Source organism: Scomber scombrus, chromosome 13 (assembly GCF_963691925.1).
Source record: "Scomber scombrus chromosome 13, fScoSco1.1, whole genome shotgun sequence".
Taxonomy (NCBI): Eukaryota; Metazoa; Chordata; class Actinopteri; order Scombriformes; family Scombridae; genus Scomber; species Scomber scombrus.
In genome coordinates, this window is record NC_084982.1 from 5,503,077 (window position 1) to 5,647,255 (window position 144,179).

The 144,179-nt window shown below is 39.2% G+C and overlaps 5 protein-coding genes across 6 annotated transcripts; 2 read left to right on the forward strand and 3 right to left on the reverse strand.

The window, feature by feature from the left end:
* The first annotated feature begins 6,992 nt into the window (after window positions 1-6,992).
* On the forward strand, window positions 6,993-14,812 carry LOC133993330 (CD209 antigen-like protein E). The gene is made up of 6 exons (XM_062432245.1): window positions 6,993-7,062; window positions 7,158-7,259; window positions 7,745-7,849; window positions 10,026-10,168; window positions 10,956-11,059; window positions 14,645-14,812. Exons 1-6 carry the CDS (start codon window positions 6,993-6,995, stop codon window positions 14,799-14,801), a joined length of 681 nt encoding a protein of 226 aa, XP_062288229.1. The 3' UTR covers window positions 14,802-14,812.
* A 9,561-nt stretch (window positions 14,813-24,373) lies between these two features.
* LOC133992983 (CD209 antigen-like protein C) lies at window positions 24,374-51,698 on the reverse strand. Its single transcript, XM_062431792.1, has 8 exons — window positions 51,581-51,698; window positions 51,384-51,485; window positions 51,024-51,128; window positions 49,848-49,952; window positions 28,905-29,009; window positions 26,158-26,300; window positions 25,817-25,926; window positions 24,374-24,566 (listed from the first exon to the last, which is right to left on the reverse strand). The coding sequence occupies exons 1-8, from the start codon at window positions 51,648-51,650 to the stop codon at window positions 24,410-24,412; spliced, it is 897 nt and encodes a 298-aa protein (XP_062287776.1). The 5' UTR covers window positions 51,651-51,698; the 3' UTR covers window positions 24,374-24,409.
* Window positions 51,699-56,428: 4,730 nt separating this feature from the next.
* LOC133992984 (CD209 antigen-like protein C) lies at window positions 56,429-64,685 on the reverse strand. Of its 2 annotated transcripts, XM_062431793.1 has the most exons (7): window positions 64,577-64,685; window positions 64,380-64,481; window positions 63,849-63,953; window positions 63,137-63,241; window positions 59,213-59,355; window positions 58,238-58,341; window positions 56,429-57,421 (listed from the first exon to the last, which is right to left on the reverse strand). In XM_062431793.1, exons 1-7 carry the CDS (start codon window positions 64,644-64,646, stop codon window positions 57,259-57,261), a joined length of 792 nt encoding a protein of 263 aa, XP_062287777.1. In that variant the 5' UTR covers window positions 64,647-64,685; the 3' UTR covers window positions 56,429-57,258. The 2 variants fall into 2 exon arrangements, with proteins under 2 accessions (XP_062287777.1, XP_062287778.1); XM_062431794.1 differs by lacking the exon at window positions 63,849-63,953.
* Window positions 64,686-68,761: 4,076 nt separating this feature from the next.
* parp4 (poly (ADP-ribose) polymerase family, member 4) lies at window positions 68,762-99,738 on the reverse strand. The gene is made up of 37 exons (XM_062431705.1): window positions 99,669-99,738; window positions 98,988-99,115; window positions 98,138-98,363; window positions 96,223-96,346; window positions 95,706-95,784; window positions 95,509-95,613; window positions 95,047-95,205; window positions 94,639-94,776; window positions 94,306-94,473; window positions 93,004-93,149; window positions 92,377-92,508; window positions 91,537-91,635; window positions 90,658-90,841; window positions 89,939-90,080; window positions 89,449-89,609; window positions 89,124-89,255; window positions 88,747-88,833; window positions 88,415-88,579; window positions 87,963-88,009; window positions 87,689-87,770; window positions 86,341-86,478; window positions 86,074-86,263; window positions 85,425-85,495; window positions 78,741-78,928; window positions 77,729-77,828; window positions 77,139-77,309; window positions 76,755-76,835; window positions 75,848-75,928; window positions 75,663-75,758; window positions 75,318-75,476; window positions 75,191-75,232; window positions 75,040-75,093; window positions 73,691-74,634; window positions 73,293-73,362; window positions 72,013-72,115; window positions 71,456-71,588; window positions 68,762-71,003 (listed from the first exon to the last, which is right to left on the reverse strand). Exons 2-37 carry the CDS (start codon window positions 99,111-99,113, stop codon window positions 70,796-70,798), a joined length of 5,331 nt encoding a protein of 1,776 aa, XP_062287689.1. The 5' UTR covers window positions 99,114-99,115; window positions 99,669-99,738; the 3' UTR covers window positions 68,762-70,795.
* A 37,396-nt stretch (window positions 99,739-137,134) lies between these two features.
* Window positions 137,135-140,769, forward strand: LOC133993252 (probable 2-ketogluconate reductase). The gene is made up of 5 exons (XM_062432147.1): window positions 137,135-137,513; window positions 138,006-138,177; window positions 139,054-139,232; window positions 139,323-139,419; window positions 140,613-140,769. Exons 1-5 carry the CDS (start codon window positions 137,135-137,137, stop codon window positions 140,767-140,769), a joined length of 984 nt encoding a protein of 327 aa, XP_062288131.1.
* Window positions 140,770-144,179: the final 3,410 nt, after the last annotated feature.

Genomic DNA, 144,179 nt, shown 5'->3' on the forward strand with positions numbered 1-144,179 from the left:
AAAATAACAAAACTTGTCAGTGTCCAAATATTTATGGACCTAACTGTATCTGTTTTGAGCACTTAAGCCCTGGATGAATATTACTGTGTGATTTAAAGAAACGTATCACTACCACTAGACCTATGTATTACTGTGTGTTGATAATACATAATCCAATATTATTTGAAGTAGAGTAATTTCCATTTCTGATGTTGACATGCACCTATGAGTTGCACTCCATGGTTCTTGATGGATCCCTATTGCAATTAGGGCATGGGTTAAGAACCATCAAAAATGGGGACCATATTAGTGTGACTATCAGTCACAAAGGGGGATATATGATGTATATTATACATACATATATGATAATTATATTTAATAATGGCTATACTAGAGATTAAGATGAAGGGTAAAGGATGAAATATTTTTATTCCACACCTGCAGATTTAAAATGCACTTACTGATTGATTTTGCTGTACTGTTACCCACAGATGTAAAATGTAACAAAAAATGTGTGTGAAACATGTAACCAAGAATACATCATTTTTCATTGTTTTTTTTAGAAATGCAGTAAGAGAAAGAACCAAGCATGGCGGTGTATTTGGAAGAGGGAGCTTGTATGTAAAAGGACCAGCGTCAAGGTCAGGTTATACAATAAGGGGTTGAGACAGAGAGATTGTATGAAAAGGGGCCTGTGTTGGAGGGGTAGAGAAACAAGTGTGTAATGTATGAAAAAACAACAACAACAAAAAACAAGGATGGACATATTAGGGCAAGTGTGGGCATGGTTTAAGAAATACTAATGTCAGCAAAATGTTAGGAATAAGCTCATTGGAGGAGGTCTTAACACTTTTTAGCAAACATCAACACGTTTGTAGGTATAAAAAAAGGGTAAAGAATACTGAATTTTAGATCATTGTTCATAGATCTTGTCTGTGTGTGATCTCGGGTCTTGCTGCCAGCAATAAAACTCTACTGCACTCAACTTGTACAACTGAAAAAGCTACAAAGTGTTAGTTATGTTAGTTGTGACACTTCATACCACTGTGGTTATGCACATATGTACAAAGTGTGTGTGTGTGTGTGTGTGTGTGTGTGTGTGTGTGTGTGTGTGTGTGTGTGTGTGTGTGTGTGTGTGTGTGTGTGTGTGTATGAAAACGGGATCTGGTGAGATGACATCATGCAAGATCTAAGATGGTGTGACTTTGGGAGGAAGTCACATCACCCAAGAACCAAAATGGCTTACATGGCCGCGGCATTAGGTTCAACAATGGCAAGATGGTGTCCGATGGCAGATAACAAAGTGCAGAGGGGCACTGTGTCCCACGCTACCTGACTGCCAGATGTGAAAAGGGGGGACATGTTGGTGTGTGCGCTGATGTTTCTCTTCTTGTTAATAGCAAGAAGAGAAAAAAAGAGGAGGAAGGCTGGTTTTTTTGCATGACTCTGTTGCTACCCGATGTGAGTCGCTACCCGATATGAGTCACAAATGCGCAGTAGCGTCCGCCATCGTCGGCCATCTTGGACAGCTACTTACGGCAACACCACCTGGACAAACTACTGTTATATGTTGGATAGATGTCTTTCATACACGTTTCAGCAGTTGGATGCGAGTCCGCACAAAGTATAGAAACAAAAGAAGTTCAACACAAGTTTGTACATCTGTATGTAACCGGGGAAGTATTAATACACGAGCACGTTTTTCGCGCATGCGCAATGTCACTACTCGACGTGAGTCCGACCAAGCGGCCAATGTGAGTCGCGCATGTGCAGTGTTCATTAGTTTTTTAAAATATAAACTTTATTGATATACCCTGATCTGAGTTAATGGCTAATGTGACTGGGACTTTTTTCTTTTTACTTAGACTATATATTTTTTTAAAAGCCCTTAAAGGAAGTATTTATGAGTATTAATGTGAAAAAGTACGAGTTGCCGTACATAGCTGTCAAAGATGGCGGACGCTACTGCGCATTTGTGACTCACATCGGGTAGCAACTTACATCGGGTAGTGACCATAGACATAATAAAGAGTAAAAGCTGCATCGACCGCTACTGCCTATTGGCGCTGACGAGCCGTGGGGCCGCCATTTTGGACAGGTCACCTGCTCCACTCAGTGTAATCTGTTTGGCAGTCGCAATGAAGTGTCAGGGCATTTAATCAATCATAACTCCCTGAATACTTAACTGATTTTCACAGGTTTTTTTTTGCTGCAAACGTCATACATGTAGCTATGATACATGGTTTGACGTATATTAATATTCATAGTGGGCTTAACAGTAATATAATATTCTGATATGTGATATATGTGATGAATGATAGGTATTTTGCAAAACACACTATATATATATATATACACACACACATATATATATGAATACATATATATATAGATATAGATATAGTGAGATAGATATAGACATAGATAGATAGATCTATATAGATAGATATAGATATATAGACAGACATATATATATATATATATAAATAGATATGTATATATATGTGTAGATAGATATATATATAGATATCGATAGATAGATAGATATTGATAGATATAGATAGACAGGGTTACACAACAGAATAAAAAAGAGTGACAACCATGAGTGACTAGAACAAAGCCTGGATAACAAATGGGGAGGGGAAAATGCATTTCAACACGCTCTCATCTTGCTTTTCAGACTTGCATGACAAAGCGGAGAGAGAATAAAAATGTAAATTTTCAAGTTAAACACAAGAATATACACATACTCACTTCACACACATCAATTTGACACCACTAGAGTATGACCCACATTATTTCTTATAGTCATCACCTGTCAAAGCCACTGCCAGCAGTGTGTGTGTGTGTGTGTGTGTGTGTGTGTGTGTGTGTGTGTGTGTGTGTGTGTGTGTGTGTGTGTGTGTGTGTGTGGAATGCATTTCAACATGTCTTCAATTGTGTGTGTATGGGTTTATTTGTGAGTGTGTTTAATATGAGTGGCAGCAAATAAGTGAGATTTTTAATATGTCCAAGGCCATTATGATATGATGTTTGAAATAGAAATACTCACATCAATAGGCTGAGGTTGTGGGTGTGAGGTTGCAGTTTTTGGGGCATCCTGAGAGGGAAGCTGAAGATGGATGAACACCATCTTTGAGTCGGACAATCTGACCTGTCCTATCAAAATCGTCCTGCTTAAAATGCTCACTGCAAAGCACGGATGAATCACTTGCAGTGAACCTTCCCTCCTCAAAGCCACTTCCCACTTCTTCCTAACATCTCTGTCTTTGGGAAACCTTCAAAATGAAAACGGGAGATTTGGGAGAAACATTTTACAAAGGAGGTCAAGCTTATTTTCTACCTTCTTCTTCCTATGTTTCTATTTCCTATCTTCTTATTTTCCTATTATTCCTATTTACTTCTTCTTCTTTCAAATGTCTTAGAACCTTTCTTCAACAAAACACCTATTTTGATGTTGATAATGAACCAAAGCTGCTGAAATTGTGAGTAAGCTTGTTTGCAAACTATTCTACAGTCAGATGTTCTGTTGTCTGATTTCGCTGGTGGACATAAATACAGTACAGTAATATTCTATTCACTAAGTACAACCAATAATAATGTTCAATCTTACTTGTGAAAAGTAATCCCCCGAGCCCTGTTTTAAACAGTCCGCCGATTTTGACAGGAATACGCCGCACAGTGCTCAGGCATCTTGCTCCGTGGTGGTTGTCTACGGATAGGATGACCGGTTCAAGATGGTGGCCGCATTTCTCGTGCCCCAGCAGCCAATGCGGCGTCTACTCTTTATTATGTCTATGGTAGTGACAGAGTCCTGCAACCTTGAGGGACAGAAGTTACTTTGTCCACAGCGAACACTGAATAGACCGCAGTCTGTATGTACGTTGTCTGGCTCTTTAACTGACAAAGCAACTTAATTTCCACTCATGGTGGCACAAACACATCAGTCCCGAGAGGGACAACACAAAACAGTTTAGTGTGGTGACACAGCTAAACAGGCAGCTAACTTAAAATACTCCTCAGAGTATAACAGCAAAATGTACTTGGTGGTCCGTTCAATCATAACAAATTAGCAATAGGTAATTTGAAAGCACTAACTAACTGTGCTCCAAGTGGGCCTGCCTATGTTTGAGCACATGGTTGGTTCCAACATCATTTTCATTAACTTAGGTACTGGATGTCGAAGCAGCCTGATAATGGAAAAGGACATCCAAAGTGGGGAGAAGAAAACTGTGGGACAATCGGATCTGACGTGACAGAAGCAGACAGGTAGAATGATCTTAAGTGTGATGCTTCTGTGCACTGGATCTGTGAGAAAATACCTTAGCATTGATGTAAAATGAGTTTAACTTGTTAACTATAGTTGCAAAAGGCTTTTCTTAATAAGTGTTCTTGTATGTAATATTGTGTTTGTCAGATGGAGAGAATGTGGGTGAATATTAACTTCCTCTTGACTGAGAAAAGTAACAGCATGACATGACATTTTTAGCATGTGTGTCTGAATGTGGATGTGTGTTCACACGGACTGAGAACAAACAAAACCACCTTCTCCAAACTGTATATAATATGCTTAGTAATGAAATAAAAAAAGTCTCAACTGAAGCTCGCTCCTCTAGTTGCTTTTCAGGTACAATAAAAGCATATCAACATAATATAGTCATTAGCCAAAAACATAACAAACAGATCTGTAAATGAAAGATGCAACATGCAATTCAAATACAGAGGACATTCAACAGGTGGAGCATCAAGTGTAGAAAACAGCAACCACATTAAAACAAAATGTCCTGGAATTAATACTTCATCATCTCAAGCCCTGGAAGAAATTATTGCTCAAGTGGCTGTATGAAGCAGTTTCTTCCTCCATGCCTTTTTCTCACAGTATCTACCTCTGAATAGCATCACACAAAACAAAAAACATAACAAAAACATGAACATGTCCTCATTTAGAACAATTAAGACATCCTTTAAAAACAAACATCTGTATAAAATTCTTGTATTATAATTTTTACCATATAAATTTAACATTACAAAGGAAGTGATTCATTTATTCATTCTTTCAAAAGCCGTGTCCCCTGTTGGTAAAATGCTTCAAGGCGAGTAGTGGTTTTTTGTTAGTGTTAAGTCTCCAATAAATTAATGCAAGTATATTTAAAATACCCCAAAAGTGATTTTAAGTAAACCTGTGTTGTGTTTAACCAAATCACCACATGTTTCAAGACTCAAACAACGGGAGCCCTTAAGAAACTCAACTTCCCAGTTCTTGGTTGTTCTCACCCAGTTGTGAACTCCACCACGTACACACACACACGCACGCGCGCACACACACACAACCACATCTGTACATAGGCACACTGAGATAGATTCCTTGTGTGTTTTACCCTTCGTTTTGTCATTCTTGTAAATAAATGCTTTTGCATATACCAAAAACTACAAAATCATTCAATGTTAAGTAGTCATTTGGTTATAGTTATTAAACTAATATTAACCAGTGTGTCTTAATAGCTAAGTATATTTAACGGGACTGAACAAATTGGTTATCTTTTCTCTGTTTTCAAGGGTGGTGCCCCGCTCTTATTAATCCTTATGAATAATAATATGGTTGATTTTAATAATAATTATTATCTTTGATAATCATTAATTATAACTGATAGCCAAACCTGTAACCAAGCCCCAAAACCTGTGTGTGTGTGTGTGTGTGTGTGTGTGTGTGTGTGTGTGTGTGTGTGTGTGTGTGTGTGTGTGTGTGTGTGTGTGTGTGTGTGTGAGAGAGTGTATGTATAGAGAGTGATATGTGTGACTAAAGTTCCTGTTGGTTTTATAGCTAAAGATGACTTGATGACACCTGTTACGAGAATTATTTATCACTCTCAATGAAGGAGACTGGATTCGAAACAACAGGATATAGGTTGAATGTATTTGCTTGTACAAGCGGAGCGTTTTACAAATGCAACAACAACAGTTACAGGCGAAAAGGCTCTAAGAGGAGCGTTGTCAGAAAGGTTTTTCACTCCCTGACCTGTCTCTCTTTCTGCCAGCCTCAGCAACTTGTTGAAACAGGAAGTATCAAACAGTTATGTCACAAATAGAAGCACACACACACATTATATGATTTCAAGACATCTGGAATACACCATAATCCAATTTTTATAACAACACCTTGACAAGTCATGTCACCACAGTACTTTCTATTTCACATCTTAGCTTATGTTTAAAAGACTTCCTCATATAAAACACTACTGTATGTTCCTCTAGAAGCCTCTTCTCCTCATGTCTTGATGTGTTTTGGGGATTGAAACAGCTTCTTTGGGTCATGGTCTGCAGGGCAGAGCAGTGAGGATGTGAGGAATGGGAAGCATCTAGTGTCTTCTCATTCAGATTGACTTCTGTTTTCTGTCTATTTTGGTTTGGACTCAAAAGTTATTCTTACTCATTTATCTAGTAATAAGATTTCTATCATCGTATATGAAGCACGTTTAAACCCAGGTTGTATTAGAGGACAGAGGCCATCTGTCAGATTATTAGAATATAAAGAGACAACTCTGCTAGAGAGGGGTAAAAATGAAGGTTTGACTTTTAATTTAAGTATGCAAGAAAATGCTGTGACCCTAAATCACACATCCAGATAATGAATCCTAATGACTGGTGATCAGTCATCAATGCAACTATCTAGAATACTTCATTTTCACTAATTATCACATTACATAGTCCATCCCAGAAACCTTCCTAAAACAACATCTATACTCATAACCTCTACAATAGTCTATATCTGTTTCTAGTAAGTTGTTAGACTAAAGCAACTGGCACATGAGGACTTATATGTGTCTTTGATCATGTGAAAACATAAATAAATGCTAATTACTTATGCATGAACAATTTTAATCACCACTAAAAGTTGTGACTTCCTCAATTTGAAAAGACTGAGAAGTTGAAACCATGAGACAGTGTATCTACAGTACCTTTACAGTAGCCTGTGCTGCACAGTTCACCCTCTCAGAAATAGTTGCTCTTGAACAATGGAGGAAATCTATGTCAATGTTGAATATATAAAATCTATTGACTCAACACGTCCAACAAATCAGACAGGTAAGAATGTTCAGTCAGACAGAGATGTTGACAGATTGAGTTGTGAGTAGTATGTTTTAATCTGTTATTAATCCTGTTCACTGGTCTTTGTTCAGGTCCAAGGAGTTCAGAGAGGAGATTTCATGGAGCTGTTGTTCTCTGTCTGGGGCTGCTGAGTGTTTTCCTGCTGGCTGGACTCATCGGCCTCGGCGTCTACTGTGAGTCTGATTTTCACAAGTTAACATCAGAGTTAACCTGTTATTTTCAGGATCATTATTCTACTTTGAAAGATAAACATGTTTTACCAAAACATTTATTTGACACTTTTGCTTGTGTTGGTCCCTCCATTTTGACTTTTCTTTTCAACTTTTTCCCTGTCTTGTTGTTTAACTTCAATCACATTTTAATCCGTTTTGAAAAGTACCACACAAAAAATAGTTTTTTTCAATATTAACATATTTGCTGATAATGATGAGGGGTATTATTATAAACACACTACAGCAGTAATATGATCTACCTTGTCTTTCTAATGATGTCAGTTGCACAAATTTGATTGAGTTTAACTTCAGCCTTTGATTGGAGCTATTTCATAGATTGCATACTCACAAAAGGTTTGGTTTGATTCAAAAACTAATTTTAGTTTATATCATTGATTGCTTCAGGTATCTTGTATTTAAGAAACATGTATCTTCATATATTTCAGACCGTGATGTGAACCATGGTTTAACTGAAGAGAGAGACCAGCTGAATGCCAACCTCACTGAAACTACTGAGGAGCTACACCAGCTTCAGAATTTGTCCATGCAGAGTGAGTCTTTGTCTGTGTGGTTAGTAAACAGCTGTTTCTTTACACTTAAATGTAATTACTTCATACATTATAATATGAAACCCATATTTTAATGAGGAAACGGTGTGCAGATAACAGATGGGAATGCAGCTCATGTACAGGAAAATAATCACATCAAATAGAGTCTGTGTGCTCCTCTCCACACACCATCACTGAGAAGTGGACCGTTATGTGACGATGTTGTAAATGGAGAAAGCGTAGGAGTACATCACGGAGAGTCTACCTTTGCTTTTACCAACTATGAGTCTTATGTTATAAATAAATTATCAGGCTGGCTGTCAATCAGCTTCTTTGATTCTTTATTCTGACCATCTGGCAACTGCACGAATGGTGAAAATATGGGTTTAAAAGGACACTTTTGGAGGGGTGTAGATTTTGCTTCTGTATTTGAAAATGGGTGCATACAAAGTACTGATATGGTGAATTAAAAATGAATTCCTGTTTTTTTGTATAGTTGTATACATTATTATATTAATATATGATTATCACAAAATCCTGCGCCACACCTGGACTTGCCTCACTGCACACTGTTTGGGAACCACTGTCCTAAATGTTTTGGCTCAGACTCTGTGAGTGATGACTGAACCAGGAAGAAACATGAAACATTTTCACTCATCAGCTTGTTTTATTTCACACAGAACAGGTATCAGTTATAGCTATAAGGAACCTCACATTTGTACGGCTTTCACTTCCATATAAGATTGTGATGTACAGAATGATAATGCAGTTTCTTTTCTGTACTTATACACTACAAACCACATTCACACACTGATACACACTCATGCACACTGTTGGCATCAAGCTAACCCGTAGTGTACTGAGCAACCATCGGGAGCTATATGGGGTTCAGTATCTTGCCCAAGGACACTTTAACATGTGGACTGTTTATTGAACTGCTGATCTTCACATTTTTGGATGACTCGCTCTAACTCCTCTAACTCCGCTCTAGCCTCAGTCTTCCATGTGTTCATCTGTTCTGTCCACTTTTTGTCACTGGGCCCAGCTTCCAATCACCAGCCTACCCAGCCCCTCACACAAGATTATAAAAACCACTTTGAACAAATGTCAAACATGTATCTTGATATATTTCAGACAGTGATGTGATCCGTGGTTTAACTGAAGAGAGAGACCTACTGAATATCAACCTCACTGAAACTACTCAGGAGCTACACCGGCTTCAGAGTTTGTCTAAGCAGAGTAAGTCTTTGTCTGTGGGTTTACTGAACAGCTGTTTCTTTACATGCAGGTCAGGACTCACCACAGTGTCATGTATTGAACCTATGAATCAGAAGCTAAGCTCAAATAACACTTATATCCTACGATCTGTAAACTATATTTACTGTCAGTTGCCTTGTCCAAGTAACTTTATTAAAACCTCTCAGTTTATTTAGACTTGATTTTTTGTATCAATAAGAAACTTTATCTCCTCAGAAATGTTCTTTTTATCTTCTTCGTAGTTAAAGAGTTCTTCCTAAGTCCTATAAACAGGAAGTGACTGTAGTATCATGAACTGTTTTAGGAGCCAAAAGATGAAATAAACTGCCAATACTTTGTTTTATACCTGAGAAATGTGTGTGTAAGCTAACCAACATCATTTGGTCATTTTGTCTATAAGTATTGGCATTATTTATTTTCTATTTTGGGGGATTTAGCTTAAACTGCACCTTAAACACTTTGACTCAAACTCAGTGTGTGATGAGTGAACTTGGAAGAAACATGAAAGATTGCAACATTTTCCTTCATCAGCTTGTTTTATTTAGACCAGCAGCAAGTATCAGTTAGGACTGAAGGGATCATCATTTCTACTTCTGTATCTACATAATGAGAATACAGCTTCTTTGTATTCTCGTGATTTCTAAGTTACACAATTGTTGCTTAACACTCTTTCAATATTTCCTTCCTTCTTCTGATGGGTTTCATGTGAAGTACTGGATGATCCACCTATCATTAAATGTCAGTGATTTATCTTACTACACCAGCATTGTGTTGCTGTCCTTATTCCTCAACTTCTGCAGGGTTGTAATGATACATTAGGGACACTGAGAAAAACGTCTCTGAAACTAAATATTGACAAACAGATGGAGATAAGCTGTGTCCACTTCTCTGTTTAACTTCTCATGTTTATTGCATTTTACAGAGAAAACCTGTCCTGCAGGATGGACTATGTTCAACTGTACTTGTTATCTCATCTCCACTAAATCTGATTCTTGGGAAAAAGGCAGACAAGACTGCAGAGCCAGAGGAGGATATCTGGTGGTCATAGATAGTCGTGAAGAACAGGTGTGTGTGTGTGTGTGTGTGTGTGTGTGTGTGTGTGTGTGTGTGTGTGTGTGTGTGTGTGTGTGTGTGTGTGTGTGTGTGTGTGTGTGTGTGTGTGTGTGTGTGTTGATAAATTTGGTGTTTAAGGAAATAGTTTGAGATTTTGGGAAATAATCTCATTTGATTTTTTCATGTCTACGCAGTGAATATTAAGTTTAGCAGTTGAGGGTCTTGTTATCACAGTGAAGCTGCAAGCAGCAGAGACTCTAGGAAGTTACTGTGTCTGGCCAACATAGTCTTGCACATAAACCCTGAAAAACCACAAGGTATAATTTTTACACTTCAGTTTTAGTACAGATTTAATAAACAAGATAAAACATATTAATTAGTGAAGTTTGGAGGTGTTGATAGGTTGATTAAGAGTATTTCCCAAACTTTCAAACTATTCCTTTTACTTAATATTACCTATTTTATTCAATATTACATGTTTGTAATTCTGGTTTTCCATATTCCACTACTGCTACTTCTGTCTACCCTGTACTGTACTGTACTGTACTGAACACGTCTGTCCTGGAGGAGGGGTTCCCTCCTTTGCTGCTCTTTATTTATTCTAACTGTTTTTTCTCACTCATGAGTGTTTGGCTTGACTTGCTCTCTAACTTTTCAGATTGCTTCAGGCACAAGTTCTAAAAAATGTTTTTCTAACTAAAATTTCTTTAAAGAATTCTTATCAGAATTGTTCAGATTAGTCCTTCATGGTTGAAACTAAATGATAGATGCAGTGGCTTCTTTCTTTCATATTGAACAGGATTTCCTCACTAATTTTACAAAGCAAACAAGCTGGATTGGTTTGAGTGACAGAGAAAAAGAGGGGACCTGGAAATGGACAGATGGAACTACGCTGAATCAGATGTAAGACAGAAATATTATTCACCTTTCTGTTATTCATCTCAAGCTTTTTTGTTTATTTTATTATTATTAGGGCCCGAGCACTACAGTGCGCAGGCCCAATTGTAATCGTAGAGATTATTATATAAAACAAACGCCTTTTTGACAGCCTAAACGTGCCCCAAAACTCACAAAAATTTGCGCCCACATCAGACCCAGCGAAAAATTTGATATTTTATGGTTCACCAAAATGTCCGTCGCAAAATGGCTCAATAGCGCCCCGTAACGAATATAAAAATGTGACAGATTGACGTACATGAACGAGATTTGGTATATATATGTATCATGTCCAGACGCACCAAAAAGTCTATGGGGCCCATGACATCACTCCAACAGGAAGTCGGCCATTTTGAAAAATATGTGATTTTGGCGTTTTCCACGCCTCGTATTTTAACGAACTTGTCCTAGGGATTTTATCCGAAGAACTTCAAATTCACACAGAATCATTTTGACACATTGGAGATGAAAAGTTATCAAAAACTTTCAGATTAGGGATTCCGTTTGGGCGTGGCGGCGCCGACACTTTCCTTCGCCATTCGATCATTCGCCAAAAAGCAGGAAGTCCTTATAACTCCTACAGACATCTTCCAATCTACACCAAATTAATCACGCATGTAGAAGGTACCGCCCTGAACACGTCTATGCATGACGTCACTCCAACAGGAAGTCGGCCATTTTGAAAAATATGTGCGATTTTGGCGTTTTACACGCCTCGTATTTTAACGAACTTGTCCTAGGGATTTAATCCGACCGACTTCAAATTCACTCAGAAACATCTTGAGACATTGGAGATGAAAAGTTATCAAAAACTTTCTGATTAGGGATTCCGTTTGGGCGTGGCGGCGCTGACACTTTCCTTCGCCATTCGATCCTTCGCCAAAAAGCAGGAAGTCCTTATAACTCCTACAGACATCGTCCGATCTACACCAAATTAATCATGCATGTAGAGGGTACTGCCCTGAACACGTCTATGCATCAATACTGTGTTAGCTCCATAGCGCCACCTACTGGATACAATAGCGCACCCTAGAAAATCAAAAAACAATTGAGCCCCTCAACTCAGATTGACATAGATAAACGAAATTCGGTACAAATATGTATCATGTAAAGACGCACAAAAAAGTCTCTTGGACCCATACCTTCACTCCAACAGGAAGTCGGCCATTTTGAAAAATATGTGTGATTTTGGCGATTTCCACGCCTCGTATTTGAACGAACTCCTCCTAGAGATTTAATCTGACCAACTTCAAATTCACTCAGAAACATCTTCAGACATTGGAGATGAAAAGTTATCAAAATCTTTTTGATTACTGGTTTGGTTGCTTCGTGGTGATGTGAGGAATTTTGATGTTTCGCCATTAAACAGGAACTGCTGGCCAAATGGGGTACTGCACCCCGTAGAAGATTAAGGAAATTGAGCCCCTCCCTCCAGATTGACAAAGACAAACTAAATTCGGTACACATATATCATGTAAGAAAATTAAAGAAATCGAGCCCCTCGACTCAGATTGTCGTACATGAATGAAATTCGTTAAACCCATGTATCGTGTAAAGACGCACTAAAAAGTCTCTTGGAACCATATCCTCACTAGGTAAAATGGCTCAAAAGCGCCCCCTACAAAATTTAAAAAATCGAGCCCCTCGACACAGATTGACATAGACAAACGAAATTCGGTACACATATGTATCGTGTAAAGACGCACTAAAAGGTCTCTTGGACCCATACCCTCACTCCAACAGGAAGTCGGCCATTTTGAATCAAAGTTGCCAATTTTGTGCCATTTTGGTGTTTTCCATGCATCGTATTTTACCGAACTCCTCCTAGAGATATAATCTGACCAACTTCAAATTCACTCAGAAACATCTTGAGACATTGGAGATTAAAGAGAAAAGTTATGAAAACTTTCTGATTAGGGATTTGGTTGCTTCGTGGCGATGTGAGGAATTTTGCCGTTTCGCCATTTAAGAGGAACTGCTGGCCAAATGGGGGTACTGCACCCCGAAGAAGATTAAGGAAATTGAGCCCCTCCCTCCAGATTGACGTAGACAAACGAAATTTGGCACACATATGTATCGTCTAAAGACGCACAAAAAAGTCTCTTGGACCCATATCCCCACTAGGCAAAATGGCTCAATAGCGCCCCCTAGAAAATAATAAAATCGAGCTCCACATCACATACTACAACATGACATATAATTGGTGGGTGATCTGTAGCGCCACATAGTGGACACAGGCAGTGATATTTCACCACATCATGCGAAGTTAAATAAAAGCCTGCGTATGAAGACGTCTACCTGCGCGCCTTCCGACTGCGCCACAGCCCGACGTGCATTAGGGGGCGAGGGCCCGTTCATCGCTGCTTGCAGCTTTAATTATTATTATTATTTGTATAACATTTTTATAAGTATAAAATTCAATTTTGTAATATGTCTCATTAAATTGTAGCTGTGCAGAAATAATGGTATTGATTTGTCAGAGTAACTAATTAATATAACGATAATAATTCATAAATAAATAGCATACATTTCATATAGTGATTGCATTGATACTGTTGAAGTACTGTGGGAATACTTGTGATTCCTAGAAGGGTTGGGTAGTGGTCATACAGCAAGGCATAAACATAACGCACATGAGTCTCATGAGACTCAATCTGTACTTTGAGATTTTATTGGAAGGCAGCCACAGAAAATAGCTATGTAACTAACTATGATCCTATTCAGTTCTAATTTTCTGTGCAATTACTTCATATGCTCGTAAAAGCAGGTCATAAATCCTGTAATTGGAAGTAGTCAGTACTAGTGAACAAGTCAGAGCTGGTCAGTTTACTTGGTCAAAGCTGGCAATTGACCCCCCTACATACAAGTCTATCAGACAACACTGATCTTTTCTGACCATGGAAATAAACCTGTGATCAATTCTAGCAGATAAAAATAAGTGATTTTCACAGATAGGAGTTGACTATCTTTAAAGTAGAAACAACAATTAGTTGTGTACTGTGAGTAAGAGAAGGGCAAAGTACTACATGTTAAAACAATAAGGATGTACATGAGTTAGTCTCCAACTTTCACCAGCTGTACTGTGGGGAGGTTAACGAGAGCAGAAGCTTGTGCATGTTTGCTGCCCAGTAGTTGCACAGAAGGTTATTACAGATTCTGGGGTTTTTACCTGCCCATATGAATGTGGAGATAATGGAGTCAATCGATTTAAAAAAACAACCTAGATTTTCAAAAAAGGGTAAACATTGGATAAGGTCTAAATACCAGGGTGATATAGATCTGTTTGTTTAGTTAACTGACCATGGATCAGTGTAGCATGAACAGATGTAGAGCTGGTAGGCATGGCTAAGCCATGAGCAGCTGCTGTCAGACTCTCCATATCTGCACTGGAAACACAGAGAGTCCACTGGAGCTTTGACAGTCACTAGAAGCACATTCATGGCCCTTTGTAAATGTTTGTGTGTGGTACTTGTGTTTTAGCCAAGCTAGCAGCTCTACCAGAGCGTTTATGTCAGAGATTGACAGTCATGATTTTCATTTTCATTGACTTAGGTACTGGGAGATAGAGCAGCCTGATAATGGAGGTGGAGATCCACGGTGGGGAGAAGAAGACTGTGTGACAATCAGACCTGAAAACACTGGACCAAACAACTGGAACGATCTTTCATGTGATGCTTCTAAGCGCTGGATCTGTGAGAAAATGCCTTAGCATCAACTTAAAATGAGTGCTGAAATAAAATGTGTTTAAAAACTATAATTGTACAAAAGGCTTTTATCTATAAATGTTCTTGTGTGTAATATTGTTTGTCAGATGGAGAGAGTGCAGGTGAATATTAACTTCCTCTTTACTAAGAAAAGTAACAGCATGACATGACATTTTTAGCATGTGCCTAAATGTGGATGTGTGTTCACACGGACTGAGGACAACCAGTGGCGGCTGGTCAATGCGGGGCGCTGGGGCGCTGCCCCATCCAATAATCTAGAGAAAGTCTACTTAAACATATTAAATATAAATTAATTAGATAATGCTAAATCATTATGAAATAAAAAGTATTTGCTTGTAAAATGTGCCTGTTAGTCTCTCAGCACCTGTCAGCATTCATTATAAATCGATTCCAAATTGTATTTTATTAATTTCTATATGTACTTCCTGTATGCGGGGCGCCGGCCTAATGGGAGTCAATGCAAGCCCTCAAACTTTTGACAAGCACATGACCTGAGGCTGCTCTCTCATTGGCCTGCGTCACGTTTCCCATGGGGCGCAGCTCAGTGCGCCCCGGACACGCCCACTTTTATTGGTAGCGAATTGTTGTTGTTTCATGTTTTTTAATCTACTGTGATTGGACAGTTCCGGCTGTCATTCACGCCCTCCCGTCAGCTGCCGTCACCCAAACTCCTGCTGACGGTAGCTTCAGGAGATGACGTTAAAGTGGAGCCGCGGAAATTAAAGAATATTATTTTGTAATTTCTCTACAAAAACATAATTTCACAAGACTTTAACTAGAAGAGAGAAAGAGGATAAAGCAGCAGCAGGTGATGGAGGAGCTGAGAGTATCTCCTGCTGCTGTTATGATAAACGGAGCTGGCTAGCTGGATGCAGTGTGAGTTATTCCTTTTATTGCTTTATCTGTTTGCTGTTTCAAAGTGTCAGCACCGAAGCGTTGTGGACAACGACAGGGGAACGAGACCTAAAACATCTCTCTGAAAAAATCAAACAGAAAGCTGCAGCCATCGAGACACTAACATGGAGCTAAGTTGTTTTTAGCAGACTTAGCATTGCTGAGCTCTTTCTGCAGCTGTTTCACCACATCTGGCCACATGTAGACCTCTGCTATGCCAAGCTCCAGAAGAGGAACATAGATTCAGTCAGTGGCTGCATCCAGCAGCTCCAACAGGACATATAAAAGATCAGGTAGTAGCTGCATTGCTGTTATTAATATTGTAAAGTGTTAAAAAAAATACTATAAAAGACATAACTATGAAGTGTAAAAAACTAAAATGCATAAATGCAGGATAAGAAATGATGGAAGTAATTTTGACTATTACAGTTGATTTGGGGTACATTTCATTATTAAAATAAGTTAAATAAGTTATGCTTAATCACAGCAGTGTATAGTGCTTAATGCGCCATCTATTGTCATGTTTAGGTATTGCAACAACTAACAGATTACAGTGAAATCAGGACGGAAGACACAATAACTAAAATATAGGTGGGGTCTCTTTTTAAGCATATTACCTTATTGGTAACTCTGCTTTAACTGCTGGTAACTTTAGGTGATGTGAGTGAAATGGCCATTTTATCATGTCTGGTTATAATTTTTTATTCCTCTCTCTGTGGGTCAGAGATACTATACTGGGACAAACCAGGGGACATTATAGTGTGTTGTGTTGTTTGTGGATTAGTTTTTCTTTCTTATTTTTATTTTTTTGCTGCGGTATGAAGTGGTGCTACGGCTTATTTGACACTAACCCTAGGACCACCAACCATCAAACTGCGCGCCCCCAAACATTCTTGTCACCAGCCGCCACTGAGGACAACTGTTCATAAACAGAAACAAAACCACCTTCTCCAAACTGTATCAAAGTTATCACAACATGCTTGGTAATGAATAAAAAATGTCTCAACTGAAGCTGGTTGTAAATGAAAGATGCAGCATGCAGGGAGTTCAACTTGTACTTTTATCTAAACCCCAAATTCAATTACAGAGGAAATTCAACAGGTGGAGCATCAAGTGTAGAAAACAGCAACCACGTTAAAACAAAATGTCCTGGAACAATACTCCTACATCTCAAATAAAATATGACACTAAACTAAACCATGTGGTTATGGTTTAATTTTAGACTCTACCTTTAAAGCAACACAACACAGCCTTAGAAGAACAGTTTGCAACTGAGGACCTCAAGCTGTATCAGACAATTCAACAGACCACCCAGTCCATCAATGAGAGAGTGGAGCTTTAGAGCAGCTCTACCAAAGCCTGCCTCCCATCCCTATACCAGCTGACTCTGCTCTCTGGTGGTTGCAGACACACTGCCCCTGTTTCTCAAACTCCTTTGTGTGTTCAGGAGTCCTCCACCCACTCTGAGATGGTGTTCTCCACAGCTGGAGATACTATTAGCCCAGAGATATGTAGGATCCTCCCAGAGAAAGCAGACATGCTAATATTCTGTAGAACAATTGGTGATTTTATGTCCCAGTTTTGTATTTGGTTCAAGCTTATTTCCTTTTGAAAATAAGTATTTTAAGTTATTTAAATGTTACAAGACATCCATGCCAAAGAATGCAGAAGAAGTATTTATTTGATCTGTTTTATATTTGTTTTCCAAGTTATAACTTTTTTTTTTTTATAAAAATGAGCAATGTAATTTATTTTAAGATGCTCATATGTTATTAGATAGGGTGGTCACACACTTGAGATTGTGTGCGGTTGCTGGCCTTTACCAATATTCTATTTCAGAGTCAGGGTATGCTGTGTAGCATGAATGTCCTGCTCCTCTTTCTAGATGGCAGCATAGACAGTAAAGGGCTGTATTGAGTTATAGATAGATAGATCCTTTATTGTCATTGTCACCAGTACAACGAAATTTAAAAGTGCTCACCAGTCAGTGCATCATTCATAAATAAAAATAAATAAAACAAGAAAATAAGTTAAATAAATACTATATATAAAAACAGCCCAACTATACCCACATAAAGTTACATCCTGTCATTGCACATCCCTATTTTACAGTCAGTTGTAAACAGTATTACTTAATAATTAATTAGCAGTATTGAGTGTAGTAATTGCTGTAGGATAAAAGCTGTGTTTGAATCTTTTTGTCCTAGTTTTAACTGATCTGAATCGTCTGCCTGATGGCAACAGTTCAAACAGAGAGTGTCCAGGGTGAGAACAGTCCTTTATAATGTTCTGTGCTTTTTTGATGCAGCAGGAACTGTGTAGTTCTTCCAGTGTGGGGAGAGGGCAGCCGGTGATCTTTTGGGCCGTGTTGATGACCCTCTGGAGCGTTTTCCTCTGAGCCACTGTGCAGCTGATGTACCATACACAGATGCAGTATGTTAGGATGCTCTCGATGGAGGCTCGGTAGAAGGACACCAGCAGTTTCTGTGTGATGTTGTTCTTCCTGAGTATTCTCAGTAAGTAAAGTCTCTGCTGGGCCTTTTTCAGCAGCTCAGAGGTGTTGGCGCTCCAGGTCAAGCCCTCCCCAATGTGGACTCCCAGGAAGCAGAAGTCTGCCACCCTCTCCACACAGTCCCCGCTGATGATTAGTGGTGGAGTGTCCGTTTTCTTTCTCCTGTAGTTTATTATGAGCTCCTTGGGAACTTGGAGGTGATCTCCAAACAATCCTTACTGAGTAGAATCGATTCAGCCGTAACTCTAATGTAGCTAATCTCACCTCATAAATGGTTGCTTAGTTTAGTAATCACTGTTATACAATAGCATTTGGACTGCATCTGTCCCAAGAACAAAACATGAGACGCTACTTTAGCTGAAAAGAAAGTTGGAAAAGAGGCTGATGAGCCCTGCTAACCTGACATGTCATTCATAAAAAGTCTTCTTGAGCAAACTGCTGTAGTTCTCTCAGGTTTAATGGGTGCCGTCTCCCAACTGCAAACCACCCATGTTGCCGTGGATGAGCCAGATAGGACACAGAGGTGGAAGGACTTCATTCAATGCCTGCTATACAATAAGTAAGGTGGCCACAGCAATGTGGACAAGGAGAAGGGACAGTGGGACTGGAAGTGGAGCAACCATCAGGACAATAGTTGTAATTATTTAACAAGCCTCCATGGTGTTGCATTTATTAACAGTGGAAACATTCTTAAGTGCTGGTATATAAAGAACCTCACACTATTGTGTGACAAATACAACCTGTAACTCTCAGGGCTGATATAAATAACCCAAAACCTCAGTATTGCTTTACAAAAACCCACACAAACACACAGAAACAGGAAGTACCAGCAAACCTCAAACACTGCTTGTTCAGAATGCATGTCTCAGCTCCACCTATCTCTCTCTTACTGTTATAATGTGCAGGTAAATGTGCCTTAGAATATAATGGTTTGTATAACTAAGTGATACAGGCAAGCAATTGATGTCTCCTCACATGACAGCAACTGAGGAATGCAGGAAGTTTAGTATCTACTTAGTAGTTAAGTATTTGAGTTTTAGTTGATCCCTGGACCAACTTGGTCTACATGTCTTCTTCTCATTATACAGTAAACCTGTTATTGCACTGACCTCTACCAGTTTCAGTGTGTTCCTTTGATTTTGAAGTAAGATGTTGTGGAGAGGCTGAAGAACTCACTGGCTCAACCGAAAGGTTTTTTGTTGTTGTCTTTATCAGTCTCTTAGAAGAGGGGTCTACCTGTTCTTCTACCATGGAGAACATTTTCCTTCAGGCAGAGACAGGTGAAACCTATTGTACCTTTAACTTGAAGATCAGCTTGTGTAACCCACTTGAAGCAGCAGTGTAATTTTCTCCTTTTAAACTGGCTGCATGAGTGATTGTAAGATTTGAAACATCTGTGATACTAATTAAAACACAATAGTCTGATTAAAGTATCACTATAAAATCAATTATTTCATACAACGTCAAAGAGTACCAATCATTTATGCTGTGTAGACTGTAGATCAGTCCTGACAGTGTATGGCAGTTGCCTCTGTTGTCTTGGCCACAAATACCACAAGGCTCTGCCTAAATTCATCTGCTTCCTCATTAAAGCGCCAGTTGCTACTGTTCATTTGAAAAATGTTGTCATATACAGTACATGCATGCTACAGAGCTGACCCTTTACACAATAGTTGGCATTCTCATGAGCGATGGAGGAAATTTATGCAAATGTTGATCCAACAACTTCAACTAAACAGACAGGTAGAAAAAGATCTAAATTATTGTTCTAATACTGATCTGATCTTTTCTGATTACTGTTCTTTAATTGACTGTATTCACTGTTTCTGTCATCAGGTCCACAGAGCTCAGAGAGGAGATTTCATGGAGCTGTTGTTCTCTGTCTGGGGCTGCTGAGTGTTTTCCTGCTGGCTGGACTCATGGGCCTCGGTGTCCACTGTGAGTCTGATTTTCACAAGTTAACATCAGAGTTAACCTGTTATTTTCCGGAGCATTATTCTACTTTGAAAGATAAAAATGTTTTGCCAAAACATTTATTTGACACCCTGGCTTGTATTGGTCTTCTTATTCTTGTTGTTTAACTTTAATCACATTTTAATCAGTTTTGAAAAGTACCACACAAAAAATAAAGTGTTGTTCAATATTAACATATTTGCTGATAATGATGAGGGGTATTATTATAAGCACACTACAACAGTAATAGGATCTACCTTGTCTTTCTAATGATGTCAGTTGCACAAATTTGACAAACTTCAGCCTTTGATTGGAGCTATTTCATAGATTGCATAATCACAAAGGTTTGGTTTGATTCAAAAACTAATTTTAGTTTATATCATTGATTGCTTCAGGTATTTTGTGTTTAAGAAACATGTATCTTGATATATTTCAGACCGTGATGTGAACCATGGTTTAACTGAAGAGAGAGACCTGCTGAATGCCAACCTCACTGAAACTACTGAGGAGCTACACCAGCTTCAGAATTTGTCTAAGCAGAGTAAGTCTTTGTCTGTGTGAGTAGTGAACAGCTATTTCTTAACACTTAAATGTGATAACTTGTTACATTATAATATGAAACTCATATTTTAATGAGGAAACGTTGTGCAGATAACAGATGGGAATGCAGCTCATGTACAGGAAAATAATCACATCAAATAGAGTCTGTGTGCTCCTCTCCACACACCATCACTGAGAAGTGGACTGTTATGTGACGATGTTGTAAATGGAGAAAGCGTAGGAGTACATCACGGATAGTCTACCTTTGCTTTTACCAACTATGAGTCTTATGTTATAACGTAATAAATTATCAGGCTGGCTGTCAATCAGCTTCTTTAATTCTTTATTCTGACCATCTGGCAATGCACGAATGGCGAAAATATGGGTTTAAAAGGACACTTTTGGAGGGGTGTAGATTTTGCTTCTGTATTTGAAAATGGGTGCATACAAAGCACTGATATGGTGAATTAAAAATCCATTCATACTTTTTGTATAGTTGTTTATATACCTGGACCAGTTATAGCTATAAGAACCTCACTTCTGCATAGCTACTGGGGGACAAATCAGCCTGATAATGGAGCTGGAACGTACGGTGAAGAGGACTGTGCACATTTATATACTGGCTCTAAAACTCTAAACAACTGGAATGATCTGTCATGTAGTGTTAATCTGCAGTGGACCTGTGAGAAAAATGCTGATGTGTAATATATAATATAAAGTGCTTTTACAAAGTAAGCTATGATTTGCAAATGTTCTTTAGTATTTAGTGCACTTTCATGTTTTTATGTGTAACTTTAAAACTTTTCCCTGCTGTGCTAATGACTGTTTTCTTCTGCTCTGCCCTTTTAAAGTGATTTCTATATTTGAATGAGATACTTAAAACTCTTGCCAGGAAAGCTTCATAAATCAACTTCCAATGTTCCAAACAACAAAAAGAAGCACACAGACACCACCAAAATCATAACAGTACAAAATGCAACAGATTAATGAAAACGATTTCATGATAGTTGAAAGTTGTAAAAATCCCAATTGAGACGTCTTGTCATGGCATCTGTCATATCATAGTTAAAGTAATAAAGATTTTACTTAGTTTTGTCTTACTATATTCCTGAAAATTATTTTAAGTAAAATGTGTTCGGCAGCTTGCAGATCTCTTTAGCAGAGTCCATCATTGTTTGTGATTTTTACTTGATAATTAGTGGTTTCACTCAGGAAACATTTGCTGTTGAGAAAAGGTTATCAAATGATTTTAGATCAAATTCAAACCAAAACTATTCAACAGATGAGTTAATATAAAGTCAGGAAATGTCACCATATCAGCACTGCACTGGAGTCAGATGTTTGGTTCTTTATTTGTGTACACTAAACAAAAACTGTTCTTAATTAAAACATAAATAGATGAAAACAAAGCTCCACAGCGTCTGTGTGGTGCAGCTGCATGCACAGTGACCTGACAGGAGGAGATGTAAAAATATGATGTTTTTTTGGAAAATGGGTCTCAGAACCACGTCTGCTTCTGGAGGAAAGACGCTCCGCTGCCACTTGGGGATTTTATCAACAAGAAAAGCATCTGAACATCTGTGGTTAAAACATCTGTACTGATATGTTAATGATTGTTAGTGATTCTTACAGTGTCTGTTATCCACTGCTGTTTATGCTGTAGGACTGATATGTTGATAAATGTGCAGCTTTTGCAGCAGAGATGCTGCACAGAGCGCCTGCTGTCACTGTTCAATTGAACTAATGTATTACCAGTATCATGATGAAAAATATAAATATTTCCCTATGAGCAGCAAATGAAAATCTCCTTCCAATGAGCTTACTACCGAACAGCATCCATATGTTGATTTCTAACAAAATAGAAGACCCATATAGTAACATTTTATTGAAAGCTGCTTTTGTGTTCTGTACTTGTTCTTGTGACCTTTAGCAAAGTCACAGTTAGCAGATACAAAGAATTTTAAAGTTCCTGTTTCAAGTAACAGGAACACCCAAACTTTGCATCTATGTCGCAGTTTTCTTTTACACTTGCTTATTGCATTCAGAAATAAAGAGTAACATCTAGAGATCTGGCAACACAGTGATATTTTTCTACTACAGTGGTTTGTTCTGCACTCTACCAACACCCTGTAAGAAATCATTTGCAATTTGCTTCAACATAACACTGGAAGCTGTAATTCCTGAGAATGTAAAAGTTTTAAAATGGTATTTGAGATAATTGACCAAATAAACATACATGTAACATGTCTTTTGGTTTCTTTCAAACCACTACATGCGTGGTTCAGGTGAAGAGATCATTGCCAAACTGACTGATACACTCCAGGCCTGTAATAACAAGCTCTCTTCTGTGTCTGAAGAGAGAGACCTGCTTCATGCCAACCTCACTGAACTAACTAAATAGCTTCAGAGTTTGTCTGAACAGAGTGAGTGACATCTGTGGCTATACAGTTATACAGTACTGCACACACATTGTAGAAGAGCACCTACACTATAGAAAATTACTTTACTAAAACTATTGACTTCAATCTGACTTCTGCTGAGACTGATCAGGCTGATGAGGTTAATGAAGTGATCCACTGATGAAGCTGAAGACTGGGTGGTGATGGGGAGTTAGATGTGACCAGGTGATGTGAACAGCTGACATCTTAATTGGTGGCACAGAAATGACAGCAAGGAAATGATTGGCTTTGAGAGAGATCAGTTTGAGCAGAGAGAGGATTAGAATGACTGAGGGATGAGAAATAAAACTATGACGTGAGCATACAAAAAAGATGGTCTTCCTGTCTGAACTGAACTGCCTGTTGAATACAATATGAGAAAACAAATCATCTTTTAACCAAGTTCACTTTTAAATGAATGAAATCCCCATTTGTAGCTGACCTCTCACATCCCAGTAGAACAGGGTTTTCTGTATTAATGATGATAGAAGAAACATAATGAAACTTTGATTGTTTATACAGATTTTAATTGTTGTCATGATTACATAAAAAGCCACAACCAGTATCAACTACCATCATTACAAAGGACAAACATCTGACTCCAGTGCAGTGCTGATATGGTGACATTTCCTGACTTTATATTAACTCATCTGTTGAATAGTTTTGGTTTGAATTTGATCTAAAATCATTTGATAACTTTCTCTCAACAGCAAATGTTTCCTGAGTGAAACCACTAATTATCAAGTAAAATTCACAAACACTGATGAGCTCTGCTAAAGAGATCTGCAAGCTGCTAAACACATTTTACTTAAAATAATTTTCAGGAATATAGAAAGACAAAACTAAGTAAAATCTTTATTACTTTAACTATGATATGACAGATGCCATGACAAGACGTCTCAATTGGAATTTTTACAACTTTCAACTATCATGAAATCTTTAGCTAAGACATTAATCGAAGTAAAGGTTTTCATTAATCTGTTGCATTTTGTACTGTTTTGATTTTGGTGGTGTCTGTGTTCTTCTTTTTGTTGTTTGGAACATTGGAAGTTGATTTATGAAGCTTTCCTGGCAAGAGTTTTAAATATCTCATTCAAATATAGAATTCACTTTATCAGAGCAGAGCAGAAGCAAACAGTCATTAGCACAGCAGGGAAAAGTTTTAAAGTTACACATAAAAACATGAAAGTGCACTAAATACTAAAGAAAATGTGCAAATCTTAGCTTACTTTGTAAAAGCACTTTATATTATATATTAGACATCAGCATTTTTCTCACAGGTCCACTGCAGATAAACACGACATGGCAGATCATTCCAGTTGTTTAGAGTTTTAGAGCCAGTATAGAAATGTGCACAGTCCTCTTCACCGTACGTTCCAGCTCCATTATCAGGCTGATTTGTCCCCCAGTAGCTACAGGTCAGTGAACAAGAGAAACGTGACAATGTTAATCTCTGACATGAACACAGTCCATCACTGAAACATAAGAAAACTGATTGTGCCTCATTCTAGTCATTATAGCTCTTCTTCTTCTCTTCTTCTCTACTATGAAAACCATATTTCTTCACAAACATGACAGAGTCAAATTTCAATTAAAATTTAAAAATTCAGTTCAGTTGATTTTGGGTCTACCCTCAGACCCTAAAACTTTGCATAGTACTGTGTATTTCAACTTTTCCCAGAAAAATCTATTTTGTTCCTGTCAGACTGGCATGTTAAATATGCAGGAGTCTCATCAGTCATTGCCTTAGATAGGACACCAGCTAGATGGGTAAATCAAAGTTGTGTCAAATTCAAAATGCTTTGTCATTACATACATGATCAAAACATACCAGATTATTTCAGAATTGAAAAGAAAATTGATTTGTGACATTTTTATTGAGAAACCTGGCTGTGGACCAGAAATCCTGTCTTAGGTGCACCATGAAATGTTTGTTTAGTTTGATTATTTACCACTGTTTCTCATCATCTCAGAGTTTTAGTTGGAAACATCTGGGCCTGATGCTCCCATCTTATAACACTGCATCCTGACATACAGCGAACCGGCGATGAAATCTCGTGCGAAACTGTCCTGATATGCAGCGTGACAATTTTATCGTAAGTATATTCCAAACCAATCAAATTATTGAGGGGCGTAAACAAACTTCTGGCACTATCAACAGGAAGCAGCGTGTATATTTCAACCAATAAGAAGTGTTTAGGGGTGGGACACAACCGCAAAATTTCATCCAGATAGAGACAGAGCGAGCGATTCTTTTGAGGGGTGGGTGTTATCGCTGGACAGGGCAATGTCGCTCGCGGCATGTCAGGAAAGCCTGATTTAAAACTCATGCATTTTAATCAATTTTTCTCGCTCGCGTCGCTGTATGTCAGGATGCGGTGTAAGACACTGCCCTCCTGGCCTGGCTCTCTCTCTCACTCTCAGCTCCCCAGTGCATTTGTAGTTTTGTGTTTACACATTCATCTTTTGTTTTACATTCTACACTTCACACTGATGCACACACACACACACCACCAATTTGACTGTCCACATCCCATGGTTCCTTTAGTTTGTGTTGTTTTTATCATTTGCCTGTAGCCTGCATCTCCCTCACTATTTTTGTCATGGCTTTAGAGACAGGTCATGACAGAGTTGCCAATACAACAACAATCTGAAGCCAAACCTTAAAGTCAGCAGTGTTCCATCAATCCATTTCCAGGTTCCCTCTGTGTCTCTGTCAGTCAAACCAATCCAACTCATAGTTTCTTTCTCGGTGAAGGTAGAGAAGAACTTCTGTTTTCAAAAAAGAAAGGAAAAAAAGGCATACTATTTATATTGTTGTTTGAACAACACTATATAAGCAGTTTACATATGATTACTCTGAACAGGAGAAGAAGCTGTTCAGCATCTTGCTAGATCTGCAGAAGATGCTCCTGTAATTCCTCCTAGTCGACAGGAAGGTGAGGGTCTCTAATGAAAAAAGTAGCTCTGCGAATTACAAACATACTAACAAACACTGCGTACCTGTTCTTCAAGGCTGTTTATAACCACCAGATCTGCTCCTCTCTCTCTGCAGTCCTGTCTGCCTGTTGACCAGGAACCACGCTCACTGGAGAGACGATAACAGGAACAGCTGAACATCTTCCATCCTGCAGGACAAGTTTGATCTGTAACACACAACATTAGATATTAGACAAGAAGCAATTCTGTCTAATTCCACAGTATGATGATTAAAAACATGCTTATTAAGCACAGAATTGGTTCACCATATTTTAGTGGATGACTCCTACTGTGAATTACATAATATGTGACCAGGATTGACTTGTTGATATTCTACCAACTAAGGAGCTATTCTGAACCTTTAAGATAATTTTAGACATGTTTACCTTTATTTTTTGGCTGCAGTTCTGCATTAAATGTTGTGATTACCACATCTTTCAAATGATAATGGCATCAGTTTTGGTTTGATAAATGATAAGATGATGATAAGATATTCCTTTATTAGTTCAACGCTGAGGAAATTCTATAGGCAAAGCCACTAGAAAATATTACATTGGAATTTCCCTACGTAACGCTCAACTCCATCTCACTAAAAACATCTCTGCCTACAGAAAAACTCAATTAGGATTTCAGTCCTTATCTCCAACTTCCCCCTAGCTTACCAGTGCATTAAATGCCAGCTGCTTTCTCTGCTGTGCCACCTCAACTGTGTCATCCGCATCATCCCTCAAGACCAAACCTTCATGTCACATCTCTATGCTGTAGCCAAGATGTGCAACGAGACGTTGGATGTGCATGCAGGATGGTATTAAAACTGTGGCACCAGTTCCTGTCCTCATGGAACAGCATTTTTTTCTTCTACAATGAACACATCTTCAGGCCCAAAGACATCAAACTGTACACCGACATGGCCCCATCCCTCAGCTTTGGCAGCTATTATGGCGTCAGATGGTTCTCTGCCAAATAGATTCCTGAATTCTCGTCCCTAACCTATCCACCCGTTGAAATGTCCCCAATAATCGCCTTCTTCTCTGATACCAGCGCAGTAGTAGACATCATCAACAGAGTTCAGTCACAGTTTGGATATCATGCCATTCATGTGAGAGCTTACCCATGTGTCAGCACAGCAACAGTTCACCATTTAAGCACATCACATACCCAGCTACAAAAATACTGTGACTGACTCACTGTCTCATTTCTCATTTCAGAAATTCAGATACTTGGCACCAGCTGCCGACCCTCTCGCGGCTCTGGTCTCACCGTTTTCAGGCACTATCTTCCACTAAACCCACAACTGGAACAACTAGTCCTCATCTCTCAAGACACCATCCTCAACAGCCTCGCTCTTTGAACCCTTTCATCATCCTTGAACGGGTGGAACTGCTTTAAAACCTTCCACAAATCCGCCCGTTTCCATAAACCAATGTTCTTAAGGATAGAATGGGCATATGTGATGAAGCTAAAAAATATTAAGAACATCGGGCCACAATTGAAGTCTATATCAGTGGAAAATACTTCATCATTAATCTGTCCTCCAAAGCACCATGTTCAAGCTTTTCTCACTCACATATCAGCATGTTAAGCAAAGGACTCCATAAAGCCGAACCATATCCCCCGTCAAAACGTTCACCACTCACCTCAGACCTCCTCACCTGTTGTATCAGAACCCTCGGCACAGGTGACCTTTCCACATTTCATCAACAAGGTTTTGGAATCCATGTTTTTACTAACATTGTTCAGTTTTCTGCACTGCCACAAGTTCACTACTTCTTCCTACCATGACCCATCACAACACGCCACATATCCGAAATCTGACATATCAGTCCACCCACCTGACACAATCGAGACCAACCAAACTGGCCATCCTCAACCTATCTTCCTATTCCATTCAGATTCATTCTTGAGCCCTTATGACTACATCCACTTTAGACATGCTAGCTGCGCTTCCCCCTTGGCCCGCTGTTTATTATGACAGGTACAGTAGACACGCGCTTTTGGTTCCACTACCACCTACGCCAAATACTGATAAAATTCGGAATAGCCCCAGAACCATACTCAGACACATCTCCCACACCCAGAGTCTCACCTCACACCCACCTAGAGACGGGTACTGCAACCTATGCCTCCACCCATCCACTGGTACCTGACTCATTGTTTCATCCTTCACCCTATACCCTACACCCCTATTCCTTTTTTGTGAAAAGTCCTCCACACATCTAACAGTTCATGTGCTTCAATTGAGTGTCTGAAAACAAAAACAAAAAAAAACACAGACATTACACCTCAAATTACTAAATTGTATGCCAGCGATTATAGACAAAATAACCAAATGTTGGTTAGCTTACTTGGATATTCCCTCTCACTTTAAACTGCATGAATACTACTCATTTTTCAGGTATAAAATAAAGTCAGACCTACTGTACATTGACGAAGGATTGGCAGTTAAGTTTATTTTATCTTTTGGCCCCTAAAATACTTAATGATGCTACAGTCATTTCCTGTTAATAGGACTTAGGAAGGACTCTTTAACTATAAAGTAGATGCTAAAAAGATATCTGAGGGGGGAAAAGTGCCCCATAAATAAATTAAAAGGTTGCAATAAAGTTACAGCGAAAAGGTAAACTGACATTAAATATAATTTACAGATCGTAGGATATAAGTGTCATTTGACCATAAATTTTGATTCATAAGTTCGACACATGAAACTGTGGTCAGTCCTGAACTGCATGTTAAGAAACAGCTGTTCACTACCCACACAGACAAGGACTTACTTTGCATGGACAAACACTGCAGCCGGTGTAGCTTCTTAGTAGTTTCACTGAGTTTGGCATTCAGCAGGTCTCTCTCTTCAGTTAAACCACGAACCACATCACTGTCTGAAATATATCAAGATACATGTTTCTTAAACACAAAATACCTGAAGCTTCAATAATGACATTAACTAAAGATTCTATTTTTGAATTGCCACCATTAATGAGGCTATGCTACAGCGAACATGGCAAGAAATCGAGTAGTTAATATGGAAAATAGTTTATATGAACCGGAATAAATTACTAGTACTTCTACTACTAATGTTTGCAGCAGTCACAAAATGCAGTTAAATTCAATTCTGTGCAAGTGAACCATCCAAAAAAAACAAAAAAAACCCCAAAACAATAATAATAGGCCCTGGCTCTGGGTGCTCTGGGTTTATCCCCAGATCTTCTTAACTCCTAAATCCGCCCCTGGTGTGTGTGTTTCATGTTACACCATGAAAATGAAACTTATCACGTTTTAACATAATATGCTTCACAGTATAATGTGAAAGTTTTGATATTGTGTAATAACATCATAACTTATTACTTTATAACATGAAACTCGTATTTGAATGAGGAAATGGTGTGTGGAGAACTGATAGTAATGTGGCTCATTTGCCATTTGACTACGTTAGTGCTTCATGCTTGGGTTGAGACAGATTCTGTTGTTATTGAGGGCATTGTGTGAGCCCTTCTCCACACACCAGCACTGAAAAGATGACCATTTTCTGATGCTGCAGTATAAGGAGAAAGTGTACGAGTACATAACAGGGAGTCCACCTCTGTCTGACGCCAACTCTAAGTTTCAAGTTATCTCTTAAAACGTCACGTCATAATGTGATCAATTATAGCGAATCATATTCCTGCTCACTGATTTCTCTTTTAATGTTAGTATACTCCTGTATATGTGAAGATGTGTCACATCCTAATAATTTCGGCCATCTGGCGTGTTTTAAAAGACATTTTTTGGGGGTATTGATTTTGCCTCTCTATATGGAAATATGTACTTTCAAAGGACTGATATGGTCAATTAAAAATTAATTCATGTTTTTTGTATAGTTGTTTATATGGTTATAATAATGTATGATTAACACAAAATCCACACCGTTTGCGAACCAGTGCATTAGACAATGAACTGTTAAACACAGAAAGCAAACAGGGCATGACAAATTGTATTATGGCGCTTTTCCACTACACAGTTCCAGCACGACTCGACTCGGCTCGACTCGGTACGGTTCCAGAACAGACCTTTTCCATTACAAAAAAGTACCTACTCAACGTGGGCGGGTTGTCATAGCACGGCAGCACTAAACTGCTGTGACGTCGTTCTATGCGCGACACAAACACAAACAATGGAGGACATGGAGGCGATGGTGTACTTGCTGCTCGGTCTGTGGCTTTTTGTCACAAACAAAGTGAGAGAAGATAGCCAGAAAGGCTGCAGGCGGCGAGACAAAACACAATAAAAAAGTACAGAGTTTTGGCAGCCGTACAGCAATATGAAGCCGAAGATGAGAGGATATGAGCTGCTATGAGACGGTGTATGAGGGTAAGCTAATGGTAGCTATCGCTAGCTTGCTAGCTAACTCGTATACAATGGTCCGTCTGTAAAACTTTGTAATGATGTCGTTATTAACTTTTATGCTGTGCGTGCGTTTCAGATGGTTCTCTCGTCGCAAAGTCGCCGCCGCAAACCATCGGTCTGGGCGTTCAATATACAAACTATATACAAAGTGCATATTTACAAAAACCAAGCTGTACACTAGCTGCTCATAGGCAGGGGCCGAGAGTAGCTGCCCGACAGCAGCGGTAGAGGCCGGGAGTAACTGCTCGTCAGCAAGGGCAAAGGGTAGCTGCTCGTCGGCAGGGGCAGAGGGTGAGGCCGGGGGTAGCTGTTCGTCAGCAGGGGCAAAAGGTAGCTGCTCAACAGCAGCGGGAGGGGGTAGCTGCTCGTCAGCAGGGGCAGCGGGCAGCTGCTCGTCAGCAGAGGCAGACTGAAAGACTTGCTTAAATGTCTCTATAAAAAGAGGCAGCTGGGGGATAGCTGTGCGTCAGCTGGAGCAGGAGCAGGGGATAGCTGCACGTCAGCCAGAACAGGAGCAGGAGCAGGGGATAGCTGCACGTCAGCCAGAACGGGAGCGGGAGCAGGAGCAGTAGCAGGGAATAGCTGCACGTCAGCTGGAACGGGAGCGGGAGCAGGGGATAGCTGCACGTCAACCGGAACGCGAGCAGGAGCAGGGGATCGCTGCACGCCAGCCGGAACGGGGGATCGCTGCACGCCAGCCGGGACAGGGAGTAGTTGCACCTCAGCAGGAGCAGGAGGTAGTCGCACGCCAGCCGGAACAGGGAGTAGTTGCACGCCAGCCGGGACAGGAGATGGTTGCACATCTGTCGGGTAAAAAGGTGTCGGGAGCTGAGCCTCTGGCTGGGGCTTAATCCAGTAGTGAGGCAGCTGGGGCCTAGCTCTGGTTCCCCTCGTTAGGCTCTGAGGTCCTCCCCGAGCCAGACGGGTTCCCCAGAACGGGTTTCTGTCCACTGGGTACGTCCTGGTCCCCCCCTGAACGCTCCGAGGTCCTCCCCCGAGCCCACAACACAAACTTGGGTAAAGTTAGAAAGAGATTGGCAGATTCGAACTTCAGTGATCAATAGCTCACAAACGAAACATTGTTAAAACATAAAAAATGCCTCTTTCCTATCGTGGTAAGGTAGACTATTGACTACAAACTAATTTTCGCCAAAACGAGTCGTCATCCAGGCTGCAGGAAAAATATTGCTCTCTATGCGCTGTGGGCGGAGAGGCGAGCGCTTAGGGACCGTCTACAAAGTGCAGTACCAAAGCAAAAAATATTCAATATCTCCACTTTTATTCACTGTAGTCTCACCAAATTCACTCCACACACCAACGGTCACCTGATAATCACACTACAACAGTTATTTCATAAAAAATCTTTTTGCATATTTTAGGGGAATTTTATTGTGAAAAATCGTCAATAGTGTTAATATTATACACTGTATACTCACCAAAATCATGCTACACAACAATGGTCACCTGATAATAATACTACAACAGTTATTTCAGAAAAACATGTTTTTCTTTATTTTTGGGTAATTTTATTGTGAAAAATCGTCAGTAGCATTAATATTATACACTGTATACCCCATCCTGAGGAGGGCGGAAAGGGCGCAGCTCAAGAGATTGGTTGGCGTGGGACTCAGACCAGACCTTAGGATGGAATGCAGGATTAGGGCGCAGCAGCACTCCAGCATTCCCAGACAAGAAGCGGCAGCACTCTTCATGCCGGAAAAGGGCATGTAGCTCACCCACCCTTTTTGTTGACACAATAGCCAACAAGAATGTAGTCTTGAGCGAAAGCCATTTCAGCTCAACCGTTTCCAGAGGCTCGAATGGCCCATGCCGCAAGGCTGACAAAACCATCTCCAAATCCCATGGGGGTACACCCGGCCTCCTGGGAGAGGGAGCAACCCTACAAGCCCCCCTAAAGAACTGAGCAATAAGGTCACAACAACCCTGTGCCAGTTTACGAGGCCCAACATGGGCCGCCTTTATGGCTGCCACCGTCCCCCTCAACGTCGAGGGAGACTTGCCTGCCTCTAACAGCTCCTGAAGGAACTGAAGGATACCAGGGGCCATACAGGAGAGGGGATCCACGTGTCGTGAGGCACACCATGATTGAAACACCCCCCAACGATAGGAATAAGCAACCCTGGTCGAGGGAGCCCGGGCCCCCTGCAAAGTACCCACTACAGACTGGGGGAATCCCAAGGCTAGAAATTTGGCCCTCTCAGGGGCAAGGCCCAAAGCCTGAGGCCCTGGGGAAAAGGATGAAAAAGAGTTCCCTCGGCAGGAGGTCCCGGTGAATGGGTAGCTCCCACGGTTGTCTTTGAAGAAGGGGCGGAATCTCGGCAAACCAAATCATCTGGGGCCAATTGGGGGCCACCAGGATGAGGCTGTAGGAGTTGGTGCAGGAGGAGGAAGGGAGGGAAGGCATACAGGAGGCCCAGTGGCCACTGATGTGCCATCAAATCCGTCCCTAAGGGAGGATTGTCCCTCCCCATGAAGAAAAAGAGGGGACAATGAGTGTTCTCCCTGGATGCAAATAGATCTGCCACGGCTGTGCCGTAGCGATCCCATATTCCGCTCACAACCTCTGGATGCAGCTGCCACTCTACAGCCGATCTACAGCAAGGTTCTCCCGACCTGGCACGTATGTGGCCCTCAGGGACTTGAACTGGGGATGAGCCCACTCCCATATTGCCCGAGCCAATCTGCACAGGCGAGGGGAACCTAGGCCCCCTTGCCTGTTGATATATGCCGCTGCTACTGTACTGTCTGTTCACATGGCGGTCCTGTAGCTCTGGCAGGAAGTGCAGAAGAGCCAGATGGATACCCTGAAGCCCCAAAACATTTATGTGCTGTGACCAGGGTCCGTGCCAAAGGCCGCTGATGCCCTTGCCTTCGTGGACAGCCCCCCTGCCTACCAGGGATGCATCTGATGACACCACCTGGCGATGCAACACCAGCCCCAGTACCGTCCCACGTGCCAAGTTGGTCGGCCGCCGCCACCAACGGAGAGCCACACACAGTCTGCGCATCACCAATACGCTGGCCTGCAGATTCCTCTGTGGGCAAAATCCAAGGCCCAGGAGGCAGCGCTGCACTGGGCGCATGTTTAGAAGAGCCAGGGGTATGACATGCACTGTGGCTGCCATTAACCCCAAGAGGCGGAGACATAGCCTCCAGGTCACCCTGGCCCCAAGCCGGAACTGGGACAAGCAAGCCCTGAGGGCAGCCTGTCTCACAGGAGTCAAGTAAAGAGTCCCTGCCCTGGCCCAAACACATGCCTAGGAACTCCGTGGACTGTGAGGGCTGGAGCCTGCTCTTCTTCCTGTTGAGGTGCAGGCCTAGGTACTCTAAGTGCTGCTGGAGACGATCCTCATCTCTGCGGCACTGCCCCTCCGAGCGAGCACACACGTTGGCTGGCCTCCAAAAGGACCCGTAGATCACTGGAAGCAGCAGAACCTAATTGAGGAGGTCTTGGCTGTGGCATACCAGACATCTCGTGTGACCGGAAACCGGTGTCACGAGCCGCCACACTTTCACCAGCCCGGGTAGCAAAGACAGTCGCAGCAATCCAGAGAGGGGCCCGTAGACCAGCTCTCCCAAACTCAAAGTAGTGGATATTGTGCACACAAGCCGTCTAAACAGCCCCCCCACCCCCCCACATAGGATGGAGAGATAGTCTTGACACGATATAGAACATATGTTAGAAAATATATTAATAATTTTTCCTCAAGCTATTTTTTTATATTCGAAGTCAAATGTTATCCATCCATAAGAAAATATAGTAGACCTAAGGAGAACACCAATGCCCATGTTGCAAATATTTAAATCGCTCAAATATATAACCAGTTCTGAAAAAAAAAAGTTTGTTTCAGACAATACTGTCAATACTGTAAAAGGAGCTCACACCTGAGTCAGAGTCCTTTGAAAAGCTTAATAAATGGTTAGATTGCCATCACCTATCAAATAATGAAAAACTATGTACAGATGTTTCAGTTGTGCAAATGTAGCAGGATTTTGGTGAGTATACAGTGTATAATATTGAAGCTATTGACGATTTTTCATAATTAAATTCCCCAAAAATAAACAAAAACACATTTTCCTGAAATAACTGTTGTAGTATGATTATCAGGTGACCCTTGTTGTATAGCATGATTTTGGTGAGTATACAGTGTATAATATTAATGCTATTGACGATTTTTCACAATAAAATTCCCCAAAAATATGCAAAAAGATTTTTTTTCTGAAATGACTGTTGTAGTGTGATTATCAGGTGACCCTTGTTGTGTATCATGATTTTGGTCATCCTACACTGTATAATATTAACGCTATTGACGATTTTTCACAATAAAATTCCCCAAAAATATGCAAACTTTTTTTTCTTCCTGAAATAACTGTTGTAGTATGATTATCAGGTGACCATTGTTGTGTAAGGCAAGGCAAGGCAAGGCAGTTTTATTTATATAGCGCATTTCATACACAGTGGCAACTCAATGTGCTTTACATAAAAGAAACATTTAACAGAAAAAATTGAAAAAAAAAACATGGAATTTGATAAATAAAAATATGTAGCATGATTTTGGTGAGTATACAGTGTATAATATTAAAGCTATTGACGATTTTTCACAATAAAATTCCCCAAAAATATGCAAAACATTTTTTTCCTGAAATGACTCTTGTAGTATGATTATCAGGTGACCCTTGTTCTGTAGCATGATTTTGGTGAGTATACAGTGTATAATATTGACGATATTGAAGATTTTTGAATATAAAAAATCCCCAAAAAATATGCAAAACATTTTTCCCTGAAATGACTGTTGTAGTATGATTATCAGGTGACTTTTGTTGTGTATCATGATTTTGGTCATCCTACACTGTATAATATTAACGCTATTGATGATTTTTCACAATAAAATTCCCCAAAAATATGCAAAAACACATTTTTCAGAAATAACTGTTGAAGTACGATTATCAGGTGACACTTGTTGTATAGCATGATTTTGGTGAGTATACAGTGTATAATATTAATGCTATTGACGATTTTTCACAATAAAATTCCCCAAAAATATGCAAAAAGATTTTTTTTCTGAAATGACTGTTGTAGTGTGATTATCAGGTGACCCTTGTTGTGTATCATGATTTTGGTCATCCTACACTGTATAATATTAACGCTATTGACGATTTTTCACAATAAAATTCCCCAAAAATATGCAAACTTTTTTTTCTTCCTGAAATAACTGTTGTAGTATGATTATCAGGTGACCATTGTTGTGTAAGGCAAGGCAAGGCAAGGCAGTTTTATTTATATAGCGCATTTCATACACAGTGGCAACTCAATGTGCTTTACATAAAAGAAACATTTAACAGAAAAAATTGAAAAAAAAACATGGAATTTGATAAATAAAAATATGTAGCATGATTTTGGTGAGTATACAGTGTATAATATTAAAGCTATTGACGATTTTTCACAATAAAATTCCCCAAAAATATGCAAAACATTTTTTTCCTGAAATGACTCTTGTAGTATGATTATCAGGTGACCCTTGTTCTGTAGCATGATTTTGGTGAGTATACAGTGTATAATATTGACGATATTGAAGATTTTTGAATATAAAAAATCCCTAAAAAATATGCAAAACATTTTTCCCTGAAATGACTGTTGTAGTATGATTATCAGGTGACCTTTGTTGTGTATCATGATTTTGGTCATCCTACACTGTATAATATTAACGCTATTGACGATTTTTCACAATAAAATTCCCCAAAAATATGCAAAAACACATTTTTCAGAAATAACTGTTGAAGTACGATTATCAGGTGACACTTGTTGTATAGCATGATTTTGGTCATCCTACACTGTATAATATTAACGCTATTGACGATTTTTCACAATAAAATTACCCAAAAATAAACAAGACATTTTTTTTATTCTGAAATAACTGTTGTAGTATGATTATCAGGTGACCCTTGTCGTGTAGCATGATTTTGGTCATCCTACACTGTATAATTTTGACGATATTGAAGATTTTTGATTATAAAAAATCTCCAAAATGATATCAAAACTAATTTTCCCAAAATAAATGTTGTAGTATAATTATCAGGTGACCCTTGTTGTGTAGCATGATTTTCGTCATCCTACACTGTATAATATTAACACTATTGACGATATTTCAAAATAAAATTCCCCAAAAATATGCAAACTTTTTTTTCTTCCTGAAATAACTGTTGTAGTATGTTTATCAGGTGACCATTGTTGTGTAGCATGATTTTGGTGAGTATACATTGTATAATATTAACGCTATTGATGATTTTTCACAATAAAATTCCCCAAAAATATGCAAAACATTTTTTTCCTGAAATGACTGTTGTAGTATGATTATCAGGTGACCCTTGTTGTGTAGCATGATTTTGGTGAGTATGCAGTGTATAATATTGACTATATTGAAGATTTTTGAACATAAAAAATCCCCAAAATTATATCAAAACTAATTTTCCTAAAATAAATGTTGTAGTATGATTATTAGGTGACCCTTGTTGTGTAGCATGATTTTGGTCACCCTACACTGTATAATATTAACGCTATTGACGATATTTCATAATACAATTCCCCAAAAATATGCAAAAAGATTTTTTATGAAATAACTGTTGTAGTGTGATTATCAGGTGACCGTTGGTGTGTGGAGTGAATTTGGTGAGACTACAGTGAATAAAAGTGGAGATATTGGATATTTTTTGCTTTGGTACTGCACTTTGTAGATGGTCCCTAAGCGCTCGCCTCTCCGCCCGCAGCGCATAGAGAGCAATATATTTCCTGCAGCCTGGATGACGACTCGTTTTGGCGAAAATGAGTTTGTAGTCAATAGTCTACCTTACTACGATAGGAAAGAGACATTTTTTATGTTTTAACAAAGTTTCGTTTATGAGCTATTGATCGCTTAAGTTCGAATCTGCCAATCTCTTTCTAACTTTACCCAAGTACAACACAACACGAACCGGATCTGGCTCTGCTGAGTCCATGTTCTGGCCAGATCGTACTGTCATGAACCGACCAGGTGGAAGAGTTTTCAGTAGTCGTTTTAATCAATCCAAAGGTCAAAAATCGGGAAATCCAACACACAGGCAGAAGTACAAAATCACTTAGGCAAAACTCGGGGTCCAAACGGAAAAACTGGTCGATAACACTAAAGACAATATAAAGACAAGAACGCTGGAACTCCGACAGGAAACTCACATATACCTGACAAGATAATCTGGCACAGAAGGGAAGGAGCACACCACATATATACCCAGGAGACTAACGATACACAGGTGTAGCACATTAGGGGAAGGGAGGCAAACAGGAGGGGAGGAAGCTAGACAAGACAAGGGAAACACACCAAAATAAAACAGGAAGCAGACAAGACAAAAACCAAACCTACAAAATACACCCCAACACAACCAGGCCCTGACACACAAGGATAAACCTATATTACAGATATCAAAGTACTACAGTATGAATTAAAATTAGTAAGGCACTACATTTAGTAAGACTGAGCTTGCAGTGTCTGCATTTGGGGTCTACCACCCCCACCCCTGACAAAGAGCACTGTTGGGGAAGTTACTCAAAAAATGTTATATATTACACATTACTTGTTACTTAAACAAAAAAAGTAATGTGTTAAGTTACTTAATTACTCCCTGTGGTAAGTAATTGCACTACTAGTTACATTACTTTTGCGTTACTCCTTAGCAACGCCGGTGATGTGTAAAAATAACTGTAATGTGACCGCTGAATGTAGACAATGTAACACGTTACATTACTGCGTTACAGGTAAATGTAATGTGATTACAGTAACGCATTACACTCAACAGTGCTTAATAGTAATTCCTTCATGATATCATAATGTACACTGGATTGTTTCCATTTGCGTTCTGCTTTCCTACATTCCTTTTTATAGCTGTGACATAGAGGTGGACTGCTCAGGTTAAATCATAGGCAGGCTGGTGGCTGGTGATTGGTGGCTGGGCCCAGTGACAAAATATTGGGCAAGATACTGAACCCCATATAGCTCCCGATTGTTGCTCAGTACACTACGGGGTTGCTTGCGGCCAACAGTGTGCGAGATTGTGTATCAGTGTGTGAATGTGGTTTGTAGTGTATAAGTACAGAAAAGAAGCTGCATTATCATTTTGTAGACCACAATCTTATATGGAAATGAAAGCCTTACAAATGCAGAAGTGAGGTTCCTTATACCTATAACTGATACTTGCTGCTGTTTAAAATAAAACAAGCTGATGAGTGAAAAGGTTTCAGTGTGTCATGTTTCTTCCTGGTTCAGTCATCAAATTACTTAATTTTATGCCAGTGATCATCAACAAAATGACCAAATGATGTTGGTTAGCTTACTCAGATATTTCCCTCTCACTGTAAACTGCATGATTACTACTCATTCCATAACTGACACATTTCTCCATTTATAAAACAAAGTCAGACCTACATTGACAAAGGATTGGCAGTTAAGTTTATTTTATCTTTTGGCTCCTAAAACAGTTCATGCTACAGTCACTTCCTGTTTATAGGACTTTACGAAAGTCTCTTTAGCTAAAAAGTTGATGTTAAAAAGATTTCTGAATGGGATAAAGTTCCTTATAAATAGATACATTCAAGTTTAAATAAATTGAAAGATTGCAATAAAGTTACTGGGACAAGGCAACCTTACAGTAATTTACAGATCATAGAATATAAGTGTTATTTGAGCATGTTTTCTGATTCATAGGTTTGATACATGACACTGTGATGAGTCCTGACCTGCATGTAAAGAAACAGCTGTTCAGTAAACACACAGACAAAGACTTACTCTGCTTAGACAAATTCTGAAGCCGGTGTAGCTCCTCAGTAGTTTCAGTGAGGTTGGTATTCAGCAGGTCTCTCTCTTCAGTCAGGTTCACTTTGGTAATGGAAAGTACTTCAGTTAAACCATGGACCACATCACGATCTGAAATATATCAAGATATATTGACTTAAGTTCCTGTTTTTGAATCAAATCAAAAAATGTCTTAGTTTTTCTCCACAAGTATAAAAGACATTCATCAGTCAAACTGTATGATTATGCGATCTATGAAATAGCTCCAATCAAAGGCTGAAGATCAATTCAATCAAATTTGTGAAAGACAAGGTAGATCCTATCACTGCTGTAGTGTGTTTATAATAATAACACTTTTCTTTTCTCAGCAAATATGTTAATATTGAACAAAAGCTTTTTGTGTGTGGTACTTTTCAAAACTGATTAAAATGTGATTTAAGGAAAACAATTATTTGGACATATGGATATTTAATAACAATTTTAACAATACTGACACATTTAAGTAATATAACTAAACAATTAAAACTGAAGAAAATACTTTTTAAAACTTTCTGTAAAATGTAATTTAAAAAAAATGCAATTTCTGGTGAGGAATAAATTAGGACACCCCCATATTCATTCCCACTTAAAATAGCTAAAATCACACAGAGGTGTATCACATCAGGTGCAAATGATCGGAAAATAGTCTACAAGTGCAGGACATTCAAAACAACTGCCAACATGCCCATGTCTGGCCGTCCAAGCAAGTTTACACCGAGAGCAGACCGCAAGATGCTAAAAGAAATCACCAAAAACCCTAAAATGTCATCACGGGACCTACAGCAGACTCTTGCTACTGTTGATGTGAAAGTGCATGCCTCTACAATCAGAAAGAGACTACACAAGTTTAATTTACATGGGAGGTGTGCAAGGAGGAAACCTTTGCTCTGTAAGAAAAACGTGTTTGGCGATGTTTTGCTGCAGCAGGACCTGGCCAGCTCACCTTCATAGAACCCACCGTGAATTCTACTGTGTATCAGAGGGGGCTTGAGGAACATGTGAGACCATCGGTAAAATAATTAAAGCTGAAGCGGAACTTGACCCTGCAACATAACAATGTTGTCGAGTCGAGGCGAGTCGTGCTGGAACTGTGTAGTGGAAAAGCACCAAATGACCCAAAACATACCAGTAAATCCACCAAGGACTGGCCGAAAACTAAGAAATGGAGAGTCCTGGAATGGCTGAGTCAAAGCCCAGATCTTAATCCCATTGAGATGCTGTGGGGTGTGGGGAACGGGCTGTACATGCAAGAAACCCCTCAAACATCTCACAGCTGAAAGAATTCTGCATTGAGTGGGACAAAATTTCCTCAGAACGATGTCAGAGACTGGTAGACAAGGCCGTAGCTACCATTGAGGACACCGAGGTCATGTCCTCGGTATTTTTTTCTTGAAGTTTCGTTTCATTGTGAAGTGAAACTAGCCGACAAGACAATTATCCTTGCATCAACGGACCGTCGAGTGACACGTACTTGCAGATACCGCTGCCATGTCAAAACGAAAGTAGTTGGCTGTATCCAGTGGTGGAGTGAGGCCTTGAAATCCACCGGGAATCTTTTCACCTGCCCCGTTGTTATGTCCCAACTGGTTTCCAATTTAACTGGTTTCCTTACCGAACAGCTCCAGCTGTGTTGCGCTTCCGTCAGTAAATTCGACAAACAACATATTACTGGAGATTTTTAAGTAGCAGTTATATAGTGCTCACTTCCAGAAACAAATTTGCTGCAGTAGATGTTGAACTGCGATTTGAAAATCGCCAGAAATATGTTGTCTACATTTGTGAATTGGACTTGACCCGATTTTGCAAACTGTTCATTCATTGGATGAGCCCTTTTCTCCTTTTCCCAGCAGGCCGTGCTTCATTCCACATTTTAAGAACAAACAAAGAAAATAATATATTGCAGTTATAATTTTTAAATATACAACCATGGAAGTTGTAGAATACTGAAATAGGAGTTGATTTAAGTTGCAAAATTGGAAGTGATAAAAAAGAACTGGACCACAACAGTAACCATGACAGAATTACGCAGCAAGAAAGCGGTATAAATATATTATGGATTACAGTACCATAATATATAAATCATAGGCTTCTTTTTGACCTCGGTATTTGAAAAATCCTGGCTACGGCCTTGCTGGTAGATGGCTACAAGAAGCGTCTAACTGAAGTTATTTCAGCCAAAGGGGGTAACACTAGCTATTAGGGGATAGGGTGTCCTAACTTTTTCCTCAATTAGAATACACATTTTTGTTGATATCTTTTGTTTAATGAGTAAAACAAGGTTCATTTTTGTTGTTTACCTGCAATTGAATCACTTTCTTTTCCAGAGATAAATAACAATGAGATTAGACATCAATATGTGAACATTTCTTAATAAACAACTGAATATTTAATGGGGTGTCCTAATTTTTTCACATGACTGTAAGTATTTTAACAAAACATGTTATCTTTCAAAGTAGAATAATGATCCTCAAAATAACAGGCTAACTCTGATGTTAACTTATGAAAATCAGACTCACAGTGGAAACCGAGGCCGATGAGTCCAGCCAGCAGGAAAACACTCAGCAGCCCCAGACAGAGAACAACAGCTCCATGAAATCTCCTCTCTGAACTCCTTGGACCTGAACAAAGACCAGTGAACAGGATTAATAACAGATTAAAACATTCTACTCACAACTCAATCTGTCAACATCTCTGTCTGACTGAACATTCTTACCGGTCTGATTTGTTGGAGGTGTTGAGTCAATAGATTTTACATGTTCAACATTGATATAGATTTCCTCCATTGTTCAAGAGCAACTATTTCTGAGAGGGTGAACTATGCAGCAAAGGCTACTGTAAAGGTACTGTAGATACACTGTCTCCTGGTTTCAACTTCTCAGTTTTTTTTTTCAATTTGAGGAAGTCACAACTTTCAGAGGTCATGAAAATTGTTTGTGTAGTATTTAGCATTTATTGATGTTTTCACATGAACAAATACAGAAGTTTAAAAGTTCTCATGTGACAGTTGCTTTAGTCAGGCAATTGCGCTACCAAAACAAAACATGTCTGAAGTCACTGGCGCATATCTCACAATTTTTTTAGGAGCGCATTATCAAGATTTTAACAGGCGGTTGCACAATGCACGTACAGTCTGCCTGTTACACACACAGGGACAGGCAGACACAAACATACGTATATAAAATCCCCAGAAAGAATTACATCAACATATGAAAAAATAAATGTCATATTGGTTAGTTATAATATTTATCAGATTTAATTAATTGTAAAAATAACAGATTAAATGAGAATAAGCTTTTCTATTGTTTCCATACTTTCAAGAATTAAAACCCTGCTGAGTTTACCTGTCACTCCATGACTGAACAAAATTATTTTAAACTGTATTTAAACGATAAATTTAAAAAAAACAAAGCGCCACAATGTCTGTGTGGTGCAGCTGCATGCACAGTGACCTGGAGGAGACGTGAAAATATTCAGCACAGAGTGAGTTGTTGATGTTTTTGTGGAGAATGGGTTTCAGAACAACGTCTGCCTCTGGAAGAAAGACACTCCGCTTCCACTTAGTTATTTTACCAACACGAAAATCATCTGAACATCTGTGGTTAAAAAAATCTGTATTAATGTTAATGAATGTGGGCGATTCTTTCAGTGTCTGTTATCCACAGCTGTTTATACTGTAGGACTGATATGCTGATAAGTCTGCAGTCTCTGAGATGCTGCACAGAGCACAGTGCCATTACGCACAGCCACTCACTGTTTATTAAATCAGCTGATGACTGCAGTATAGCCACACACACCTCTACACTCATCAGACTGGTTGGTTATAACTCTATATTCTTCATTTTTATGAATTAAGGTCACAGCATTCCCTTGCATACTCAGGTGAAAAGTCAAAACCTGTTTTCTTTTTACCCCTCTCTAGCAGAGAGTTGGCTCTTAATTTTCTAAAGAAGGTAGAAATACTCAAAATAAAAGCACACTGTAGTTGGATAAAATATTATTTTGTGGTTATACTATTTAACATTTTCAGGAGCATTCAGTCTTACTTTTTGTAAAGAATGTTGTACATGCCAATTCAAATGGCATAAAAAAACAACATATTCAAAATGTACATTTTAACAAACCTGATGCTGCTTTTAAGACAATTTTTATTTAACATATTTTTGAATTGGTCATCGTACAACCCTTATAACCCTTGCAGTCTGTACAAGGGTTGTCTGGCTCTTTAACTGACAAATAACTAATTTTCCACTCACAGTTGCACTGCCTGCCTTTGCTTGAGCACATGGTTGGTCACAACATCATTTTCATTAACTTAGGTACTGCATGTCAAAGCAGCCTGGTAATGGAAATGGAGATCAACAGTGGGTAGAAAAAGACTGTGTGACAATCAGATCTGACAGGAACAAACAAGTGGAACAATCTTGAAAAATGTCTTAGCATACATGTGAAATGAGTTTTTAAATAAAATGTACTTTAAATACTTGTAAACTGTAATTGCACAAAAGGCTTTTATTCAGTGTTCTTGTATGTACTATTGTGCTTGTCAGATGGAGAGAGTACAAGTGAATATTAACTTCCTCTTTATTGAGAAAAATAACAGCACGACATGACATTTTTAGCATGCATTGGTGTGTGTGTGAACTGAGGAAAACTGTTCAGAAAAAGAAACAAAACTGACTTATCCAACTAGTCCAAGCCACATGGTTTGCTGACCAACACATCCACCGGACTTTTTCCTCAAGGCACCAGTACAATCAATCAATGGTTTTATTTTTCTGGTGAGGACAGTCTTGGATTTCATCTAGACTGAGTTACAGGTTGTTTTGTTTTATAGTTTTCTTCACTTGCCTGTTGAATACAACATGAGAGTGTGGTGAAAAGACAAATAATCTTTTAACCAATTTCACTTTTGAATGAATGAAATCCCCATTTGCAGCTGGCCTCTCACATCCCAGTAGAACAGGGTTTTCTGTATTAATGATGATAGAATAAACATAATGAAACTTTGAGTTTTTTATAAAGATTTTAATTGTTGTCATGATTACATAAAAAGCCACAACCAGTATCAACTACCATCATTACAAAGGACAAACATCTGACTCCAGTGCAGTGCTTATATGCGGAAATTGCCTGACTTTATATTAACTGTTGAAAAGTTTTGGTTTGAATTTGATTTAAAATCATTTGATAACTTTATCTCAACACTGATGGCCTCTGTTAAAGAGATCTGCAAGCTGCTGAACACATTTCATTTAAAATAATTTCCGGGAATGTGTCAATTGATGATATAGTAAGACAAAAATAAGTAATATCTATATTACTTTGTTTAACTATGATATGACACATAACATGAGAAAGATTTTTGCACCTTTCAATTATCATGAAATCTTTAGCTAAGACATTAATCAAAATAAAGGTTTTCATTAATCTCTGTGTGTTTGTTTTTGTTGTTTGGAACATTGGAAATTTACGTGAAGCTTTTCTCGCAAGAGTTGTAAATATCTCATTTAAATATAGGAATCGCTTTAAAAAGGCAGGACAGAATCAAAGAGCTTTTGCAAAATCATAGCTTACTTTGTTAAAGTATTTTTACATATTACACATCAGCATTTTTCTCACAGATCCACCGCAGAGAAGCACCACACCACCGATCATTCCATTTTTCTACAGTTTTCGTGCCCGCCTTGAATTTTGCACAGTCCTCACCATGGTCTCCACCTGCATTATTAGGCTCATTTCTGTCCCAGTAGCTACAGGTTAGTGAACAAGAGAACCATGACACTGTTAATCTCTGACATAAACACAGTCCATCACTGAAACATAAGAAAACTGAATGTGCCTCATTCTAGTCATTATAACTCTTCTTCTTCTCTACCTTGAAAACAATATTTCTTCACAAACATCACTGAGTCAAATTTCAATTAAAGTTACAATATTGGGTCAACTTTGGGGCTGTACTCAGACTAAAACCTTTGCATAGTACTGTGCATTTCAACTTTTCCAAGAAAAATCTATTTTGTTCCTGTCAGACTGGCATGTTAAATATGCAGGAGTCTCATCAGTCATTGCCTTAGATAGGACACCAGCTAGATGGGTAAATCAAAGTTGTGTCAAATTCAAAATCTTATAGGACGCTGCCCTCCTGGCCTGGCTCTCTCTCTCTCAGCTCCCCAGTGCATTTGCAGTTTTGCGTTCATCCATTCTTTTCTTTTTTTACATTCTACATTCTGCACTGATGCACACACACAAACACACTTACCATCAATTTGACTGATGTCCACATCTCATGGTTTCTTTAGTTTGTGTTGTTTTTATCATTTGCCTGTAGCCTGCATCTCCCTCACTATTTTTGTCACGGCTTTAGAGCCAGGTTGTGACAGTGTTGTCAATAAACAACCAATCTGAAGCCAAACCTTAAAGTCAGCAGTGTTCCATCAATCCATTTCCAGGTTCCCTCTTTTTCTCTGTCAGTCAAACCAATCCAAATATCAGTTTCTTTCGCAGGGAAGGTAGAGAAGAACTCCTTTTTTCAAAAAAGAAGGAAAAGAAAGGCATACTATTTATATTGTTGTTTGAACAACACTATATAAGCAGTTTACATATGATTACTCTGAACATATTTGATAAGAATCAATTTAGCTGTTATATTATTTCAATAACAACCAAAATTATACTAATAATCATCATATTTTTTTCTCATTTGATAACTTAATTTTCCTTCTTTACTGCTTTAATGCATTTTGGGTTTTTGTGTCTTCTTATTTGTACACATAAACTAAACAACTATTGGTATTTAAGTATTTTTACTGATAAACTTTATCATTAAGAAAAATCTATTTTATTTCATTAAATTGTGAAATTGTGCATAAATAAGTGTTAACAGAATCTCTGTTGCCAGATATCATGTTTCATCTGTTTGACTTCCACAGACGGTCATTAACTGATACACAGATCTGTACTGATTAAATACTTGCAGCATATGAGTGAGTGCTTCTGGAGTTTATTTAAAACACAGTGAAATGTTAAAAGAATGTTAGCTAACTTGCTGAGGATGGAATGAAACACTCTATAACCATTAACATGGATGAAACACAAGTGAAAACTTAAGAATACCAGCAAAACATGCTACAAAGAAGCACAAGTTAAAGTCCGTGTAAAGTAAGAATAAATATGTGTTCTGAGTTTGACATGCCACAGAAAAGTGTGTTGTTAACCACTCTGCCATATTTGAATGATTAAAAATATCGCCAAATATATGAAATTAGTAGGGCCGGGACTTTAACGCGTTAATTAAGATTAATTAATTACACAATAATTAACGCGTTAAAAAAATTGACGCATTTTAATCGCAACAACAAACCACAGTGAACATGAACGAAGTAACTGATGAGACTGCTTTGGTTGGCCCCGTGGATGGGAAATTTTGTTACAATAAACGAACGGATGGAAGAAATTAGGCCCTAGAAATTAGGCTTAAAAGTTGTGTAGAAATCAGCCTCTGTCTCTGTCTGTGCTCCCAAACGCGGGCATACCACTACTTCACGGTGTAGGGTTACGGTTCGTTTTTTGCAAGCTCAGAAAATCAGAAAAAAATGAGAGGGTGAGAAACAGTTTAAAGGGGCTATATGCAAAATACAGCTTTATCAGCTTTCAGGAATTTTATTTTTGCTATGTAAAAAACTAATGACACACCCTCTGTGTGTGTTTTGTACTGGAGCCTCTATTTTGGAAGCCGTGCCCGCAGCGCGTTCCTGTTAGTGCATGTGAGCCACCTCCCCCTTTCCTCCACCCGAACCCTTAGTCCTCTCCACCTATATAACTGCTGCAGTGAGGGAGGAGTGTCACTACCCGAAGTGAGTCGCTACCCGATTTGAGTCGCACATGCGCAGTTGAGTCCGCCAGGGTCTGCCATATTGGACAGTTATGTACGGCAACTCCGCTTGGTAAAACTACTGTTACTATAGGTTGGATATATGTATTTCATACATGTTTCAGCAGTTGGATGCGAGTCCGCACAAAGTAAGTGCCAATGTGACTCGCGCATGCGCAGTTATTTTTGTGTTGTTTTTAAAAAAATATATAAACTTTATTAATGTATCCTGATCTGAGTGAGCAGCTGATGTGACTGGGACTTTTTTCTTTTTTACTTAGACCCCTACATATTTTTGTAAAAGCCCTTAAAGGAAGTAATTATGATTCTGATGAATCGCGATTGAGTCGGGTGAATAATGTGTTTTTTCCAAGCTGACTTGCCGTACATAACTGTCCAATATGGCGGACCCTGGCAGACCCGACTGTACATGTGCGACTCACATCGGTAGTGACAAGGAGGAGCGCGCACATTCCGAAAGCTACTGGAAACAGAGACCCGGGTCTCTCATGTGAGATAGAGGTAGGGTCTGGGGACGAGCCGTTCATTTCTTCGTATTTGAGGCAGGATCAACGAATGCTTCTGTACGCTACTGGACAAACATACCGCCAATCATATCAACGATACACAATGACGTATTCAGAGCGGGGCTAACTGGTATATAAAGCTTTTGCCAAAGTCTGTAGGGAGCAGTGCGAACACATCCTTTTTATGAAGGAAATCATGTAGCGCAAGTTTTGGTTCTATTTTCAAAGTGAACTTGCCTTCCAATTTATTTAGCACACAATCTACTGCTGCTTCGAACGGTTGCTGCACCTCCGTCGCCGCCATGCCGGATGTTAACAGATTCGCTCTACGGTCATCATCGTCTTGAGCCCGACTCCCCGTTCTGTGATTGGTTCCCTATCTCAGGCGAAGATTTTGTCTTGGTGGCCATGCTCACATTCAGAGCGAAGTAGAATCTTTCTCGTATGAGAGCATGAGTATACCCAGGCTAGCGACATCTAGCGGTGAAATTGAAATTGCGTTTAGCCCCTTTAAGGCTCTATCTCCACAATTCAGTACTGCATAGTTATCAGCCTTTTCACATGTTTTCTGTAACCATTTCCCAACATGTATAATGGGTTTAGAAGTAAACAAATGAATTGACTTTACACAGACTTTAATTCGAGGATTTGAATTATTATTGTCAAGGTGACAACAATTATCCATGAACATAAATACATGAAATAATGAATGAATGAACATTTATTTTCAAGTAACAGGAAGATTGCACTGAGTGCAAACATACTAACAAATACTGTGTACCTGTTCTTCAAGGCTGTCTATAACCACCAGATTTGCTCCTCTCTTTATGCAGTCCTTTCTGCCTGTTGACCAGTTACCACGCTCACTGGAGAGGAGATAACAGGAACAGCTGAACATCTTCCATCCTGCAGGACAAGTTTTCTCTGTAACACATTAGAAATTATTCAATTAATTAAAAACATGCTTATTAAGCACAGAATTGGTTCACCATATTTTAGTGCATGAATTACACAACATGTGACCAGGATTGACTTGTTAATATTCTACCAACTAAGGAGCATTTCTGAAGCTTTAGGATTATTTTAGGCATGTTTGCCTTTAATTTTGCTGCAGTTCTGCATAAAATGTTGTGATTACCACATCTTTCAAATTATTTTAATGGCATGAATTTTTGATTGATAAATGATAAGATATTACTGTATTAGTCCCACAATGGGGAAATTTGCAACATGATGACAAACTTTGTTTTTATTTGATAGCTTGCGGCCAACAGTGTGCGAGTGTGTATCAGTGTGTGAATGTGGTTTGTAGTGTATAAGTACAGAAAAGAAGCTGCATTATCATTCTGTCGATCACAATCTGATATGGAAATGAAAGCCTTACAAATGCAGAAGTGAGGTTCCTTATAGTTATAACTGATACTTGTTGCTGTTTGAAATAAAACAAGCTGATGAGTGAAAATGTTTCATGTTTCTTCCTGGTTCAGTCATCACTCACAGAGTCTGAGCCAAAAGATTTAGGACAGTGGTTCCCAAACAGTGTGCAGTAAGGCAAGTCCAGGTGTGGCGCAGGATTTTGAAATAATCATACATTAATATAATATAACATAATAATATTATAATAATGTATACAATTTTTAATTCGCCATATCAGTACTTTGTATGCACCCATTTTCTAATACAGAGGCAAAATCTACATCCCCAAAAAAGTATGTCTTTTTAACACACACACACACACACACACACACACACACACACACACACACACACACACACACACACACACACACACACACACACACACACACACACACACACACACACACACACACAAAAGTGCCTCATAAATATATACATTTAAGTCTAAATGAATTGAAAAGTTGCAATAAAGTTACTTGGACAAGGCAAACTGACAGTAAATATAGTTTACAGATTGTAGGATATAAGTGTTATTTAAGCATAACTTCTGATTCATAGGTTTGATACATGACACTGTGGTGAGTCCTGACCTGCATGTTAAGAAACAGCTGTTCAGTAAACCCACAGACAAAGACTTACTCTGCTTAGACAAACTCTGAAGCCGGTGTAGCTCCTGAGTAGTTTCAGTGAGGTTGATATTCAGTAGGTCTCTCTCTTCAGTTAAACCACGGATCACATCACTGTCTGAAATATATCAAAATACATGTTTGACATTTGTTCAAAGTGGTTTTTATAATCTTGTGTGAGGGGCTGGGTAGGCTGGTGATTGGAAGCTGGGCCCAGTGACAAAAAGTGGACAGAACAGATGAACACATGGAAGACTGAGGCTAGAGCGGAGTTAGAGGAGTTAGAGCGAGTCATCCAAAAATGTGAAGATCAGCAGTTCAATAAACAGTCCACATGTTAAAGTGTCCTTGGGCAAGATACTGAACCCCATATAGCTCCCGATGGTTGCTCAGTACACTACGGGTTAGCTTGATGCCAACAGTGTGCATGAGTGTGTATCAGTGTGTGAATGTGGTTTGTATTGTATAAGTACAGAAAAGAAACTGCATTATCATTCTGTACATCACAATCTTATATGGAAGTGAAAGCCGTACAAATGTGAGGTTCCTTATAGCTATAACTGATACCTGTTCTGTGTGAAATAAAACAAGCTGATGAGTGAAAATGTTTCATGTTTCTTCCTGGTTCAGTCATCACTCACAGAGTCTGAGCCAAAAGATTTAGGACAGTGGTTCCCAAACAGTGTGCAGTGAGGCAAGTCCAGGTGTGGCGCAGGATTTTGAAATAATCATACATTAATATAATATAACATAATAATATTATAATAATGTATACAATTTTTAATTCGCCATATCAGTACTTTGTATGCACCCATTTTCTAATACAGAGGCAAAATCTACATCCCCAAAAGAGTATGTCTTTTTAACACACACACACACACACACACACACACACACACACACACACACACACACACACACACACACACACACACACACACACACACACACACACACACACACAAAAGTGCCTCATAAATATATACATTTAAGTCTAAATGAATTGAAAAGTTGCAATAAAGTTACTTGGACAAGGCAAACTGACAGTAAATATAGTTTACAGATCGTAGGATATAAGTGTTATTTAAGCATAACTTCTGATTCATAGGTTTGATACATGACACTGTGGTGAGTCCTGACCTGCATGTAAAGAAACAGCTGTTCAGTAAACTCACAGACAAAGACTTACTCTGCTTAGACAAACTCTGAAGCCGGTGTAGCTCCTCAGTAGTTTCAGTGAGGTTGGCATTCAGCAGGTCTCTCTCTTCAGTTAAACCATGGTTCACATCACTGTCTGAAATATATCAAGATACATGTTTCTTAATCTCAAAATACCATTCTTAAACTCTATGCAATCTATGAAATACCTCCAATCAAAGGCTGAACTTAAAATGTGATTTAAGGATAACATCAAGAAAAGCAAAAGGTTGAAAAAAGTCAAGTGGGAGAACCAACACAAGCCAGAGTGTCAAATAAATATTTTAATAAAATGTTTATCTTTCAAAATAACAGGTTCACTCTGCTGTTAACTTATGAAAATCAGACTCACAGTGGACACCGAGGCCGATGAGTCCAGCCAGCAGGAAAACACTCAGCAGCCCCAGACAGAGAACAACAGCTCCATGAAATCTCCTCTCTGAACTCCTTGGACCTGAACAAAGACCAGTGAACAGGATTAATAACAGATTAAAACATACTACTCACAACTCAATCTGTCAACATCTCTGTCTGACTGAACATTCTTACCTGTCTGATTTGTTGGAGGTGTTGAGTCAACAGATTTTATATATTCAACATTGACATAGATTTCCTCCATTGTTCAAGAGCAACTATTTCTGAGAGGGTGAACTGTGCAGCACAGGCTACTGTAAAGGTACTGTAGAAGGCAGAGCTGGGGACTCAGACTCGCGACTCGGACTCGAGTTGCACTTAAGTCTCACTAAACTGTGACTTCAGACTCGACTTGGACTCGACCTCAAAAGACTTCAGACTTGACTTCGACTCGAGGCTCGAGACTCGCGAACAACCTTTATTTCATGTTATTATTATTATTCTCATTATTTATCTGTCATTCATCTTTTTGTATGATCTCTGGCTCTGAGATAGATGTAAACACCAACGTCATGCCACGCGCATGCGCCATGTGTGAAGCGCGCATCTTCAGTATCAGACATTGACATTGGCGAGTGCGATAAGTTCAGCAGGAGTGCCTTAGATCATTACGTTTGGATACAATGCCTTCACACTCCCGTTTTTCCCTGGTTCTCCCATATTTCGAAACCATCTCCCGCCGCCCTCCCGTCATTTCTCCCGTAATTGACAAGCCCCAAATTTGTTTGTTAATAATAATAAGTAGCGCACAATAGCAAAGGTTTTATTTTGAAAGCTCAGACAGGAAACCACCGCAACTCTTATTATGCTTAGTGCCACTTACTTAGTGGCTCCGCTACTAATTATTAAAAAAACACAACGTTGCGTTAACTATGGTCATTATATATATATATATTTTTATAATATCCCCACACATTCCCTGCTGTGTGTTGTGTTAAGCAGCAGATAAAAGGCAGCTTGGAGAAAAAAATAATGAACATGTGTTTGTACTGCAGTTTCTGTGATGTTCATGTTTTGTTCATTTTGTTGTATTTTACAACATTGTTAAAATAATTATTTTTTTGTTGAAGAACATACAGTTATGGAATTGAAATAATTCTTAGTGTATGTTTCTTCACATCACATTGCAGTAGATTCTCTATAGTGAACCTACAATTGATACATTTTCATACTGTCCTATATCAAGGTCTAGGTCAAGGTAATAGCCGAAGGTAAATTTGGTAACAGTTTCAGGAGAGGGCATCTCAACATACAAACAGATACTTACATACAAACTTCAGTGACAGCACACCACAAAAACAGACATGGGCAGGTGCTCGCAAGGCTAACTGATAAGGATGAAAGATTGTACAGCTCTAAGGTCAGAATTTGAATTTGAATTAGTGTTGGCGAGAGACTTGAGACTTGACTCGGACTCTTGACCAGAGACTTGAGACTTGACTTGGACTTGACCATCAAAGACTTGAGACTTGACTTGGACTCTAGCTCAAAGACTTGAGACTTGACTTGGACTTGTAAAAAATGACTTGTGAACAGCTCTGGTCTGAAGAGAGAGACCTGCTGCATGCCAACCTCACTGAACCAACTAAAGAGCTTTAGAGTTGGCTGAATGTGTGCATATTTTAAGTTGGGTGAACTCAGCAATATGTATTTGACTGTATGCTAAAAAATGTGGGTAACACTTTACTTGAAGGTATCGTCATAAGAGTGACATGACACTGTCATAGCTGTTACTTGACATAGTCATGAATGTGTCATAAACATTATGTCAATGTCATAAATGTTTATGACTGTTGTCATTAAAGTCTGTGTAAAGTAAAAATAAATATGTGTTCTGAGTTTGACATACCACAGAAAAGTGTGTTGTTAACCACCCTGCAAAATTTGAATGATTAAAAAAATTGCCAAATATATGAAATTAGGCTTCAAAGTTGTTAAAAGTCTGCCTATTTCTCTTCTCCCAAACGCTGTGGGAGTGGCCGCCGAGTTCGCTGAAACCCCGCCCCCTACCAAGTGTCACCTGTCAATCAAAGTCACCACCTCTACCAGAAACATGGACGCTAGGCCTGAGAGCTTTCTGCTGCTAACTCAGCTGCTAGCTCGGCGGCTAACTCAGCTGATAACTCGGCGGCTAGCTCGGTGGCTAACTCGATGGCTAGCTCAGTGGCTAACTCAGCGGTTAGCTCGGCGGCTAACTCAGCTAACTGGCTAACTGTAGACTGTAGTAGCAGTGTGCGCTGAATGTGTTTATACCTCTACAGCAGCAGGGGCGGGTTTATGCTCCGGTGCGTAACCGTGCTATTGGTTACCGGTTACGTAATCGCCGGGTTACGTAACCCGGCGGAGATTTTCAGACGCTAAAAAATGTTAAATCCAGACACAGAAATCTTGAAACACAGTTTGTGAAGCCTAGCTCCACTGCTCCCCCCCCCACCAGAGGGGGAAGCAGTGCACCCTCAACACTGTGTATGGTGGGGACGGTGCCCTGCTGACCTCGACTCGGGACGTCGTGGATCGGTGGAAGGAATACTTCGAAGACCTCCTCAATCCCACCGACACGCCTTCCGGTAAGGAAGCAGGCCCTGGGGACTCGGGTGTGGGCTCTCCTATCTCTGGGGCTGAGGTCACTGAGGTGGTCAAAAAGCTCCTCGGTGGCAGGGCCCTGGGGGTAGATGAGATCCGCCCGGAGTTCCTCAAGGCCCTGGATGTTGTGGGGCTGTCATGGTTGACATGACTCTGCAACATCGCGTGGACATCAGGGGCAGTGCCTCTGGATTGGCAAACACGGGTGGTGGTCCCTCTTTTTAAATAGGGGGACCGGAGGGTGTGTTCCAACTATAGGGGGATCACACTTCTCACCCTCCCTGGTAAGGTCTATTCAGGGGTACTGGAGAGGAGGGTCCGTCGGATAGTCGAACCTCAGATTCAGGAAGAGCAATGTGGTTTTCGCCCGGGTCGTGGAACTGTGGACCAGCTCTACACCCTCTGCAGGATCCTTGAGGGTGCATGGGAGTTTGCCCAACCAGTCCACATGTGCTTTGTGGACTTGGAAAAGGCATTCGACCGTGTCCCTCGGGGGGTCCTGTTGGGGGTTCTCCGGGAGTATGGGGTATTGGACCCCCTGATACGGGCCATCCGATCCCTGTACGACCGGTGTCAGAGCTTGGTCCGCATAGCTGGTAGTAAGTTGGACTCGTTTCCGGTGGGGGTTGGACTCCGCCAGGGCTGCCCTTTGTCACCGATCCTGTTCATAATCTTTATGGACAGTATTTCTAGGCACAGCCAGGGCGTTGAGGGGTTCCGGTTTGGTGACCTCAGGATTGGGTCACTGCTTTTTGCAGATGATGTGGTCCCGTTGGCTTCATAAGACCGTGACCTCCAACTCTCACTGCATCGGTTCGCCGCCGAGTGTGAAGCGGCCGGAATGAGAATCAGCACCTCCAAATCCGAGTCCATGGTCCTCAGCCGGAAAAGGGTGGATTGCACTCTCCGGGTCGGGGATGAGATCCTGCCCCAAGTGGAGGAGTTCAAGTACCTCGGAATCTTGTTCACGAGTGAGGGAAGGATGCAGCGGGAGATCGACAGGCGTATCGGTGCGGCATCTGCAGTAATGAGGACTCTGCACAGATCCGTCGTGGTGAAGAGGGAGCTGAGCCGAAAGGCAAAGCTCTCGATTTACCAGTCGATATTCGTTCCTACCCTCACCTATGGTCATGAGCTTTGGGTAGTGACCCAAAGAACGAGATTGCGGGTACAAGCGGTCGAAATGAGCTTCCTCCGTAGGGTGGCTGGGCTCTCCCTTAGAGATAGGGTGAGAAGCTCGGTCATCCGGGAGGAGCTCGGAGTAGACCCGCTGCTCCTCCGCGTTGAGAAGAGCCAGATGAGGTGGCTCGGGCATCTAGTTAGGATGCCTCCCGGACGCCTCCCTGGTGAGGTGTTCAGGGCACGTCCCACCAGTAGGAGACCCCGGGGAGAGACTATGTCTCTCGGCTGGCCTGGGAACGCCTCGGGATCCCCCGGGAAGAGCTGGACGAAGTGGCTGGGGAGAGGGAAGTCTTGGTTTCCCTGCTTAGGCTGCTGCCCCCGCGACCCGACCCCGGATAAGCGGAAAGAAGATGGATGGATGGATGGTTGTCATGATAAGGACATCCCAAACAAATTTAAGATCTAGTTGTCATAATAATCAAGACAACCCAAACAATGTCAACTTGTCATTACAAAAACCGAATGACACTTAATGACAACAGTCATAAACGTTTATGACATTGACATAATGTTTATGACACGTTCATGACTGTCATGTAACAGTTATGACAGTGTCAAGTCACTCTTATGATACCTTCAAGTAAAGTGTTACCAAAATGGGAGTACAGTCTACAAGAAACAACCAGGAAATTGAGCTTAAAGAGACCCAACATTCCCACATGAGCAAGCACTTGGTAACAGCAGTAAGGAAAAACTCCCCTTTAACAGGAAGAAACCTCAGGCAGAACTGGGCTCTAGGTGAGCGGCCATCTGCCTTGACTGGTTAGGTTGACTTGACAATTGACTTCAATCTGACTTCTGCTGAGATTGATCAGGCTGATGAGGTTAATGAAGTGATCCACTGATGAAGCTGAAGACTGGGTGGTGATGGGGAGTTGGTTAGATGTGACCAGGTGATGTGAACAGCCGACATCTTAATTGGTGGCACAGAAATGACAGCAAGGAAATGATTGGCTTTGAGAGAGATCAATTTGAGCAGAGAGAGGATTAGAATGACTGAGGGATGAGAAATAAAACTATGACGTGAGCATACAAAAAAGATGGTCTTCCTGTCTGAACTGAACTGCCTTTTGAATACAATATGAGAAAACAAATCATCTTTTAACCAAGTTCACTTTTAAATGAATGAAATCCCCATTTGTAGCTGACCTCTCACATCCCAGTAGAACAGGGTTTTCTGTATTAATGATGATAGAAGAAACATAATGAAACTTTGATTGTTTATAAAGATTTTAATTGTTGTCATGATTACATAAAAAGCCACAACCAGTATCAACTACCATCATTACAAAGGACAAACATCTGACTCCAGTGCAGTGCTGATATGAATTTCCTGATTTATCTGTTGAATAGTTTTGGTTTGAATTTGATCTAAAATCATTTGATACCTTTCTCTCAACAGCAAATGTTTCCTGAGTGAAACCACTAATTATCAAGTAAAATTCACAAACGTTGATGAACTCTGTTAAAGAGATCTGCAAGCTGCTGAACACATTTTCATTTAAAAAATTTTCAGGAATATGTCACTTGATGATATAGTAAGACACAATTAAGCAACATTTGTATTACTATCAATCAGGATTTTTGCAGCTTTCAACTATCATGAAATCTTTAGCTAAGATAGTAAAGGTTTTTATTAATATGTTGCATTTTGTAATGTTATGATTTTGGTGGAGTCCGTGTGCTTCTTTTTATTGTTTGGAACATTGGAAATTGATTTATGAAGCTTTTCTGGCAAGTGTTTTAAATATCTCATTTAAATATAGAAATTGCTTTAAAAAAAGGCATGCCATGAGAAGAGTTCTCACTTAGGATTTTTGCACCTTTCAATTATCAAATCTTTAGCTAAGACATTAATCAAAATAAAGGTTTTCATTAATCTCCGTGTGCTTGTTTTAGTTGTTTGGAACATTGGAAATGTATGTGAAGCTTTTCTCGCAAGAGTTGTAAACATCTCATTTAAATATAGGAATCGCTTTAAAAAGGCAGGACAGAATCAAAGAGCTTTTGCAAAATCATAGCTTACTTTGTAAAAGTATTTTTACATATTACACATCAGCATTTTTCTCACAGATCCACTGCAGAGAAGCACCACACGACAGATCATTCCAGTTTTCTACAGTTTGAGTGCCAGCCCTGATATGTACACAGTCCTCTTCACCCCACTGTGGATCTCCACCTCCATTATCAGGCTGATCTGTCCCCCAGTAGCTACAGGTTAGTGAACAAGAGAAACGTGACACTGTTAATCTCTGACATGAACACAGTCCATCACTGAAACATAGGAAAACTGATTGTGCCTCATTCTGGTCATTATAACTCTTCTTCTTCTCTTCTTCTCTACCTCGAAAACAATATTTCTTCACAAACATCACTGAGTCTGATTTCAATTAAAGTTAAAAGATTCAGTCAATTTTGTGGCTGACTCATAGACTAAAACCATTTTAGTCAACAGCTAGATGGGTAAATCAAAGTTGTGTCAAATTCAAAATGCTTTGTCATTGCATACATGATCAAAACATACCAGATTAGTCCATAATTGAAAAGTAAATTGAATTGTGACAGTTTGGTGAAGTGTGAAACTTGACTGTGGACCAGAAATCCTGTCTCAGATGCAGATGATTTTTTGCCACTGTTTCTCGTCTTTTTCACTGGTGATTTAACCAGAAAAGCTTCTTTGTGCAGCAGGTATCTGGAGGGTAGAGTCTTAAAAACATCTGGGCCTGATGCTCCCATCTTATAGGAGGCTGCCCTCCTGGCCTGGCTCTCTCTCTCTCATCTCCCCAGTGCATTTGTAGTTATGCGTTCATCCATTCTTTTTTTTTTTTTTACATTCTACACTGATGCACACACACACACACACACACACTCAACACCAATTTGACTGATGTCCACATCCCATGGTTTCTTTAGTTTGTGTTGTTTTTATCATTTGCCTGTAGCCTGCATCTCCCTCACTATTTTTGTCATGGCTTTAAAGCCAGGTTGTGACAGTGTTGTCAATAAACAACCAATCTGAAGCCAAACCTTAAAGTCAGCGGTGTTCCATCAATCCATTTCCAGGTTCCCTCTGTGTCTCTGTCAGTCAAACCAATCCAAGTTGCTTCTTCGTTGAAAGTAGAGAAGAACTCCTGTTTTCAAAAAAGAAAGAAAAGAAAGGCATAGTATTTATATTTTTGTTTGAACAACACTATATAAGCAGTTTACATATGATTACTCTGAACATATTTGATAAGAATCAATTCAGCTGTTTTATTATTTCAATAACAACAACAAAAATCATCGTCATCCTCATCATCATCATTATCTTTTTATTTGGCCGGAGGGGGTGAGAGGCGTTTAAAACAGAGTCCACCTGCACAATAATTCTTTACTGCTTTAATGCATTATGGGGTTTTGTTGTCTTATAATTTGTACACATGAATAAACTAAAAACACAAACCAATACTTTTATCATTAAGAAAATAAATGTAGGAGTGCTTGGATAGTTCAGTGGTTAAAGCGTGTGTCACATATTGCTGGTTCAAATCCAGCAAGGGACCTTTGCTGCAGGTCGTTCCCCTCTCTCTCTTCCAGTTTCCTGTCTGCCTCTATGCTACTACTGTACTGCAAAATAAATCTTTAAAAAAGAAATTCATTTCATTCAATTTTGCATAAATTACTGTTTACAGAATCTCTGTTGTCTCTGTTTGACTTCCACAGACGGTCTTTAACTGATACACAGATCTGTACTGATTAAATACTTGTAGCATATGAGTGACTGATTCTGGAGTTTATTTAAAACACAGTGAAATGTTAAAAGAATGTTAGCTAGCTTGCTGAGGATGGAATGAAATACCAGAAAGACATGCAACAAAGTAGCACAAGGTCATTCAAAGAACTTGAATCATTAATTTTCAAGGTGACAACAATTATCCATGATCATCTTAAATACATGAAATAATGAATGAATTCACAAATTAGTATTTAAAAAAGTGCAAATATATAACAAACACTGTGTACCTGTTTTTCAAGGCTGTCTATAACCCCCAGATCTGCTCCTTTCTCTCTGCAGTCCTGTCTGCCTGTTGACCAGGAACCACTCTCACTGGAGAGGAGATAACAGGAACAGCTGAACAACTTCCATCCTGCAGGACAAGTTTGATCTGTAACACACAACATTAGATATTAAACAAGAAGCAATTCTGTCCAATTCCACAGTATGAGGGTTAAAACATGCTTATTAAGCTCAGAATTGGTTCACCATATTTTAGTAAATGACTCCTACTGTGAATTACATAACATGTGACCAGGATTGACTTGTTGATATTCTACCAACTAAGGAGCATTTCCAAAGTGTTTAGATTATTTTAAGCAAGTGATTGATAATCACATCTTTCAAATGATTTTGATGGCATCAGTTTTAGTTTGATAAATGATAACAAACTGTATGTGTTTATTTGAGCTCAGTCTTTCTGTGTCCCCAGATGTTTGAGATGGGATACTATAACTACAAAGAAACATTGTTATAAAGATGACTACATTCACTTTCATTTGTAGCTAGTTTGACTCACTGTTTGATCATGAGCTCAGATTCAAGGTTTGGCCAGCAGATGCCCCCCTTTATATAAAATGCTTTTCAAAGTAGGCCAGCAAAAAGCTTGTCTCTCCAATCACAACATACTTTAAACAATACTACATAGTCTTTCATTTCTATGATGAAGTCCTCAGTATTTTAACTACTATTTCACCCTTATCCACTGGCTTAATGATTATGGTCTCATTATTCATTAAATCTTTTAAAGCATTTTGGATTCATAAACTGAACACATTATCACCACATGGATTTAATGAAGACCTGGATTTGAGATGTTTTCTCACAAACTGAGTGTGATTGTTATGATGAGGTTTTCTTAATATTCTGTTAATAACTTTCTTGGACATTGTATTGATATTAGTTTTTTTGTATGTTTCTTTGTATGTTTTTCCAGACTGGAGTAATACAACTCAATGAAACTAGAGGAGAGTACCATGCTATGAAAGTTTAGAGAACTATGCTATTATATAGTTAGGGACCGAGCCGGAAGGCAAGAGGGCAGGACTCCAGAGGAATCTAGAAACACTAAAACGTTCACTTCTCCTGATAGGAATGTCGTAAAGAGATCAAACCAAAACTACATTTTTTGTCTTATCAAGACCCACAAATCACGCGCTGACACCCCTGACCTACATCAAACAGGAAGTGCACAATTTTCCGTTACATGTGCAATTTTTGGCCTCCTACAAATGACACCTTGTCCGAGGGAGTTCATAGTGGCGGCTTCAAACTTAAATAGCTGACTTAGCACACCCTGCTGCACAAAAGTTCTGAACAACTTTTTCAATACTGGATTTTAGAAGCCCTCAAAGGTCAAGTGCCCAAAAACCCTCGCCAAAAAGCTCCCATAGACAAGCACACCTCTGGTTTATATGCTGCGTGCATACAACTATAAACAAAGTTATGAATTCATTTTTAATTCACCATATCAGTACTTTGGATGCACCTATTTTCAAATACAGAGGCAAAATCTACACCCCCCAAAAATTCTTTGTCTTTTTAAACCCCAGTGTTTTCCATTTGCACAATTGCCAGGTGGTCACACAAAGGCGCTGATTGTGACAGCCAGTGTAAAGGAGGATAACATTAAAAGAGAAATCAGTGAGCAGGAAAATGGATCACTACGATTCCACCTCTGCTCATAGCCAACTATTAGTTTCATGTTATAATGTGATACAATTTAATGTTTTAATGCCACACTGAAACTTTCACGTTGTAATGTGATAAGACACATACACACACACACAAACAAACAAACAAACAAACAAACACACACACACACACACACACACACACACACACACACACACACACACACACACACACACACACACACACACACACACACACACACACACACACACACACACACACACACACACACTCTATTTCTGTCTCTTCCTCTTTTCAGTTTCATTACCTCATTTTAATATTGAGACCTGTCTGGTTGTGTTACTGCTTTGATGTCATTTTACACAAGTTTGACACATCTGACCTAACACTTTAAATTTCACCTAAACAAATTAAACAAAAAATAAACACAAAGACATTTACACCTCATATTGTTACATTTTATGCCAGTGATTATAGACAAAATGACCAAATGATGTTGGTTAGCTTACTCAGATATAAGTGCCCCATAAATACATACATTTACATTTAAATAAATTAAAAGGTTGTAATAAAGATACTGGGACAAAGTAAACTGACATTAAATATAGATTGTAGGATATAAGTGTTATTTGACCATAACTTTTGATTCATAAGTTCGATACATGAAACTGTGGTGAGTCCTGACCTGCATGTTAAGAAACAGCTGTTCAGTAAACACACAGACAAAGACTTACTCTGCTTAGACAAACACTGAAGCCGGTGTAGTTCCTTAGTAGTTTCAGTGAGGTTGGCACTCAGCAGGTCTCTCTCTTCAGTTAAACTACGGATCACATCACGGTCTGAAATATATCAAGATACATGTTTCTTAAACACAAAATACCTGAAGCAATCAATGATGTGAACTAAAATTTCAATTTTTGAATCAAATAAAAACATTTTTGTTTTTCTCCACAATTATAAAATATTTTCATCAGTCAAGTCAAACTGTAGATATTATCACTCTCATCACTCCTTAAATGTTTTTATTTTTATTTAATGTCACATAAAATGTATAGAACTATATTATTTACTAAAACAGTTTAAGAATTCATTTTAACCTGTGTAAAAAAATCTAGTTGAAGTGACTTCAATTAGTCCACAACAGTGATTAAGAGTGGTTTCACTCTTCTGAAGACATGTTACTGGGTGAAATGTAGTTCATAATGAATGTAATATCTTTTTGTTTTCCTTCTGATTTAATGCCTTATTGTTATTTATTTATTTTATGTGCATTCTTTTTGGAAAATAGGACTGAAATAAATTACTACTACTGCTAATGTTTGCAGCAGTCAAAAAATGCAGTCAAATTCAATTCTGTGCAAGTAAACCATCCAAAAAAAAATAAAAAATTGGCCCTGGCTCTGGGTGCTCTGGGTTTATCCCTAGATCTTTAACTCTTGGATTGGCCCCTGGTGTATGTGTTTCATGTTATACCATGAAAATGAAACACGCTTCACATTATAACGTGAAAGTTTTAATATTGCATTATAACATGATAACCTATTACTTTATAACTTGAAACTACTATTTGTGAGGAAATGAGGAAACTGTGTGTGGAGAACTGATAGTAATGTGGCTCTGGTTCAGAAAAAAAAAAGTGTTCTAGCATCCAGTTTAATAGTAATTCCTTCATGATATCATAACGTACACTGGATTGTTTCCATTTGTGTTCTGCTTTCTTACATTCCTTTTTATAGCTGTGACATAGAGGTGGAATGCTCAGGTTAAATCACAGCCGTCCCTGGCATTTGCTCAAAGTGGTTTTTGTAATCTTGTGTGAAGGGCTGGGCAGGCTGGTGATTGGAGGCTGGGCCCAGTGACAAAATAAAGCGGATAGAACAGATGACCACAAGGAAGACTGAGGCTATAGTTCAGGAGTTCAGCGAGTCGTTCAAAAATGTTTAAGATTGCACAAACACACACACACACACATTTCTGTCTCTCCCTCTTTTCAGTTTCATTACCTCATTTTAATTTTGAGACCTTCCTTGTTGTGTTACTGCTTTGATTGATCATTTTACATAAATTCAACACATCTGAGCTAACACTTTAAATTTCATCAAATAAACAAAGAAAACATAAAGACATTATTAATTGCTATATAAGTGTTATTTGAGCATGTTTTCTGAGTCATAGATTAAATACACAACACTGTGGTGAGTCCTGACCTGCATGTTAAGAAAGAGACAAAGACTTACTCTGCTTAGACAAATTCCGAAGCTGGTGTAGCTCCTCAGTAGTTTCAGTGAGGTTGGCATTCAGCAGGTCTCTCTCTTCAGTTAAACCACGGATCACATCACTGTCTGAAATATATCAAGATAAATGTTTCTTAAACACAAAATACCTGAAGCAGTACCAACACAAACCAGGGTGTCAAAATAAATATTTTGGTAAAACAGGTTTATCTTTCTACGGGAACGTATTGCTGCCATGCCAGAAAAATAAAAATGCTTCAGTATCACATTATAACTTGAAACTTATGTCTCATAAAATGTATACAACTATATTATGCATGGAATATTTACTAACAAAATAATTAATAAAATAATTCATTTTAACCTGTGTAAAAAAATCTAGTTGAAGTGACTTCAATTAGTCAACAACAGTGATTAAGAGTAAAACTTCTGAATAAATGTTACTGGGTGAAATGCAGTTCAAAATGAATGTAATATGTTTTGTTTTCCTTTTGATTGAACGCCTTATTGTTATTTATTTATTTTTATTTGCATTATTTTTGGAAAATAGTTAATAAGAACCGTTATAAATTACTAGTACTACTACTACTACTAATGTTTGCAGCAGTCATACAATGCAGTCAAATTCAATTCTGTGAGCCATCCAAAAAAATGACAAAAAGTGACCTGCATGTTAAGAAACAGCTGTTCATTACTCACAAACACAAGGACTCACTCTGCTCAGATGAATTCTGAAGCTGGTGTAGCTCCTCAGTAGTTTCAGTGAGGTTGGCATTCAGCAGGTCTCTCTCTTCAGTTAAACCATGGTTCACATAATGGTCTGAAATATATCAAGATACATGTTTCTTAAACACAAAATACATTAAGCAATCAATCATATGAACTAAAATTTGTTTTGAATCAAAACATTTCTTAGTTATAAAAAAGATGTGCATCAGTCAAGTCCATGATGCAATCTATGAAATACCTCCAATCAAAGTTAAACTTAATCAAGTTCTTGCAGCTTACATCAGTAAAAAGACAAGTTAGATCCTGTCTTTATAATAATACTGATTTAATACTGATTAAAATGTGATTTAAGGAAAACAACAAGAAAAGGAAAAGGTTGAAAATAGTCAAGATGGAGGACCAACACAAGCCAGGGTGTCAAATAAATGTTTTGGTAAAACATGTTTATCTTTCAAAGTAGAATAATGCTCCTGAAATTAACAAGTTAACTCTGATGTTAACTTATGAAAAGACTCACAGTAGACACCGAGGCCGATGAGTCCAGCCAGCAGGAAAACACTCAGCAGCCCCAGACAGAGAACAACAGCTCCATGAAATCTCCTCTCTGAACTCCTCGGACCTGAACAAAGACCAGTGAACAGGATTAATAACAGATTAAAACATACTACTCACAACTCAATCTGTCAACATCTCTGTCTGACTGAACATTCTTACCTGTCTGATTTGTTGAAAGTGTTGTGTCAACAGGTTTCTTTTTTTCAACATTGGTATAGATATCCTCCATTGTTCAAGAGCAACTATTATCTAGTAGGTTAGCTTTGCAGGATTGGCTACTGTACATGTACTGTAGAAGGTGACACTGTCTCCTGGTTTTATACTCTCAGGTTTTTTAATTTGAGGAAATCACAACTTTCAGAGGAAATTGAAATAGTTTGCTCAGCAATAATTTGCATTTATTCATGTTGCCACAGGAACAAATACATATGTCTAAAAGTCAATTGCTTTGAACTGGAACATGAACTGGAGAAGATACATTGTGTACTCGTTTCAGTGTCTCCATTCTTTTCAAATTGAGGAAGTCACAACTTTCAGTGGTGATGAAAATCATTTATGCAAATGTAATTTTCATTTCTTGATAGTTTTCTGATACGTTCTTAGAAATAAATATCCTATGGAGTTTGTGAGTATAGGTGTTTATGGAAGATGTCTGGGATGAATGATATAATGTGATAGTTATAGGGTAAATTGAGAAATTATTCATACTAGTTGTGGATTGTTGACTTAATCCTCATGATTTGATTTTGTGTCATGGTGTTCCCTCGCAGACTTTAAGGGAAAAGTCTAAACTTTATTTTTACAACTCTTCAGCAATGAATTACAAATCCACCTAAAGAGAAGAAGCAACTAAAAATCTAAAACTAATTTAATTTTTTCTTCTTATCATCTGGTTATGACGCAAGGGCTGAGACGGCAGATCACTCCACACAGCAGATAAGTAGAAATGCATCCACTGACATGCAAAACACAACAGAAATAAACACACACAGCAAGCAACAACTTATCTCACAAGCCATTCAACAGAAAAAAGAATTTGTGAAAATTGTATTGGTTTTGGTTTTGGTTTATTTTTTTTGTTTACTTGTTTTGGTTTCCACTTCCCAATGTATTCTGTGATAAAAATTCCCCTAACAAATTCCTTTGTCAGATATGGTAGGGAAGACCTAATGTATGCTTATCAGTGGAAGATTCCAGACACTGCACTCAACTCTGTCAACAACACACTGATACAGGAGGCCAAGACACTCACTAAAGACACACACACTGACATCATGACATCACAAAGTCTCCACTGCACTTCTCACATCTCGCAGGGAGCAGACAGTGAGTTTGAGGAAACGTGGTATCGGACAGATCAGGACAGACACACACTCAAACTAAACTGGTTATACTGGACACGTAATCAATGTGCTGTGTCAGTCTTACCCATCTTTTCAAACTCTGTTCAGGATAGCACAATCCAACCCCCACGTTTCACTGGTCAAACCCAAAAATAAAAGGTGGGAGGACTTGGGACCATGGATAAAAACATGCAATGAGGCCTCTGGGTGGGAAAAAAACGCTACAAAACGAATCTGTGCACCTCCAAGGTGAATTGGTTTAGTCTTAGAATCAATCACAAAATAGGGGAGCAGATTTCATGTGATGACATCATTGACGATTTTGCATGAAGGAAGGCCAGAAGGGTCAAGCTTTAGTTGGCTGTTGTGTCATTTAAACAGTGTGTTTGCTGTTCTAAGTGCAATAGTGTAATAATTAGATTTCCTTCAGTGTGTTTTCCCATTTGTGTAAGAAGGATTTGTGCTATTGAAAATATTTATTCTCTATTTTATTTGCATTATATTATTATTGTTGCTTTCTGCTCTTCTTACATTTCTGATTGTATATATTTTTGGCATATATATGTATATAGTGTATATTTATGGATTTATTTATTTTATTTAAAGGTTTAATGATCAGGGACAATGCACATTAATAAAACATTCTAACAAATGTAAACATGCCAGACTTAGCAAAAAAGGCTATTTTACATCTGCTGTCCCTGGACTGATGTTGAGTAGTCACCCTAAAATAAGGTGACCAGATTTCTGAAATGAAAATCGGGGACATTTTCAATTCGGCGGTGAAAAATCATTAAATATTATCATTATGAAATAAAAAATGTACTTTTTCATGTATTTTAACCAGCTTTTATTACACAAAAGGACCTGGTTAATAAATCAAAATAACAGCACCCACAAATATCATGTATCAGTAGCGCACAGCAGTGTCAAAAACACAAATGTAGAATACTTTAGAAAAAACATCTCTCTTCCAAAGTTAAGTGTCATGTGCAAAGACAGCTGCCAGACCAGTAGCTAGTAAATATCATCAAGATGTAATTAATAATAATTACCAAGTCAAAACATATGAGTATATTAATATTATACATGACTCAGGGCATCAAGGGCATCAGCTAATCAGATGGTCTGCATTTATAACTACAGTCATTAGTTACCCACACAGCCCGACACAAAATACAGAAGTTAGCCTAACACACGCAACTATCAACCATTGACTTATTATTAATTAATTTATTATTTTAACAGAGTCTCATGTCCCTATGCATACAGGAAAATCATATGCTACCAAAGCAGTCTTCCACCTCCCCCTCTTCCAAAACAGAGCCACATACAATGTCATCACCTGGTAATCTCATGCTAACGTTAACGTTACAGCGTCACTAATGACAGATATGAAAACATTGTCATTATGTTAACGTCCACTGACTTTTATAACATTACGTTAGGTCTTCAATTCAGATAAACAACTTACTTTAACGTTACATCACTTCTCTCTCACACACACACACACACACACACACACAGCCAAGTCTACTGCCAATTCACACAAAATAAATAAGTTCATACACAACATACCATTTATGACCGCTGGTCTACTTTTCTTTCCTTTTTCCCGCCTCTAGATTGTTGTTGTTGACGCTGCTGCGTCTGGTCATACGTCCTGATAACGTCTGTACGTCATATGACGTCTTCTCTGGCGATGCGTTAAATGGCTACCGTAATAACTGGTGTTTGAGTCTGCGCGCATTTTTCACCCATTCAGTGTCAAAATCGGGGACATTTTCGGGGACAGCTTTGACCGGGGACAGGTCACCCAAAACGGGGACTGTCCCCGGAAATCGGGGGCGTCTGGTCACCCTACCCTAAAAGAATATAAAAAAAAATGTTCTTGGGGTTCTCTCAGTTCTGAAAAGAAAGAGTTGGAAAGCACGCAGGTGGAACAGACCTTTCCAAATCTTCCTCACCACAGAAACAGCAGTGAACGGGCCACCTGGATACACGCCAGCCACTGCAAACGCATTCCTGAGCCCGCGGACGAGACACCATCAAGCGTGCAGAGCATCAGTAAGTGAACAAACACTTTCACACCCCGCCTTGAACTGCGAGTGAAAGAGGGGTGAGGATAACAAAAGGACCACACGTTTCTCGAACTCAAGAAGAGCAGGGCATTGGTTACGGGGGTGAGTTGAGGCGCCACGGCTGATGCGATGATAGTATGTGGTACTATCGACAACCAGAACGATTACAAACGACAGCTGCTATGTAGGCACACAACTTCCTCACGGAGTGGGGGCCTCAATACCTGTGACGCAACTACCATTGAACATTTCCAAGACCCTGACGTCATGGTAGCCTTCACCCTGAAAAACAGAACTGTGAAAGACATGGCTAAGAGCCTCCACTCCTTCGTTGTCATATTCCTTGAACCAGTTTGTCACATTCTCAGGCAACCATGAGCCTTGCTGTTCTGTTTGGATGGATAAACTACTGTTCCTTTCACATATACTGTAGTGTCACCGGTATTGTTTCACATGTGAAATATCTCAACAACTACAAGCTGGATTGGCACATACCTTTGTATAGACATCATTGTTTCCGAACAATAAATCCTAATGTGTTTGGTGAGACCCTGACTTTCCCCTATAGCACCATAATTACTTTTTTGGCATAGATGGATCAGAACAAGTTTGGTAGACATTCATGTCCTTCACAGGGTGAATTATGGTGCTTGTCTGACTTTCCACACCACACGGCATGAATGTTGTGAAGAAACTAGAATCTAAAACATTGTGCCACTGATTGACCATCCAGTATAATGGAGTTACAGACCCATGAGGTATAAATAACTATATTTTGATCCCTTAGAATCCCTTTTGATATGTTTCATGAGAGGCCTAAAAGCATGAGTGTTGTGAAAATGGGAAAGTCTTTAAACCAGTAGACCAAGAGTGCCATTGAGCAAAAAACAGAAGCCAAAACCAAGGGATTTACTGCAGGATTTAATTTATGAAGCACAAGACAAAATACTTTATACACTTAAACATTTTAAAAGATTTGAATTGTGTTTATGGTTACAGACACAAAAGCAATAGCAGCCACCACCATAACAAAGGGCAAGTGACACTCAATAAAACATCATTCTGCTACACAAAATGCTATGATTTGATCACACTTTCCTCTAATAAAAAAAGCTTATTCACAAAGTCGTCCCAATCATGCACAAAATTTTGGGTACCCTGAAAGAGATACTGATAAAATGTGTCCAAGCCCACCGAGGCCAATTTTTCCTCGAAATCTGAATCAAGTTGCAAGTCTATTTTTTTTATGAATGGATGCCCACAGGAAGATCAGAAGTCTTAAGTGTGAACGGCAAGTGAAAATAGCGATACATTTCATTGAAAAATTGGAACTACTTTTACAATTTCCATACTTTGCAAAGTTATCCAGTGGGAATGATTGGATCCCTTGGCAGGCCGGTTCTGGTCCGCAGGCCATATGTTTCACACCACTGTACTATAACTTATATAATGGGCATTAGCACAGATACTACGCGTTAGTACTTGTCTTTGTTCATGTAAATACAACTAGTTGTAGATGCTTAAACATGCCAACTTGGTGGCAGAAAGTTATTTTACAGATCCAACATTATGTGTGTAAATTACCTCCTACACTGGTGTAGTCAGTCATTTATTTAGGGTTGTTTAGGATCACAATAAGAGGTTGAAAACTTACAACTCGAACATAAACACCAAATAGTCAACAACTGAGGCAAGAAACAAAGGTAAGGGCTGCAGGTACAAAATGCTGCTTCCAAGTCCCAAAGATCACCTACTAATTCACTAATGCCAAAACAAAGTCACTATTGTTACCTGTGAAAACAGAAGTATAACACAAACAATCACAAACCAGTGGGGCTTGGTATTGCTTAAAAGATTATGATACCAGTACCAATCCAAGTACCCTTAAAGTGATACTGATTCTAATCGAGCACATTCAATACCCATCATGTGAATAGAAGCATTACATTGCCTAAAATGCCACCACTCCTCCCCATCTAAATGACTTGATTTTGAAAGTCTTCAAATTATTCATATTTATTAAATACAAAATGCTCAAAAATCAGTAGAAAGTCAAATAGTCATTTTCTAGCTCTGGGTGTAAAAAGGATCGATTGCAGGTATTGTTTGACAGGAGAAATTTTGATACTACTAATTTATTTCAATTGTTACCTTAAACAGTCCCAGAGCTGTTAATCCAGTGCCTCAGCCAGTTAACCATACAACACGTTTCACACACAAGATTGAAGCTAACAGCAGGGTTAACTATTACAGGATAACTGAGTTAACACCACATCAAGGAGGCTGCTCAAATCAAATCACAGCCACCCCAGGTGTTTGCACTGAGTGACTTTTATCAGTTCGGACAATTGACAGTGCAAGCTTGAGATTGGTGGCTGGGGCCGGCGAGGAGGATGGGGAGGACCAGTTGAGGATGAAGAATAAAGGTAGGACAAGGAGGGAAATCACTCATCAGCTGATGGGTGACGCTGCAGCATTGTCCAGCTCTAATTAAACAGAAAAGACTGCGCCACAAAAATGAAAGCATAACACAATGTAAAGAGTTGACAGCACAAGGCTGTAACACATCAATAAACCAACACCAGTAACACACTGCTACTTATCATGATCCTTCTCTCCACCCTGCCACTCTATCACAAGCCAGGCTTCCATCCAAAGGTAGCATACATTTAATAAGTGAATTTCCAGAAAATCTGTGAAGTGTTTCCATAACTACTGTTATGTGAACATTCAGAGAAAGTTGGAGAAACAAAGATCCAATACTAAGGAAAACAGGTTGTTTGTTTCAGAAATAGTGCAACTGCACAAAACTGATAGTTCAGAATACTCTACATAAGGCAAAGAAATGTACATGCATGTACAAATAAATCTAAAAGATTATCTCATCTGCTCAAAAAGGCAATCTGTTGTGAATTTCTTTAACACTATCCTCTCTTCATGTATTTTTGGCCTGCTCAGAGTACTAGCAGAGGTGCAGGGGTCTGCTGCAGTTTCAGATCACTGAGAGGTGAGAAGGGAGGGAGGCCTTCATAGCCCAGCAGCTGACGAGTGCAGGATTCCCAACTCAAACCAATCTCCAGCCGGCTGTAGACGCATGGGTACTGCCAGTCGGCCCAGCGAACCCAGTCCACCGCCCTCTTCACTTCCTCCCACTGCTCAGGCCTGGAAGAAATAGTCAGTCATTACTAAAAGAGTAAGGCACTAAGGGAATAGTGACAGCTAGGCTTACAAAAATAATCAGGATAAGAAACTTAAAATAAATTGTGATACTTTCACAAATAAGTAGAGTAGGTTATACAAGGCAAGCAGCACTGTAAAGGGCATTGGACAATTAAAGGTCATGTCAGGGATGAATTGGTTCCTCTTAAAGATGAGTTCCTCTTCCTTTTTGTTTGTTTCTGCATTTCTTGTTTTGTTGTATTTTAATGACTTTTTAAATTCCTTTGTAGGTTGTAACCCATATGTGATTCTACTTAAACCTAACATGAGCATGGCAGAGACATCATTGTTTTTGTACCATCATGACTCAGCTGACATGTCTCTACAAGTACCAGAAAAATGAATAATTTCAATTTAATTCCACTTTTCTTGTTGTTGTTTCTTTTTGGACAGACCTGGGCTGTGAGGAGTCGTTCAGGCGGAAAAGCGTGCGGAGCAGTTTTCCTTCCTCCAGCTTCTCCACCCTCATCATCTGCAGAACCAGAAGGGTCGCCACCAGCCTCAGGATGTCAGCATGGGCTTTCACACCTAGATCACAAACACATTCATGGATGTTTTAACATTGGTGGGAACTGGCCAGATGGACAGACAAACAGCTCAGACTTTGGATAAGATATCTTTACCAGTTGCTAAAGGCAGTCACTGAGCAGAAAATGGCGTGTTCATATAGGAGCTCATAGATAATAATAGGAAGCTGATTGAGAAAATACTGTAGGTTTTCAGGGACTTAGTGCTTGTATTAATTTGCTATTAAGTAAAATATTAAATTCAACTTGTAATATGGCTATTTTTCATTATGGTAGTTCTACTTGAGCAAATTGTGTGAATGTATCTGTCATTACTGCTTCATCCTTATATCCTAGTCCCAGCAAGAAGTTTGAATTAGTCAGTATGATCAGAAATAAAGCTATTCCAATTCTGAAGGCCTGAAACAGGTTCAGAAAATGCTCACCTAGAGACTGGATGCCCTTGTTTTTCAGGAACACGTTGGCAAACAAGTCTAGGTTGACATTCATCAATTGCCCCAGTTCTGGGGTTAACTCCCAGTAGCCCTCCTGCAACACATAAACCAACATCACTGTATAATGTACAATGTATAATATATACAGCATGTCTCATTTCACTGTGGATTCTTAGTAGGAGCGAGTATGGTTGGATAATATGAAAACAGTAGGTCAAAAAAATCCAACTGCAAATCAATGTATACATACATGTGTGTATCCATATATTTTTTACCTGCCAAAAAACCTATACTGAAGGTGAATGCAGTTCTTGTTGCTTCTGCTAAATGAATGTAATGCAATTTTAATATGTTACACGTTCTGTATAATGGACTGAAATTAGTTGCCAATTTGGAATCCACATAGAAAGTGAGACGTGAGCAGAAGACACTCTATCCATTCAACCCACACCGACTCTGAGCTGTGTTCTGCATCTCGGCCCAAGTATAGATAATAGAAATTGACTAAACTAAAATAGTTTGCGTGTCCACTCCACGGGATGAAATCAGTGTTTGTATGTATTGATTTGTTGATTTTATTTCCCTCCCCACAGTAAAAAGTGAGGGAAATCTGCTTGTAGTGAAACATACAGCTCACAGACAGAATGGGAACCGTGCTCAATCAATGTATTGTTTTGTAAGTGAAAAACACATATATAAAATAGACTCAGAGTATAACAAAATGTTGGGAGTCCTGTTGTGACGTGTGTCTCTTAGGTTGATAAATGTAATAAAATGGAAGCGTTTCTATTCTGTAAGAAGTGCAAGTGACGGACGTCTAAAATGCAACTAAAAATGCTCTCTATGTTGGACTGAAAGAAAAGTAACAGTAAGTAAGTCTTTAATGAAAATAACCATAAAAAAATTGTGATTTTAGTTTTCAAACTGTGGCAGAACCTAACAGAAATGTTGCTACAACAGAATGAAAGCAACTGCCTTTATACACCAAAGTGGCTGTGATTATGGATGCAAGCCATCTATATGTGTTACTGACACTGGAAAGAGAGGGGAAGGGGCTTTTGTGACAGCCAGAAGTCCCAGAGATTAATGGGTTACAAAAACAAAGGATTGGAATTGGATAAATCATAGGTGACAGCTCCAGAACCTTGGTACGGTTGGTAATGAGCTGTATGAAAAGCAGGCATGACAAAAACTACATATTGTAAACCGATAAGATCTAAAACTGATCTGTTCCTTGGTGACACACCCAATGACATTTGAACATATCTTACTGAATGCTGAATCTGGAAAATCTTTGTCCATTTGAGCTTCAGGTTTTCAGGATCAATGGGCACGCTCCTCCTGAAACAACATGATCACAGTAGGACAGGGTTAGTGATATTGACAATAACGTGATAGTCGTTATATATGAATAAAACACATATGTTCAGACAGGTAAATATCCTGTAGATAAACACACTTTTATGCTGACTTTTCCTTTTCACCTGCATAATTGTAGAGGCATATATGCATACAACAATTAATAAAGAGATGATCTAGTCTGTATCACACCCTGGCCATCATTTAAAAAACTAATATATTTTGGCAACAACAATTGTGTTTAAAATAATTATCTTGATTTACTCAAATGAAGCATATCCAAAAAATGAATAATTGTTTTGAGACTCACAAGTAGGACCTACGACCTGAAGAAGACAGGCGCAAAAGAGGCTCCTTGCCTGAAGACACTGCTGAGTGACACACAGGTTGCCGATAGCATGATCTGCTTTTTACAGTGCGCCCCCTTAAAGGAAACATTTCTTTGAGAGGTTTACTCTGGCTTACTCTTTCCCTGACAGTGAGATCCATTGGTGGAGTGTGTTCTTGCGACATCGACTCAGTCCACCCTCTTCTTGGTTTACCAACAGTTCGCCTTTGAACTTGGTATGAGTCTTCCAATCCCTTAAAGCCGGACCTTCCCATCAAAGGCGATCCCCCTCCAAATCCTACGTGACTGATCGGAACAGAAAGCCCCTCTGGCTGTCCATGAACTACAGAATTAGGTTCGGTCTGACCAAGAGAGAAGCTTGCGTCTTGTCTTGGAAACCAATTATCTCGAGCAGGTACACGCGCAGATGTGCATTCCAAAGGCTCAGGGGAAAACTCCATTATGTCAGTATGTGACATTTTAGGGCTGATAGTGGGTATCCTTGTGCTCCCACTGAGATATTCAAATGCAGGAGAAGGAGAAAGATCATGAGAATCTAATGAGAGTAATGGACGACAAATTGAAGAAGGCGGAGGTGGAGGTGGATGTGCAGTTGCGAATTGTTGGGGTTGGGACAATACAGATCTGAACTGAGGGGGAGCGTGAGGAGGAGGAGGAGGAGAAAGATCATGAGAATCTAATGAGAGTAATGGACGCCGAATTGAAGAAGGCGGACGTGGAGGTGGATGTGCAGTTGCGAATTGTTGGGTTTGGGAAAATAAAGATTTGAACTGAGGGGGAGCGTGAGGAGGAAGAGGAGGAGGAGGACGAGGAGGAGGATGGTAAGAGCCCTTTCTTTCTGCACAAAGAAAATCTGCCTGATATTCCAGAGACGGTGCATAATCTGTGAATATCATTGACTCGTCCTGCAAAAGGAGAGAAATGTTGAAGTAAACAATCTAATTATTCACAAATGTAATCACATTTGTCTTAACACAACTTCCTCATAAAGTGCAGGATAATGGCCAAATCTGTTTTTAGAGCGAACCTCGCTGTTAACAAACCCTATACTAGCTTTCACTACAGTTAGAATAATTTACCAGAGCAAAGAAGTGCTGGACAGTCCCCTGTTTTGACAATTATATGAGTGTGTGGCAGTTAAGGATATGTGATGATAATTTATAATAACCTAATACTTATTGTTACTCATTTTTTTTATTTTTCATGCTGTTCATTCTTAAAAGTAGTAGCTCTGTTTTAAAAATGCATTTATTGTCACACCCCAAATAACAAGCTTTAACAAATCTGCAGTTTGTGCTGAAGTGACTAACCATGGGTGGAGATCCGGAGACAATTGCTGAATAAAACATTGGAGCCTCCTCTTCCTACAACAGAGAGACAAAGGCAGTTCATAAAAGTGAAAATTGGTTAAAAAAACTAACAAACAAAAAAACCTGACTACACTACACAGTTTTATGTCACCTCTAAAGAAAACGAAGAACCGAGAAGACAACCTTCCTCGTCCTGCAACAGAGAAACAAAGGCAGCTCATAAAAGTGAAAATTGGTAAAAAAAAACCCTGATTACACTACACACAGTGTTATGTTACCTCCGAAGAAAAACTATCGCCATCAAAACACACGTCTGCTATGTCTGTCAATATAGGGCTCTCACGAGACATCCAGCCCATGTATGGCAAGATGTCGACATCTTCCTCTGCGATCAACTTGGGGATATCTGTGAAGCCTTCCTCTGTTTGCTCTGAGTCCTAAAACGAAAGTAGAGGAGTTTGGGTTCTCATTGGGATGCACAAAATACCATGTGAAAAATCCTTCAAACCCAGAGGGTAATGTGATTAGTTGTGGGGGTGGAAGGGGTGGTTGTGCCGAGCAGCTTCCAGAAGTCAATACAAATGACATTATAAATGTAAAGGAGCCTGAAAAAGTGCACAAACCCTTTCCTCGATGGCCACAAAGCTGGTGAACTGAGACAGGATGGAGAACTCTTTGCTTAACTCAATGATGAAGGACTTCAGCTCAGCTTTCTTCCCCTGGAAAAGCAAAAATCTACATCAACATCTACGACAATGTGAACCAGGGGGTTGCTTTTGGTCTCACTCAATGACACATACAAACACACCTCATGTTCAGCTTCGCTAGCATCAAGGCTTCCATCTTCGTATTCCCTGATGAGGGCCCTCGCTGTGAGCTTGTGAAGAAACTGAAAACACACATATCGTAATCATCACCTCATCATCCTCATAGTTACGACAATCACCATCAGCATGCATTTGTATCTATTTTTAGGGTAAAGGAAGTGATGTGTGAGACAATGTTAATTTATCATCTATTCACAGTGGTAGTATTTAATCCTTACATACTGTTCATATTCTACACCCTCGCAGTAGGTTCTGGGTCAATTTTGACCCGGTCTAAGAATCCCCTCATAAATGTTTAGAAAGCATCAATAGTTGATCTGACTATGATTAAACCTTGATTTATGTTTCAGAGAGCAGAGAGTGTATTTTTCTAGCTTTTAAACCTCTCATTTTTGGAGAAAAAACATCTACTATCACACAACATCATGTTCTATTTTACCTCAGACATGAAAATATAACATAGCAATAATGATGTAAATGTATTTTATGTAAAGTGAAAATGACAAGAACTGTGTGGTTTATTGTATAACCATTAGAGCCATCAGTCTTCACTGTTACATCATAAAAAATCCTCATAACTACTATCTACTTACTAAAACTATTCACTATTCATTTAACTAAAAGCCATGTTAACAGATATGGGTCAAATTTGCCTCAATGTGTAGCACCTATAAAAAAGTATAACATTTTAAATATCTTATCTGCGTTAGGAAGTCATCAAATTTCAGGGCAAAAGACATTTGTGATGTTTTTACTGCTGTTAAATGTCAAAACGGGTATGTAAGGGTTGAACATATAAAGCAGACACTGTTGACATCTGTCAGTTGTGGTGTACAGTGTGTGTGTGTGTGTGTGTGTGTGTGTGTGTGTGTGTGTGTGTGTTCTTACTGTGCCCCTGGTTTTCTGCAGCTCACTGGTTGATACCATGGTTTTCAGCTCCTGACCACTCAAGTTGCCAAAGAGGGTGGCCTGTGTGAAGTAAATCAAGCAGTAAAATGAAATTAGTGCTGAAATTACTCTTTAATTAATTTGATTAATCAATTTTAATAATCATTTATTCTTAATTTAAAGAATGTATCATTTATGTAAGTTTTGTATCACTGTAAATACAATTTGGGTTTGAACTTTTTACTGGATAAACATAAGAATTTGAAGACGCATCTTGGGTTCTGGGAAATTTCAAAACACACAAATACATGAAGACATCTCCAAGAAAAACAAGAACAAATATCAAATCAAAACAGTTTGGAATAATGTATATAAAATGCATGCCTGAGTGCAGTGTGGCACAAAACCATAGACCAGAGTGTGACAGTCATTGAACAAAGCATGGAGCTGTTTGGGGGCTTGCACAGGAGGGGGCGCTGTTGGGTTGAACTGTTGCCACTTCACTGACACTGAATTGCAGCCGGGGGACGCCATACGCTTCACCTGAGATGCCACCTAAGGCCGAACAAGATAGTGAACAGATGGATTAGCAGATGTGATTTCCCTCTTCTTCAAGGCATATAAATAATATCCCACAATTGTTGTTTGTGATAAAACTTCAAAGAAAGCTTCCCCATATATATTTCAGATCTAGAGGGGCATCCTACAGGATCAACATTGCCCCTATATCCCCCTTGGCATGATGCTGCATGTATGAAGAGGTGCTTTGCATGGACAAATTAACATTTTGACCTCATGGTAGTGCCAGATGAAAAGTTGGGGGTTGACTAAATTCATTACAATTCATCCTGAAGGGAGCATGGACATATGTCCCAAATTTCATGACAATCCATTCATCTCCATAGTTGTTGAGATATATGTCTGGATTTTAACCTTTTTGATTGATGCCTCAACAATCAGGTCTTCAGTCTCACCTTCTCTGTCCAGTTGTGTTGTGTTTTTGTGTCAAAGTACTCATAGGCTCCGCCCCCTGCCTGGGCCAGGGCCCTCAGCATGTGCCGATTGGCTGTTGGGCTGAAATGACATAAAACATGAACATTAGAATGTAAAATCAGAGTGCAAAACACAGCAGCGATATTTGCTGTGTTGGAGGTTTAACTCCACACAGGGTGAAAGTAATGTAGTGTAACCACACTGTAAATGTAAGGCTTCTGTTGGCCTCAGAGTTTTAAACAATCTCTCTGAAGAGCTCAACCTGCCTACATGTTTTCACTGCTTACATTAAAATGTCTGCCATAGATTTGGAAATTTTACTTATAGGTCAGCATCTTTATCTTGACAGCTGGTCTGTTTGTGTCCACAGACATTGAACCAACTGTGCGTTAGCTAGCAACAGCCTCTGATTAAACTCAGTCACCCAGTCAGTTTAACTCAAAGGGACTTTTAAAAAAATATTTGCCTCCAGTGTCTTTCCTTTTTTACTGCTTTGTTTTTGTGAAGCAGATTCAATAAGCCCCCAGTTATGCAAAAAAATGTTTCTCTCAAGTTGAAACATTTTCAGTTTGTGCGGATGCATCACTTTGGGTGACCCTGAGAGAATTTCAGTTTTGTAAATGAATTAGAATTTCGAAAATAATCACGCTGCCTCTAAAATTCGTAGCACTTTCTGTCTGAACATGCAGTCTTTACATTGCAGCCCCACTCTACACCCACCCAGCCCCACCAGTCGCTAGTGGGCATTGTTGGGAGTTTGTCATGGTTGTACGCACAGCTGTTTAGAAATTCACTGGTGCTGCAGCTTGATTAGCTGTTTTGATGTGAGCACCGGTTGTTGAATTGATTTTTCCCGATAATCATAATGAATTAGTGCTGATTTTGTTGCCAGTTAGTTTGCATAAAGTGGGGGATACACTTACATAGTACTCATCAACATTAAGCTAATTTTCACATCCGCTGTGATTTATGACCCCTTCAATTAGTTCAGACCTGAGGCCGCAGGTGAAGAGGCGGCTGTGCTGGACGTTGTCTCTGAGCAGCTGCAAGGTGAACTCCGCGTTCTGGATATGGCCGTCTGACAGTAGCAGTAGATTCCTGACGCCACGGGACGGAGGCAAGAGGCTGAGAGCTCGGAGGGGCCGCCACAGCTCAGTGCTGCCCCCTACTTGAGAAAAGCGCTGATAGGAAAGAAAGGAGCTTTGAGAGTCAATTTACAGGGCCAGAATGGAAAACACATCTTATCAGAACAAGAATGGAAATGTGCAGATTAAATGAGGGCACTAACATGAGCATGTTTTGTAATTATCTTGCCTAAATAACTAAATATACTCAACCTAGCATTTGGATTAATTGTTTACACACACAATTTCTCAGATTTTGTTATCTTTAATGTAAATTACTCAAAACAAATAAAAGCTATGAGAAACACCTCCAAATTCAAAATGAGTTACTTACTGTTTAGATGTAATATAACATTGTTCTGTATGTTGTTAAAGGGATCTCTACATTCACATAAAGAAATTCATCTTCGATTGATCAGTGAAGACAAAGTTATCATTTCCAGCATCCTTTCTTGGATGTGTTTGTTACAATCGTGTGATAAAATTTACTCACAACCATTTTTAGCATATACTCTATCATAAAATCAAGTGCCTTTCATGACTGCATCTGGTCGAAACTTTTTCACATTGATGAAAAGACATTTAACCAAGTATATAACACTATAGTTCTCTTTCATAATATTTCGTTCGATGTCTCACTATGGGATGCACGCCTCGCTGCAGCCCTCAGAAGCATTTATCTCATTACGCCAATCCTGATTGGCTGGTGAACGTGTCCGTCCGCCACAGGTAGTCCCACCTACCTTAAATAGCTCATGCGGACGGCACCACCCTCATTCAAACACCTCTTCTCACTCGGAGCATATCTCGCGTCCAGAGCTAGCTAGCTTAACTGTCCATAGACGGATCTTATTTAGCTTCTGTCGCTGGGCGCTACTAGCTTAGGACATTTTTTCTGCTTCGTCGGTCACACCAGATCGAACTCAGTGCTTTCCTGCCCTCCACGGCTTGGTCAGCACTGCTCTCGACGCCCCACCACGGCTACTCGAGCACCGGGCATTAGCACACCAGCTAATTCTCGGCTTCTTCACGGTTAGCACACCAGCTAACTGCCTCGGCTCCCTGCCTGCACACCAGCTCGCACGGAATGGAGGCTAAAACCCCTCACACCAGAGGGCACGGAGACTCCGGAGCCAGACTCTGTCGCTGCGGGAATAAGATATCGAGCATGGATCCACACCAGGTCTGCTCGTGCTGTCTTGGGCTGGAACACGCCCGGGCGGCTATCGAGGTCCCCGGCTCGTGTCAACACTGTGCGGTGTTCACCATCAAGAGTCTCCGCAGACGACTAGCCCGCCAGGCTAGCCTGTCTGGACATGACCCCTATCTCTCTTCCGACGGCGCCGCCGTCGAGGGCGGAGAGGAGGTGGGGGTCGCTGCGGTGGCGACACCGGAGGCTAGCGCCAGCTGGGGCTCCCAGCTCGAGCTAGCCGCGGTTCCCCCGCTGGAGGAAGACGTCCTGGAATTGGACTATGGGGAAGATGATGATGGCGCCTTGGATCTCCTCATATCAGAGGATGAAGAAGAGGATGACATCTTCATCACACCGGCTCGGGCTGCAAAGCCCGCAGCTTCCGTCGACTCTCGGGATGGAGACGAGAGTAGCACACCAGCTTCTCCCTCCCCCAGGTCGGACATGCTCGACGTGTGCAAACGCGCAGCTGCCCGGCTGGGCATCCCCTGGCCCGCTGTCGTAGCTGAGATCACCAGATCACGCTACGAGGGGAAGAAATTGCCCTTGGCCAAGAGCGCGACGAAGCAACTTCTCCCCGTCTTCCCGGAGCTGCTGGAGGAGGTGGCGCGCTCATGGAGAGACCGCCCCTACAGCAGCCGGAGCCCGGTTCCCGGGGCCTCGTCCCTCGACTGTGAGGCGATGGAGAGCCTGGGTCTGCTCCGCATGCCTCCGATGGAGCCACTTGTTGCAGCTCACCTTCACCCCCAGCTGTCAGCGGTGTCCTCCCGGAGCCCCAGCCTGCCGTCCAAGTCCGACCGTTTTCAGTCAGCCCTGACTGAGAAAGCGTACAAGGCGGTGGCGCTCTCGGCCAGAGCGCTCAATGTCCTCTCGCTGCTCACGGCTTACCAGGCTGAGTTGTGCGAGGATGTTGTGCAAACTCAGGACTCAGCTGCGTGGGAGGAGATACCGGTCATCACCGACCTGTGTCTCCGTGTCCAACGCTGCGCGGTCCAGGCCACGGGTAGAGCGATGGGGACCATGGTTCTGCAGGAGCGAGCGCGGTGGCTCAACCTCGCCAGCCTGTCAGACAGAGAGAAGGACGACGTCCTGGACATGCCCATTGTCCCGGAGGGGATTTTTGGTTCCGCCCTAGCATCGATGCAACAACGGTGTGAAGCCAAAAAGAAGGAAGACGAAGCTCTCAAGCTCTGCCTCCCTCGCAAGCCCCCAGCTCCCTCTCCACCTGCGCAGCGTAAATCATTCGCGCAGGCTGCTTCCCGGGTTTCGCAGTTCAAAATACCGAAACATCCGAAGCCTCAGCCCGCCCCGCCGCCCGTGCCCGGTCGGCCCGGCTGGTTCAAGAAGCCCTCGGCCCCAGCTACAGCTCCGCCGGCACAGCCCGCGCAAGCTACCAGCCACCAGGCCAGGAAGAAAAAGAGAGCGGCCTGACCGCCCCTCTCGTCACCGGTGATGCAGCTGGAAGTTCCCTGTTCTCCAGCTCCACCTGTTTGGCTTCCGAGCGTGCACTCCGGGGCCCCCCACGCCCCCATCTCCCAGCTGCCACGGACCGTGCCAGAGCAGACCGGGAGAGACGGACATCTGACGGCAGAGGGTTCAGCGGTTGCCCCTCTCCCATGTCCACAAGCACGCACACACACACAAGTTTTCATAAAGAAAATAAAATGTGTCCCGCTGTCGCATCCGGGCCGAGTGCCGAGGGCGCAGCTAATAAAAGCCAAAACTATAAAAATAAACAGCGCGGTGGCGGCACCTGCCGTCCCACCCCCGGGGAAAGCTGCGGCTTTTCCCGGGGTGAGGGCAGTGAGGTCCCCGTCACTGCGTTGTCCTCCCGGGCCAAAGTGCACAGCACCGCCCAGAGGCCATGTCAGTTTTCCACCACGAGAGGGCGCCACCGCACCGCGGTTGGGACCTCTCATGGTGGAAGAGCTGCAGCGCGTCTCACCTCTCTGCCGCAGGTGGCAGAGGTGGGCTGCGCTCGCAGCTTCGCCCTGGGTGTTGAAGACGATTTTGAGGGGTTACAGGCTGCAGTTTGCCGCTGTTCCCCCTCGATTCGCCGGCATAATACACTCCCAGGCTCAGGGAGAGTCAGCTCGTGTTTTGCAAGAGGAAATCCTCTCACTGTTAAACAAAGGAGCAATCTGTGTCGTTCCTCCCGCACAGTGTCAGAGCGGTTTTTACTCCAGGTACTTTCTGGTCCCAAAACGGGGGGGGAGTGGTATTCGCCCTATCCTGGATCTACGTGCTCTGAACAAATTTCTCAGGAAATACAAGTTCAGGATGCTCACACACGCATCCCTGCTGCGCCTGGTGCGACAGAACGATTGGTTCACTTCTGTCGATCTGAAAGACGCATATTTCCACATTCCAATATATCCTCCCCACAGAAAGTATCTGAGGTTCGCTTTCCAGGGGACGTGCTACGAGTACCGCGTGCTCCCATTCGGTCTGTCTTTAAGCCCGAGGGTGTTCGTCCGGTGCACGGAAGCGGCGATAGCCCCACTGAGACAGCAGGGCATTCGCTTGGCCACATATCTGGACGATTGGCTACTTTTGGCACAATCGAGGCAGGAGGCCATGGCGCATACGCGTATTCTCACACGGCACCTATTAGACCTGGGTTTTGTGATAAACGCGGAAAAGAGCATGCTGTGCCCGACACAGGACATAATCTTTCTGGGATTATCCCTGGACTCGGTGATTTTCACGGCGCGCCTCTCGGCGGAGCGAGTGAGAGCTTTCAGAGCATGTCTCGCGCTTTTCCATCCAGGCAAATCTGTTCAATTCAGATTGTGTCTTCGATTACTCGGACTGATGGCGTCAGCCATTCTCGTGGTTCGTCTCGGTCGCCTCCACATGCGGGAATTCCAGCTCTGGGTGGCCTCATGCGGGCTGGATCCCGTGCGTCATGGCGCACGGAGAGTGTTGGTTACGCCGGGGTGCGTCAGGGCACTGCGCCACTGGCGAGCCCCGTCGTTTCTGACCCGCGGGGTGCCCATGGGCTCTGTCCTGTCCAGGAAGGTGGTCACTACGGACGCCAGCCTGACAGGGTGGGGCGGAATTCACGAGGGCCGGTCAGTGAGGGGCCGCTGGAGTGTGGACCTCCAGCGGTCTCACATAAATTTTCTGGAACTTTCAGCGGTGTTCCTCTCCCTGAAACACTTCCTTCCGTCTCTCATGGGCCATCATGTCCTGGTGAGGACGGACAATACGACGACGGTAGCGTACATCAACCGCCAAGGGGGGTTGCGCTCTCGTCAGTTGCACATGCTGGCACGCAGACTGATCCTGTGGAGCTGCGGTCGTCTCCTCTCCCTGAGGGCGACGCACGTCCCGGGAGCTCTGAACACGGGCGCGGACCTGTTGTCCAGGGGCGCGCCGGTATACGGGGAGTGGACTCTGCACCCAGAGATTGTGGAACAGATATGGGCCCGTTATGGTCGGGCCGCGGTGGATCTGTTCGCGTCAAGAGGAAACGCGCAGTGCGCGCTGTTTTACTCTCTGCGCAACCTGGATGCTCCCCTCGGCATAGACGCACTAGCGCACGTCTGGCCGCACGAGCTTCTTTACGCGTTCCCTCCCCTGGCCCTGATACCCCCCACTCTGTCCAGAGTGAGGGACCACAGCCACGCGCTGATTCTGATAGCTCCGCATTGGCCTGCAATGCATTGGCTGGCGGAGATATATCGGTTGCTGTGCGCGCAACCTTGGCAGCTCCCGCTGCGCAGGGACCTGTTATCACAGGGGGGGGGGACGGTTTTCCACCCGCACCCAGAACGCCTGGCGCTGTGGGTTTGGCCCCTGAGTGGTTCAATTTGTCAGCTGTGGGACTCCCACAGCGTGTGATTTCCACTATACAAAGTGCTCGAGCCTCTTCCACTAGGTCTCTGTATGACTGTAAGTGGAGAGTGTTTGAGGACTGGTGTCACAGAAATGGCCACGTTCCTTTTCAGTGTCCAGTAGGTGTGATATTGTCATTCTTACAGGACCTGATTGACAAACGAAAAGCCTTCTCCACAGTTAAAGTGTACTTGGCAGCTATAGCCGCCTGTCACGTGGGGTTTGGGAAACAAACAGCGAGCCAGCACCCGCTGGTTTGCCGTTTTATGAAGGGAGCGCGCAGGCTTCTCCCCGTGTCCAGACCGCTGGTGCCACCATGGGATCTGGCTGTGGTTCTGGAGGGGCTCAAGGGTCCTCCTTTTGAGCCGCTGGGGGGAGCAGGCTTGAAACACCTGTCTCTCAAGACAGTGTTGTTACTGGCTCTGGCTTCGGCTAAACGGGTTAGTGACATCCATGCGCTTTCGGTGCATCCATCATGCACTCAGCTTTACCCGGGGGATGTGAGGATGATTTTGAAGCCCAACCCGGCCTTTGTGCCTAAGGTAGTGGGCTCATGTTCTCCTATTGACCTTGTGGCCTTTGCTGCCTCGCCTGGAGAGCAGCGGTCACATGCGTTATGTCCAGTCCGTGCGGTGCGCACTTACATGGACAGGACTAAGGGTTTCAGGAGGAGCGATCAGCTGTTTGTCTCCTGGGCTAATCCTCATAAGGGGAAACCTGTCACAAAGCAGCGCCTGTCCCACTGGGTCGTGGAGGCGATTGCTTTGGCTTATACGAGTCAGGGTTTGCAGACACCTGCGGGTCTGCGGGCGCACTCGACTCGGGGCTTGGCCGCATCCTGGGCCTTATTCAGGGGAGTTTCTGTTCAGGACATCTGTGCTGCAGCGAGTTGGTCCTCGCCTCTCACTTTTGTCCGTTTTTATATGCTGGACGTCTCCGCTCCGTGCGTGGCACGCGCGGTTTTGCTGTCCTGATTGGAACAGAGTATCTTTTTCCCTGTGGGTTGGTGGACGCTCGATAAGCTTGTCTGGCAATACGGGAGCAACCATATCCCATAGTGAGACATCGAACGAAATATTATGAAAGAGAACTTTAGGTTATTTACATAACCCCGGTTCTCTGAGTAATATGAGTGAGATGTCTCACCAGACTACCCTTCTTGCTTGGGCGAGTGAGAAGAGGTGCTTATCTTGAATGAGGGTGGTGCCGTCCGCATGAGCTATTTAAGGTAGGTGGGACTACCTGTGGCGGACGGACACGTTCACCAGCCAATCAGGATTGGCGTAATGAGATAAATGCTTCTGAGGGCTGCAGCGAGGCGTGCATCCCATAGTGAGACATCTCACTCATATTACTCAGAGAACCGGGGTTATGTAAATAACCTAAAGGTACTGTAATACAAATGTGATTTTTTGTAATTTAGTTGATATAACAGTATATTAAGATCTAATATATTTTATAGTTGAACATGTTATACAGCTTGTTATCTGTAACATGTAATAACTTAAAAATATGACCTACCTTGATTAAGCTTTTGGCTGCCTGACGAGCTTCAACAAGTGGCTGTGCTGTCTGGAAAGCATCTGTGTGATCTGATGGCAAAAAAAACAAGTGAAAGTCTGGAAAATGTTCCCCACTTTGATCATTTCTCTCACAGTTTCCAACTCATTCAGATATCTGATGAAAGTCTACTACAGTGTATCGTACAATCAGTCATTTTTACTAAAGAAAATCCTTTTTTTTTTACTGCATTAGTTTTGTGATGGCTGTAGTTACATGGCAACTTTGGAGAATATGGTTTCAATGTAAATTCTACAGTAATGTACAGAGTGTGGTTTATTACAACTTTGATGTAAAAATAGAGTTGACTTCACATAGGTACAATGTCCAGATATAGATCTCTCTAATATTACATGTTTTATGTGATACATTAAGCGGTCACACATTCTTACATGTGTGAGTACATAACACATCACCAAACTCAAATACATGGTTCAATGACTTTATGTATGAATTGTGTCATGCTATTTTATTCCATCACATATTCTCTATTTATATTAGTCTTTATTCATTTCAATACAATTTATGCTTGCCAATTCATTTCTTCACGCTCAATTTGAGCTTCTTTTTTTTTTTTTTTTTTTTACTATACTTGAAGGACTATGCTGACCTGTTCCAAAAAAGATGACATTGAGTCTGAGGTTATGGTCGAGGGTTTCGAGGACCTGCAGGGCGAGTCTCTGGGCTCTGCCGAGAGTCTCCCCCCTCATGGACTCAGATGTATCAAGCAACAGGATGACTTCATCCTGTGTTGAACTGGAGGTTGCTTCAAAGTCTGGATAGAAAACCAACATGCATGCCTGCAGGAGAGAGTGAAGGATGATAAGAAAAATAAATACAGTAAGTTAAAGAGAGGAAGACAGACAGATTGACTCACCTGGCTTTCCTTGTCAGGGTGTTTTTCTACCCACATCCTGGGTAGGTGGACCTCAGACAGAGTGACTAAGAGCTGGAAACCCTCTAGACCCATGACCTCTCCTGGCAGCACACTCACCACGGCTTTACAGTCTGTTTTCTACACACACACACACACACACACACACACACACACACACACACACACACACACACACACACACACACACACACACACACACACACACACACGAAAATAGAATGAAAATGAACAACAGCCGGGCTTGGTTTTTACTTGGTTTTAAGGCAGTTGTTGGTCTTAAAAGTATTGAAATAGCTTCCTTAGTAGTAGCAGCCAAAAAAAAAGTCTAATGACATACAACACAGAAAACCTTCTATATTCTAATACATCTGTAACTAGCTGATGTTTAGTATTTCTACATGAATGTTAAATATTGAATCAATAGTTATGTCACTATCATATTTATGACAAATTCTCTGCTGATGGAGTTCAACAGGTCATTGTCTCAGCATTAAAGTGAGGTATTGAACATCACAGAAGCAAATACCTACATTAGAGCCCTGAGGGACATCACATACCAGGTCTTTTATTGGGGGAGTGGTCATCCATGACCATGAAGAACTGTTGACCAGTTTAGTAAGAACTGTGCCAGAGAGACCAACCCCAGCATTCATATTATAGTCTACAGTATCGAATGTAGATACTCTACACATTAGAACACATTATATTATTATGTATGAGAACATTTTGGTGGCATTTGTCAGCAGTGAGAAGAGAACGTCGCTGCATTCTGCTTGTTTGTTGTATATTTTTGTGTACTTTTATTGTTTCTATTATTCTTATATATGATTTGTTGTTAATTTACACTGTAACTTTTGTTTGCTTTTATATGTACTGCAATCAGGGCATCCTTGTAAAAGAGAAAGCTTGCTCTCAATGGCCCTCCCTGTTTAAATATAGGCTAAAACATTTTACAGGCCAAGCAAGGGGAACTTTTTCTCAGCAGTGTTCATTCTGAGGTCATTCACATCTTTGACTAAAGCCGGTTCCTTCTGTAATGGGCCCTGAAGCCACACAATCATTTTTCAAAAACATTGCTGTCACAGAGGAAATCAATACGTTTTTTGTCTAGCAAATCATACTCATTATTTTGTCATCACTGCAGTTAGTGATGACAAAATAATCTGTGTTGGCTTTTTTAAACATTGGATTAACTTGTCTTTCCCCATCTCTGATCAGCTTTGCAGCAGTTTCTTTTGAGTTGGTTAATGGTCTTTTTTCTCCATGTTGGCTTTTGGGGATTCTTTAAAAAAAATCCTGATGTATTATTAACATGCACCCATATTACCTTCATATTGACTTTGTGAGTGGTGCATTGCAGGCTGGTGATCTCATAGGGCATCTCAATCGACATTTCCAGGGTGAAATCCCTGCAAGGGAAGGGTAACACATTGAACACAGCATCTGGAGCGCACATTGAAGTGTGCATCATAAAAAAAACACTATGGGGAAAGGACACATATACTGTAGGTTAACACCAGGAAGACAACCACTCTTCTATTCCAATTTTTTTATGGTGTGTCTATCCACATTTTATCACAACAACACAGAATATGGCTCACCTTGTACTTGCTGCTTCATCAGTCACACACACTTTTTCCACAGTAACCTATATTGAGTGAAGGGAAACCCACAAAACACACAGATGAGCTCAAGCCAAAGATAGAAAGACACAAGCCTAATGGAGCAGAAAAAACTCAAAAGCAGCAACACTTGGCCTCAGTTCATAACACAACAGGCAAACTACACATTCAAACTGAGGAACACACACCACAGGTCCAGCTATGTTTGATATGTACTGCTATGCCATTCACTGAATTGTCTTTTAATCATAAAAACACATTAAACATCCACCAGCAAGAAAATAAAGAGACTAGATTGAAGACATTACAGTTGTACAAATACATGCATATATTACACAATTCCATGGGAACCTTTTTGCCATTTTTCACTATAAATGACCCGCAGAGGAGAAACTGAAACTTGGATATAGATTATATTGGGCTCTCCTTACTTGTGTAGTTTGGTTGAGCGCTTCACTCTCCTGCCACGGAGCAACACTCCCAGGCAGGGAGAAGAAAATACTCCCATCTCTGACGATCAGCTCAGACACAAAGGTAACTTTGATGAGGACAGTCGCACCAGGCGGCAGGTTGCCCACACTGATAGTGAATACGTCCTGCAGGGAGCACAAAAACAATATCACAATCAGCGTAGAAATACACTTTTGTGTGAAAAGGGGCTGTAAAATATTTTGGTATATTTAAGAATTAGAGATTGCTAGAGTTAAAGCTTGAATTAACATGATGATGTGTGTTTGGTTTGGAGTACAAATGCTGGACATACAGGAGCGTCCTGGTCCATGAGGTAGGCTCCATGGCCTCTTTCAATGGCCTGCTTGTACTCCTTGCGAGCGGTTTCTTTCTCCTTCACCTAAGATCCAAACAGACATGAAATGCATGGATAAATTGGCTTTGCAAATAATCTAAAAATGGTAGTTGTATCATTTTTATGAGAATATTTGACCAAGCTTTACAATTTATTCTCGTGTAGTTGTTTCACCTAAAAAGACAAAATGCTTTTCTCCCTACATATTTGTATTGTTTGATTGTGTATTCAGTTACTCTCTGAAAGTGGTTTCAGAGTTACATTCGGTTAATAAAAAACAACAAACAAAAAAGCTGAACAGAATCATGAGAAGAAAACATAAGAAAATGTGTTACCTGTCCCACCACATGTTTCCCATTGATGAAAGCTTCAAACCCACATACTGCTGCAGAATCATCCAATGGGAAGACGTACTTTGCCTCAATGGGCACAGAGCTCAGATTGGTGTATTTTTGGAAGATGATGACCTAATACAGGATAGAGGAGATGACAAATGAGAGACATATACCATCAGTGCTTCATTTGAGATGTCAGCCAGTAAACTCAGCAATCAATAAAAGATTTACATCCAGCAGTCTGATGTCAGGAAGTGGATGCAAGATTTGAATGCATATCCTCATCTGGCAAATTTAGTGTCAATAAAGTTGTTTTTTTTCTCACCTGAGAGAGCAGATCCATCAGTTTGCACTTCACATGAACAGCCTGCAGAGGGAGCCGCTGACCAGAACTGTCCAACAGTCCAGCTGTCACATCTTCCAGTGGGTTTTTAATGCTGTCAATGCTATCGCTATCATCCTCATCCTCATCTTCAGAACTCGTCACTACACACACACACACACACACACACACACACACACACACACACACACACACACGCACACGCACACGCACACACGCATACAAGTCAAGTTCAACAAATAAATAAAATAATAATGTAAAATAAAGTATCATGTGATGCATGATACTTGCATGATTAAATTATTTCTGTATTACTGAACTATTTAAGGACTTCTTGTCATCAGGGTCTAAAATTATTTTCTCAATCACTTGTTACTTCCCTGCTGTCTAAAGCAAAACATTACATATTTAAGTGTAGGGGACCAGAGAAATTGTACTTTGAAAGTGTATTTTGCAGACATGCAATGCTCACCTTGGTCACAAGAGGGCAGACTTGGCTCATCTGAGGTGTTGATAGAAGGCCTGAACTCCTGCAGTTGGTCTCCACTGATACTGAACTGAACCACGTACTTCAGCTTCACCTGATCAGGACTGTAAACCACGTACTCATCATCCTGGAGACCAGATTGATTTGATGTTAGATTGTTATCAATATGCAGTGACAGATTCAAAATAATAATATGTTTTATTTCAACCATCTTATAAACTCTAATATGGTCTTGAAGAAAAGGAAATATTCAAGCAGTGCATGCTAATTTTATTCAAATTTGAGTTACTTTGGTGTAAAATTGTGTTGTCATTGTGTTGATCACATTCCCATGAACACTCTGTGTTTCGTCAGTATTATACTGAACTGATGTAAAGGTTCAGACTGAGGCGGCAACATTACTAAAAATTACACAAGTATTGACTGATGTATTTAATTATGATTTACAAACACTTTAGAATCAGAAATGAAACTCCTACATATATGATTTGATCAGTTCATACTGTCACACTATAAAAAAAATGATGTCTATGTAACTATGTCACATATTAGGGGAAAATCAGCTTTTTTTCCTGATTTATTTTTTGGGAATTTTGCCTTTATTTGACAATGAATAGAATTCCAGAAAAATCAGCTTTTGCAGAATAAACTTTCCTCTGCATGGTTCTCCATGCATATTTACATTTGCACACACTAAGTTCTACCTCAAACTCAGACTGAGTGTTTTGGGTGCGGCGGACCCCATGCACACTGTCGTGTCCCTCAGGAGCTTGGGTTAGTGTGGGGTCTCTCCTCTGGACGTCTTTGCATCCTCCCAATGCCACGTCACACACCAGCAGCAGCCGAGAACCATCTGTCACACTGGGCTTGGAGTATTTCAGACCGGTGCTGTGGGTGGAGGAAATGGAAAACTAAAAACATGCTTACTAAAAATGACTTTCTTGTTGCCATCTGGGTTTCAGGATGATGAAATGATGAAACGGAGGACTGCGGGCTGGCTAGTGCAATGTCATCCTTCTTAAAAGGAATTTTCATAGACAAGCTTTTGAAATTCTTTTGGGTTTTGATTGTTTTTTTTTTATGATTCAAAGCAATAAAAAGTAACCTCTGAATCATGTTGAGGTGACTGAAGTTACAAAAGTAAAAATGTGAACTCAATATGTCTCATTTTAGAGGATTCCTTTTTGTATGGAAGATGTTATGTCACAACAAATGAACATATTTGGAGAATAAACCTAATTCAGATATTAATTCATTAACAAGGTTTATTATGTAAATATGTTCATTTGTTGTGACACATATGGAGTTTGCATGTTGTTCCCTGTGCTTGTTTGAGTTCTCTCTGAGTACTCCAGTTTCCTCCCACAACCCAAAGAACAAAAAACATCAGCAGCTTCGGTTAACTGGTGACTCTAAATTTCCCATAGTTGTGAATGTGAGTGTGAATGGTTGCCTGTCTCTGTCATGTGATTGACTAATGACCTGTCCAGGGTGTTCCCTGCCTCTTGACCAATGTCAGCTGATATTGGCACCAGCCCCCCCTCTAGAAGATAAGCAGTATAGAAAATGAATATTCAACTAACCTCACAGCATCAGTAAAGTAGATTCCACTTCCAAGATAACCAACATCTGTTCTTTCTATCCCATGATGCTCCACTCCAACACGAGGCAGCAGCAGACCACTAAAGCGAGTGAAACATTTCAGTCAAAGTACATTGTTGAGTTGTACAAATAGACTTGCGCTATACCTGTCAGACTGTCAACATTATCATTATTATTATTATTATTATTATCATTATTATTATCATCTAATGTACACAGAAGGCACATACTTACCAAGCCAAATATGACTGACTAAATGTATGTATACAGTATGTTTAGAAGGAAGTAAAATTAAGGAAGTTAGCCATAAAACTTCCCTAAAGACAGTATATTTTCAGTCATGACTGCTGAAAAAAATCACTGCTTACAAACTTAATTTAGCCAGAAACCGTGTAGGGTGATGTCAGCACTTCTATGAACTTATAGCCAACAACTCGTATACAATTCTTTTGTTGTTTTTAAATAAAAAATAAAGATTGGTGGGTGCATTCACTTACTACAGACAGTCAGGCTTTTCTAATTCCAACAATGATCTGTTTTCTTTCATAACTTTCTGTGCAACTGTTCAACAATTGAATTGATTGTTGAACAGACTGAATCTCAGCTTGTTTACATTAGTAAATATGTACTGTGTGTGTTTTAGGGACAGAGAAATAGGTCCATTTTTAAAACAGATGTGAAAAATACTGATAGAATTAGAGAAATTAAATCATCATGAAAATGAATGTATGCTATATTATTAATATTATACTGTAACACACCAACACTGATCTGGCTGTGTGTGTGTGTGTGTGTGTGTGTGTGTGTGTGTATGATCTCACCGAGATAGGATTCCTACAAAGTTGTTGGGGCCGGAGGAGTGGAGGAGGGACTTTATGTTTCCGAGCTCACTTTTAAAAGTCTGAAGTTCCACACCTCTGCTGACACGTACAACCTGTTGGATCTGTACCGTACTGCAAAGCACAGGAGGAAAAAGTGGCATTGAAACATCACGCATCTGAAAAATAGACATATTTATTTAGTGTATGGATGGACTCTGGTGCCTTCACTAAAAGGTTAAAACACACTAATTTGGGGGTCATTTACATCTGTAACCAACTACTACTACTATTTAGAAGAATTTCGTTATGATGAAGTCAATTGCAATGCTATTATATTTTAGTGTTATGAAAAGGAAGGCTTCATTTGGTTCTTTGGTTCATGGTATTTACCCAAAGGAGTGTTTGTATTTGCTGCAGTAAAATACTGTATATAGCTTAGTGAAGTTGGTATTGTTTGGCTGAAAGTGGATGGAAAGTGACTCGTTATTACATTTTGTGACATTTTGGGTATTTTCTAGTAGATCTGTGGCATTAAATGGAATGAAAAAGAAATATCATTAACAGGAGGTGTGCATTTGTATCAGCAACTGTGGTTTAGTTAACCCAACTTTGGAGGCAGTAAGTTACCTGTCCTGCAGCAGAGCAGTTACATCCTGAAACTCAGAGCTGCTCGGGGGAACAGCTTCGATGCTGCACCTCAGAGCGCGATATTTCCCCAGACAGGTAGGGCTTCTCAGAGTCATCTCACTCACGTTCAGAACATCTCTGATTAACTTGACAACAAGAAATGATCGTGTTAATATTAGCATGACAATGTGAAGAGGATAGTGGTGACTTAGTGGGTTTCTGAATATTTTTGCTGTCAGCAGAGATGAGATGAAAGCAGAGATGCTGATTTTTTTTATGGTGAAACAATAATAGTGTACATAAACATACATTGATGATATTTTACAGTTAAATGAAATATCAGCAACATATTAACAGATACTGATATGTGTCTCATAAGGTCAATATGTAATTATTTAATTGGAAATTGCCACAAACAATATGGTAAAGTAACAAGTATCAACAAAATAGCAGCAGCTTCAGTTTTCTGTCAATGTCTACACAGGATGTGTTCAGGGACAGTATTGACTGTAGGTCACATGTGCTTTGTAGTGCACACACTGTAGTGACATGTGTAAAACTGAAGAAAAGAAGACCGAGTGAAAAACTAACGTCAGCTCTGTGGTTACACACATATAGAAGCTTATCTGTTCCGCCAGACGTGCATGAAATGGACGAGTGAAAAACTCAGCTGAAACACCTGCAGAGTAACTTTTAGTGTCTGTGTATTGAAGCGTGTGTTCAAACCTATGGTGTGTTTGCTTTGGTCCAAATTGGTGCATAATTTTCATGCTATGATTGGTAAACTCATTAAGTTTTACCTTTGGTTCATTTCACGCTGAACAAAATTCAAATGAACCAAAAAAAGCATTACATATTTGATCCACATAGCGTTAAACAGGAAGAAGGTCCTGAATGAGGTCCTACTTGCCCAGTAATCATCAAGGTAATATACTTTACTTTGTTACTAGTCCAGGTTGGACTCTTATTCTCCAGCTAGCTGCTAGCAACTGTTGATTTCAACAGTTGCATTCCAGTATGTTCACCTAACTATCATGTTTGACCAGACCAGGACTTCCTTTATAAGGGTTTCATTATGGTTGTTTTGTTGTACACTCAAATACAATTGCTGTGTTCAAACCTGCACGAATCACAGCAAGTAGGAAAAGCAACCAGAGTGTTTATAACACTTGCTACCTGTGGTTCTTTATGACTGTATACATGTGTATTTGCTTTATTATACTTACTTTTAGCTGTTTGGTCAATATTACAGTGAATGCTCATATCTCTGTTTGTACATGTGTATATGATGTGCTGTGATACCTGACAGAGGTCCAGTTTCTGAGAGATGAGCTTAGCGTTGGGAGGTGGAGGGAGCTCTCTGTGCGGCAGCAGGGTGTAAACCTCATTCAGAAGAGACGCCACCTCAGCATGATTCCCTTCCCTCTGCTTTCTCTGAGCCTGAATCAACAAGCCCTCTGTCCTGCTCACCTACAAACACACACACACACACCCAAGGAGCAATGGTGTGATTCTAATCAGATTTGTGATCCGACAATCTTTCCTGGAAGGTGAGACAAACACTAGGCTGATGGTGCAGCTGATGCCGCTGTCAGACTGGGATTTTACAGAAAAATCCACATGGGGAAGGCTTACATCGTTGAGGCTGAGCTTGTCGACTGAAACTCTGAGGATGTTTCCAAGGCAACCCAGGGCCTCGGTCCATAATAATTCCACAAACAAGCCCACACTCTGCGACAAGCTTCCCGTGTTCAGCTTCTCCTCCAGCAGCAGCTGTCAGGCAAACAAAGCACATATCAATCAACCCATCAGCTAATTACATTTAGCTACCTGAAAGTCCAGCAGCAGTGACTCCTCTACAGCTTCAGGTAAGAACACAAAGCCAACCTTAAACGAGTACTCTACTGATTCAGCATTGCTCTTTTCACATTTAAGATTGTCTGACTCATGATGGACAGTTTAACTAAAAGGGATAAAACAAACTAACAATCCAGTCTTCTTCTTTGTCAACTGCTGATTCAATGTGTGGAGAGTGTGTCTGACCTGCTGGAGGGGGGAGGAGCCCAGGTCCCGGGCCCGTGGAGGGATGCTGGTCCTGAGCTGCAGACCTGAAGCCTGCAGGGTCTCTTTCAGGGCCTGGTAGACCTCTAGAGCTTCCTCTGAGGTGGACAGAAACACCAGCATATCCCTCACTGCTGCTTTCTGTTAGCACAAACAGGGTACATGTTTTTAGGTTCATTCTACTCAGGTCCAGTCATAGGTTTCAAATTCAACTTGAGACTCTATGGAGCTAAAAATGGATAGCTCAAGGACTCAGGTGGTGTGGTTTTGGATAGTTTAGTGTCTTATGATGTTCTAAATGTTGTCTCTTGTTTAAAACATGGTTTGAAATAGTGATTTTAGTGTTATTACTTAATAGATTACACAGAAATCATATATAACCAAACTGCCAACAATCAATTAATTGAACCTGTGAGCTGACATGCACTATGAGCAGTAACATACATCTGATCTTATATCATGCTTGCAGTACTTGACCACACGGTACTGCCGTCCTTTCTTTCCTGTAGAACTCTGCAGCTCCAGAATGCACCAAGTGTTGCTGTTAACCTAGAGAGAAACATTGATTATTAACAATAGTAATCATGGTAGTACAGTAACAGTAGCGAGGGCAGTGACTTCAAATGAAACGGTAGCTTTACCTTTTCAAAGATGGAATATTTGGCCACTTGAAAATGATCCGGGTATGTTGGAAGATCATGATCAGCTTCAGTATAAATTCTGTCAAATTTAACAAACGACAATAGAAATGCAACAACAGATAAATGTCATTTCATATATGTTATACATTTATGAAAACCAAATGCTGACTTAGTTTTCTAAGTCTTGTAGCGGTCTGTTTTCCTTGGTTGTTTCTACAAAAATCAATCTGGGATTTGAATTCCCAAGTGGAAAAAAAATAAATTATTTTTTTTACAGTGTATTGAACCTTTTAAAGCATGCCCTGCCAGTGGGTGTGGGAAAGCTACTCTCTCTAGAACTAGAAGGAATGATGAAAGACGAGAGAGCAGCATTACTCTCCTCATATAAAATAACTATTAATCAAAGTAACACCATGTTCATAATCTATATACTGTTTAAAAATGCAAAATCTTACATGATATGTACACACACTGCACAACTGACAGGGTTTTACGGTTTTATGACTGTTTTCCACACCTGAACCTTTCAAGAATGCTCCCACTCTTTTCTTGAGTCTCCACGCTCTGAGTCAGCCTTACAGAGTCCACATCCCGACCTTTGGACGACCCAGCAACTGCTCTGGTTGTTGGTACATCAGTTACTAAAATGCACAAGAGAGCGCACACACATACACACACACACACACACACACACACATTAGAGTTGCCTGTAAACCTTCGTACACACCGTCTATGTAAAGCATGATGACAGATGGATTGTGACAAACACACACATCATTCATGACATGAATGTGTAACAATGTAGAGTGCTGCACACGCCAGATGAGCAAACACACCTTTTATCTGACCACAAAGACTCCTGTTTGCAGTTAAACCTGCTCACTGAGTCTTAACTGGATTTCTAATCAGCATGTCCATATATCAAAGCAGAAACAGAGGTAGGGAGACAAAGATGACAAAGCAGGATCACAGAGAGGTCATGAGTTATTTAGCTGGAATTGGGTGGTGTCCTGCTTCTGATTTAGTTTGTCTGCTTTCTTTAACCGGCTGAGGGAGTACAAAGTGAGGGATCGGCATTTTACGCTCCCACATCTCCGATTGTGCAAACAGTGTGCAGCACAAACCCACACTGCATAGTCGGCACATTTCAGAGCAACCCAAATGTAATATTCATTTAAAAGTATGATACATTATCAGATAAACCATGTGCGTTTACAAATATCAGGGTTGGGAGCCTTCACCATCACAATCCTTCACTTTAATGCTGCAGTTACATCATTTCTAACAGCATAGTGAACAGCTGTGTGTGATTTTTCAGAGAGAATTCACAAATCTGTTTTTTTTTACTTCTTACTTTTTTACTTTAGTTTAATAGTCTCCAGCTTTGATGATAATAATGTATTGTTGTGTTTTTTCCACAGCGTTTTCCAGATATGACTTTTTTAATATATAATGCTGATTATATTCAGGCCTTGCAATGAGGGAGTCATATTTTTTGTTTGCTTTGAACTGATCAGTGAACCTTGCCCATGTCTTTACTACTATAGAACAAATCTGTAAACTGTAGAACAAATCTACCTACGAGTATAAATAAAGACACCGTGACCATGACCTTGTTAGCAAACACTTTTTCGGTCACGTGATGAATTTAAGTCCAATATTCACTCTTTTAGCTCTGCCTCTACCAACTCCTGAGGGAAATGTCCTTCTCTTTAGCTGCTAAATGTCTTCTGCAGCAAGACAACGACACTATGAGAGCACTGAGACTGAACCAAAACAGTAAAGTTGCACCCAGACAGCTAAACAATGAGCTGAAACTCACTGTAAAACTCCATAAACTGGAGGGGAGCTGCAGAGTAGGGTGATAATTCTCTGTAGGTTCACACGAGTGACGTCTTTCACATTACACACTGTCATTTGATACATTGTGATTTTAAAAATAATTATTAAAGCTGATTTAATTCATCCTGAATTATGCATACATTTGAATATATATATGAATAAAGACTGGAGTGGACACCTAAACTTCCTGACCTAAGTAGACATTCAGTCGCCTATATTTGGTACTTAACTGATTGACTTTAAATCATTTGGGGACGTATTTTACATAGAAATGTGATGTCATTTATATTCAGTACATTCACAGTGATTCATACCTTGAAATTAAGAAATCTTAGTTAAATCTTCCTCATATCACTCTGCTGTCAAACATGCAGACCACTATACATCAATGTTTTGCTTTGTCATCTTACATAGACCTAACGAAGGTGAGCCGATGAAGGTATCTACATAAAATAAGCAAACAGCACAGCAGAGTGCAGGACATTTTTCTCCTGTTTTAGTGTTAATGTTGCACCAGATGCCTGCAAAAATATTTATGGATGTCTGGTATGCCTCTTGGAAAAAACTGCTCTGCCTATTAAAGATGATACCTTGATGTGAGAGTGGATCTCGCCTTGGTGAGGAGAGAGACGGAGCGGGAGAAAAATCAGAGAGAGAGGACGTATCCAGTTTGTATTCATCCACAGGCAAAAGAGTTCCTCTCTCCAAACAGCTGTACACGTAATCCACCCCGACCACGGGCGTTTTGTACCTCTGGACACTACGAAGCCTGTTGGAGCTCAGGTTGGATATGTCACTGACCACGATCAGAGAGCACTGTTGACAATGGAGAAATTAGAAAACAAGTTGTGATTTCTGGATGTTGCGTATGAATACTGTAAATCCATCAGACAGTGGCAGACGAAATCTAGAAGATTGCAGCATGTGTTACTCGCTGACAAGGTTGTCAAACTCATTTTAGTTCAGGGGCCACATACAGCACAATTCCTTCTTCAGTAGGCTGGACTAGTAAGACCATTGCACAATAACTTACAAAAAATAATATTTAAATATGAACTTTACTATAATAAACCATCTGTTTACAAATGTGGGCCCCCATGGATTAAATGCTGGCTGAGAGATGTCTTAAGACAAATAAGTGTCTCTGTCTTTTACACAATATTTTGGAGTTACTTTTCTGGAATTTTCATACTTTGCAAAATCACCCAGTGGACCTGATTGGACCCCTTCGCGAACTGCTTCTGGCCTGAGGGCCCTATGTTTGACACCCCTGTAATAGGATGACGTACAATGCTGTCAGTGTGTTTAAATTAATCATATTGTGGAAGGATATATTCAATTTTTAATAAAAAAAGACCTCAACCTGACTGACATTTCTGTCAACAGGGTGATATCTGTCTAACCAGGTACTAACAGTAGAGAGTGATCACATCCTCTGACCTGTTTGTTGACCACAAAGGACGTGCTGCCTCCATTTTCTGTTATAGCCGACTTCAACTTCTTCCTCTCCTTGAACGGCAGATTTTTCAGCTCCAAAAGCACCGAGCAGTTCTCAAACACAGCCATGCCTGTGAGGAGAGGACACACCCAAACTGGTTATGAGTATTTTACCAGCTGAGTCTCTGACTGCACAACCTGTCCCCTAACAACTGGCCTTAAGTCTAGTGTGTGTCCCTAAAGGAGACTGAAGTCATAACCATACACACTCACTCTCTCACACACACACACACACACACACACACACACACACACACACACACACACACACACACACACACACACACACACACACACACACACACACACGCCCCTATCACCAAATGTGGATAGGAATCTTGCAGAAGGAAATCCCCTGTGTAGGCTGTATAAAAGAGAGAAGTGCAAGTTTTGAACACAAAATAGTCATAATGTTACAATAACATTAGAAAATATGTTTGTCGTGTTGGATATTTTTCCTATTCAACAACTAGCAAAACAATAAACAACAACACTTCCTGTAAATACTTAGCTCTCAGCTCTCTGTAACATGAACTATTATACAACAACAAAAGCAACAGCTATTAAATGATGGACAACACCAACTAACTGCTGATTAAACAAAGAAAATAAGGTTAACTTTACTGTAAACATCCAGAACATGAACAGACTCCTGTGATTGCTGACTTTAGATGTTGTGCTAGCAGACCTGTCACTGCTGTGTCAGGTTAGCGTCAAACTGCCAGTGTTATCTTCCTGTAGGCGTGTGTCTTCAAAATAAAAGCTGTGATATTGAAGAATAGGTTCACAATGTTTAAAGTCTGTCTTAAAACAACATTCAGATATCCATATGAACAGTGAGAGCCGCAATAACTGATATCAAGATTACTTCCAGTTTTGTGGTCTTCCTTTCAATGTAAAAGCTTAACATAAATTAACTCTCAGATGAAAAAAAAATCAAGAGATCAGGGGAGTATTTCAGGAAGAAGATTCAACAAACTCTTAGTCTAACCCTGAACTCTTAGTTGACTTACTCTGCTATAGAAAATTCTGAGTATCCAGTTCCAGAACAGCTGATCTGAATGAGTTCATTCAACTCTGGTGAGTGGTGGTGTAACCTAATTGAAAGCAGCTAAAAACATCATTCAGAAAAGTAAGGCACATTTTGCTGGGCTATGATTGTACTTCACTTTGATTTTATTCATATTTGACGTATGCTATTAAACAAAGTAAATATTCATTCAGTTGCTATTTGAACATGTAGTAATTTAAACCCCCAACAGAAAGCTGTTTAACACATATGTCCTCTCGTCTAATATCCTGCTTAGTAGATTAACATTTTACACTATTTTAATACTTTTATTTAGACTGATATGTAACTTTGCTTTCAAAAACAACAAAAGAAAAACAATTCTTAAATTATGAGATAGAAAACAACAGAAGGATAATGTTACTATTTTGCATATTTTAATTGCTAAACGTGTTCGTTATGACAGTGAGAGTGAGAGTTACAGGACAGTTTCACAATTTTTCAAATCTGTCTGTCTGTTATAACAACAGTCTTGACTATATGAACACTGAAATATATTTTTCTTGCTGTAATCATTCCTCCTGTATGTTTTCAATGTGAATGAAGGGGACCACACCGTCATTTAGTGCAATAAATACATTTAAAAGTTGATCTGAAGTTTATATGAGGCTGAGTCGACCATATCATGGATAAGTGGATACACATATCCATGATATGGATATGTGTATCCACATATTTACAGTCTTTTTAGCATCAAATTCAAAATCAAGGTGATTTGGCTCATTTGGATGATTGAAGCTTCATATTAGCTAAAGATAAACCTTTAAGTTAATTTTGCACAGAAGGAGGACTGTGGATTTTTCCTCCCATATCACTTACATTGTAAGCGCATTATGAAGGGATCTTCTAATGGTCAGAATGAACAGGAGGAATGATTAGAGAAATAAAAACATGTTTCAATGTTCATATAGTCAAGTGACTGTTGTTTTAAGACATACTTGAAAAATTGTGAACCCATCCTTTAAGGTGTTGAACAATTAATGTTTAAAAAATAGTAACATTATCATTCTGATGTTTCTGTGTCAAAAAATTAAGACTTTTTTTGTTGTTCAGAATATATTAAGAATATAAATAGTGATTGCTCAACAACTCAGATTTCTTTTGAGAGTCCATTTCTGTTTGGCTTTTACACTGAAAGGAAGCTCACACAACTGGAAGTGATCTTAATGTTAGTGACTGTGACTTGACAGATTTAGTGAGCAGCAGACTTCCTGGTTTAGAGCCAGATGAGGTATTCTCATGGGTTATTTACATTCCATTACTGCAGGGTCTGCTGCCCTCCTCAGGACGGAGAGATGTACTACAAACAAACGGCAGGATAGAAACCTGATGCGCAGTTGAGGCTGGTGGGGACCACTGAGCAGCTTGTGGCAGATCAAAGGTGGCATGTGCTGCTCAAGGATAGTGAAAGCAGTTCCTCATTCATTTTCCCCACTTGAAAGATTCCGACAAAAAAGTTCTAATAAGACGTAAAAAAAAACTTCAGAAAGACTCCATCTCCGTGTGTGCAATTATTTCATTTTAAAAGTTAAGCTACAGGACACAAAATGTCCATTTCAGTGTATGTGTGCTAGAGGTTGCAGGTTTCAGCATCACTCACAGTGAAGGTCATACCTCCAACTGATGTAACCATAAGAAAAATCCATTGTGAGCAAATACTGTAGGATCTGGCTTTGTCTCAGGTTTAAAATAGTCCTCCTGTTCAGCCTGGCTGGGTGAAGCACATTCCTGGGCTGCACCCTTGGGACATATTCCCACATTGCATCAGATCTGGTTTTGACACTGAGAGTGAACCAATAGAGCGATAAAGTAGAGAAACAGTCTGCTTACATGCTCAGTACTTTTTCTGCACATCACAATTTAAGCTATTTATCAATATTTTAACACTGTAGCTGTGATAGTTTCATTCGTGTATAGAGAACAGTGAATCACACGTATTGTATAACGCTAATTTGACGTGATTTTTCGTGCCGAACTCGTCGTGATTTTGATGCTGATTACTGTTTAATACAGTGTTGCAAAACAACAATTGAAAAATATTGTTTTTGTGTCTGCTTTAAAAAAAAAAAGAACCCCAACTTATAATAGTAATAATACAAATTATTAAAAAACTCAAATACACAGGCACTGTTAAAAGTTTTGACATTTTATGAAAATGTGAAATGAAATGATCACCTGCACATGTCAACACAAAAGAAGTCTTGCTGTTCTTTTCTACTGATAAATTCTGTAGCCTACAATTGGAATGAAACATAGCTGCTTTTTTTGACGTCATAGTGTAAAAACCGTGATATTAAATGGAAGTGAACAAGGTGTTCAAATATCCATGTGTGATTTATAAAGGCTTTTCCATTTTTAGGGAGCAGCCACACAGAGCAGAAGTCATCAACATCATTGTCTGGTTTCTCACTCATTGCTCTTGAAAACTCTCTCACACACAGCGGAGCGCACAGAGTAAAAGGGGTACAGGTGGATCCTTGCTGTTCCTGTTGTTGTCAGGAGATGAAGTGCTGCCAAGTTGAAGGGTAAAGCTGATGAATGAATTGAAAAGGTAATGCCTGATTCCTTCTACATATCATAACTGTGTTGGGGAGTAGCTGGTTACATGTAACAACGTTACGTTATTTGATTACAAAAAGAATGTAACTATAATCGGTTACAGTTACGGAGAAATAATTTAAAATTAAATTACATTTACTGACGAAAATGTTGATTATTACAAAGGAGGTTACATCTGAAGTCACACCTTTAGCTCAGGAGGGTTTTTTCCTCGTTTGTTAATATTTAAAATGTAACTGAATACATATATTGCTGTTTTTAATTCTTTGAAATCCACATTTTTTTTATTTGTTGTAAATAAATCGTGACATGGGCTTATTTTGAGCACACATGGACTTAAATGGTGTCACAGTACCAATTAAACCCATGCCAGACTTTTGACTTTTTTCATCAGATACATTTATTGTATATTCCAAAATCTACATAAACTAATAAATACATTTTCAAATGAGAGATAAATCTTAAAAGCCTTATAAATCATGTCAGTATCCATGAAAAGCAGCTGAACTTAGATTTTGGTGCTTAATGGGAACACTTACCCTAACAGCTAAAAACATTAGTTAGAAAATTATAAAAGTAATCTAATGTAATAAGTTACATTACTTTGATTTAATGATTGTAATAGTTAAATTACGTTTTACATTTTAAATAGAGTAACTAGTAACCTGTAACCTATTACATTTCTAAAGCCAACCTTCCCAACCCTGTGTATGGGCATATTCTAGCATCTACTAGTCAAAGATGAGCTACTTCTGCATTTAAGCAAAATTATTTCAAACATCTTCCAAATATTTTGTTTAGAAATCCAGTTCATGCATTTCCAGCTCATTAATAAATGTATTTAAACAAACAAAACAGATAAAAAATATACAGATCTGTGTCTCCACTACTACTGTAAACCTGTGATGGCTCCTCAGTGGTCCGTTCTGAAAACACTCGCCCTGCCTGATGAACCCTGCCCCAAAAGCTGCCCTCTATTTAACACCCTGCAAATAGACAACACACTGATGAGTTTTTTTTCTGAGAATCTTAGCAGAAGTGGTGCTAAACATGTGATATTTGCGGCTCCCTGGTGACTTAGGGGTTAAGGACCAACTGTGAAGTGCAGCGTCTCCCGAGCTTGATCCTGAGGTGGAGTGCTGGAGGAAAGATCAGGGGGTCATTTAAATTTAAAGCATTCATGCTCTTCAGGGAAATATAAATGTGCTCATTAAATTTCATGACAATCTGCCTCTCAGATTTTGATTTTTCTCGTGTAAAATCGGAAAAATTGGCCTGATGGTGCCTCTAGAGGGAAAGGGTTAGGTGTCACCAACACCCCATTTACACCTGGTGTTAACATGTGATCTGTATCTGGAGACATAATGACTTCTGGTTTTTGCATTTACATCTGGCATTAAAATGTGTTCCTGTCTTCTCAATTGTGGCCACGTTCTATTCAGATCTCAGAATGCAAATGAGCTAGACAGAGCTGGCAGACTCAACAAACATGGCGCGTCCAAGGTCAAGGAAACTGCTGCTGCCATGATCGGACGTCATTCGTGTCCTAATCATTTTTTTATGAGGGGGAGACTTCGAGCGACTTAGACTTTTCAACTTACTGCGCTGACCTCCAGATGTGGTCTGGCTAATCTGATCATATTCCTATCACAGTGATGCTCTGAGCACCTTGCGTTACACCTTGCATTATAATCCTATCACATATCCAGATAAAGATTGCATTTTAATAACAGGTGTCAATGGGGTACAAAACATAGATATCCTCTGGGGACCATGACTTTTCCACATTAGACTTGATGAAACACTGGCTGGTTGTTGAAATGTCTTGCTCTGTATCAATCAACGTGTCGGACTTATTAACAACATCATCATCTTCACTTCAACTTGTTCTGCTGTGTTGTTGCAGCCCATCATGTCTTTTACTCTTTTCTCTGAGACTATTGAAGGCAGCTGTAATGTGTTTAATGGAGTGAAGTTGGCCTCAGTAAGTGAAAATACATCCAGACAGTAACCCAGAGAGAGTAGACTTGACATTTTAAGGGTCAGCATTCAGAAATTATATTGTGACATGCACTTGCCCTCTTAAGACTCATGACTTGACTTGGATCTTGTTCAAGGATTCACTTGGCTTGAAACTTGCTCTTACAGACTTGAGACTTCAAGGATGAGGCTGGTGATTTTTTGTTTATACCCAGTAAATCCCATGAGAGGCCAAAACCGACAGTTTGTTAGTCCATCCTTTAACAAGGACTTGACCTTAAAAACTTAAAACAGCTCTGCACTTAAAAAAAATTACCAAATTCCTCTTTGTAATATTTGGCTGTGAAGAATGCACACTTGTATACATACTGATGTGTATAAAGCAAAAAAGTCAGCTTCTGCACAAGCCCAATACTTCTGGGAAATGTATTCAGTTTATGTTTGGGTCAAGCAACCTTCATTAAGCATTTTACACAGCAAATGATAATAAACCTTCATATACATACAGTGTGCTGCAAAAGTTTACTCTAAAAGTGAAGTGAGGATGCTTTCAGAAATAATGCCATGAAGAGTGTTTTTTATATATGAGTTAACTCCAAACAATGTTGAGTAAACAAAATCAAATCAATATTTGCAGCTTTGCCTTTGAAACATCAACAGTTCTCCTACACACAGTTTTTCAAGGTACCTGGCATGTTGGTTGTTCCTGCTTCTTGAAGAACTTGCCACAGTTCTTCTGTGGATTTCGGCACCTTATTCGATTCTGTCTCTTCATGTAATCGCAGAGTGACTCCATGATGTTGAGATCGGAGCTCTGGGGGGTTATACCATCTGTTACAGGACTCCTAGTTCAAATAAATCAGCAGTTCCATAAGAAAACACACCTGAAAAGAGGTTATGGAAATAAAAAAAATGTTAAAGGTGAATTTCTCTCAATTTCCCTAATAACATATATAAATGATTATCTGTTTCAGAATAGGACTAACAATAAGCTTCCAGAAAAACAAAGAATTGTGACACAGCAAAGAGTACTGACTGCACAACTTTATAAGAAAACATATAAATATAAAAATATCATCAAAAGAACACTGGAACCCAAACAGTCTACACTGAACACATTGACTCTCATAATGACAATAAATATGTCAGAAATCTGGAACATAATCACAATGAAGTTACAATTAAAAAAAAAAAGCAATATAGAAAACAGAAAAGACTCCATTAAAAAAAAAAAAAAAAAAAATCAGCACCCACACACTGTCAACACAAACATAATATTTGGCTGCTCAGCATGTCCACATCCTTAAACATTGTTTATCTCATGACTCAATAAGAACAAAAAAACATCTGCATGTTAAATAGTATAAAAGCTATTATAATTGTAGACAAAGTGAGATCCTGATTTAAAGCTACTGTACGTCTGGTGCTGCATGGTGTCCCTGACATCTTGATGGACCGTAACATAAACAAAGCTCAATTATCTGGAGCTGAATAGCTTTTTAATTGCTGCTGTTTAACATTAAAAATGAGGCTGCGTGCTGGTTGTCTGAGCGAACAGATGCCAGGCAAACCGTTAGCTGCAGTCATTTCCCTTCTCACTGTTACATTATTTACTCATAGTAGTCTTTGGTACTTGTTCACAAATGCTCCTAGTTTTTTTTGCTTAAACTTGTTAAAGGAATAAGAAGATAAATAAATATCCAACGTCTTACGAAACATGTCAGTCATGTGAAAATCTTTGTAAGAACAGATCCACATTCCAGGGGATCTGTCATTAACATGATGAAATCCCTAATCCTCTATATAAAGCAACCTTGTCAGAGCCAGGAAAGCCCACACACACCAACCCGAACTACATTCTTATGCAACGATTTTGCAAAAATATGCTTTGGGGGAAACCTAATGCTGCCTAGATGATGTTATATTTTATTCTTTATATCGGTAAAACATTTAAATAGAACATATCTGTAAATGTTAATGTGAATGTTAAAATATTTTATTCCAACACGATCCACTCATAGCAGCTGCTGCATGATTAGATTAAGAGTTTGACATTTTGGGGGAAATACATTTTTTGGCTTTCTTAACCATAAAATATTTATAATCCCCCTTCTGCTCAAAAATAAGTTTTTCCTCTTTTTCCTATAGTTGGATGTTTGAACTTCATTGTATACAGTCCAGTATTCAACTTTACGGTTATGATGTTGAAATGTGAAGTTTCCAGTGCACATACACTGAAATGTTCAATGAATTACGAAACATCTTGTGTCCAGATGGGAAACTTTTGAGAAGAAATATGTTTGTATAATAAAGGAGTAGATGCCAATTCAAGAATTTTAAAGGGGTGATTATTGGATATTTATTTTGGTGGGAAAACCATATCAGACACACATTATTGTTTCAAACAGTACTTTAATATGTCTCAATACATGTCTGTATGTCAAATTTGAAGATGGGGACAGGAGACCGTTAGCTTACGCATAAAGAAGGAAAATGAAATAATAAAACAATAATTTGTGTTTTTACATGGGATTATGTGTGAAATTGTTTCTTTACTGGCAGCATTGACTTTCTTTTTTATGCCTCAGAGTTTGCAGGGGTTGAACAAACCAGATATAATGTGTCCATTTTAGAGCTTTAGAGCTGCTAGTTGGGGGATTTCATTACCCTTGGATAGAGCTAGGCTAGCTGTTTCCGTGTTTTGAATTTGAAGGTGGTGACAGGAGACCGTTAGCTTAGCTCAGCATAAAGAAAGAAAATGAAATAATAAAACAATAATTTTTTGTTTTTACATGGGATTATGTGTGAAATTGTTCCGAGCAGCAGTGACTTTCATTTGTATGCTTTGGTTTTTGCAGGTACTGAACAAACCAGCTGTAATGTGTAGGTGCTAATTGGTGGATGGATTTGTTTCTTTCGGACAGAGCTAGGTTAGCTGTTTCCCCATGTTTCTTTATGCTAGGCTAATTGGCTGCTTGAGGTAGCTTCACATTTAGCACTCAAATGTGAAAGTGGTGTGATCTTCTCATCTAATTTTTGGCAAGAAAGCAAACATTTTCTCTTTTAGGCAACTAAAATCACACAAGCTCAGGAAAATGGTGAAAGATGCACAACAATGGCTGCCACTTTTGAACTCAAACACTTTGTTCATCTACCCTCCCCGTCGGAGCTCTAGAGTCTTATTTTCCCTGAATGTCCTACCATTTCCTGCATTGGCACTAAATGTCAATCATCTCATACAATCCTTTAATTGCTCTGCATGGTGATAACATAAAATAAAATGTAATGTTCACTTGGGTGCAGGAAGTAATTTTCTGGCACTCTTGATGTAGTGGTCCACAGTGTGCCCTCAGGTTCAACTGACAGCTTTCTTACAAGGTTGTTGAAAATGCACATGATGTACGCAGGCAGTGGTGAAGAACATAAACTGGGCAGCAGCATAATGTCTACTGACATTTAACAAAGACATGAATGGGCTATAATGGTGTTAGTGGTAATTATCTCCGCCAGGCAAAAGACTGGAGGAGATCATGTGTTTGGTCGTGTGTGTCCGTGTCCGTGTGCGTGTGTGCGTGTGTGTATTTGTCCGCAGCTAATCTCACATGCCACTGGACCCAACAGGCTAATATTATTTGTGCACATTTATGACTGTATACTCAAAGACCTCTCAAGGTTGCAGTGATTCACAATTGTTGAAAACCCTATTTTATAACGTGCTGTATACCGCTATTGACTGCTGACTCCTCACTCCTCTTTACCAGCTGCTGGGGGCTCTAAGTGATCAACAACTGCAGGAAAAGGCATCTACAGAAATCAGCTAAGCAAAAAAAAAAAAAAGGACTATGTTGAAAGCCACATTGTGGCCTTTGCAGTGGCTCAAAAACTGACATCCATGAAAAAGTCTGGTCTCATCTTGAAGTGAAGCATCTGCAAATAAATTCCAAACCTGATATGTTATGAATCATTAAATTAGGCATGATACAAGATGAATAAAGCCATGGTTTTGTTCACTGCCATCTTGACTGTAAGGTAGCCAGGAGGGTCAGTTGAGTAAAATGCTACGGTTCATTGTTTGGGAGGGAAGAAGGAGGAATGGAGGGCTTTTATTTTGTGTGGTGTGTTTAAATTGAGAAGTTTATACTCATCCTTCCATTTATTGTTAACACATTAAGTTAATACAGTTACGTGAACCCAGGAGGAGGCTCAGTTACAAAACCATTAAACTACTTCATGCATCTTAAAGAAAACTGAGACTATACATACCCCCAGACACACCTGGTGGAGATGTGCACTCCACTGAGTTCTTTCTGTGAACCATCAAATTAACTTCACAGGAGAGATATGAGCACTGCTGTAACATGAGGAGACACCTGCAGACACACTAATGCTATACTGCCACATGATTAACTGTGCATTTCATTACATTCAGTACTTCATTACTAAAGATGTGCCAGCATAGAACACATTAATTAAAAGTGTTGAGGGTACTCAGGACTGTGGAATAAGTAAGTGACATCATGATATATATCTGGAGCAGTCAGTATTATTAATTGATATGTTCATCAACATCATTCTAACACAATAATCAAAGGCAATATGTTCTTCTGTAAAGTTCTCCATGAAGACTTGATGGTTTTCTGAAACCCATCTGACACCTTTGTAACTTCTACACCCTCTGCAATATTGTCTTTGTTCTACTGTAAGCTTTTTTGTAAGTTTAGTTGTATGTACAGTACTTTACCTTTAGATTAAAAATACCCCAAGTAAATTCTTAGAATTTCAGACCTCTGTCAAAAACAGATTCAATCAATGAACAAACATGTACGGATCAACAGCGTTTTTTGTGTTCATGTGGTTCAGTCGAATTTAAAGGGGTTCAAATTTCAAAATAAACATATGAATAACTTGCACACATATTTTTTGTGAACCCAGCATAACATTTCTGCTTTTAATCCATTGGAGAGAATATATTAGAGGATTATGGCAAAAATGTCTAAGTGGTGTAACCATAAAAACTTTGTACCAAATAATTCAACTTGCTTAAAAACAGTAAATTCTCAATAAAACACCATATCAACTAGTTTGGCATGATCTTACATAATAACTTTTTATATTAAATAAAGGTAATGGAATACAATTGTTCAAAATATTACATTTAATCTGGTGAATCATGTCAATCAGGAACCATTTACACTTTTTAAAAATATAGTAAGTATTTGTATAAGCAAATTTAATTACACTGTAGGTGGATAAAATATTTAATATTCATATTTATTTTGTGGTTACACCATTTGACATTTTCAGGAGCATTCAGTCTTAATTTTGGTTAAAAAAAATGGTGCAAATATCATTTCAAATGACATAAAAACAACAAAATGTACATTTGAACAAACCTGATGCTGCTTTAAGGAGTTTACAGTAGAAGAAGTATTTGGTAGAAAGTTGTTATGGTTACACCGTGTAACCATAACAACTTTGTACCAAATAAATAAACTTACTTAAAAATGCTAAATTATTATTATTTTTTTTATAGTAATATAATTATTATAAATAATAAATGTATTCTGGGGAATCATGTAAATCAGTAAACATGTCAGTTTTGTTTTTGATTTTTTTGTATTAAGATTTTTTTTGAATTGCTTATCTTGCCAACCCTTATTTGTAACTGACCCACACATCTTTTAACATGAAATCAGGGTCAACCAATTTGTTTTTGATTAGCAAAAATAGTTTTATCTCCATTTTGCAGATGCAACAGAACATCAGTTTCAGTATAAGATAAGGGTAGAACATCAACAACAGATGATTTAAACAGTGCTACATTTTTTTGTGATGGAGAGATGTGACTAGAAGTTACACTGATGGCGAGAACAAGTTTAATGACCCTTTTCTACCAGAATCAGGCTTTGATTCCAAGTGATTTGTCCCATTGAGTCAATTGGCCAATTTACTGTGTGGGCTGTGAAGCACATGGTTGCAACTATAGAAAAATAGAAACTAACTAGGTGTTAATGTATGTTGATGTGTTCATCATAATAGCAGGGCATAATTTGCCTGAGAAATGTAACAACACCAGCTTGGCAAATACAGGTGGTGTGAGCTGGATGAGTAGTTGTGTCCAGGAAAAAAAAAATCTGGATAACAAATTGGAATATATCTACACAAGTCATGTTGGAGAGGAAAGACAACAAGAGAGAAGCAGGAGGCAAGTTCATCACAATCAGAGTTTCCTGTCTCCCTGTGATTGCCAATCAATAAATCAACACCAGATCTCTCTCTCTCTCTCTCTCTCTCTCTCTCTCTCTCTCTCTCTCTCTCTCTCTCTCTCTCTCTCTCTCTCTCTCTCTCTCTCTCTCTCTCTCTCTCTCTCTCTCTCTCTCTCTCTCTCTCACTCACTCTCTCACTCACTCTCTCACTCACTCTCTCACTCACACTCACACTCACACTCACACTCACACTCACACTCACACACACACCATAGTGGGTATTCTCACTGCTGCCATTTCTGCCTGCCAGGACTTGCACCATCAGGTACCAGAAAGCAACCAATGTGTCTGGAAATCTGCAGAGAGATGAGAGGATCAATGACAAAGATAGAAATAATCTAAATCACCCACAAATCTAAAGATAAACAATAACAATAATGACACTGAAATTCTGGTATCTGGTACATTTTATCCACTGATAAACCTGCCCAAACCAGACCTAAATATAGATCTAATTGGCTAATGTACCAATCAAGCCTCAGCACTTACAGCAGAATCTCTCATATGTCAGTGCATATCTCGTGGCTTGGGTTAAGGTTTCATTTTGACTGACTACAGCAGTTGCAGAAACCACTTTATCTAAATCACAGTCTCGTCTAATCAATGCTTAATTGAATACTGGAATATTATGGGGTACTCCAGAATATTAAAAAAAATTTTTTGTCTTTCACAATGGTCACCATGTCAGATTAGGCAACTATAGTGATACATTCTTGATCTGGAGACACACTGGAGTCTTTCAGTATTACCAACAATTTAATGAGGCTGCTTTGAGTTTTTATGCTTTGAGTCCAGCCAAGCATCTAAGAGCAGCTGAAAGTGCTGACATAACATACATTTATAAACCCCCTCTTCAGTCTGGCTTTTGATTAAAATGTTTGAAAACCATGCTTTTAATGTCTTTTATTTACCATAATATTACAATGATTGTTCCATTTGATCTTAATCTCTAATACATTTAGACATTCCCCTTTTCTTTATTAGTAACCAATTGTTTTACATATTACACTGTACTATCTTAATATTATCTTGTCACCTGTAATGCCCTTTAGATAGCACTCACATGCATGCATGGATCCACGTGGATCCCATTTCAAAGGAGTATAAAGTGCTGCATGTGTTTGTATTTGAATCCTTCCAACTGGACTTCCTGGATTGACTCTTATCTGCTCATCTGTACATTTAGCAACATGCCCACAGTGATGCAGCCCCATATGCTTTCTCACAAAGTGCCACTGGTGGTCTGAACCCGGCATTAAATTTCACTCATGTATACTTGCAGAGGATTGCAGTTCCCAAACATGCCATGGGAAGGAGCTCTGGCTCCTATGAGTGACAAAGCATTCTGATCACAGAGACAATAGATGGTGATTAGTGTGAGGATTTTATCCTGCTCACATCCCTTTTTTTGAGAGCCACACATTCAGCCACTCATAATTTTCCTGAATACCAGTCATCACCTCAGACACCAGACATCTTTCCTCATGATTGATTTCATTCATGCAGAAAAAGAAAAGCACATCGTCAACAGTGACACAATTCTGGCTCTCCCTGTTCTCCTTTAAATCTCGACTTCCCATATCCATCCTTTCACATTCTCTGTTGATGCCTGCTCTCTTTCTCTCATCCACCGATGTTATGTACTCCCCTCACTCTTCTTACTGTACAGTATGCACGTCACATCAACTGGATGCAGATTGCTGATATCTCTCTTTCGCAGCTTCTTCTCCTCACCCTCCTCACTTTCATCTTCTCGTCTTGTTGCTCTCGTGGTTCAGTGAAGCTTAGATGAACAAGCAGAGCGCGGGCAGTAATAGTGAAGCAGTAGTCTGACGCTAATGTCATATGACTGAAAATCTATGACTCCTGGTGTGGTCTGCTGTGTGGTCGGTGACAAAGCTGCCAAATGTCAATGTAAGACACATACTGGTAGTGGGAGAGTAAGATGAGGAATCAGGTTGATTAGCAAGATTGGGTGTTATAAGCTCTGAAGTTTCTGCAATACAATTGACTTGAGTGTTCTTCTTGAAGATAGCCACCAGACAATATCGTTACCATGTCACTGAGTGGTGTTTTTGGCCTTTTATCACAAAGCACCCTCAGCTGAAGCAGCCCCACCACAGGCTGATCATGTGTGTCTCATGGTTGGTCTCTAGATGGTCACTTGGCAGCATCTCTTCTTTTCAGCCCCAGCCAGTAACTGCTCCTTTTGGAGGCATTGGCAAGCACTTTGATTGCCTTCCTATGGTCCTGCCCTCTGACTCCTTCTTCCCTCAGGAGCCTTGGGGTGGAACTGTGTATAAAACCCCTGCAACACACTTTTACACTCTGCTTCAGTTGCAAGGTTGTCGTATTGGAGAATTTTTAGTTCTGAATTTAGTCCTTGCCAAAGAAGGTATAAACAAGCTCCAAAGGAAATGTTTTACAGCAGCACTGACCCGAGCACAGGTGAGGAGAAACCAAAATGCCCCATCTGCCACTGCAATTCCACCGTCTCCAAATTCTGCTCAAGGTAAAACTGACCAAACCAAGGACCTGCAAAGCAGCCCCATTGGAGATAAACACCAAATCCAAGTCCGGAGACCACCTGCTGGTTTTGCAGTGGGAAAAATCCTTGACATCAGCAAATTCAGCAGTTTAACTAAACTAACCAGAGTCATCGCCTGGGTGTGGAGAGCTGCCACAGAGTGGAAGGAAGTACTGGCCAGAACTTCAGGCACAGATGAACCAAAGAGGGTGAGAACGTCTTCAGCTCAAATCAAGTCCAGAGCCAAAGAAGCAACACTTACCGTCAGCAGACTTGTATCCTTACAGGACACTGTCCACTCAATGATGAAGACACGCTGGCAGGAGTTGGACATGAGTCGGGCGGTGAGGGGTGAGCCCCCTGTTTTTCTCCTTCCAGGATTGTGGGAACGTTGTCTGGGCATTGAGAGGCATGGTGTTGGTGGTTGTTCTCTTGCACTCAAGCTCAGCTACCAAATACCACAGCACTTGTTTGTGTCACCACATGTATCTGCCTTGTGTTAGGCTAGTCTAATAACCAAAGAACCATCACAGCATATATTGTCATATATGTACTACTATGTAGTCAGATTTTTTAACCCAGTTATAGCCAAACTAAAATTGCATATTCACAGATTTTGGATTTTTCAATAAGAAAGAGGTAGATGTAAGCTTAAGAATTTATAATTAGGCACTTACCTTTTTTATCAGACACAGTGCTGACACTTTAAATTATTTAAAAAAAAATGTATTTTTGTATGTCTTAAAACATATTTAAGAGGATATTTAGGGTTCACTTGAGATGACAATTCATCTAATAGTTTTTTAGATGTTTTACTTTAAGCCCAGATATGGTGGGGGGAGAGGAAAAGTCAGAGGATCAATAACATCATTAAGATTTATTGTTTGGGAACCTTGAATGTCTGTTAAAAATGTCATGGTAATCAATCTAGTAGTTGTTTTTCAGATAGGACAAAAGTGACAGACCTTTAAACTTAAAGTCTTACTAAAGTTCATTTGTTTGTTATCTGCTACAGCATACATATGTGCTTTCATTTATCCTGTGTTCTCCTTTGAGATAAAAATCAGAAACCTAAAGGGACATACACATTACCCCCAGTTTAGCATTAATTTGATTCAGTACCATTCCATTATCTATTTATGTAGCTGGAGACCTTATATTGAAACAACAAATCAAATCTTAAATAAAGTGATAATGTGACATTCTATTATAGAGCAGATGGTCACACTGAGCTCAATAGCATCCTACTATACAGGGGTCAATAACCAAGGTTAAGATTAACTTTATTATCCCAGAGGGAAACTGGTTTACACTGTGCGCACAAAACTAAATAAACACAATAAAAGTATGAACAACCCATATTAGTATTCCTACTAAAGTCCTTCTTATCTTACTTACAAACATGAGCACATATCTTGTCCTGCATCTTAGCATGTTGAACAAGCCATCAAATATTCACTGGGGAAAAGTGTCTGCAAATGTCACATTAGCTGTAGCATTTACACTTATCTACAAATGTCACTTTGGTCCAGTTAGATCCAGTTTGGTTGTTGCTCATCAAAATCCCTGTTAGCAACACACTGCCTGTCCATGACTTGAATCACTTTATTTATTTGTCGCTGTTTAGTACGGCGTAACACCACCAACTATTGACTGCATTAAATGGTGACTGTCAGCCAAATGTGTCTTCTATCATTTTTTAATTAAATGTTCAAAACATACCTGATTCATACTGATCTGATTCATCTTTGGAGTCTTGTTGGAGAAAATGCCTCACATATAAAAGAGAAATGTTTCAATCCTTTCTAAGTGTAAAAAACCTCCAGTAAAAACAAATCTCAAAAGTAAATGAATGTCAGGATGCATCTCCAGTATACCATCATTACCACATTGTCAATTCATAAAGCATACAGCCAGCCATCTCTCATTAAGAGAGGAAGCAAGCAGATCAGTGAACACACTGTCCATGTAATCTTGGTATGTTAGTGGTTTCCAACATGGATTCGTTTCTAAGATTCTAAAATGATCTATTTATGTAAAAATGTGTTAATGGTACAACACGATAGGTTGTGTATAAAATTTTCATTTGTAACACAAGATGTCAGTTTAAAAAACATATACTATCTCCCCAAAAGTATGTGAACATCCAAAGACGACACCTGTTTGTGATTATTGACAATCTCATTTCAAAACCACGGGCATTAACATGTTGGCTTGTCCACATAATTAACTATTGGCAAATTGGAAGGTTTCACTGAGCCCATCAAGCTGAGGCTTTGGCCAATAAACCCATTTACATCTAATGTGGGAAATCTATAAAAGGTTGACCACAAGTTACAGCTGTGTTCAAAGTGGAGAATAACATGTCTTCTCCTTGTGTTTTGTTACTTTTACTTACTGTGTTTTCCCACCTTTGTTGATTGCCTCATGGGTTTTGACCTGTGTCTCATTTCACTCACCTGTGTTTAATTAGTAATCAATCCCTGTATATTTAAAGCCTGGTATTACCCCTGTTGGGTTGAAAGATTTTCTTTGTCATATGTTTTTGTGAGTCAGGCTTCTAGCCGCTTCTTGCTTTGCCTTTGCTATCTCAGTGTTCCTAATGTATTTATTCTTAGTTTCCCAGTTAGCTTTTCTTGTGTATGGCTGCTGGACTGTTTCTGGAATCTTTGCCTTCTCCCTTTTCCCCGTTTGTATTTGTTTGCCACTTGAAGTGACACTCTGGTTCTGACCTTAGTAGACTATTATTTTTTCTTAGTAGTCTATTTTAAGACTATTTTTTTTGTCCTGCAGAAGAAGAAACCAGCAAGAACATTTAGTCCAGGTAATGCTATCAGCAGCTGAAACAAATACAATATCTGAAGAGTTGCACCGGAGTGGTTTTGGACCACACTGTTGTGTATGGGGAAAAAACACTATCACACTGATGATCAGCTACTATTACCATACTGGAATGGAAGCTGACATCTGCAAATGGGCAAGTCAGAAAGGTCCCCCTAATTTACTTACATTAAGGCCTACTTATCAAATCAATCAAACTGTCAACTCAAAGCAATAATTAAATCAATTTAATTAAAAAACTCTTATGCCTTTTCCATACTTATTGTAGTGAGAACAAATTCAAAGTTGGGGATGTCACCCTCAAGAATAGCAGTGAAAAGGAGGACAGATGGAAAGTGGTATATTGGGTCCATTCACTATCACAAGTGCTGAGGGCTGGATTATCATAAATAAAAATAAACACTGACTAATATTGACAAGCTAAGCTGAAAAAAGGTAGCAACTGTTGTTTGACTTAATGTAAGATGATGTGCAGGTGGGATGGTAAAGTATAAGGAAGACAAAACATATGCTGGCACAGAGGTGTCCTGCTTAAATAGACAGCCTTTTACTTGCAATCTCCAAATACAACAAAATCTAAAATAACAAAGAAAAACAGAGGGAAAAAATTAACATATAAATATTAAACTTGAGCCTACTGTCTTTGGTCAAGAGTCAAGTCAAGTATTAAACTGCAGTGCTTGAGGTTAGAAATAGCCACTGTGCAACATGATTATTTTTAAGGAATGCACTTGTACTTATTGCTTAGGTTTTATCTACATGAAGGGTATTGATAAGATCACTTTAAAATATCATACTTGCTAGCTGCCTAGCCTATCATTGTTGTCTGCATCTATTGTTATCCTGATAATGACGTGTAGCTAACCAAACTACTTGCTTTGATATGAAGTGCACTGCATATGATTTGCCTTCTCGAATAGCGCAAGCACCTAATACAATATGTTTATTCCTAAAGCATCTATGAATTATTGTGGCAATAACAAAGGAGCAGCCCACTGATGAATGAAGTAGGGTAAGCCTATAGAGCGAGACGTTGGCATCATGCACAAAGCCCAACAGGACAGTTTCATTCATCCATATGTGCTCTCTCCCTGTGCTTCTCAAAAATGATTGTTTCCTGAATAAATAACTGATGGATTCCCTCATTCAATCCAGTGATACCCTGACTTAGATGTTAATACAGCATGTAGCCTACATTTGCTCTGCATAGACTACTCTTATTCAGTAAACATAACAAACTTACAAAGTGTGATACAATAAAAGCAAATGACATAGCAAATAGTAGAGACTAGTTGCAAGGTAGGCACTAAGTTCTACAACTAATGAGTTACTATCCACCCCTTCCAAAGACAAATCACATAGGTACTGTAAGTTTTGACAATTTAATGAAAAATAGTCAAAGGCACATTCACAAAGACAGCCACACATTCTTGTCCTGATTTAACCGATGCATTTGGCCCACAGGCATCAGTTAATGTAGTCAGTAGCAGACAGAGAACACAGACGCTCTGCTGTGGTGGTTCTAGGTAGGGGGCAGGAGGGGCGGTGTTCCTGTAGCAACAACACAGTAATATGCAGCAGGCCTTTTATCTCAGGAAGATTAGCGTCATTAGGGCTGATCATATTTTGAGCCATGCCCTGAAAATTTTTGGTCCACTGGAGTTTAAATGTAACACAGTCGAACCTTAAATTTGGAGCGTTGGAAGGAGAGGGAGAAATACAGTGCTGCACATGACAAAAAGTATACAACCATTCTCCTCAATGCAACCATGCACACAAGCAGGCAGCAAAGTTACTTTTACAGTGAGCGGAGCAGACTTTTCCTTCATATTTTCTACTGAGATTGGCCCACGGAGCACCACAATCTGTTTGGCTTTAGTTAGCGCTGTAATTACAAGTCAACTTTCATGTATGTATGAGTTTTGTTCTTTTACATCTCTCTAATAGTTCACATCTAAAGTCTATTGAAATGATGTCATTTACATATCACTGAATATATCTGGGATTTTGTAGAAACATCAATAGGCCTAGTGATGCCGACTGCATCTGTCAAGATCTAACAAGAATGACTGTTCTGTACTATTTCAACTCCTCTGCTGTTACACACAGATTCCAAGTCCGTACATCGAAATTGTTTGGAATAAAGCAGCCCTTCTCCAAAAGCTTGGCTATGTTATGACCTGGCCTAGGGGAAAATCCATATGCAACATGAAAAATGAGACTCCCCTTTTCCCTTTTCCCAATTCCCAAGAACCACCAGTAACCTGAATTTGCAGCATTTAAGTATTTATTTCACATTCCTGCTTGAGGGACATTTTTGCTTAAGGGTGGATTAGCAGCAAAACAACTAATTAAAGGGATCTAAAACTAATCAACCTAATATTGTTTTCTCAAACAAAAAGGAACAAAAACACAAATCTCTTACCTAACTCCTAACTTAGAAAAACAACAAAAAACAGGAGAAATGTGATTAAACATAATCCCTGGCTGCTGTACATACTTAAAAAGTAATTAACAATGTTTTACACAGGGCTAGTCAAGAACATGCTGATTGGTTGAGAGAGGAGAAAGCTGGGGCTGGTGGGAGTCGGTCTTAAAACAACTAGCTTTTCGATTGGAAACAATCAGCTTCCTGGAACAACTTAAAAACACACATCATCATCATTCATTCAACGAATCAGAGAATCTCACCTGCAGCCCATTAGACATAGAGCTATTGCAGCAGGTGCACCAGAGAGAGAGACACACACACACACACACACACACACACACACACACACACACACACACACACACACACACACACACACACACACACACACACACACACACACACACACACACACACAAAGGGAGGTTAAGGCACATAACATACAATTACACAGAAAATGTTGACTTTGGGACCTCCGGGTCATTAAAGCTAGAATCAATCAGACTCAACAGGAATGTGAGGCAAGGCAAGTTTATATGTACAGCACATTTCAACAAGGCAACTCAAAGTGCTTTACATAAAACATAAAAGGGCATTAAAACAGAATGTTAAAGCAACACAAGGCAATATATAAAAAAGACATTTAAATATGATTATTAAGTGTTAAAGAAATAAAAATATATAAAAGGAGAGAAAAAGTTACAGTGCAGTGTAAGATATTAATCAAAAGCCTTACATTTGATTTAATATAAGGCAGCTGCAAACAGCCTTGATTTAAAAGAACTGAGAGTTGCAGAAAACTTTTACTTCATGTTAAACCCTGAAAAAGGAGAGAATCATTAAAGATACTGCACATAATGTTCCCTCTCTGGCATCTTAATGGAAAATGAAACTTTTGTTGACAAAGAAGAAAACATATTAACAATACAGCAATAACCATTATCACAATAATCGTCTATTGCCATTTTATTCCATCTCAGTTACAGTCCATCATAAATCTTCTTAGTCCATAAAGCTTCCTTAAAGGTCTTTTAGACACAAAATGTGTATCTGTGAACAATCCAACAAATCTCATCACATTTTTTACCAGTAAATACACAAAAGAGAATACACAGAATGCCTAATAACAGCCCACAGCTAAGTGACTCTGCTGAACTTCCCTTTTAGTCTGACAGACGTGTCTGCAACTTCAACACCTGTACATTAATCCTAAATAACACCTTTGCAACTTAAATAACAACTTATTCCACGAAGTCCAGAAAATAAGCACTATTACCAATTTCCCTTGTTTACATCTGTGCACAGCAGGTGGGGGCTGTTTACTTCTTCTCCCTGTATACATATACTCTCATATGTATATGAGATATACATATGAGAATTTAAGTTGGTTATTATTATTTTAGTGAAGTGCTGATTGTATTGCCCTTAGCTGCTGTTCACAGACGGTGGGCTTCTGATTAGTTTCTCCTTCGCCTTTATGTGCATATAATGAGTGAATTACATTTTTTTCACGTTATTTCTAGTTTATTGGTTCCTTATTTCAGCTATCTGTAGCTGTTAGGCACTGCTGCTTATTTTCGGTTTGCAGAAAAAAAAGAGAAGAAATGGCCTCACAGATGTGTTGTATTTGCTGGGAAATCATGGACCCCAATGATGGCTATTGTGAATGATCTTTGTACTGTATTATAGTCCTGTATGCATGTTTGTATGTTAGGAAAATACATGTGTAGGTCATGTATTTATGATATGTGCATTGTTTCTCTTTATGGAAACATACATCTGTGGTCTAAATGTTTATTGATTTAATGTTATGTATTTTATTGTACTTCACCACAATAGACTGTGCTATAGATTTGACATGTTTAACTATGGTCTTTAGATGTTGTGTCCGACTTGACTTATGAGCCTCTCCACTGCTAAAATGTGCACTTCTTAATTTACACATGCTGTATTTTACATGGGCCACTGGCACTCTGGCAGCATTTCACACTTTGTTTATCATAATTCACGCATGAAAGGGTTAAATGTAATTTGAGTTAGACTTAACTCCACCCTACTAAGCTGCAGTACACAGAATACGGTAACAGCTGTAGCAAGAACAGCTATGACTCACCATACAGTCCAACTCAAAGGTACACCAGGATGCTTTTCAGATTGTATGTGAAAATCAAAATCTCAACAGCCCACTCTCCCCATGTCACAAGGTTTGACAGCAGGTGCATTCAAAATGGGTCATGTTTACTGTCTTAAAAAGTAAAGTCTGAGTTCTCATGCTTAAACATCAACTCATTAGTTAATGCTAATGTTGAATGCAGTTAACGTTCACTTATAGCAATCTTATCAAAATTCCCCGTAAGGTTAAAAGAGCTGTGAATGTTTTCAGTCTGATTGCAAAGTTTTAGTTAAACTGTAAAAACCTTCAAAAACATACTGAGTAACTATAAACACAATATTTAATGATTAACAGGCCATGTGCACTATGCAAAATTCATAGGTTGAGTCTTTGTGTTAAAGAGACTGTAAGACAGTCTCAGAGTCAGAGGTTTGTGCTTACATGGTAACACGCCAATCACCAAAATGTTAACTTCCCCCAATGATTGGCAGGAGAATAAGTGGGATACATGAGGAAAGTGATGAAACTGAGCTGTCAGACAGTCTGAGTGGGAGCCATGACTCCACTGCAGTATCTAGAAGTGATACAAAACAAAAAAACATCTTTTCCACTTACTGCTCCCACAAATTCACATAAAAAAAGGCTGGATTATCCCTGTCGCCCCAAACCAGGTGTCCTAAAAGTCCATGCATGCATTGAATGTAAGGCAACTGGTTTATAATTTGATTAATTGTCAGAGGATTTGCAGCTGTATGTCATAACCCTTTAAGCTTAATTGTGAACTACTTTTTAATCATTTTAGTGGATATTGTATTATATTTTTTACAAATGTGTTCCCATTATTTAGTTTGGAACAGTTACATTCACACACATGCACATGAGGTATATGCACAGTTTATCTGGAATACACATTGCTGCCAGCGGTTTCACAGGATTCTGCTGATCAACAGTTTGTGATAACATGCAAAGAAAACGGCTGCAAGCTACCAAACATGCATGATTTTATTTCAAAAAACCAACTTGGAAATGTTCTATGAGGAAAGAAATACCAGTACATTCAGCATGTCCTTCTGGCCTCAAGGGTACACGCAATGCCTTTTGCAAGTAATGCTGAATGTAAACATAACTTTGTGTGTCTAAGATGAAAACTTAACAAGGCACACGACAGGATACATTCATGTTGCACAGAGCGCAGGGGTGGAGGGTCAGTAGGGGCCACAAGCCTTTTTTTCCCCCTAGGAACCCTAACAGGGTTATCTTGCCATGATCCACAGACACACACTGGAAGACAAACAATCCCTCTGTTTGTTTCTGCTTTCCGCAGTAGATATCTTTGCACTGTGCAATGATCATAGCAGTCAGTAGGCCTATTCATATGTGTGTGCTTGCTCTGCTCCCAGAGAGAAGGAGAGATAAGTGCTGCAACTAACAGGAAAACCTTTAATGTTTTGAAGTAGGAGGACTTCGTGGCAGCTGGAAAGAAATGCTGCAGGTTCAGCTTTTAATCCTTGTTGACATCCATTTCCCTACACACATGCTGCATGGAAACAGATACACTTTCCAGGCATGATGATGTAAACTGATATCCTATAAATTCTCCCCTGTTTAAAAAACCTTAGCTTAAATATGAGAACACAGAAATGGAAAAATCTCTGGAAGTATTTGGTTTTAAATTCCTTTGATGCTATGTTCTTATACTCAAGGTTTGGACTATTAACTATCAACTCTTAATGTTTCAATATATGTCATACCTTAATGTTATGTTATACCTTTTAATAGGAGTATAACATGGGTTTAACAATTCAAAGCATATTTGTACAAAAGCCCATTACCCATTGTGCTTCTTTCAATTACTTATTGAACTAATTCCTGAGTGGCAGCAATAATGGGGTTTTGTATGAGAAAGAATTCAGATACAAAGTAGTTACCGTTTGACTGAATAAGTCCAAGCACTGCTTTCATTGTTTGATTGACAGCTAATCTCCGGAACATGCAGAGCTAAAAATAAAATGAACACACGGCACATATAACTCACTGATTTCATGTGTTCAGCTTGGTCAGTCAATTCCACATGTCCTAGTGTAAAGTCAGCAAAATCTGTATTAGTCCTCTAACCTTAACACTATAGTTGTTACTGTTGCCGTGATGATGAAGGTCGCTCAACTTTTACTCACACCACATGTTTCTCTAACCATAACTGAGTGATCATTTCAACCCAAACGGTGATCTTTCCCCAAACCTGACCAGGTGGTTTAGTGCTGAAACCTTTCCAGACCTTAGTGTTGTTATATAATATGTAAAAAATTTTGCACTTGATGTTGTCCTGCTGATTACTGAGAGGTTTCTATTCTGTTATGTGTGGATCTGTGTGAATGGTCAAATGATGTATTTGGTTGGCTCAGAGGACTAATCATTACTAGTGTTTATGGGTCAATGATGTGTTGGTTTTTTTGTGCCTGTGTGGTTTAGTCAAATTTAAAGGAGTTCAAATTTTAAAATTAATGCATGAATAACTTGCACACATTCTTTTTTTGTGGACCCAGCATAAAATTTCTGCTTTGAATCCATTTTGAGAGAATATATTAAAGGATTATAGCAAAAATGTCTAAGTGGTGTAACCATAAACACTTTGTACCAAATAATTCAACTTGCTTAAAAACAGTAAATTCTCAATAAAACACCATATCAACTAGTTTGGCATGATCTTACATAATAACTTTTTATATTAAATAAAGGTAATGGAATACAATTGTTCTAAATATTACATTTAATCTGGGGAATCATGTCAATCAGGAACCATTTACACTTTTTAAAAATATAGTAAGTATTTGTATAAGCAAATTTAATTACACTGTAGGTGGATAAAATATTTAATATTCATATTTATTTTGTGGTTACACCATTTGACATTTTCAGGAGCATTCAGTCTTAATTTTGGTTAAAAAAAATGGTGCAAATATCATTTCAAATGACATAAAAACAACAAAATGAACAAACCTGATGCTGCTTTAAGGAGTTTACAGTAGAAGAGGTCATCATATATGTGAAATGCTGACATGAAAAGTGTCTGCCTATGCTGTGAGAAGTCATCACAATACACTAAGGTAATAATTAACCAACACTTTGTGTGAAGAAACTCCCTTATGTGGTGTTTGAGTTTCAAGGGAACATCTCCTTGAGCAAGTAGCCAATAATGTCTGACCACATCGAGAAAGATAAGGTATGAATTGTTGTGACTTCCAATCCCAACGACAGGAGAACTTTAAGTACACCTGTATCTTGTTCTATGAGATAGATTACTTTTTCTTCTATTCAATAAAAGTGAGACTTTGTTGCAGCACACAGAGATCTCAGGTGAAAAGTTTTTGTTTTTTCACACAAAGAATGAGGTCAAAGAAATTCACTTTAGAGATTCCCAGTCAGACAAGAAAATAAATAAAAAAATACAGAGTGAAATGTGACTCCTCCTGCCAAAGAGTATTCAACTGGCTCATTATCTCTTTGCTCTCACTGCTTGCCAAGTTTCCCGATGACATATTCAATATAAAGCTGGCAGCAGATGTATGGCTCTCGAAGTAATAAACACAAGTTGATAGTGTTTGCTTTGGCTGTGTGTGTGAAAGCGATTCATTTCGTAAAGGTTTGCAGTAGACGCCACATATTAATTCATGCACTGTCAATACCTCTAGTTAACATAGGACAACAAGAGAAATAAACATCTCTTGAGTAGATGTTGACACTTTATTTCATGTATTTTGGATACACGTTCCAGAGAGAAATATTCGCCTATTTTCCCTTTACGATGACTACTTTAACTTTTGTAAGTACATTTACTGGAGATATTTGTACCTTAAGTTTTTAATGCAGGTCTTTCAGACTTTGGCCATTTTGTACATCTCCATTTCCTTTCAAGACTAAAAGCCAAGGAAACAAAATCTTGAAAAAGATTCCTTAATAAGATTAATGTTTCTCATCTTTTTCTCCTCTGCCAGAGAGTCTGACTTGCGCTAGACGGTTTCACATGTGCTGCCTCCCTGAAATGTAATTTCATGCTGCACTCAACATGAACCGTCCTTTGGTTACGCTACTGATGTGTAATAATGTAATTACTAAACTTACATGATTTTTATATTACTGTAAGCCGTCTGGGCTTAAGCTTGATCAAATATTGCACGCTGTAATCATTTTTAGTAGAAAAAAATGTTCTTTTGAAAACAAGAAGCTCTCCTGCACTGCACTAGAATGATCAACAGGTTCTTCTCAAAATGTAATAAGGAAATGTACGACAGGAGAGAAAAACTGAAACTAGTTGGGCTTGGTTTCAATTGCTTCACGTCAATGACTCTCTGTCTCCTTTTGGGGCTATTTTAGGGGAGTTTAAAGAGAACTACTTAAAATGTTGGGGTTTTTTCAGCTTGTTTGTGTAACTACACCCTCTGCAAATGTACTGTAACAAAAAAAAGCCATCCATGTGCCATATTCTGGGTCAAACCTGACTCCTAGAAGTTACGTTCATGTTCCACTGATTTGCAACAGCAATTATGCCCATTTTATATGAAACATAATGAAGAAACATGATTTATAAATCTGCCAATATGCAAAATGTACATGAATATTTCAGTAAAATGTTTTCTGAAAACATACTTCATTTCGTTTTAGCCAATGCGGCTCTTGCTCAGTCTGTCTGAGTTGGTTCCAAACTGAAATATCTTGGCAACTATGTGATGGATTGCTATGAAATTTTGACCATTGCCCTCTAGAGGATGAATCCCACTGGCTTCTGTGAATCTCTAACTTTCCTTCTAGCATCAAAGTGCACACACAAAATGCCTCTGCTAAATCAAATTTGGATCTTGTAACCATTTTATTTGAAAATGCTATCGATTCCACAGTAGCTTTTATACTAGAATGCATACATACTAGGATGCAGTGGAAATCTCTGTCATGATGAATTTGCTTTGTATTTTATGTGTAGTTAACAATTACACTAAATACATTGAGAAACACATATGGAAACAGTTGGTTTATCAAAAATCCTGCTCAACAGATGTTTTCAACTAGATATTGTGAGGTTAGACACGAATCTTAGAGTTACAGCTACTGATGGTATTTGAACACTGGGGTCTTATTTTAACTGCAATGCGGATATGATCCATACTTCTCTGATCAAATCCTCACTTCTATTCCTCACAGACATATATAGGTCATACTCTTAAATAAGAGAGGGAAAAATGGAACAAAGAGGGAAAAAAAGGTTATCTGCAGTACATATGTAGTCCATATTTGTGAAGTGTGAGATCACCCAGTACAGAAATGTACTGAGTGCATATGTGGGTGTATCTATTTATGAAGATGAGAAATTTCACATTAAAAGTTTAAAGTATGTACAGGCCACATCCAGACACAAATGCACCAGCACTTTAATACATCAGCACTACCTGTTCTTTAACCACCTTACACAAGTAAACACAGCAGCACTTTACTTTAAAAGCTGCTCTTTTTATTTAAAAAAAAAAAGTTTTTTACATTTAAATGCCTTTTTTCCCTCTTTTTTTGAAAGTGGAAAATGACTGATCAGTTGAGAACGGCATTTCGCTTCTGTGTATGCTGAGTATATTTGGAAGTGACAACAAAATATATTCTGATTCTGATCTTTGGCCTGCTATATGGTGGTTGCACACCCAGAGTTTCCGCTCTCTATCTCTCCATGAAAATATTGTTTCCTTATTTTGTTGCAAACCAAGCAAGAAGACTGCTGCCACTGTTATCACTGGAAGTCAGTACAAGTTAAGGAAAGATGCCAGCAAAATAAATTAGTATACACACTTAATTTCCTGGGTATGAAGAGGGTTGTTAGGGAAGTTTTCAATAACTGAGTCCATATTAGATCCAGCTTGAGTTTGGCAAAATACCCCTTAACAGATCTGGCTGTTGGCATCGCCGCCAACAAAAGGCGATTACATCTCTCAATTGAGTCTTTGTAAAGAATTCATATTCGATATGCAAATTCAATACTGGATTCCGTTTTGAAAAATGATATGGAGCCACAACTGTAAGCCCTGCAAGCATGGTCTATTGTATTTCCTGTGTTATTAACTCAAACAGTACAAAGACATCTCTGAGGTCAAGCAAACACAAATGGACAGCTCCATACGGCATTCATTTCCCCCTGTCTTTCCATTAATGACACCACTTTTCTTTGCGGTCCATACTAAGCCTAAAATAAAAGCATTACTGTGGCTTGATCAATACCCATTGATTGCTATAAGATATCTAGTTCATCTATCCTCTTAACTCAGATTGAAATAAAAACAGCATTCTGGACCATTTTTGTTCTTTCACTGAGCAAGCGGTACAAGCAGACCCTAAAGAATAATGGTTTGGTATGAAAACTGCCCAGTGTTTCAGTTTAGCTACGGTTATGAGAACTGAGATGATAAGTGACACATCATATCTAAAGTACAGTTTGTGGACAGCATGTGGGGGTAAAACAAAACAAATTTGAAAATACTTTATTTTCAGCAACTTAACCTCAAAGAGGATGAGTCCTGTCCTTTTTATATATTAGCCTGTTCACCAAGCACATACTCTCAGGCTGATGAGATGCAGAACAGTTGAATCCAGTATGTTGGAGAGTGGTGTTCAGTATTCACCGATCTCTTCAAATGCTTAAAAAAGAAAAAGCTAAAAGAGGAAATACTGTTCACCCATTCTTGACCCCCATCAACTGCTCAGTATACCTTTTAAACAGCACTCCTACATACTTCCTCAACAAAATATTATCCGGCTGCACCAATGGATTTGTATCTACTGTACTGGTTATGGGAGTGTGGGTCACTTGGAAAGCTAGAGGGGGGTAGCAACGCAACCCCCGCAAAATCAGAATTTTATCCATTTGGTCCAATAACATTTGAAAAGTCTAGAAGAACCACACAATTTCATTATTTGAACCTTTCTGGAGTCAGCTGGAGGGTTAGGATTAGGGCTCTAATGCTATATCCAGTTTTTTTAATACATCTACAATGGTAACAAGCTCACAATAATAATGCTAGTGGATATCAATTAATGCTAGCATGCTGATGCATGATGCCCAGGAACAGTGCTGGGCTGTTAGACAATTTTGATGAAATGACCACACTCTGTACAGCAGTATCACATGACTACACACATCATGTAGGTACGTAGGTGGAAAACAGGACCAACAAAGCTTTTTTTCCCAAAAGCTTTTTCCCTTTATCATTAGGAAACAGCTGTAAAATAGTGAATACCAAGTGTATTCACTATTCAAGCATCACAAAACCCTTTGGTCCATGATTAAATTATTCTATTCTGTTCTTGTGTGCAGGGATCCAATGAATTGGTTTGGCCAGAGGAAGTCCCAATGCTCTCAAACAGCTCAACCTGAATGTAGATGCTATATGGGCCCCAAAACTAGGCAAGCAAATACTTTCTGTGAATGTGTCCAGTAAGCAATATTCATCGAAATGAATGGGATGCCACACTGGAAGTCAGTCTCTAGTTCTTCTTAATACACCCATGTGCTGATTCTTACAAACATTTGATAATGAGTGCATGGGATGCCTTTGATAGTGGAACAACAAGAAAAAGTCAGGGGTTCACCAAAATTATTACAGTTCATCCTGATGAGGATATGATTAGTGTTGTTTTTCGCGGCCTGTTTTAATTTTAGTCTTAGTCTAGTCTTTGTTTCAATCTGTCATTTTAGTTTTTATTAGTTTTAGTCACGTTCATACTCTTTTTAGTCTAGTCAAGTTTCAGTCGACTAAAAGTCTGAGCATTTTAGTCTTATTTTAGTCAAATTTATCTGTGACTATTTTAGTCTAGTTTTAGTTGACGAAAACTGATGACATTTTAGTCTAGTTTTAGTCAATGAAAATTGTATTTTAGTCTCTTTTCAGTAATGCAATTCTATTTAACCCAGTCAATATAGTATAAGTACTTAGTAGTATAGACGAAACCAACATTTTCTTTTAGCCAAACCCATTTCACAATTCAAACAAGGTTGTCTTATTATTATATTATTGTTACCTTATAGACTCAAGAATAACCCCAGCTGGCCGGCCATCGGTCCCGTTCTCTCTGTCAGTTGTCTCTCGTTAACGTCTTCTAAATAATGCCGCGAGTGGGGATTGAGGAAGTGACGTCGAAGTGAGACACAGGAAACAGAAATACTGCAAAATAATAGTAACAACGCGACTAAACGAGACGAAATAACGTTATAACATTTTGTCTCGTCCCGTTTTAGTCAACGAAATACAAGTTTTTATTTTGTAAACCACATTTCAACCACGTCTCGTTTTTATTCGTCAACAATATTGCATTATATATTAAATTATAGTTATCGTCACATGACCAGCATTTACGTTGCGTCTCGTCTCGTTTTCGTCACGTGATAAAGGTTCGTTGACGACGATATTTAGTCATAATTTTCATTGACGAAAGCAACACTAGATATGATGGCAATCATGTCATGGCAACTCATCCAACAGCTGAGGAGACATTTCAATTTAAACTGAAAATGTAAGAGGAAAAATGCAATTTCCATTTATCCTCTGGAGACAATGAATGTCTGTGGCAAAAAAAGCATGCTAATCCATCCAACAGTTGCAGAGATATTTCAGTCTGTACTGACTGAATGAAATGGCCCATTCAACTCTTCAAAGGTTAAAGAAAAGAAAAAAAACAACCCTTTTTATATTTTCACAGTTCATTTGAATAAAACAAACTGCTTTATTGTTTTATTTATGTATTTCAGTTTTGATTCACCAGTGACATTTGTCATGCTCAGACACTGAGACACTGTCAACCCAGAGGTTTTGTACAAAAAATGTTGTACAAGATGATGCATATAAATGAAACATTTTCAAACTCTGAGTTTGTTGTGTCTTCAAACTGAAGTGTGAGGTGTCCCAGACTAAACACAATCAGTTTTTTCTTCTTCCAGTATGATCAAAGAGTTACAAACTGATTTCGGAGCAGCAGATCCCCAGGGTGTTATGCCTTTAACTTTGATTTGCCCTTACAGTAAATATTACCTACAAATCTCACAGTAGAGGAATTCCTCCATTTGATTCCTTTTAATTCTTTTACAAAGGTTTGAGGTGAATTGAATGAATGACTAAATGATTGAACCCTGCAGTTTCAAGTAGGATTTTACCCCTAAAGCAAAGCAAGTCAGAAAAAAGACAGAGAAAAGCACTTTGATAGTGTTCTCCCTGCCTCACGAAAAGTACACTGTACAGTATTTCAAGCTGGTTGGTTCAACTTTGAAACAGAAGTTCTTCTGCTGCCATAAAAAATCAACTCAGTCAACTCAATTTATAGTTAAACCCTGTGTCAACTCTAAAAGTAAATCTGAAAAATCACATTGTTTCTGACTTGGGCATAGCTCCACACTTTTGACAGTTGGTTGACATTTGGTACTTTGTTTGCTCAGATGCCCTGTTGGTTTTGATATTTTCTGTCCACTAGTACCTAATCTTATTTCCTTTTTTGTTAGTCTATTACAAATCTTCCACATTGAAGCAATCCTCCAAATGGAAAGATTTCCCTGTGCTATATTCCTGGTTGCAATGGCCACTTCTTCACATCCCTCGTTCTACTTGAAACCAATCTGCTTTTACATCTTTTTTTTTCCATCAGTGACTTTGCTCTCTTCTTATGTACATGAAAACCTGTAAGCAAATCAAGTCAAGAGAATCTACAGTAAGCTCAAGGCCAACTTACAGCCGTGAGTGCTTTCATGGGACCGTCCTCATTAGAAAAATAATACAATGTTTAATTTGTTCAAATAACTACATCAAACTATGTTTATATTTAAGTGATGCATGGACCTCATGGCTTTGGAGTTTAGTTAACTAATGTTTTTCATTTAGCTTCATTGATAAATATAATTGGGTATCATCTGCATAAATTGGCAATTTATGGATTGTTTCCTAATACTATTCCCTAAAGGAAGCATATATGAGGTGAATAGTATAGGTCCAAGCACAAAACCCTGTCGATGTCATTGTTTAACTTCTGCATGCATCAAAAATTCATCATTAATCTGTACAGACTTGAATCAATCTGATAAATAGGACTTAAACCAGTTCAGTGTGGTTCCTTCAATGCTAATTAAATGTTCCAACACTGAAATCTAACAAATAGAAGTACAGAGAGAAATCCTTTGTCTGATGTAATTAGGAGGTCTTTTATAACTTCCACTAGTGCTGTCTCTGTGCTATGATTCACTCTATATCCTGACTGAAGATCCTCAAAAAAACTATTGTTGTGTAGAGCTACAAGTTACACAACTGATTTGTGATTTCTTTTTCAAATATATTAGAGAGAAAGGGAGGATAAGTCAGTGCCTATTAAGGGCAAGAGGGGATGAATTTTGTATCTATCAGTTAGAATTTTGTCATTGAGGAAGCTCATGAAGTTGTTACTACTGAGGGCTATTACAGAGTGTCTTGTATGTTACCGGCTCTTGCTCCATTCGTCCATGGTTGCGGGTGACGTTAACTTCAAATTCCTCACCATGGAGCTACCAATAATCAGAGTTGGTTTCTAATCGGGTATTTTGCTGAGAGGGGAGAACCAGCTGTATGAACTGGCTGGTGGTGGACCATATCTGCTCATATGCCTCTTTTGGTCACCCAGCCACCCTGGTTTTGTGGTTGCATGGGAACTATCCAAAGGGAGAGTAGGGGCTATATGCTGGATCGGGTCGCACCATCTACTGGGTACTGGTTAAGTACAGTAGCTAATGATTGGTTTTCTAAAGTCTGGAGCCATGCTTCCAATTCAGCCCTGTGCAGTAGATGTAGTAGACATCAGAAAAATGATTTAATCATCTTATTCAGGCCACACATATATTAATATTAACATCCATATGTCATATGTGAACAGATGCTAACCAATTAACTGTCATTATAACTAACTTGTAATAACTCAGTGAACTTTTATATTATTATTATCTTAATGTTATAAAGGGAGGAACGAAGAGAGATGCAGCCTCTGATAGATGAGAGACAAAGTAAAGAAATCAGAGGGAAAATTGAGGGGTGTGCGACAGAGGGGCATAGAGGGATACTTTTATGATCATTTGCTGTGTATTTAGGACTGGGTATCATTTAAAAAATTACCAATCAGTACCATTCCAAGTGATAACAGTTGAGTACTTCATTCGATACCCATCATGTGAATAGAAGCATTAAATTGCATAAAATTCCAACACTCCTTCACATTTAAATGATTAGATTTTTACACAAATGCATTTTGAAAGTCTTCAAATTATTAAGACTTTCAGACAATCACATGTCGCATTAAATCAAAGAACACTTGCGTTGATTGGCTGTGAGCAAGTCCATACAAATAGTCATATTTTCTAGCTCTCGGTGCAAAAAGGATCGATTTGGAGGTATCATTTGACGGTAGACGCTTTGATACTTGGTATTGATTTATTTCAGTCGATACCCAGTCCTATGTGTACTTGTCCTTCCATTAGTTGGAAATCTTTTATTAAATTCTGAGATCCAAACAGAGCTTACCGAATTTGAGCTATTTGAGTATAGAATATTGGGAATTTGAGTTTTCAAGCTGAATTTGGAAAGTCTAAACATATGTATACCTATTATACATTTTTTGAACTTGCACAACTTGAACTATATTGTCTAATTAAAATGTCAGAGGATAACACCAGATTAAACCACATTAAAAAAATATCAGTGGTATGAATTCAGTCATATTTCAATTTCACATTAAGCATTCAGTAGAGATTCATTTTCAAAATGTTTCATTTGTTGTTAAGAATCAAATCATTGTGGCAATTATTTGCTTCCATAACACAGCACCAACAGTGCTTTAACATTATTGATGTTTGCTGTAGATGTGTTAGTCTTAATCATGAATTAATCATAAAAACATTGTTGCTACCTTGTCTACTTTTTCTTAATGATCCAAAATGCTTTTTTCCTTCATTATTTTTTCTTCCTAGTGTCCTGTATGTTGGCCCATTGGGGAACATTTTGACAAAATATTGGTCTTGAACAGTCACACAATTGCTGTTAATATGAGCCTGGCTGGCTGATATATATCACTATAACTGTAACTTTGGCCTGTAACAAACGATTTATAGATTTTATTTCAGTCATTTATAGTTTTATTTATTGCTCCCTTGTGTTATTTCTATCAGTCACAGAAGCAGATGCCATCAGTAGTAGTAGGTGTTTTTATTTTAGCTGTTACCTAAGTATTTGTACATATTTGACATGAGTAATTGCCCTCAAAATGCTGGAATGAATGAAGATGTCCTATTTTATTTAATACATGAATACAATTTCTTCATCCCTGCTGGGAGGAAAAAAGAAGCGAGGAGCAATACTGAAAGCTGCCAGTGACATGAGATGAACCAAATTGTTTGATTAGTCCGACTTGTGTTTATCTTTGTATTTCATCCCTCCAGGTGATGAAAGAGGACAACCATGGGCCCTGCTCTTAGAGGAGGGTGTCAAACAAGCTTTCCTTGAAAAGGTAGCTGACATAAAAAAACAACACTTCTGAGTTCCTAAGGACCCCCTGCTGCGCAGCCATAAAATCCAGGCCAGGTTCACATGGAGCTGTTGCCCTGTAGCTGAGCATTTGCTGCTCACTTTCCTTCACTCACTGAAAGTCACAGCCAACAGAGGAGTGGGCATCGACCACCTGGATGTGCCATTCATCACCAGTCGAGGGGTGAAGGTGAGTGGTTACACCTGGTGTGGTCAGCAGTGCCACTGCATATATTGCCATGGGTCTGCTTTTGGCATTGGCATGGAGGATTGTTTTGAGGGTAAGGTGAAAGGTTAATTGAGCCCCAAATTGCATGGACACTGTGGAACAATGCAAAACCAAAACCTGGTACAGTTTTCTTGATAATAATTGTGAGAGTAAATCATATTGTAATTATAAAAATGACATAAGATTCAACAAAAGGTATTCAGAGTCAGAATTTTAGGTAGACTACTTAATGTGCCATCAGTCAGTTTAAAATGTTTAACTATTTCATTAAATGATGGACAGGTTACAATAATGTTGTAATTCAATGATGGGATGCTCATTAGTGACATAATGTGATACCACATAGAATTTAAAGGGCTTTTTTAAAAAAAAGAACAATTTCATAATCCAATTATAACTTGACCATTAAACACTGCAGAAAAGTAGTCTTTGTGAGGATGCACTCAGGCATGTTGTAATTTCAAAATGTTCAAAACCAAACATTTCTCAAGAGAAAAGACATAGATTGAAAAAACTATAGGTTGCACAATTTGAACAAAAATAAATTAATTAATACATTACTAGATGTTCAAGGAAAGGCCTCCGAATGTCTGTTTTCTGTGCATAGAACTCCCCATGCGCAGCCAGTATTTTCAATCATCTATTGGTTGTAAGAACATCTTAGGTGAAGATCAAAATTAAACACTGCACACTAAAATGACTTTACTGTTACTTTATTAGGAGAGAACAACATGTTTCGCCTGTAGCTTCTTTAGGTTTGCTCAGTATTTTTTCTAGTTTTCCTGCTCAACATCTTCGTTTAGTGTGTCGCTAATCAGCACTAAACACAAAGCACAGCTGAGGCTGATGGGAATGTTATTAGTTTTGCAGTAAGTATTGGACAAATTAAAAAGATGTTCTGATGATGGTGCTTGAGGAAACAACTATAATTGTGTTTAATTATTCTTGTGGCATATTACAGCTTCTACAGTACACAGCTGAGGTTAGCAGTGAATACAGAGTTAACCTCACAGAGCCCTGCAGCAGCAGTGCAAGGTTCAATTTGGTCATTTTCTTCGCAGATCACCAAGTATCTGTGTATGCAAAAACTACCCATTCATCACAAAACTCATTGGAGATTGGACACAAAATAGCGCAAAGAAGCAGATAATCAGGAACAGAAGGTAAATGTGTTTGATGACATAATTCCTACATTTTGTGCATTTGGATAAATCAATTCATAGAAATGTGCAGTGTCCCCAACACACACAGACAAAAAGTAATCTCTGAAACAAACTGTTAAAAAACCTGTAGCATGTGTACTGAATTTTACAAACCAAAATCTGAAAGTAATGATTCAGTGAGACAATGTTACAGCTCACTCATTTGCTTTGCTACCGCTCAGAAGTATTTAAAGATGATGATTGCAGTCGGGGCTTTCTGCAAGAGCCTTGGTGACCTGCTGAGAAGGGTGGACTTTATCATGCTAGCTGTTAATTTGACTCCCGACACAACAGGCCTCATCAGCCACAGAGAGCTGTCCCTAATGAAACCCATACCAACACTGGTCAACACAAGCAGAGAAGGGAAAAAATGTGTTTCCTAAACTGTACTGACTTACCTTAATTAAACACACATCTTTAGCCACATTTTGCTCTTTACCTGTTTCAGGTCTATCGGTAGACCAGGATGCTTTAGTCAAAGCTCAGTCTGGAACAATTTGTGCAGCAGCTTTAGACGTGACTCACCCTGAACCTTTACCGAGGTCTCATCTTTGAATCACTGTATAGTACAACAAAATGCAACACATGTTAAATTGTGTTTAACATGGTCTCGCCATTTCTTCAGTCTGCATAAAAGCACAGTGTGTGCAGACACATGAGGCATTCAGGAACATCACCAACTTACAAGGACAGTGGAAGGATTTTAACTGGAGATTAAGAAGTAAATACAAGAAAAACAGATGACAAAGTATAGTTAATTGGCTTACAATGTGATATATTTATTCTCCTCATTATACAATTTAATTCTATTTGTTGTGCAATCTATATGAATATGCTTTTCTTCCTCCTGGATGTTTTCCAGAAGTTTTTAATTAAACAAACATATAAAAGAGGTGATGAGGAGTTCAGGCCAGCACTGCTAACTAATTACAACCCAAAACCCTGATTGTATAATGAAATATTGTTAAAGGGAATAAAATGAACATTTACCAAATACTCAACCGACTGCTTACAGCTTCTCTGTTTCATCTTGTGCAGGGATCATCCTCTTCTCGGTCTCCCTAATGTGCCGATCAAGCCCCAGGCTGGTATGAATCCTTGCACTACAGTAATAGGGACTGTGCATGGTGAAAAAGCCCTGGTTGTAATGAATGGTTTACTATTCCCAATGAAGTCAAACTTAAGTGACTAATGCCAGATCCAAACTGCACAATATTTTTTATCATAAAAGATGTTGGTGGTGTCAAATTAGACAATTAGTCATAAATGCATGGAAGGCTGGCATTATGGAAGGCTGGCAGCTAGTATTTGGCAGAAGGTACACGAGAAAACTACTAATCATCCAACTTAAAGAGACATTGTAACCTTTAATACTGTTACGATGTACAATGTCATAATATAAGGATGTACTAAACTAACTGGACTGTGTGTTGTGTTAGCAGGGACAAAGTAGATGTTTGTGACCTAGATAGGAAAGAAAACTGGTGTAAAGAGAAACACCACTGCCCCTAGTCTTGTGCTCTTTTCTGGCTTACTACAGTATAACAGCTTTTACTTTCTTTTACCTAAGAGGACTTCACATACTGCATGTTGTAAGCAAGTCTCTTTGCGGCCAAGTAAAATATATTCATACAAGACAAATGAGACTGAAGATTTTTCCTTATTGGTTATTTCCTTATCATAAAATATGAAATGTTTTTTTTATCTTGTCATATATATGTATTTAGTTGTTGTGCCTGGTCCAACATAATCACAATTAATATAAATAATATATGACAGCACAACACCTTTTGCACATTTGGCCTTAAATTCCTCGTCACTTCAAGTTTTTGTGAATAATGAACCGAGCACAACATTCAGTCCCTCTGCTATAGGGTGAGGGCAGGTTTTCACATTAGCTTGCCTTGTTTAATCTTTGACTTCATCTGTGGAAAACTGGTCAAAGATCAGTTCAAACAAGCCCTCACCTTCTAACTCTTGATCGTTGTGAGAAAACAGCAAGAAACACCAAGCTAAGGTTCAGAAGGTGAGTCTTCTTCTGAAAACTAACTCAACACTATGTAGTGTTGCACTAATTACTATTATTATTATTCACTGAAAGAACAGCTCCATTTAAATACAAGAAAATGTTCATTCAATTTGTCAGAAAATTTCACATTTTTGCTTGTGGACAGATTTTTACAGTATTGCATGTTTTGATGACCTTCTACTAGAAGACTAGGTTTTGCTGGAATTACGTAATAAGAAGAGTACTAATTAAACTCTCTATTTTTAGTCAGATGGTACAGTTAGTCCTTTTTTGTCTTACCTCATCAGGCAATGGAAGATGAAAAACCATGGGCATTGGTCTCAGAAGTCGGGGGAGAGTATGGTTACCTTGAAGAGCTAGTTGACATGCTGAAACAACACTTCCAAATCATGTGCCACAAAGACTTTCTACAAAACCCAGTGCTTCATGGCCCCAAGATCCAGATCTTCTTCATATGGAAGTACTTCCCTGTAGCTGAGCCTTCGCTGCTCAGATTGCTTCCCTCCCTAAAAGTGATTGCCAGTGGAGGAGTGGGCATCGACCACCTGGATGTACCGTTCATCAACAGTCTCGGGGTGAAGGTGGCCAACACGCCTTGTGTAGTCAGCAATGCCACTGCAGATATTGCCATGGGTCTGCTTCTGGCATCAGCTCGCAAGATCCTTGAGGGTGAGATCAAAGATTGTCTGAACTCTCAGGCCAGTGTGAAACACTCCATGTTATTCCAACACCAAGGTGTACAGCTATCTACCATCTCAGACAAGTTAATCTGTATACACTTAAAATAGGGAGAGGAGCTTCTTTATCTGTCCCAGGGTTTATCTTCATTATGCCTAAGTAGGGAATTAATCCTTAAATGTCCACAATTTTTAGATAAACATGAATATTTTTTAAATTTTCTTTTAGAGATCGGAGCAAAACCACATTATGAGGTTCTGTAAGCTTCTGTAGTCCTCTCAAAATCTACATTTTAAAAACTTGGTCAAAGAACCAAAGAACCAAATACATAATGTAGTATTGTTTTGTCCAATATCTGTTAGTGTTGGTGGGTGGGAAACCAGTGAGGGATTGTTTCCTGGTTGCTATTGGTTAATCAGCAAAGAGTGAAGAGGTCTGTAATTAATATAGAAAATCTTTTGTCCTTTTTTTTCTCATATGTAGGTCATCATATTGCTGTGGACCCAAAGACCACTAATCTACCACAAAGCCTGATAGGAATTGAAGTCACAGGGTCGACTCTGGGAATCATTGGAATGGGAGAGACCGGTTATAAAATTGCCCAAAGAAGCAGAGGGTTTGAAATGAAGATCCTGTATCATAACAGAACCAGAAGGTAAAAAAATGAACGACAAACTTTGCTAATGAGGTTATTTTTAATCAGTAGGTAACAATATGATATTTGAGAATGTTCTGTTTGCATTTTTGCAGAAATAATCAATGATTGCATCTGATAGTTTACTCTATTGATCCTGGGGTTTCTCCACTTACTATAATTGCACAAGACACAAGAAATGATGTAGAACCAGTGACAGTCAACTGATTATGTTTAACATGTTGGCGTTTTACTAATTTAATCCACACACACTGTTCAGGGTCAAATTTGACCCATTTTTACATTTGAGAGCTGTAAAAACACTGTAAAACATTTCTTTTAGCTGGACTACCAGCTTATACCACAGTATAAAATGGAAATAAAATGCATCATTTTTAAAAATGTTATGCAGTTGATATACATTTTTATAAATGTATATGTACAAGTTTTACCCGTGTTTATGAAAAAAATAATAGAAAATCGGCATTAAAACATGTTGTTGTATTCATCAAATGTTCTCCTGGACCATAAAATAGTGATTGTGAATGTCTTGTTTCACAGAAGGATTAATCAAACATTTATTAATGACTGATTAATGCTTGTCAATCAAATAACTGTAAAGCACTTTGAACTACACTAGTCTGTTTGAAAGGTGCTATATAAATAACAATTGATTGATGGGAATTTGAATGTGAATTGGTGTAGAGACTACATATGAGTCAGAATATGAACAGTATGTGAGGGTTAAGTATTTAAGTATTTTTTTTTGTACATACAACAGAATCGTATTGGTCCCTCTTTATAAATAAAAAAAAACATCCCCCTAGATTATCTTCCACAAAAATATGCTGTCCCTGGATTATTTTCTTAAATAGAAAAAGAACTCTCCCTATTCAGGACCACTGAAGATGAGCAGGCAGTCATGGCAACTTACTGCGAGAGCCTGGATGACCTGCTGAAGAGGTCGGACTTTGTCATGATAGCTGTCACATTGACCCCCGCCACTACAGGCCTCATCGGTCACAGAGAGCTATCCCTCATGAAACCCACGGCAACGCTAGTCAACATCAGCAGAGGTGAGAACAATGTGTTTCCTTGACTGTATTAATCTTGATTGAATGACTGCTGGTTAATGTTACCTTGATAACTCTCTTTGCATGTCTCAGGTCAAGTTGTGGATCAGGATGCCTTAGTTGAGGCTCTCCTAGTGGGTACAATCCGTGCAGCAGCATTAGATGTGACCCATCCTGAACCGTTACCAAGGTCTCACTTCTTTAAAAATACACTCTCAGATTTGGGCCCATATTTATCAAACATCTAAGAATTATACTTATGAATGCTCTAAAGCAGGGGTATTCAATTAAAATTCACTGAGGTCCAATTTGTGAACATTTTTACTCAAATGAAGGTCTGGAACATCATAATGTCTGTGTTATTTTTTAGTACCTTGAAGTAGCATCGTTGTTATATCAGCATCTAGTGGGCAGATTGTAAATACAGTAACATTTTCTAATATGGCAACAACATTTATTAGTATTTACACACTGAACCTGTGGGAGTCAAATAAATAATAAAATAAATAAAATAGAATAAAAAAGAATAAGATAAAACAAAATATGTTCTTATATCCAAAAATGATGGCATTTTACAATAAAGCTTTTGATTGTGCTTTCTAAATAAAGTGCTTAGTTTTAGAAAAATACTTACTTTTTTTACTTTTAAACTTTAAAAAAACTTAAACCATATTTTTTATTTAACATCGAATAACTTTAAAACAATATATCTCAACACATACTAACTCTTTTCTCCGTGTGTATCTCACTGACAGTCCAAATGCCAAGATTTGATTGGCTGATTAGTAAGTGAGAAGATTCACAAGATTCGCTCCACTTTTACCGTAACAGCTGGAGAAGCTGTGCATGTTTAGAATAGAAACACTTGGACAAAATTGAACAATCATCAATCTTTCATCAGTTACAGGTCCGGGTCCAATTACACATATTTATCAAGTGGAAAGTGGAAAAGTCTCTTTAAAAGTAGCTCTCACATGATTGATCAGATGAAGTAGCCAATCAGAGGTTTTGGAAGGTTTATTTTATTTATGAAATATTTAAATCTCCAGGAGTAATTAACAAGTATATAACAGTATAATATATGGCTAAACCACTCTCTTCTTAATCACATCAATCAAACATTCAGGTAACATATCATTTATTATGACATATGATAATTAGTATAATTTAAGAGCACTGTCAAATAAGTTGGAAAATTAGTTTTTATTCTCAAGTTTCTGAGTAAGAGTAAAAGTCAAAGATGTTTACTTTTATCTTTCACTGAAGTCCAAAATATGAAATTATTTTTAGCAGTTTGATAAATATGGAGCCAGAATAACACCCTCAAGCTATTAATGTATTACTCTCTACTCATTCGTTCCTCATGCTTCCTCCCCCTTTCAGGGATCATCCTCTCCTTGGCATGCCTAATGTCCTGATCACCCCCCACATTGGGGTCCACACCTACAACACAATGAGCAGGATTGTAGAGAAAATGACAGAAAACGCCCTGGCTGCAGTGAAAGGCTTACCTGTTCCAAATGAAGTCAAGCTGAAGTGACTTAACTAGTCAATTAGAGTTACACCTTTCTGTACATGCTGTATTTATATTGTACTACATGTATAATATGCATATGTGAAAATAAGCATATATATTTAAGTGTCTCTTTGAAAGAGTAAAAAAGCAGTTGAGTGAAAATGATGAAATACATTGAGCAAATATTGACTTACAATGTGAATAAATTGATTCATTATAAATAATGTATTGTTTGCATTGTTCACTATATTATTGAAATAGACACATTTTCTTGCTTGGAAATTATACAGTTTATTTCTAGATTGCATATTTCTTGTCAGTGGTATACAGTAAGTATAGTGTTTGGTGCTGGCACATCGGTAATGATTATTCCTCAGTTAATGTTTGATATAACTGTGTATAATGTGTAGACATCAGAGAGGTATGTCATTTCTAAACATGCCAAAAGGAAGGGTTCGCATTTTTGAAGTCTTTCTTAAAACAACAGTCAGGTACCCATATGAACACGGAAACAGGTTTTTCTTGGTGTAATCATTCCTCCTGCACATACTAACCATTCAAAGTTCCACTCCAAATGTACACACAATATAAGTAATGACTCTGAGGGACACAATTTACAGTCCTGGTTTTGAGAAAAACTGCTTTCAAAAGCGTATCTGAAGGCAATATGAAGCTTCAGTCGACTACATTTGTCAAATAAAGTAGATTTTAGAAAATAAAATCCCCATTTGTGTTTCAAGGCTTTTCCTGTTTAGCTGCAGTGGAAGAAAAGTAACAAAAAAAAGGGAATATTTACGTGATTTGAATGATTTGAGCAGCTAAAGCCTCATATTATATTCAGAAAAACTTAAAAAAAATGTGTACTGACTTTTTTACAAACTTGAAAGCATATTATGAAGGAATCTCTTAATGGCCAGCAAAAAATAATGTGTTCATTTGACACCTGACTGCTGTAAACATAAAAACTTGTGAACAAAGTCTTTAAAACTCTGCCTGCCTGAGATGTTCTGTAATAGCAGAATCTTCTTTATGGTCACGTCTCGGCACTAGCGGAACGTGGTCAAGGTTATGGAAAATAATGTGTTTGTCAACAGCGATATGAAGCATGAGGCAGGGCATGTTTACTTTATTAACGCTAAACCGAAATCCCATTTTGTCTCTAACCCTTAACCAAAGTGCTTTTGTTGCCTAAACAGATGCGCGACTCAGGATGCCAGTTTGTGTCTCTGGTGTCAAAGACCTGCACTTTGTATGCTCACCATCCACCCAGAAAACCTCCCCATGTGTGTGTGTGTGTATGTGTGTGTGTGTAGTATAAAACAGTCTGGACTTGACTGGAAAATATTACCAGTGAGAAATATCCAAGTAGGAATTTCGTTTTCCATCCAAACTACTCCCCAAAGCCAATTAGGGTTTTTTATACTGCCCCCTGTGCAATAAGTGCTTTCATTGCCAGCACTGCAATATCTTTACATAAAACCTGAACTAGCTTTATTTCATTTTATTGCCTCAGATATTGCATAACCTTTATTTAATCAGGTAGTCTCAATGCGATCAATATCTTATTTGGAGAGACCTGAGTACAGTAGAAGGAATAAGGACAATGAGGAGATAAGACACACAAGTAAACACAGCCGGTCACACATACAAACAGTATCAGAAATCATCACAGACATCACAAAATATTAAAAAATGTAAAATTTAAATAGTTAAATTTGTGGATAGATATACTAAAAGCTTTAGTTGGAGATATTTCTTTAAAAAAAAGAGAGAGAGAAAGAGAGCTAGTGTGTAATTCTCTTCCTTGTTGCTTGGCAGAGACAAATTTTTCATGTAGTATATGGTTAGTGCTTTTTATATCTCCTATAATCAGACTCAGGCCACAGTGGTAAACTACATCAAGCTGTTTTAAGGTGAAATGAGCAGCGTGAGAGAGCTAGATGGATATCTCCATAATCAAGCACAAACATAATGGTCGGTTGCACAGTGCTTTTCATGTCCTCAAGAGAAATACATGCTTTATTTTGATATACGGAAGACACTTTAACCTTCGCATCCCGCGCTCGGTACCATTATATGCACGGATGCAGGAAGATGTAACAATGGGTTCTCGAGAGTGAAACACAATACTTATCAGCAGTCAGTACAAGTTTAAAGATTTCTGCAGAGATTGTCTGAAGAAACATAGTCAGGCTGTGATCTAGACATGGCGTGCGTTGGAGAAGAGACGTGCATACAGAGGATAGAATCTGCATAAAAATGGATGGTGTGCGTTTGAGCTGTGGTATTATTTATGTAGGCTGCAAATAATACTGCACCCAGCACAACACCTTGTGGTACCCCTTAGATTATGTAAGGCGAATGAGTCCATCAGAGCAGATCACCTTTGTTCTGTCAGTGCATGAAACTAAATATGCACCAATTTCAGCTAAGTTTTTCTTTCTTTTGACTCATTACTTTACTTCTGTTGCTAGATACAATATAAATTAACTTGACTTCACTGAATACACTGATGATGAAAAAGGATGAATTTATATAGACACAAAGCAAAACTTTAATATTTCTCAGAATGTATCAATCTGCCTGAGAAAAGGCCTGATTAGAGCGGGGGTGTTGAAGGTCATGTTTTGTCCATGAGGCTTTAGCTACAGTACGCTCAAATGAGGCTCTTGAGGACGTGTCCGTGAATCAATGTGGCAACGGGGACGGACTACGGTGGGACTGCCACTCACTTTCTATCTATGATTGTGTTTTAGAAAGGGCACCCTGTCTCGAATTGAAGGGCACCCTTTCAGTAGGTGGCTCACACAGGCCTCCCTGAAGTCCACAGAACAGCTGAGTCCGACTGCTTTTCCCTTCCCCAAGGCTGCTCCTATAAACTGTGAAGGTGTTTCTTATAGTGAGAGATGCAGATGGAAAACTAGAGTTGTCCTTGAGGTAGTTTTGATTGGTCCACAACTCCTTAGTTTAATTTACTTGACAGTATTTTCCTTTTAAACACCTAAGTAATAATATAGACACAGGAGGTGTAGTTTACGGAGCCCCTCTGGTGTCATGATGTCATACTAATTAATAATATTAATATCATTCCTGGACAGCTGTTAAACAAATCAAGCGCACCTTCTATAGAACCTGCAATAGCCTATGTCCGGACCAAATTCTGTTCATAGTTTCAGCTTGAAATCATCTTAAAACATGCCTTTCCCCTGATCATCTCCTTTGAAAGTAGCATCATGTGTGTCAGACTCTCAGCTGAGGGAATACATAGTTTATATGAACCGCAGCGTTTAATGATGCCACCGGACGAAGCCGTGCAGTTACAGTAGCGCTCACTGTATGTATCACGTTTCCAAGGGAATCTATAGCCTATCAGTGATCAGAATCTAGTTTGTATTGATTTGCAGGTTGTTGTTGTTGCTCTGACTGAACTACTG

Excerpts from the sequence above, each read along its gene's own strand:
- LOC133992983 (XM_062431792.1), bottom strand. The coding sequence starts at position 51,650 with ATGGAGGAAATCTATGTCAATGTTGAATATATAAAATCTGTTGACTCA. Across the intron at positions 51,486-51,580 it reads ACCTCCAACAAATCAGACAG|GTCCAAGGAGTTCAGAGAGG; the intron begins GTAAGAATGTTC and ends GTCTTTGTTCAG. Across the intron at positions 29,010-49,847 it reads TCAGAGTTTGTCTAAGCAGA|ACAGTGATGTGGTTCGTGGT; the intron begins GTAAGTCTTTGT and ends GATATATTTCAG.
- LOC133993330 (XM_062432245.1), top strand. The coding sequence starts at position 6,993 with ATGGAGGAAATCTATGTCAATGTTGAATATATAAAATCTATTGACTCA. Across the intron at positions 7,260-7,744 it reads CATCGGCCTCGGCGTCTACT|ACCGTGATGTGAACCATGGT; the intron begins GTGAGTCTGATT and ends CATATATTTCAG. Across the intron at positions 7,850-10,025 it reads TCAGAATTTGTCCATGCAGA|AGAAAACCTGTCCTGCAGGA; the intron begins GTGAGTCTTTGT and ends TGCATTTTACAG.
- LOC133993252 (XM_062432147.1), top strand. The coding sequence starts at position 137,135 with ATGGAAGATGAAAAACCATGGGCATTGGTCTCAGAAGTCGGGGGAGAG. Across the intron at positions 139,233-139,322 it reads GCTAGTCAACATCAGCAGAG|GTCAAGTTGTGGATCAGGAT; the intron begins GTGAGAACAATG and ends TGCATGTCTCAG. Across the intron at positions 139,420-140,612 it reads CATCCTGAACCGTTACCAAG|GGATCATCCTCTCCTTGGCA; the intron begins GTCTCACTTCTT and ends TCCCCCTTTCAG.
- LOC133992984 (XM_062431793.1), bottom strand. The coding sequence starts at position 64,646 with ATGGAGGATATCTATACCAATGTTGAAAAAAAGAAACCTGTTGACACA. Across the intron at positions 58,342-59,212 it reads TAGACAGCCTTGAAAAACAG|GAGTTCTTCTCTACTTTCAA; the intron begins GTACACAGTGTT and ends TTTTGAAAACAG. Across the intron at positions 57,422-58,237 it reads GGAACACCGCTGACTTTAAG|CTACTGGGGGACAGATCAGC; the intron begins GTTTGGCTTCAG and ends ACTAACCTGTAG.
- parp4 (XM_062431705.1), bottom strand. The coding sequence starts at position 99,113 with ATGGCTGTGTTTGAGAACTGCTCGGTGCTTTTGGAGCTGAAAAATCTG. Across the intron at positions 87,771-87,962 it reads GATGAAGCAGCAAGTACAAG|GGATTTCACCCTGGAAATGT; the intron begins GTGAGCCATATT and ends CTTCCCTTGCAG. Across the intron at positions 75,233-75,317 it reads GCGATAGTTTTTCTTCGGAG|GACGAGGAAGGTTGTCTTCT; the intron begins GTAACATAACAC and ends TCTCTGTTGCAG.